Source organism: Pomacea canaliculata, linkage group LG7 (assembly GCF_003073045.1).
Source record: "Pomacea canaliculata isolate SZHN2017 linkage group LG7, ASM307304v1, whole genome shotgun sequence".
NCBI lineage: Eukaryota > Metazoa > Mollusca > Gastropoda > Architaenioglossa > Ampullariidae > Pomacea > Pomacea canaliculata.
Window position 1 is genome coordinate 652,851 of NC_037596.1, and position 120,883 is coordinate 773,733.

Here is a 120,883-nt window from a genome sequence, read left to right on the forward strand (position 1 = left end):
GAAGGGGGAGAGACAGAGGGGAAGGAAAACAGAGGGGGGAGGGGTGTGTGATCACGTGTCATTTTGCCTGTGAAGTCGAGCGCGGCTGTAGAGAAAAAGCTCAACGTACGCGTCCTTACCACCGCCCTACCACCTACATCATCTTTACTCACTGTCTGCATTTTTGTTTATGTGTATGAAAGAAAAATTGATCTAATCAATGGCTATCAATCTGAGAAAAAGAAAATATTCAGTAATCAAACCATAATTATTATAATCAAATAAAATGTGTGAGAAAAAAGGAGAAAGCTTACTGGTAACATATACATTAGCCAAATCTAAATTGAAGTGCAAGTGTCTCTGCAAAAGTTTTTTAACCAACTTTCGTTGTCTTTTATCTTGGCAACCTACTACCAATCTCCTTTTCTGTCCTCTAACGGGCTGTGGCCCCGTACTCCTCGCCAAACTAAATGTTTTTCAAGTTACGATTAAAAGCTGTTACAATAAACATTTTGGCAAATCCTTCAAAAATAATGATTTATTTCTTGTATATGATTGTATATTTATTTTCCTTCAAGGCTTATATTGAAGTGTTTTTTAAAAGAATTGAAAAGTTATCGATGGCTGACATTGTCCTTAGCAGAATGACACCAAAAATATTGTTCTTCAGTTTCAGAGAGAGAAATTTTAATGACTAAAACTCGGGTCTAATTGAATTTATATGATCGAGAACATTCCTTTTTTTTTTGTGTGTGTCTGTAAGTCTGTAGTTAACAGACAGGGCCTCTGAAACGGAGAAACGTGTAAAGGTCAGACAGAGTTGAGAAGTAATGGACATGTATTAAAGTATCCGTGACACCTATATAAAACATATAAAAAGAGGGAGAAAGTTCAAGAAGTACATATTCCTTCATCGTTTATATTATCGTACGTGCACAATGGTTGATGATGAGAACAACTGCTGGAAATGCATGACATAAAAGTGTAGAATAAAAAAGGAAAGGAACATATATTTTGAGATCTGAAGCTGATGTGTGCAGAATGTTGGGCACCATCTGTTTTAGCCACATCATATTGTCATCGCCTCTCGTTGCACCAACAAATATAATGCAAGTTAATTTTCATATGATACGAGCTCTGGGCACTGATGCCTCCTTCTTTTTTTACTACTGCAATTATTGTCGATGGTGCCGCACTCAGAACATAATGTAAAAATGATCGGGGAAGAGTATGCTTTTATAAGGCAAACAATCTTTATAATTTTCTTTCTAATTTATACATATACCATCTGAGATTTTGTTCTCAATGCAAAACAAATATCGATAAAGTCACATGACCAAAATATAATTTGTAGTAAGTATATATATATATATGTGTGTATTCGTTATCACAGACTGTCTTTAGAAAGTTTCCACAAGTGGAGCCGCTGTTGTCGAGTGGGAGCAACAGGATGTGGCCTCTCGTCTTTCTCCTCTGCTTCATTCAAGGTTTTGGTGTTCAAGGTAACAGTGATTGTAATGTACATTACGAATACACAAAAACACTTACAGTACACAGCCAGACATATCTTGCTCAAGAATAAAACTGAAGATTAGAAAAATACAAAAAACTAGAAAAAGATAAAAAATTAATGTAGCGAAATTGTTGATGTGCTTTATATTTCTAGAGCGAACCATGTTATCCTCTATGTTAGGAGAAGAACGTCTGAAGCTGTAACAATAACAATAACAATAACAATAACAACCAACTTTATTAGTGCCAATGGGCAATTTAAATGGTATGTGTGCTTTGTTTCCAATATATATAATATATATATATATTTTAAAAAATAAATAAATAAAAAACATTCCCATGCATACCTACACATCTCACGCTGACAGTTCATCTACAATGGAGAAGCTGGACTGCTGATGGCACAAAAGATTTTAGATGCCTATTGCTTGTGCATAGTGGCATTGCATAGCGGTTACCTAAAGTTAATTAAACAAATTCCCGGCTAACACATGTTCAGGTATTGACAGAATGCGGGAAGCTTTCCTAACTAGTTGTTGATCACAGAAGAAAGTCAAGTTTCTCTGTTTGATACCAATTATCTTGGAACAGATGTGAACAATGCTATTCAAACTATTCCTATCATGGACAGATTACGAAACAAGCAAGCAAACGAAAAGGATAAAAGACTCAATAAAAGACTGGTAGAAACGGGCTAAAATTGCTTGGCTGACTCAAAAACTAACTTCCGCAAAAGGTACATTGTCTGCTGGCCACGTTTGACAATGTGTTCAGTGTTCAGAGTCCATTTAAGCTGGCAATCATAAACAGTTCTCAGATTCATACGCTTAAACAGTGCGGTCAGTCTCTCTCTATCTCCATAACTCTTTTTATAACCCATTGTTTGTTTGGTTGCTTTTGTTTTTAAATACAATTTAAATATTTATAAAGTCACATGGCAAAAAATCTTTGTTCTGATTAGTATATATGCATTGGTGATCACTGTCACGTGCCGCGGTCGGGCGTCTCAAGACTCGCTCTCTCGCAGACACAGTCGATCGCAATCACACAGACTTCCACGTGCCCGCCGCGAGCAGCGAAGCCAATCATTCCTCAGGTTAAAAGTACAAAGTAAACAAACTGGAATAGAGTCAATATCCAGAGAAAAAAAAATTCCCATCATACACAAACATTTAGATACATCCTCCAGTCAAACGAAGGGTCCAGCGCGACACTGAATGTTCACTATAACACAGCCTATCCACCTCACTGAACACTGCATGAGCCTAGCTGACGTCACCACGTCCACGTCACCTCCACTACCGGTTCGATCCCCGTCTTCCGACACATAGTCTCCTTAGAACTGAGAGGATTACCCCCTCCCCCCCCCCCTCCATATTTACGTCAGTACCAGTGACGTCAGACCTTGCGACGAGCAAGCGACGCGCGATAATCACAAACTGTCTTTAGAACATTTCTACACATACAGTCGCTTGCTTGAGTCAGCGGAATGTGGCGTTTCGTCTTTGTGCTCCTGCTTCTTGGAGGTTGTGGTGCCCATGGTAAGAGGTGGTTGTGATGTACATTAAGAAAACACAAAACACTTACAGTACACAAGCAGAAATATTTCTGTCAGGAACAAAATTGGCAGTGAGGGAAAAACAGAAAAGATAGATAATGAATGTAAGACTCACTTTTAATTGATTTTGTTTTTTGGTGGAGGTTTATTGTGTATACATTGAAGATACCTGATGCGGCTACACACTCCAATGTCTATGTCATCCTCTATGTTAGGAGGGGAACGTCTGAAGCTATACGCTTGAACAGTAAATGAAACGATATGGAAAAAAGGGACTTTTTTCACATCGTTATTTTCGATGCCACCGCACTCAGAACATAATGTGAAAATAATCCGGGATGAGGATGTTTTTATATGGCAAATAATCTTTTTTATTTTCTTTCTAATTTATACACAATCCATTTGCGTGATTTTGTTGTCAAATACAATAGAAATAATGATAAAGTCACATGACCGAAAGTAAAATTTGTAGTAAGTATATATATATATATTTCTACTCCGGACATGACCCTGAAAAATTGTTCTCTTGGTTTGATGCTGTAGACAACAACTTCTCTCCGAACACATACACACATATGTTGTCTCTACATTCCTGTTCATCTGTTTGTGTGTTATAATAGGAATAACGCACACTTAAGTTGCATATGCTCTAAATATCTCTATTTCTTTCACAAACACACACGCACACACACAAAGCTCGATGAGACATCGCAGAAACAATTTAAATAAATCTTAAAGCCTCTTTTTTTACCGTTTCCTAAAGCTTAGTCAGTACATAGGGAGAAGTGCGATTGCTATCAGTAGACGAAGCGGTAAATGCCTGCGAACAAAATTTCTACCGGTATTGTAAATTTTTTATCTATTAACTTACAACTTATTAACTTATAGAGTGATGTCCCCTGGCCCAACTGGCTGGAGGGGGAAGAGCTCTGTTGTCTTTTTTGTTTTATCTGACATCCTCCTGGTGTTGGACTTGTGCTTGTGTATAATTTTTGATGGGCCTGCCATCTCCTGTGTGTGGAGTGTAGTGCCTCTTCGCTTTGGTGACTGCAATTCTTTGCAACTGTTTGTCCACCTTCTGACTTGGCGATCGGCGGCACAGTTCAGTGAGCTTCGATCATGTCCGTTGGTTCTGTGAATTTTTGAGTGTGCTAGGGTCATTCGTCGTTCAGTAGGACTGGTGTCGTTTGTTGGATGTGCTATGTGCAACTATATTTCGTATGAAATGCATTCCAGCTTTTATGACATGTTTGATTATTTGGCCTACGGAGTGTGCTCATATTGCGTGTAGACGCTGACCTTTGGCTTGGAGTACCGTCATTTTGTTCTGACGTCGCAATATTTTACGTCATTTTATGTCATGTGTGACGCGCCTTCCCCTGTGTGACCCCGGGGTATGCTTGTCTAGCGAGCACTGTAAGAATAGGGTCACTCTGCCATCCAGCCAAGCGTGTCATAAGAGGTGACGAAGGTGGACACCTCACCTAGAGGTAAATTAGGTTGTGGTAGGGCCAACAACCCCACCATGTAAACAAGTTACTGTTACAGAAACTGCAAGCACGATAACTGTAAATCTGGAGCCTCGACTAGAAGATCCCTCTTCAGACGGGTTTATGACGCGTGCTGGTTAAAGCCCTCGGGAAGCCAGCTCGCCGACCCATCTTCTCACGGCCAAGGCAAAAACCAGGATAGGGACCTGGAATATCCAAACCCTAAACAAGAGAGGAAAAGCAGCTCAGATAGCACAGGAGATGAAAAACTATAACATCAAGCTCCTCGGCCTGAGCGAGACAAGGTGGAATGGTAATGGTCAGACCAGACTTTCGTCAGGGGAAACTATTATCTACTCCGGACATGACGACCCTGACCATGACCACACGCAAGGAGTTGCAGTGCTGATGACACCAGATGCTGCAAGAGCACTAGTAGCATGGGAACCAGTCTCCCCACGACTCATGTCAGCCAGGTTCAACTCCAAAGGGAGAAAGATCACGATCACCCAGTGCTATGGACCTACCAACGCAGCTACAGAAGAGAAAAAAAAAGACTTTTACAACTCCCTACAAGCACTGGTTGTTCATACTCCAAAACGAGACCTAAAGATCATAATGGGCGACATGAATGCCAAAGTTGGAAATGACAACACAGACAAAGAACACGTAATGGGTAAGCACGGTGTGGGCAACTGCAACTAAAATGGGGAACTGATCACAGACTTCTGCCTGTTCAACGACCTTGTAATTGGAGGCACAGTTTTTCCACACAAAACCATCTACAAGACCACCTGGACTTCGCCAGATGGGCATACAGAAAACCAGTGTAGAAGGAGCCTGCTGGATGTCAGAGTAAAGCGAGGTGCAGATGTAGCCACAGACCACCACCTGCTTGTGGCAACCATGAAGATAAAGCTGAAGTCTTTCCATGACACATCAGACAGACCGCACCACAAATTCAATGTGCAGTTTCTTAGAGACCGTAAAAAGACAAAATGAGTTTAACTGTGAAGTTAAAAACAGATTTGCAACACTGGAAGGACTCCTGGAAGACACAGTGGCTAACCACTGGACAGGATTACAAGAGACCTGGAAGAATACCTGCACACATGTTCTGGGGAGAAAAGGAAAACAGCACAAGGAATGGCTGACTTTAGGGACCTGGCAAAAGATAGAGAAAAGGAAAGATCTGAAGCAGAAGATCAACCAATGTCAAGACCAGCAGGAAAAAGATGAGCTCAGAGCAAAATACTGGGAGATAAACAGAGCAGTAAAGGAGAGTGCAAGGGACGACAAGAGACAGGTCGCACACAGGATGGCAGAAGAGGCAGAACAAGCAGTTTTGAGAAATAACACAAAAGGACTATACGAAATAACAAGAACTCTGTCAGGAAGGAAAACCACCAATGCATGCAGACCAATAAAGAATAAGAATGGCAGCGTCATCACCGGGGATGCAGAACAAAGATCACGATGGGAGGAACATTTTGATGAAATACTTAACCGACCACCACCAACAAACACTTTGGACATTCCCCCAGCTGCAGAACAGCTCAAAGTAAATACCAACTTGCCTACCAAGACAGAAATCATCGAAGCCATCAAGTCCTTAAATTCTGGCAAGGCGGCAGGCCCATATGGCATTCCTGCAGAAGCACTCAATGCAGACCCAAAAGCTGCAGCAGAGACGCTACATCCCCTGCTGAAGAAAATTTGGGAACAGGAGCAAGTTCCAGCAGACTGAAAACTTGGCTACCTAGTGAAGTTACCCAAAAAAGGTGACCTGACACAGTGCAGCAATTGGCGAGGGATTACGCTGTTGTCCATTCCAAGCAAGGTGTTGACCAAAATCATCCTGGGGTGACTGAAAACCGCCCTAGATAGGAGACTTCGGCAAGAACAGGCAGGCTTTCGGCAGGGAAAATCATGTACCGACCAAATCGCTACTCTGCGAATTATTATCGAACAGTCCATCGAATGACAGTCACCACTATACATCATCTTTGTAGATTTTAAGAAGGTCTTTGACTCCGTAGACAGAGAAACCATCTGGAAACTGATGCAGCACTACGGATTTCCACCAAAGTTCATTGCCATCATCCAGCAGTTGTATGAGAATTTGACATGCCGGGTGATACACAAGGGAAAACTGTCTGACCCCTTCGCAGAGAGGACTGGAGTGAGGCAAGGTTGTCTGTTCTCACCGACAATCTTCCTGATCGTCATAGACTGGATCATGAGAAGAACAACCTCTAACAGCAACACAGGCGTTCAGTGGACCTTCGCCAGGCAGCTTGAGGATCTTGACTTTGCGGATGACATCAGCCTGTTGTCCCACAAGCAACAACACGCACAGACAAAGCTCACTCGGCTCTCAGAAGAAGCAGCAATGACTGTCCTAATCATCAACATCAAGAAGACGGAGGTAATGCAGGTCAACACAAAGCAAGAAGCCCCACTCCAACTACATGGAGAATGTATTACAGAGTCTGACCGTTTCATCTACCTTTGCAGCATAGTCAGCAGCAAAGACGGAGGTACAGATGACGATGTCAGAAGCCGAATAAACAAAGCCAGGCTTGCATTCCACACCCTAAGACCTATGTGGAACTCCAAGGCTTTGTCTCTACACACCAAGATCCGCATCTATAATACCAATGTAAAGTCCGTACGTCTGTATGGATCTGAGACATGGCGGGTGACAAACACCATCACCAACAAGATACAGACATTCATCAACAAATGTCTGCGCCGCATCCTTAGCATCCGATGGCCTGAGAAGATCTCCAATGCGGACCTGTGGGAGAGAGCCAACCAAAACCCTGCCAGCCAAGACATCAAGAAGCGGAAGTGGGGCATGATTGGCCACACTCTGCGAAAGCCAGCCGACAATTTAACGCGACAGGCTCTGGGCTGGAACCCACAGGGGAGGCGCAAGGCTGGGAGACCCAGACAGACGTGGAGATCAGTCCACAGAGAGGCAGAGACTGCTGGAATGACGTGGTGCCAACTGAAAGGGATGCCCAGGACCGGGTCCGATGGCGGGGTGTGGTTGCGGCCCTATGCTCCACTGGGGGCGTATAGGAAAGAAGAAGAAATATATATATATTCGTTATCACAGACTGTCTTTAGAAAGTTTCCACAAGTGGGAGCAACAGGATGTGGCCTCCCGTCTTTCTGCTCTGCTTCATTCAAGGTTTTGGTGTTCAAGGTAACAGTGATTGTAATGTACTATAAGAATACACAAAAACACTTACAGTACACAGACACAAATGTCTTTTTCAAGAATAAAACAGAAGATTAGAAAAATACAAACGACTATAAAAAACTGATAAATAATTAATGTAACTAAATTGTTGTTGTACTTTATTTCTCTAGGGGTCGAATGGGAGATTATAATTCATACATCTGACGAAGAAGGCGCAGGAACAGACTCCGACATCTATATTACTCTCCATGGATCTCGCGGATCTTCCGCAGAAATAAAATTAAAGACTGTTAACTACAACAACTTTAAGAGAAATCAGATCGACAGATTCTTTGTTTCAACGGACGACATTGGTGAAGTGTGCTCAGTGACCATCATGTCTGCCGGTAATCGCGCTTGTCCTTCCTGGCATCTCCGAGAGGTAAAATATAACTTTAAAAACCATTCTATGCAGTAAATGCTAATAAAAAACTGAATTGTTGTGCTTGAGTCAAATACTCAACTAATATAGCTGTCAATAGCACCATAGCATCTGGTCACTGTGCCACGTTCATTTTTTTTTTATAAATGTCATAAGACTGTTTTCTTTTAACCTAAAGAAGCACAACAGTTACAGAAATAATAATAAGTTATTGTTGTAGTGTATTCTTTCTCCACTGAGTGACTTCTATTGAAGATGCTTTTTTCAATAAGACCCCAATATATAAATGATTTTTAATTTGGTAATTATGTGATCCATCCGTAGCGATACAAACATTCCAAACAGCACAAAATGTTGGACCATTGTGGTTCCAGCGCTTGTAGGTACTGGCCATCTTGGCCACTGAGAGCTAGCCTCAAGCCAGGATGGAAACGATACAGCGGCCAGTAAGAAACTCCCGCTACATGGCTGTCACCATGGTAACACGCCGTCTACAGGTAGCCGATGATGGCTCGCAGTTGCCATGCGTGACTGCCATATGTATATATGTCGGCACAGAACACAACCAATCTGAGCTTCCAGTACGATGATAGTATATACATATAAATATATATGTCTAAGACTGCGCCCTAGAGCTTTAATGATAGCCACGCTGTCAGTCCTATATTTTTCCATACTGGGCCAAAATATTTTGACACGACTGTACGATGATAGAAGGCATAGTTGTAGCCGGCATGGCTCAAACATTGCAACAATATTTCTCCGATATTTATTTCATTTAAGTGGACACATTTCTGGAATCACATCACAGCATTTACGGTAACTGCGGTAGATATCACAACTGATTACCACGGACAACATTGTTTACTATTCAGATTAAAATAAATTTTTAAAATTTATTAACATTTATAGTTCATTTGTTAAATTTAATATATTCTTAACAAAGACTTACACATGCGGGAAGTTCCCCAAGTAATTAGCTGTTAAAGACTACTTTGCCGAAACCTAATGGCAGCAGGCAGATAATATTTCCAATGGCACCTGATACACCGAGTGTTATTTTGCCTGGTTATCACTTTAGTAATACTACATCCTTTAGGATAAAGACAAACATGTTTAATGCTTTGTATTAGCCTTTACAAGAAAAATTCTTAGAATTCATTATCGAAAAATCCTTTTTTATGCAATTTTGTCATGTTTGTACTTTTCTGCAAATTTAAATCTCAATGATACAGAAAAGAGAATTCTCAACGTGTCTAAAGACATTAAATCTCTTACTGCTTATGATTTCTGAGGTGATTACACATTTGTCGCTAAGCTCGTATCTCCCATACATATACACGTTTTTCTGCTTTTCTGTTGCTCACAGATTGTGGTTCACGGAAGTTCACAAAAGAAGTTTTGGTGCAACTGCTGGTTATCATATAAAGAAGGATATCAGAGGGAACTCCAACCTGATGTCCCATGCTCCAGGCAGTAGAAATAAGTATATCCTAGTTACCTATCCGAATATATCAGAAATATATAATGTTAACACCCTTTGTTAAAAAGACAAAATTTGTTGCTATGTGTGTTTCTAAAACATTCAACTATCCTCTTAAAAATTCACAACTTGATAAACACTGATTTTGTTGGATGAAAGTAATGTCATTATGTTTTTATCTCACGTTTTTTAATTAACATCAGTCTTCATTTACATTTATCTACCGTCTGACAATGACTGTTATCAGGTAAAACGATGTGGGTGCAGACTTTGAATCCGGCACTGACCAACCAGCATAAAGGTATTAAAGTATCATTTAGACACACATATCTATATTAGAATCACCAGGTGTGTAATTCTTGATAAAAATTTACTTATATGTACTTACATTTTTTGCATAGCAAAACCTCTAGCGAAAACTTTATGCGTAAAATATATTTATACATAATATGATACATAAGATAATGTTAATATATAATATAGTATACAATATATAATATAGTTTACAATATATCAAAATATGCAATTTGCAGAATAACAATTTCAATGGGCAGACATATTCACATGAATCTGATATTGTTCGTTTGCGTATTCACGTCCATAACATTTTAAAGTAATGTAAACACTCTAGAAACTTAGTAATTGTACTTTACAACTATTTTTGTGTCAAAGTTAATAAAGACGACTAAATTGTTACTTTAAGGGATTCATTACAAAAACATTTTAGAACTTGCAGATTTTCTTATTTAGAAAGGACTTAAATCTATTTATTTGTTTAATGTTTATCCTTTTATTTCATGTTCTTCCTTTTTTGTTTTCATGGAACTTACATTGTGTGTGCAGAGTTTATTCACCTGATGGAACACCTTGCTCATCCGCTACCTGGAAGACATTTAAAGATATAAAAATGAACATTCTTTAAAATTGAGACAAAAATGTGTTCTATAGAAAGACACTATATTCAATGATCTGCAAATTTAATACTGCTTGAATGTCATTTTATTATCTATTACAGTCAGAATTCTCATTTAAACTACTTGAAAAAAACATTTCTCAGATAGTTGTTTTATATTTGATTATTCTGTCACAAGATGTAATGAAAAGTTAGGAAGTACATGTACACTAGCCAACCCTAAAGAGTAGTCAACTGTAAAAGCTTCTGCAAAAGTATACCTTATAACCCAAGGTCTTTTACCCAACAAGCAATTCTAAAGCGGGCGAGAGAAAAATTGCAGGCTATCATTATAGACAAAGGTTCTCACTAGACTAGATGATTAATTCCAAACACTGTCCTGATAAGCATAGGAGCTTCTGCCGAACCTCTGATGCCGAACAACAAGACTCGGGTGGCAAGGCGTCAGTGACTTTGACAGGTATGTCAGGAACATCCTGAAGACAATAATAGCACATTGTGAGGATCGTGTAATTAATGTGAGCTTGAGATGGCAGACTGTCCTACCCAGCTATAAGAAGAGTGTACCATGATCTGCGTTTGTTTTCAGAAAACAAAACTAGAGACATTGTTTTGAACCTTTAAGCTTGTCCACATTGTGGTTAAAGAATCTTAATACGAGAAATAAACAATAACCAAACTCATACAGCGTACATGCAGAGATAATCTTTTCAGACCGTCATACATGAATACCAGTCTTTGACAAGTTTCTATAAAAACCTGAAATGGATTGTGGAGCTGCTAGCAATATTTTAGGTCTTTTATTTAAAGAGAAAAAATTGCTATTCATTTTCTGAATAAATGGATAAATAGGAATACTTTGCAACAGATGTCCTTAGGGACTAGTTTATTAAAGTTATTTCGGAATGTAGGAAAAGGAACATTTAGTAACTGGCTATCTGTTAATATGTAATTGCTGCTGGCAATACAAAGCCAATTTTTTCGATTTTGCGTAGTCTGATCAGATTGTCAAACTTCAGGAGATTTCCATCAGGATGCCAAATGTCATGGCTGTAACCTCTGGAATACCAGACTGACATTATGTTCCTCCCAGTTGAACGCCATCGGCTTTTCTGCTTGTCGGTGAGATATTTGGAAGAGATGGTGTGCTGAAACAGGATACTGTTATCAATTTCTGCACTCTAACTGATACATAAATTGCAAACTAAAGGTATTCTATTAATTAATTTGTCGATTGTGATCTTTTAAATAGAGCCACAGTTGTCGTCACTTAACTGTACATCATTTCAATAAAAATTCTGCATCAAACGTTTTACATAATGTTTCCCATTTCTATTCCTGTACGAAAATCTACTTTGAAACACCTACAAAATATTAATTACAAATCTTTTTCCTAGGAAACACACACACACACACACACACACACACACACACACACACACACACACACACACAGTCATAAAGACACACGATCTAACCTATTTGGACAAATTTTTCTCTAGCACGACAGAACTTACCCTAACAATGCAGGTAATGTGCATGTAATGTGTGTCAGATAAAATTACATTTACTAGATACTGCCATACACATTCATATCTGCAAACAAGTTAAAATATCATGTACAAAGGAGTATAAGAGACTGTATAAGGATCAAGAAAGAATTAAAAAAAATTAAAATATATCAGTTTCATAAAGTCTCTTTGAAGGTGTAATTTTTAAACACTTACCTGTTACTGGTCTTTCTTCTGGCGGATGGTAAAATAGCGTTGGTCACATCAATAGAGAAATAATGAAAAACGGAAAGTCGCACTGCTGACGGCAACGAAACGCAAAGAATTTGGCAACTGTTGTGTAAATATGTCATGGTCAAAGTGTTACACACTTACTTATTTGTGTAGACAGAGGAAAGCGTGTTTGTAATGCTATTATTCAACTCAGTTTAAAAATACTTTTGCACTAGCTTCTGGACAATGAGGGTAAATATCAACCTTGAACACCGAGAGTGAGCTGGTAAGATGAGGTCAGCGGAAGTCTGTCGTCATCATCAACGGTTTCAGTGACGACGGTACAGGTGTACACACCGCTGTGTGTCACGTGGTCTGCCGCTAGGATCCGTAACTCCCCAGTCGTGCTGTTCACTCTTCCTGACCACGTGATGGACGCGGGGCGAGGGTTGCTGTCAGCTTTACACCACAGGGTCACGTTGTGTCCAGGGTTTAACTCAGAAAGACTTGACAAAGGCTGTTGTTCCCCGGTGTTATTAGTCCATGTTATTGTAATCAACGGCTTATCTGTAATTTACAAAACATTTGTCATTGCCCATGTAGAGAAATTTATTGTGATTGGATTGCGAAGCAGAAGGGTGCTGTATAAAGCGCAGAGAATGAAACGAAAAAGTTAAAAATATGTTTAAGGATTCTTTTCCATCCACTGTTCATGCCAAGTATGAATTTTTAGTATTTTTATTTTATTTTTCTTTTACACTAGCGCTGTACTACAAATATTTTCTTTCGTTATCATGTTATGTAGAGTTTCACTAAATGACAATAAAACACTTTCGAAGACCATAACAATGCTGTGATTACGTATTTTATATATTATCTCAATTATCTTTTAATTTTGTTTTTTTTAAATTTTTATCCGGGAAGCTTTACGATTTTTGTAAATAGATTTCCAGTCTACTAAACGGCGCACATTTCTCTGTGCTTTTTACACAATTTAGATAACCTTTCTTTTCGCTGAATTATTGCTACAGTAAAGATTAGGCACGTGTCAATAAAAAAGAAATATTTGAGCTGGTATCAGCGTTTACTTACAGTAAACCTTCAGCACCTGAGAGTCACTCTCTATGTACATATCATACTCAGAAAGTTTATACTTGGCACGGCATGACACATCACGTCCATTGAACTCTCTCGTCAGATTGTCAAAGGTCAGGAGATCTCCATCAGGACGACCGCCAGCTGTGTGTGGCCATGTGAACTCAATGACCCTCCGAAACTTTCCTGGTGCCACACACCTTAAATCTCTGTTTGCTCCTTCTATAAGTGGATATCTTTCGGCTCCAGACACTATAAAAGGGTTATTACCTGCGATAACATCACATAAAACATACAAAAAAGTGGTCAGAAATGTTTTTCATAATCAAATATTGTGAACTTGTATTAAAGAAATAAATGTAATAAAGAAAGATTGACAAAGAAGCCGTGAGTACTTTTATAAAAAAATTATTTGACAGGATACGAGAAAAGAAAAACATATGTAATCAAATAGTCATGTATTATAATGCGAAGGCAAAACTTGTGATGGTGGTCTACACACAACAACCAATAAAAAAGCTAATAAAACATTACCATTACTGCAATATACTCCAGCGTCCTTGGAGTTGCAGTCATTGGTAATTTTATTCCAGCCACATTCAGAAAGACTCTTCTCTCCTCCGTAACAAACATGGGTCGCTTTAAAGAAAGGTTTCTTCTTCCCTCCGAATAACCAACCGTCTGTGAGTGCTAGGTAATTTCTAATTGAGAAATGTCAAAACGAAAGTGATTTCTTCTTAGCAATGTTCTAAGTAGGCATTTTCGAATGTAATTAACTTTTTGAAATCAAATTATTTTTAGTGACTTGAAGAAAACGTTTTTATGGTATCGTTTGTGTTGTGGCATGTGTGTTTGTGTGTGTGTGAAAGAGAGAGAGTCAAGAAACAAATGTTTTTCAGTAGATAATACTTTCAACTTTTACATCACAATCACACAGATGAATATCTTAAAATATTCATTTTCATCTATTATTTAAGATGTTAAAAGAATCACGTAAAGCTGGTATTCGGCTTCAGTCTTACATCTGTCTACTTGTCTGCCTGTCTGTTAAGGTGTACAAAAATGTAACTGCATGTTCAATATCTTTGGTTTTAAAATTTATCACCCTGTCAAACTTTATGCTTACAATTTGTTACATATATTCAATATTAAATATTTTTTTAGCATTGTTAATATCTCCTCATGCTGCTTCATTTATCAAAACAAGTATCTCACGAAGGTAGACTGAGTTGTCTGCAGATAACTTCAACGGTTTTCTCGTCGTTAACACACAATGTAAACGTCTCTCTTCCGATCTTCACTTCTACACGCCCCATGTTGGTACTTGTACGGCCAGGTCCTGTTAAACGAGGACCTGTAATAATAAGGTGGAAATTCATTCAGTCGATGTCGTCTGATGCTTGGTTACTTATCTGTCACACATCTTAATAAACACACGCAATTATTTTTTATTCTTTTTAAAGGTTATTTTTTCAGTTTATTAAGTCTTAATTCTAATCAAATCATTTGAAGGCATAATTAAGTGTACTATAATTTTTAAATTTTACACAATATTAGCTTTTTAGGAGGCAACTATTTTCCGTTTTGGTATTAATCTCTTCATCATCAACGGAAGAGATCCCGTCTTTATATCTGTAGAAACAGTAATCAGGTCATGTTGTGAAAACATAACTTTTAAAAAGATACATATTAATGTAAAGAAACATGTGAAAAGAAAAGCGAAAATTTGAGCTGTTACATATGGAATTGTCGGGGCAAAATAATATCTCTGAGCAGTATCATAAATATCGTTATTTCATGTTATTATTTTTAGTCTTCATCTGATCTTCTAACAAGTAAAAAGTGATAACACCAAAAAAAGAGAGGTGTCCTTTTTCAAAATTAAAATAAATCTTTTCTCATTCTTACTGACGTTGCAGATGATGCCGACATCTTGTGAATGATTGCAGAGGTTGTGATAAAAACCTGGATGGCTGCACTGATCTAAGCTGGCTTCCATTCCATGACATTTTAAATTAGAGAGAAGAATGTCGCCTGCTCCTTGTCCGTATGTCGATGAGTTCACAACTATTGCTATTGCTGTAGTGCTGTTTATTAAATACATGTGACACAAAGTCATTCAAAGGTAATAATAAACTAAACATAGAATCAATAAAACAGCAAAAGCTTAAAACATTATAAGTTACATTGTATTTATGCATTGACATTAGTATTACATAGACATTTTGATAAATGTCGAGCATTCATGCTTGTGAAAAGATTCGCTGAAATAATCATATTTCTCTCATATTTTATAGTTGAGCGTGTCAGAATAAATGGCAAACCTGTTGAATCCTAGCATCCTGCAGGCAACTTGAGCAGCTTTTGCTTCAAATCCTTGGTCACACACTGTGCCCCATTCACCCTTAAGGAACAACTCCAGACGTCCTGCCTCAGAAGTTCCATTTACCAGCCTTGCGATTATTGGATCTTTTAAAAATTGCACCACAGAACAATTATGTTCTTGTAATCAGATTTCGAAAATCTTTTAAAAATAGTGTAGTCTTCCTTAATTATGTGTTGGTTTAAGTCTATCATTGTACGGTGATAATATTGCTAGCCGTGTCTGGAGAATTAACTGCCAATCAGAATTTATTTAAAGTCATTAAACTATTTGGATTCATTACACTCTCTCTATACTCACAGACATAGGGACAAATACAGACACACACAATCGTACAAGCACTCTAAAAGCCCTTTACGTGCATGCATACTAAAGACTACACACAGCAAGGTAAGACACAGGTTCAAGATAAATCCCAGATCAGTGCCCCATAGTTGTTAAAACAGCATCTTCTTTTTTTCAAGCTCTTTCTGTAATCCAGTTCCGTTCAACTGCATCACCAATAAGAGAGACATAGAGAGGTTGTTTAAAGTTAGAATAAATCATTTCTCATTCTTACTGATGTTGCAGATGATGCCGACATCTCGCGAGTGACCGCAGCGGTTGTTATAAAAACCTGGATGGCTGCACTGCTCTAAGCTGGTTTCCGATCCATGACAGCTCAAGTCAGAGAGAAGAATGCTGCCTGATCCTTGTCCATATTTGGAAGAGTTTACAACTATCGCAGTTTTTTTAGTGCTGTTTTCGTATGGTGACAGAAAATCAGCAAAATGTGGAAATAAACTTATGCATCAAATTTTAAAAAAACGAAAAAAGCTAAACAAAACAAGATAGCTTTGCATTTACACTTTGCCATTAGTAAGAAAATAAACAGATAGTTCAAGAAATATCGTATATCTGTGACTATGAAAAGATCGTTTTAAATAATAATATTCCCGTTAAATTTCTTGGTTTTACGCAAGTCAGAATAAATGACAAACCTGTTGAATCCTAGCATCCTGCAGGCAACCTGCGCATCTTTTGGTTCAAATCCGTTGTCACACACTGTGCCCCATTCACCGTTAAAGAAAAGCTCCAGACGTCCAGCCTCAGAAGTTCCATTAACCAGCCTTCCGATCATCGGCTCTTTTAACAATTACACCACATAACAACTGTTTTCTTGTAATCATATTGCAAACATTTTTATAAATAAGTGTAGTATTTCTTAACTATTTGATAAGTTTGTGTTTAGACGGACATAATATCGCCGGCCTTTTCTGTAAGAGAACTAGCATGAACTTAGGGCTGGCGTAGCAAATATCTCTGTCACATTCGTGTTCAATTGCGCGAAAACACAGTCTTTAGCATTAAATGTATCTTACAATTATTTAAAGTCATTAAAAACACACAATTCGCACTACAAAAACCCAATACACGCATGAATACACAAACACACATAGTAAGATAAGACTGAGGACCTAAAGAAAATTCCAGCAAGCGATTCATAGTAGGTAGAACAGCTTTTACTTTCTTCCGAGAACTTCTTATACATCCAAGCGATAAGAGCTGTACTAGAAATAAAAGTCCGATATAGTTCGGTCAAAGTTAAAAAAGGTGTTTTTTTTTTTTTAAATTCTTACTGATGTTGCAGATGATGCCGACATCTTGTGAGTGGCTGCAGTGGTTATTATAAGAGACTGGATGGCTGCAATGCTCTAAGCTGGTTTCGGTTCCATTGCAGCTCAAGTCAGAAATAACAATGTCCCCTGATCCTTGCCCATATTTGGAGGATTTTACAGCTGCCGCAGTTTTTTCAGTGCTGTATTCGTATGGTAGCAAAAATCAGCAAAATGTAGACATTCATATACAAAATGAAATCAATAAGGCAGCAAACAACATGTTTTAATTTAGATGGTATTGCCGTTTTGCTCTTAGTGTTTAAATTGACAACTATTTTATAAATATCCAGCATGATTGTTTACGTAAAGGCTATTTTCAATAATCTTTCTTCCCCCCTTACATTTTTTAGTTTTATATTCGTCACAATAGATAACAAACCTGTTAAATCCTATCATCCTGCAGGCAACTTGAGCAACTTTTGGTTCAAATCCTTTGTCACACACTGTGCCCCATTTACCATTAATGGATAACTCCAGACGCCCAGCATTAGAAGTTCCATTTACCAGCCTTGCGATTATCGGTCCTTTGAACCATAGCATCATATGAAAATTATGTTTTGTAATTACATTACATCTAATCATGTGTTCAAATGACAGGCAACTGATAAAGTGAACAAATCTGCTACTTCAATGTTGTGCAAATATTGTCCAGTTGTGTAGCAGAGTATGCGACATCATGTGAATGTTTGCAAAATCTGTTATAAAAACTTCCTTCACTGTTATATGCTCGTTTTCGTCCCATATTTGGTCCCTGGTTAAAATAAAGTTCTACTTTGACCTGGTATCTAAAATATCCGTTAGCTGCTTCTCTGTTTTCTTTGTTTAGCTCCATCCTTACCAGCAAAGAATATGTTTTTCAAGATGGTATGACTTTATCGTCGAATTAGTTTTTTTTTAGTTTTTCTTGATATCATTAAAAATAAAGGTAGTTTAAAAAAAAAAATAAAATAAACGTTTCTTTAATCTTACTGATGTGGCAGATGAGACCAACATCTCGTGAGTGATCGCAGTTATTCTCATAGAAACCTGGATGTCTGCACTGATCTAAACTGGTTTCCATTCCAAGACATTTCAAATTAGAGAGAAGAATGTCACCTGACCCTTGTCCGTACTGTGAGGAGTTTACTGCTGTTGCTGTTGTTGTAAGGCTGTTTACATACAAGTGACAAAGTGAGCAACACTTTAAAATAAACTAGAAACAAAATTAATAAACTCTCAAAAGAAGAACCAATAAACCAAGTTCTCATGACAGTTCAAGCTAATAATGAAAAATATAGCCTGATCCATGTTCATATTTTGAGAGATTACAGCCATTGTTGGGTTTTTTTTCGGTGCTGTTTATATATGTGATACAGAAAATCATCAAAAATTCTAAATATTAATATGCTATCGAACCTTGTGCAACTTTAAGTTACATGTAAGTTAAGATTTGCTGCTTACAAATATAGAAAATTTGTGCTTAGCAAATGATTATTAAGTTAACCTTATTCCTGGAATATTTCCTGGCGATATCTAAGTCATAATAAATGACAAACCTGTTGAATCCTAGCATCCTGCAGGCAACCTGAGCAGCTTTTGGTTCAAATCCTTTGTCACACACTGTGCCCCATTCATCATTAAAAAACAACTCCAAACGTCCTGCCTCAGAAGTTCCATTTACCAGCCTTGCGATTAGCGGATCTTTTGACAAATGCACCACATAACAAGTGTGTTCTTGAAACCACACTACAAAAATCATTTAAAACACAGACTTCCTAAACGGTGACTAATTAAGACTATGCGATAGTTTTAGTCTGTAATTGGACTATCAGAGTAAATTTAGCATTGTTCGTAAGAGAACTTGTATGCACTTAAAGATGGCTAAGAAACAGTTTTGTCGAATTCCTGTCAAAACCCACAAGGACACACAGTCTATACTCTATAGCATTGATTGCTTCTCACAATTTATTTAAAGATATTTACTGTGTTCTTAATAATAATAATAATAATAATAATAATAATAATAATAATAATAATAATAATAATAATAATAATAATGTGTTAGTCACTTTGGGACGAACCTGATTTCTACTCCCCCTATTAAAGCTAATATAGACATTATTAACAAAACGGTAACTAATTTATTACAAATAAATTTAATGCTGGAGCAAATATAAATGTCTCACTTTTGAACGTTTACTTACTCATGTTGCACATGACGCCGACATCCTCTGAGTGATCACAGTCATATCTGTAGAACCATGAGTGCTCACACAGCACCAGGCTGGTTTCGCTACCCACACACTGCAGGTCATCAAACAGAATCGAACCTGAACCTTCTCCGTACTTGTCTGACCCCACGGCTACTGCTGTTGTGCTGTCCGACATCAGAGACAAAGGCGAAAATATATAGATATTAAACTCAAACATTCTTACCATTACTTAGCTATAGAGCGACACTACCTTAGTTTATTTCCACCCTTTTAATGCTATTCTACTTGTTGCGATTAAACAGTAGCTTGATCTCAGCCATGCACGTGCGGTCCGCCCCACGACGGCCACCGTGAGAAGCAGCGTGCCATCCTCCTTTAATCTCAGGTATTACCGTCGTTAGTGCTCTCCGCTAAACGGTATCGGAGGCCAGAATTTTAATTTGAAGAATATAAAGTGTTTAAAGCATGCTAGTCAACCTGAATAACAGTTCATGTCATAAAAAAATAAGACCACGGCTCTATTATGCCGGTTCTGGGAACACATGGTAGTGATTCAGAAGGACAGACATGAATATAAACATTGCTAACTAGTGACCCACATGTTCTTCCTTCCACGACTCTGTAGGCATCCAATGGATTCAACGTGTAAGGGAAACATATATCTTGTGGTTACAATGGATTTAATTAATGCCTTAGGCTACACATACCTGTTGAATCCTAACATTCTGCAGGCTACCAAAGCCTCTTCCTCACCGAACTCATCATCACACACTGTGCTCCATTCTCCATCGTAAAAGATTTCCAGACGTCCCGCCACCGCTGTGCCACCGACCACACGAGCTCTTAACTGTTGAGCTAAATAATTAAACACCAAAATGTAATATTTATATCTTTCTTTCTTTTCAGCAAGTTTATGGAAACAAGCTGTGTAAAAGTCTCATGTTGCATGATTAACAGATGCATACATACAGGAAGAGGAGTTTTAAAATCGGTACCAAGCAAAAGCAAGCAACAAATAAATGATGAGTGGGAAAGAAAGTTTGTGCAAGAGAAATTGTTTTGCTCTTTGATTGTTAACTTTTGCTTATTTAAAATTTTCTAAAAGCCATATTCGTTAGCGTTAGAAAACGCCAATAGAATCAAGAACACAAACATCTGGTTGCGCATCATTGGCTTCTTTCAATTTATAAAGTCTATCCTGTGATAATACTTATCCCCTGATTTTTGTCCAGCCTAGTTTTATTTCAAATCGTCACTCCTTATGATCCTTCTAAAATATTAAAATATTTCATATCACCAAAGTTTAGTTCGGTCTGTTAACCAAAAAGATTAGTTTTGGACTACAGGCGGTGATGCGAGTAGGAATTGTGCCGCTCTATTAAATGTTGATTCTAGGTTACGATAATAAGAAAAAAGATCCTTTCATAATTTTCCACAAAAGCTTGTTTTTATTTATTGCTCCAGTCTTGTTATTAAATGTTGGAGATAGACAACAAATAAAAGAGAACAGCACACGATGACTATATCTGTGTAATAATGCCATGTACAGCCACCGAAGGAACATCACCTGAATGAGTCATACTACCCGACTCCGGTGCCTTGATGTGTGAGCGAACACACACACACAAACTTTCTCTTCCCCATTGACAACGACGACTACTTCTGTCAGCATCGGCATCGGCATCGGCATCGGCATCGAATTTCTTTATTCAATGTAGCCAAGGTTTGGCGAAAGAGGAGAATGGGACTGGATCCTTGTCTTCACATCAAGCGGCTTATAATTACTTTTCTTTTAAATTTCTCTACCAGCCCATTGCGCTTAGCATGGTAAGGGGTTCGTTGTTTTCTGTCTAGATGTCCTGATGCTGGTATATCATGTGATAAAGACAGCAATCCATCCCGTAAGGCGGCTGGCACTCGTACTTTCCGTAAATACCATTATCACCAGTATCATACTGTCATCAGTATACATTTCTTTCATTTAAACTGAACACAGCTCTCTCTATCGTACCCTTCCCCCCCCCCCCACACAAACACACACACCACGATCGCTCTAACATACACAGAATACATATTTTATTTGTTTCTGAAAATAAACTGTGTGTACACTGGTGTTTGAGACCTAACTTGCTTCGGGTGGTGATTTTGGTGTTTCTTTGCCAAGGTTACAAATCATATAGAAATATGTCTTTTTAACTTTAATCCTCGGCAGTGTTTGTGTTATTACTGACATGTACTGTCCTGTAGGGTGTCGTGATGTCAGTGATCTTAGCGTACAATTCACTATCCTGATTTCAAATATGAATAAGATTTTGCAGTGGGATAAGCAGATCACCTCTATTAGAAATGTCCTTCATTTAGAATTTGGGTGCAATTGAGAAATTGCAATAGTAAACATATATATATATATCTTACTGATGTTACAGGCGACGCCAACGTCGTCCGAGTGATCACAGTAGCCGGTGTACAGGGGGTCATGGAAACATTGTTCCAGACTGGTTTCTGTTCCCTTACACATCACGCTACTAAGTATAATGCGACCTGAACCTTGTCCATATCTTCGGGAGCTGAAAGCTCCTGCTCCACTTCTGTCGGAAAACAATGTTAAATTAGTAATAATAAAAGAGACACATTATTTATTTGTATGTATTATATTCATATAAATGTACTAATCAATGTGGCAGAAGCAAAGCATTTGCAAACAAAATTTGTCTTTTTGTCATTTATTGTTTTTCTTTGCCAGTTCCCATCAGGTTTGTAATTTAATTGAAGGTTCACAGTACTATTAAGCCGCGGTGATTAAGGTCCAAACAGCTTAACTGCGGCTTAAATATTTTAGTAATGCATAAACTATAATACAATCATGAAATTTAAGTGTTTTTATCACAATCCTTTCTCACAATGTCTCACGGTCGCGACATTGCGTGATGCATATAAAATAGTGATGAATAGTCTTGGATTGAATGATAACATACAATTTCAAGTTTTATTAGATTATCGAATTTAAAATTACAATGGCTGCCTCCATAACGCCGACACTGAACGTCGATAAAAACAGATTAATATTTTATTTTCGTTGTAAGTTGTTTTATTGTTTCTTGATAAATAAAAGACTAATCTTCTATAAATAACTGTTTGAAGTTCTTAGCCAGCATTTAAATATGTAATCCTCAATAGTGCTTGACATGTTAATCACGGATTTTCGAAATTCCTAGTCAGATATGATATTTCGAGATTATTGAAACTGTAAAACATCCTGTGATATTGTAGACAATATCTTACAGCTCTAAGACTTTAAAAAGTTAAAATTTGTGTAGGCGCTTCACAAAACCTATGGTACATTAATAACACAAGGATTCTGCACTAAAGCCATAACATTACATGTTGCATTCTATTGCATGCGTTACAAAAAGAAAGATTGCCCACCTCTTGAATCCTAGCATCTCGCAAGCTACCTCAGCCTCTTTTTTTCCAAACTGATTGTTACACACTGTGCTCCATTCTCCTTTGAAAAATATCTCCAGACGTCCTGCCTGTGAAGTCCCGTCAACCAGACGTGCTGTCATCTGGTCAGCTGACAATGTTACTGTATATATATATATGTCACCAACTTAATCTATTAAATGATAGAAGTAACTTTTCTCAAGAGTAATTATCATTTTCAAAGGGAAAAGAAATTGACTAATATCTATAGACGTCCTTTCTCTGAAGCTCCCCCAAGAAGACTTGCTGTCATTTGTGCTGCCAGGGACGTGTCTCACCAAATATGTTTACCTCAGTTTCTCTTTTGGTAATGGTAGCGGGGAGGTAGCGGGGCGCCATACTACTGACTGCCCAGTATTTGAATAGTATTTTACCTCCTTTAATGTTTAAATTATATGTATATATATATATAATTTCCATTCGTACCCTAGCTGGGAGAGTCTATACCTTTGCTTTGTGCTTTCTTGTAGGCGGCAGGGACCCGAATAAGTTTAATGTACTAAGAATATATATTTTTTTTTCTTTTTTTAATTCTTATTTTTATTTGTTTGTAATTATAATTTTGTTACAGAGAGCATTCAGGCAATTTTTTTTTATGAGAAAAACTTAGCGAGTGACTTTGTGTACCTCGTGAAACACCACCTGAAAAGTCCTCACAGTACAGCTGATAATTGTATTTTATATATATATATAGTCTTTTTCACTATTTTAAACTTTTGAATAATATATGTTTCAAAGCTCTCAAATGATTTTGAGGTCGCGATTAATGGTTTGTAAAGATCATTTCACTGCACAAACCTTGTTTGACAATGTCAAATTTTCTAAGTTTTTTTCAGAAATAGTTTTGCTTTTTAGGATAGTTCAACTACTTTACAAAAATAGTTGATTGACTTTTACTTTTTTTTATGTCGGAGATACTTTGGGCGCTATATTTTGCAAGTATTTACGGCTGTTCTTATCTAAGAAATTCTGATCATGTGTCTAGTGTAAATTTCTAAATAATTAGTAATTAGTCTCTTTGTTTTTGATATCTGCTAATCAACGTAGAAAGTGAGACAATATAATTGAGACTTTCTTTTTTAGCCGTGGTAGACAATTATCTCTACTCCGAGAAGAAAATAAAAGCCCTTTCCCCTCTATGACATGGACAAAAATAAAAGAAATATCAACATATCTTCCTGATACGACAAAACTTAAATTGCTTGGAAAATTTGCTTATAGCAAAAGTGGTTTGGGGACCATCATTTGTGACTGGTCAAGTGCTTTGGTCCAAAGTTGTGTGCTTAGACCTCAGACAACTTATTTTTCAGATGGAGATGCTTACATATCCTCAATGCACTAACTCTGCTGCAGTAAAGACCCAGTTGTAAAATGAAACTGTAATAAAGAAGCTACAACCAAAGAACAAGTTTTTCTTCACTGGCGACATCACTAACAATTCTCTGCATCTTGTAACAAGACGTTGTAGTAAATAGGAAGTAAACCACACTCGAAGAACAAGACATTTCTATATATTAGACAACAAGGAAGTGAAATTTTATTCTGGTTGTGAGGAAAACGTGCCTGTAAATATAACAGGAATGCGTGTCAAATGAAGCATTAAAAATTACAAAGATAAAGCAATAGACATTTAAAAAAAACAGCCAAATCCAACAATTGTTTCTGTTGCAGATGTGGGTAGCTAAGAACTAACCATACAATTAACCATCAAACTTAACAGCGTGGTATCTTTAGCATGGGCAGGTCACAATAAAAGAATAACATTTACAACTAAATAATTTAGTTGGTTTATGTGCGTGACTTCTTACCGACACTTGCAGTCAGGAGAGCAGAGATCCAGTAAACACTGATGGCCATGTACATCATGATGCTGTGTGTCGATGTTTGTCAGACAATCGAATGTCTTACTGACAAGACAATAGATGGAGACTGCAGTGTACCAGCTTCCGATTCAACGAGGAAGTAAGATGGATACTCTCATTTGCTAATGATCGCGTGCCTGATATGGTTGTAGTCTTCTCGGTCCTTGTGTGTGCGTTTGCAAAGTCACACATGTATAATTGACTAAGTGAGCCATGTTTGTTTCGTATGCCTTCTATGTTTTGTGATGACAGTTTGTTTAATTTTTTTCGATACCTAGCTCATGAGCCATAGTTTCAATCCTTGCTGATAATTAGAGTATAATATAATGTCTCTATCAAATGAGGTGGAGGTTCATGAGTCGTACATTCAAAATAAAGAGAAGAAACATAAAGAGCTTCTAATGGAGTAACCTTTGTTGTAAGAGTGCACCATATGAGATAAAAAAAGGACAGTAGATTTGACCCATTGACTGTGTCAGATGTTAAACTACAACTTTCTATAATATACAAATAACTTCAGTCGAAAAAAACAAATGCAGAGTTTGGTGTGTGTATCAAGAATATAAGCTTATAGGCGTCATGTCTGGTAATCTCTTTCCTCTCCTTTCAGTATAAGCATTTTCACAACCTCTACAACCTATTTATCTCGCTTTTACTCTTTTTCTGTGTTGACTAACTTGACCATGGGTTTTTCTCCGTAAGGCAGAAACCCTCCTCTGATTGCTTTTGCATTGATGGTAATTCAAAGCCCTAGCTTGTCACTTTAGTGAGCTTTGTAATTGCTAGTTTGTTACTATTATTCATATTACTAGAAAATAGCATTGAAAATAAAATAAGTGCATTCATTAATAAAAATTGATTTTTGAGTGTTATTGTACAAACTAAAAGCAATTTTTCAGTTTTTTAACACACATGCTATGCACATTGACTCTTTGTGTCCTGTGCAGGTCATTGTCTGTATGTTAGCAAGTCCACAATCAGATTAACGAGCTAAGAGTATTAGAAGCCAAGCTGTATGCTGTTAAAATGAGGCTGTTGACCTTAGTGAAGATGTCAGACTTTTACTCCTGTAGCGAGAATTTAAATGATAAACATCTTTGTACAAGCTAAAGTAGGAAACACGATTATCAGGAGGCAATATACTTAAGAATTTAAAAAAAAAACTGTAGGTCGTGACGACGACGACAACGACGACGATGATGATGCTGATTATGATGATTATGATGATGATGACGACGACGACGACGACGACGACGACGACGACGACGACGATAACGATATCTGCCTAATTTCACATATTTTCATATTTCTCTTGAAAATCTGGTGAAGCTGCTCACAAGGAAAACCATCAACTTTATATTTAACTCATATGTCTTAACAAGTGACTAAGCCAGTAATGGGAATTTAGACAGTAAGCCTCTTACCCAAACCGAGCTGGGAAAAAGATTAGCAGGCGACTGTCTGATTCAACATTCTATGTAACTGTAAATCATCATCATGATGGTTAGGAGGAGAAGAAAGAGAGTAAATATGACAACGACTAGGACGATGCTGCTACTCTGTTGTTGTTTAAGGAACTGTCCTACTTTGAATTACTTATTACTTCCCATAAACAGCGGCGAAGAAAGTGGAGGAGGAGGAGAAGAAGAATGGGAAAAGGTCAAACAATCAGGTAATTCGTTATGTTCGAGGGGATTCAGTTGAAGAAACCCCATGTTAGGTTCTCGGTTACTCGATTTAGCCAGCTCTATCTCTGCTAAAGAAAATAAAATCATATCGAGTCCTTAGTCGAGCAATTAATTTCGCGGAAGACTTTATTGTAATTTTGCAGGTCATTACGAGAGGTTCTGCTGTAGGAGACCTTCATACTTGACTGTCGTGGTCTGTCGGGCTGAACACTGTCCTATGGTTAACAGCTTGCATGATGAAATGCACATTCTACAATCCAGAAACGTGTACCGATCATGAGAGAAAAAAAAAGAAGAAAAGAAAAATTAATCTGATTTCTGCAACAGCATCTTAAAAATTTCCTGAACATCCCAACAGGTTACAAAAACTTATGCTGAAGTTGATACGATTGGTTCACAAACAGGAAAATATTTTAGGTTTGTCTTTTTGAAACGCTGGAATGTGCTTCAAAATAATGCTGGATTTTGTGTTCACCTTGTAATCCTTTGTATGACTACAAAGTGTGTGTGTGTGTTTCATGCACTTGTGCATAGCTTAACCCTATCTTCCAGCGGTAGCGGAACTTACTTTCAGGGATTATTAAAAATATATTAAAGGGTGTGGCGACGGTCCAAAATGTTTAAAAATTAAATTTAGTGACGACTGCAGTGCGCGAGAGCAATTCAGGAGAGATAAATGATTCTTTGCTCACTTTATTACCACTAGCTAGGTTGCCGATGTTAAAAAGAATCTAAATACTTTCCTCCGAGTAACCGCGATATCTTCCAGTGACATTTAGCAGATGAACTTGTGTGTGACGTCAGCGAGGGAAAGAAAGTGTCGGCCACTGTTAGGATTTGAACTCAAGTGATCGGTGGTGTGTCGTTTGTTGAATTAATGACATATATTGCTGATAACAATCAAGATGGCTATGGCAATGTCCAACCATATCATTCATCAGCTCACACTGGTATGGAGTTGAGGAAGAGACTTTGTTGAAGCAAACGAAAGAGTCCCGTGTAATTTATTTCATTAAACACAACATTCTATGAAACATGTCAGCTTTTTTCACATGAACAGACACGAAAATAGACGAGTTTCAAACTGATCCTACTCTTTACCAGATTCGAAGCAGTTTTATTATGCCTTTACAATCCTTTCAAGTTAATTTCTCGTATAGTATAGTTGTCACGTTAAATCGGACTAATGGTAAAGGTGAAGTGCTTCTATGGCTCTAAACCCCCTATAGATAAAATCTGAGCATAACTCAATCCGATATTCATTTTACTTGTTGTCGAACAGGACAGTTACAAAACAGAAAGATTCACTGACAGTAATTCTTTTCATAAAAAGAAGTGTCACTGGCGAATCTAAGAAGAAATGTTACTGGCTTGTCTGTATGGGTGGGTAGAAGGAACAAAACGTGATGCATCTCTTGAAACTTAGGATTTAAAACGGTAAGCAAGTCTAAATGAAAAATTCAGTGAAAAAACCAGTGAAAAATAAGTAAGTACAGCCTGCTTAACAGTCTGCATAGCACAGAAAAGTAATGATTTATGGTAATCTTCGCACATGATCAGTAAGTGTCGAAACAGTTGCACTGACGTGCACCTACTTTTTTCCAACACTTACTTGGTGTCGCAGGATTTTCTCAAAGTTTTTGTGTCATTTATTCTTAAAAAAATTAAGACTGTGCATTTGTTAGAGTTATGCATATTTTAACGCCAGTGACTAATATTCGCATCCCAAGCCCGCAAAATATTATCGTCTTTTGCTCCTGTAAAGCGATTATTTAATAAAGATTCTGGTGTCACGGCATTCTTTTATCATTTCACTTTAACCTTTTCCTTTTCACATCTTTCATCGATGCGTGTTGCTCACTTTGTTGACGCCATACGTTAACTGCTCCATTTAAAGACAAAGAAATTAGAAGGTGGTATTGTGACGATAACAAGCTGACATCAAGTATGGGCGGACCGGATACACTAAGCGGATTATTTTCTCAGCCTCATGTCATCGCCTGCAGCATCTAAAGGTCGAGTTGATGTTCATTGTAGTAAGCAAAGCTAATATCCAAATTGCTTGGATGTCACCTTCATTTTGAAAATGGGGAAGTGAGAAAAGCATACAGAGCTCGATGGTAGATGGGGATCACAAAGTCCTTTACTGTGGTGATGAGAGAGTGAGGTACAACACAGTGGCTCGGTTTATCGTGAGCTGAAATTTCTACGCGACTGCTTCCTGTCTCACTCGCATAAAGGCCAAAAACCGGTTGTTCTTCCCCAATTCGTCTCTTAATTTTGTTTACATACATTCACTATACGTTCAGTTTTTTGTTCCCTACTGCTCTTAAGAGGAAATAAGATCATAAAACCAATTTGAATTATTGTGGAAATTTATCAAACCCCTCCTAAATATCTTCACATGACGGTGTCTCGAAAAGATGTCCTCTAGAAATCATGTTGCTATTCATCCTAAACGTTTAATAGAGATGAAGCAGTTAGGTAAACTTTTTTAATGTGACTTTTTAAAGAGTTATGCTACATGTACTAACATGGCATTGTCAGCCTGTTTCTTTGCTATAAGTGGCATTGCCAGGCAGCCGGCATTGTAAAAAATCAAGTACCGAAAATGTATGTACTTCAACAGCATCACAAAACTTACAAGGGCATCGCCTTCCACTCAGTTTAATAGAACAATACTGTTAGTCTTGTCTTCAAATATTTCTTAATACTTCACTTTGCCTATAAATAAAAGATACCTAACAAGAGATCTCTATACATCAAAACAAAATAACGATATATAACGGCATTTAATAAGTACTACATCCATAATATGATCTACCTCATACGACAGTTAGGAACTAAGCACGAGGAGATCTAATGAACCAGCTTCTTTGATTACGTCAGTCTTATAACAGGACAAGACATACAACCGCGAATGCATTCTTGTAGTGGTTAATAGTTAAGGGGAAGTAATCTATAACTAAACAATTTCTAAGGTCTCAGAAGTTGCCTCCCTTATTTATTCATTTACCTACGCACAAGCGATGTGTCTTATAATTCTTTCTGTGCGCATAGTAACCGGCGTTTACTTAATGTGTGCACAATATATTGGAAAACATATTTCTTCCGAAGCTGGTCTGTCATGTCTAGATATAGGTAGCATACCAGGACAAAGATCATTTTCCGGAAGATTACCTGGAATTCGGGAAGTAATTATCCTTTGTTTACATTACTTTATCCGTAGCCCAAAGAGACTTTTCCTCGGCGTGTACAAACGCCAGTTACTACGCATTCACAAGTAGAGTTAGCATCAGGAAAACGGGTCCCTCTGTGAGTTAATACGAATACGTAAGGGAGGCTACTACTGAATCTTTAAAAAATTGTTCTACTAAGAGTTATTTCCCATTAACCGCTAAGGCGAAGGACTAGGAGAAGAAGGGGGAAAAGTCAACCGATCAGGCATTTTGTTGTGTTTGACAGGTTCAGTTTGAACAAGCGACATTTTAAAGAGCGTTGCCAATTACTCATTTTACGAGATTTCTACTCACACAACCGAAAATAAGAAGAAAATAGTGAGTTATATTCATATTCTCATATGTTTTCTAAAAATTATAGTTTTGTTTGGCTTTTTATGCTTGTTTATACTGTTTAAATATATCTTTCGTAATTTCTAACTTTTTATCGACTTCCCGATTTGTGAATTCTCTGTCCCATACAGCAACAATCTTTAATATGATTTTACTACAACAAACGTAGGCTCACAACAGCTAACCCTTTCCCACCTGTACGATTCAGCCCTTGTCCGGAAAGCAACACAAATCATGCTTGACCCCACCCATCCACTCAACCCCCGCTTCGAGCCTATGCCCTCAGGACGGAGGTTGAGGGTCCCTCTTGCGAAAAAGAACGTTTACAGGAGGTCATTCATCCCATTGGCCATCTCTGCTGTCAACAAACAAAAGACTATAAGCGACTAGTAGTGTTACACACAATGGGGATGACGTAATCCCATCTCTGTTATCGCTGTCATTATGTAGTAATGGAAACTGGTGTATTGTCCTTTTGATGCGGGCTTGTATGTGTGTGGGTGTGTGTGTGCTCACTTCTGCCATTGCTGATGTTATTGTTGATGTCTTTGATTTTTCCTCTGACTGCTTGCATTCTGGAAGACACATCTCCTTTGCTGGACAATAAAGTTATCTTATCTTATCTTATCTTATCTTATCTTATCTTATCTTATCTTATCTTATCTTATCTTATCTTACCTTATCTTAAACTAAACATAATTTCCTTAAAACCACGCAATGTAAATGTTTTTAAATGCCTTTGGAAATGGTGTTTCTCAGATAGTTGTCTGTGTTGTAGGTTAATAGATATAATTTTAAAAAATATGGGTCAAAATTTCATTTACGAGCATCTGCCGCCACGTCAAGAATGAAACTACAAATGCAAGAGAAATATATGATTGCACGCATGTTTATTAAAGATAGTACGCATGTATATACAAGCATTCTCCCCCTCATTCTCTATCTTTCACAGATATATAGCGATCAGTGGACAGCTGGTCCAGTGCTTCAACTAGCGTTTCGTTTGCTTTCACGGCGTCGACAACCTTTAAAGTACCATTCAAAGGCTGTTTTCAGCAACGAGATAAATTAGACGACATGAATGAACCAAGAAAATTCTGCCGCTTGACGTCACAGTGCAAATGTTTCTGGTGACTGTACCACGTAGGTAACTAGGATGTCGACTTATTCAGCTTCTAAATGCCCATGATGTTCACTGTAGCAAGCAAATCTTTTTGTAATATAACACAACCGTTGATATTGCTGTCACATCCTGTTTGTCACACAGCGCAGTTTAATTTTACCATGCTATTAAAACGCTTGGGTTTTGACTAGCGATTTAATCTTATTCACCATTTCAAACAATCATGACAGTTGCTAACATTGCATTGCGTTTCAAACGAGTTATCTCCCTTTAGAGTTTTTGTACACGACTTCTCGACTTTTTGTGCCACTTTCAGTAGGAAAGACGCAGAGTCTCTTCAAAGTTCATATTCTCTTTTCTTCTTTTAATGCAGCAGATCCTTCATGATAAGAATAAAAAAAAATCTGTCAAAGAACAAATCAGTTATATAACTCCTGAAAAAGCGCTATTTAAACGAATACTTGCATTAGAGAGAAAAAAACAGCAATATTCTCAAAAATTCTAATAATAATAGTATGAAAGCAAAGAAAAACATTATGACATAAAGTTTAAAAATAATCTATAAAATTATGATGTAAATGAAATGAAAGAAAATGATTTAATAGAAATATGAATACTTTATAGATTTCCTTGATCAAGATATTATGCCTGCTCAGACTTAAATGTTACCATTTAATAGAAACGTAAGAAAATATCTTATACAGGCTAATGGTGTGTACAAGTATATTACCAGATAACTATCAACAAAGTGTGGTTAAAATTGTTCCAGAAATTCTGCCATCAGTCTTGCTGCTGACGATGTCCCTGACGTGCTCATCCGTTCTGGTGTTGTTGCTGTGAAGATATTTTCAATAATTTGGCACTAAGGAGGATGGTATATGACAACTTGACAAGATACATGAAACAGAAGGTTAAACAACAAGACTGACTGCGAAAAGAAAGACAAACATAGAAAACACAAATTGGAATCGACTTATCATTCTTGACGTTTTTCGTTCTTCGTCCTTGTCGCTTTCGAGCTACTGTCCGCCATTGTGTCAACCGTCACCCTGCACCCTCTTCACCTCGTCGATGTATGAACACGTGACCCCGCTGCGCGAGCTTGCGGCCAGCCTTGTGTGGAGCAGCCAGGGTTGGGACCGGCGAGCAGGGGGTCACGTGACCAGCGGCCTACCCACGTGACAAGACTACTTACACGTTAATATTCTTCCCTTCCACGCGTTCTGGCTCACGCACGGGTAAAGCCCGATGTCGAAGTGGGCGTGTTTTCAAATGGTTTCGCCCGTGCGAGGGAAGGTATGAGTACACGGGGTGGTGTACCAGCGGTCAGTTTTCCTAATTGCTACCCAGGCCCCGAGGCAGGGCGGAGATCACAGGCAATAAATAACCCGAGCAATAAAACGTCTTTCTCAGCCGAGTATTTGGGTTGGCAGTTAGAAAGCTGAAGTGAAACTGTTTGCAACTGAACATACTGTCAGGGTTAGGACCGACAATTGCATGTATTCTCCATAAAATAAAGAAAAAATAAATAAATAAGGGAGAAAAAGATAACAGCGGAAACGACACAAACACAAAGACAACTGACTTTTAAGGCACAGTATACATCACAACTGAAAATACAATAATACTACAGTGTGAACGCTAGCCTACATACACGTCGCACTCAAAACTTGGGTGGAATGCACACCTAGACCGTAGAGAGGAGAGAGTGTGGTGCAAACAAGAGGCTGATTCACCCAGTGTGACCAGTCTACAATGGAGAAAAACCCACAGCCACTGAAGAAACGCAGCAAGAAAACTTTGACGGACGACACTGTTAAAACCTACGAGTATAATGCTGTAACAAAAGATACACGCTTGTTTTTTTTTTGATGATGAAGAAGCAAGAAAAGTATTTAATGATAAGTTTGAACTTGGGCTAAAACATATAAGTCTAGGTCAGCTTTTGTGTCCTGTCTACTGGATAATTTCTTGACGGTGAAAGTCCTCGTTTCCCCTGCAGTCAAGATAGTGGAATATGTAATGTACACAGGCAAGAACAAACATCATCAGCAATTCCATGTTTTGTTTGTTGGGTAGCACGACAAGGTGAAGGATGTTATTGATCAAGTTCATGCACATTCAGTATGGCACCTCTTCGCTCGGAAGTGAATAATTCAGCAATGGATGGGCATGTGCTGATCATCACTTTGGGCTGTGCCAACAGACATAATCGTCTGGAGCTCGTCGTCCCACTTAGGTGACAGTGATTTTTCTAATGACAGAATTTACCTTTGCGTACATTACATTAGGTGTTGATGGTGTGATGACAGATCCAAGATCAAACATCAGTGTGATGACAGATGCAAGGCATGCATGCCGAAAAAAATCGTATCGCACTGAGGATGCTACTCTAGGACTGTCGACCCACAAGGTTGTAGACCTTCAGCACATCACCAAAGATGACTTGTGCACCCAGCTGCACGAGGCAGTGGGCTGCAAGAGGATGTATGAAAGTATGAATGAGTCAGGTGTTAGAATTCAGGAACACCTTCACGATCGTAACGAGACAATAAGTTAGTGAAAAATAAAAGTGTTAGAAACATTAACGAGAGGTGGCACGACATTGCTAAAAATATAAAAGTTGGGATGAAAAAGAACTGGCGCAAGGTAGTAAAGTGAACCTCGGCAAGACGTGGCGCCCTCAGCTCAGTGACAAGACAGCAGAGGTCAGGGGTCATGTTTACTATTGTATTGAACACTGCGATGGCGACCCTGTGAGACTAAGGCACTTGTTGGATGGATGTATTACACACTTCCGAAACATCCATGACAAGTGTAACCAAACCTCACCCTATAGCAATCGCTATATCTACCATCTCTAATAGTGCCAACGGATCCTGCTGCTGTCAAGCTGCTCAGCGAAGTGCAGAGTGTGGTAAGAAAATAGTGTAGTTGAAAGGACATCGAATTCATGAGATGGACACGACTGTCATTTTCCAGATGTAAGAAATAAAGTATATACATAGCAACTGGAAAATACAATAATAATACTCAAAATTTGGGTGGAATGCTTGCATAGACCTTACATGTAAACACGGAGTACAACCTGAATATGGATATCCCCGGTAATGAGGAAAAAAAGATAAGGGATAAAGAGACAGACAAGAAAGCACAAAAAATAAGTTTGAAAATTCAGTTGTTTTTTTTTTTGTTTGTGTCATTTGCGATGTTCATTCTTCGCTCCTTTATATTTTGTAGTTTTGTTTGTTGGTGGAGAATAGACTCAGTCCTAACCCTGACAGTATGTTCAGATAGAAGTCGTTTCACCTCAAGTACAGGTTGGGTGAGGGAGACGATTTATTGCCATGCTAGTCGGTAGTGAATGTGATGTCCACCCTGCCTTTGTCCTGGTAGTAATTGAAGACGACGATGCATAAAATCGCAAGGCTAAAAGTACTTGCATTTCAGAAGAGAGGCTGCCATGCTGACGAAGATGATGATAAAGTTCCTCTCTAAGATCATCGATAATTTCCAACAATCCAAGCAATGCAACCGGGTCCTGGAACATTAGAACCCTGTACGAAAGTGGCAAGTTATATAGGAAAATACACCATTAGGGTTTTGATATGGACTTGTAAGTAATAGTAAACACACGTGATAATAATCGTTCTTTTTTTTATCTTTCCATATTTACACTTGCTGCTCCAAGTGGAATAATGCGTGCAGTGTTGTTAGAGTGTGGAGTGAGTTGTGGTCGGCCTCGTGTTGTTTGATGTACGAATGACGTCATGTGTCCGACGTCTTGTGTGCGTCATTTGTTCCACGTCACTTGAAGCAGAAAATGACGTCATATATAAGAGACAAGCAGTTGCTCTAAAAATGGCTGAGTGAGCGGGTAAACACTACGGTCTTCTCCGCCATCTTCTTTATGACTCAATGACATTTCTCTGAACTTGTGCCTCTTCGATTCGATTCAACTACAAACCTGTTCATCCTCATCGTCATCTGCGGGGCTCGTTAACGTTGTGTTGTGTGTAATACGCCGTGGGTAGGTAAGGTAAGTGTACGGTCGTCTATTACCGAGTGGCTAGATTTAGAAGCAGAGCTGGCAGATTCGAAACTGACTGGTTAAAAAAGAAATGTCCACTCGTGATGACGGTTACCATAAAATAGAGAAAATTATTAGAGAAGGGAGTTTGCTACGCTCTTCATCCATATATCAAAGCCATCACCACGCAGTCTATTAATTTACAATTAATTTAGCAAACATCTCAATCTACAAAGTATGTTTTACCTAAATCCCTTTCAAATTCTTCGCACAATATGTTGCCGTTGCTAAAACTTATGTTTGTAGTATTTTCATTCCGATAACAAATGCCTTGAGTTTTTTTTGTTTGTTTCCTTTTTTCATAGCTCCTCCCTGTTCGTTGTTCTGAAGGTAAAGCTTGCCATCGTGAACTGTTACCTATGTGACGGCACAGAGGGTTCAATCAACCAGACAATCTCACGTTCTTTCAACAAACAAAAATATGATTGAGGCTGCACAATTCCTGTTTATTTCATTAAGTTGTAAATTCGCACAAAACACTTATAAATTAGAAATCTTGGAGTTTTTTTCAGGGGGCAGAGTTCTCTCAGTACGTATTTTAGGGTCACACGCGCATGACCGTGTCGACACGACGAATCGCCGTGAGGTGGCGGTAGTGGTTCGGCCGTACTGACGTCAGTGGGTAGGTGATAATCTAGCTTCCCCTTGCGACGTATATCCTAATCCGTCTGACAAAGATCTCAAAAGCCACAGGTAACCTCTGTGAACTCCACTGGGTCCCAGGTATACATTAAAACCTCGGACTTTTTCTGTAGATGCGGCTACTTTACTATAGTGGAGTAAACACTTGGATTCCCTTGGAAGTGATATTTCGTAGACAGGGTGTTCTCCTCAAAGCTTTATCTTTCTTCTACGGAATTCCTGCAAATTGTGATAATTTATTGCTATACTGAAAGGCACATTAAGTTTTTCTTAAACAAAAATCCATTGTTTGCAGTCTCACATTACTCAACCACTGTTCCCCACCTTACTACTGAACCTGCACAGAAATGTGATTTTCTTAAGAGACAAAGAGAAACTATTAGGTTGTAATTAATGCTTTTAACGAGCTCAAACCATAATCACTTGCAACAAAGGAACAAAGGCGTGTTGGTCATTATTTCTTCCTGGTGTTCAGTGTTCACTCACAACATTCCATGTAATGCACATTTGGACTTTGGACTTTTATATCTGACCGGTCTCCTTCCCCGAAAATCCTAGCTGACGACAATGCACTAGCTGCCCCACTTGAGGATGTGGAAGAAACAAGGGAGTTGTCTCTGTGAGCTGCGGGGCGACACGAATTAAGCGGATTAATTACTCAGCCTCATGATATCGCCTTATTTAGTGAATATACTAGAATAGTCTACGGTTATGGTGGTAACGAAAGTTTTGAGCAGACGCACATCGGACATTATTACTGGAATGAGTTATTTTCCCATGTCAATTGTTGTCTGTGTATGCTACCTCTACACACATCTTTACAAAGTCCTCCACCACACACACACACACACACAAACACTCATGTGTGTATTTTATTATTTTTGGTTTTTGTTAATAAAATGTTAAATGCACACAAAAGTGTTGGGTGTCAGGTAATGTGCCACACATGTGCCGCCTACGTTATTTGTACTCTGTCCAGTCTGTCTTCACTTGCCATGTGCTTGAAACGACAGTTTGTTCTTCTGTTACTGCTACGATAAAGTCTGTTGGAAACTTATAGACCAGATAGACTATATGTTTGTTTTTCCTCAACAAATGTCCTATGTTCTAATTGCTAATTTGAAGATGCCATTAGCTAAGTGCTCCATCTTAAGAGGATAAAGCCAGAAGGTGGACTGCGACGATAAGAAGCTAACATCAAGTATGGCCTTGGCGTGCAGACTAAGCGGATTATTTTCTCAGCCTCATGAGATCGTCTGCAGCAATGAAAGGATCAGTTGATGCTTATTATCGCAAAGTTTTAAAGGGATCATAATTTATATTATACATATATATATATTATACTTGTCGATATCGTTGTAATAACTTGTTTGTTAGGTACACGGACGTTTCACCGGCGGACATTTCGGCTTGGGGCACTTCATTTCGGCATTTCACGCGGGACCTTTAGCCGAAGTCAAGTGTGTGACGCCCCTTAGCTCACACATTTCTCTCGCCATTGTATCAATGTATCAGTGAACTCTCTCACTATCCGTCCTCATGCGAACCGTTAGCTCACCCATTTCTCTCGCCATTGTATCAAAGTTTTTTTCTCAAAGTTGTTGCGCATAATCTGTGACAATCAAATTGAACTGTCTGTGAAGTCTGTGTGTAAAATTTGTTTGAAATAAAGAATTATTGTGTAATCTAGTAGTTACTTTCATTCTTTGAGAAGTAAGTAAGCTCTCTCTCTCTCTGACATAATGCGGCGAAACGTCCGACTCCGAAACGTCCGCACACCGTTTGTTATCTATTGCAGTTTATTTTCCCTCCTTCTTGTACTCTCTCTCTCACACACATCTCTACCACCACCATGTTCTTTTGTCCTTAAGCACTAAGAGTATGCTCCTTAGGAGTGTGAGTATGCGCTTTACAAATTGTGCATTTATTATTAACAAGATATGAAACAACACCTACTGGGGTGTGAAGGTTAGGTCCTATTTGGTTGTTCAGCAATACTGTATTGTGCGGCGTTTCAATGATTTGAACAAACCTGCCTTCGATGCTAACTTTTTGCACCAACTATAGCCCCTCGTGTCAGACTCTGTCAAATGGCTTTTCAAAGTCAATGAAGTTGTGGCTGCAGTTCCGCTGATGCTGAAGATGCTTGTTACTTAGAATGCGACAGTTGAAGATCGTAGTGAGAATCTTTCCTGCTGTTCTGCTAGCATCTCGTCGGTAGTACTGATGCTGCTCTGTATGGCCTTCAGCATGACTCTGCTTGGGTTCCTATTAAGGTTCTGCAGTTCTGGCACTGTTTATTTATTTTTATTTTTTTTGTGTGGGGGGGATGTATAAAACTCTATGATGAATGGTGTATTTTCGTCTACTGCATATGATTAGCACATGAGCAATCTGTGATAGACGCAAACAAGTAGTCAAGACGAGCCTTACAGAGCTGAGGAAGGTGTTAGCATCAGCCTGGAATAAAAGAGGAAGAAATACTGCGATAAGTTATTTGTGACCTTGAGGTTAACTCTGTCTCCCAGGCCTGTCTGCTGCTGTTGAAAGTAACACCACTTTGATCTTTTTAGAGAGCACACATCGCAGTCAGCTGTGACCAGCGAAAGATACTTATTTTCAAACTAATGATGATGGTGTCGATGACCACAAAGACGATGTTGACGATGACGATGATGACGACGACGATGATGGACGATGATGGATGATTGATGGACGATGGTTGGACGGATAATGGATGGATGATGGATGGATGATGGATGACGGATGATGATGATGAAGAATGACAAATATTTAGCTAAGCCAATGCTCGAGGAATAATGTGGACGCTCATCATGCTTTTGCAGTCGGAACACACATTAATGACAGACCATTAATCACGCAGTTTCTTAGAATCTTTGAGCCGGATTTCAGAAACTTCAGTACCCAGACTTAATCATGGATAAAGTTTCCTTCTGCGGATGCATCAGTCTTATCTCAATTAATCAGTCGAAATTATCCCGAGGTTAACTGTGAAGGTATTGTAGTAGTAGTTTAGCATAAGCGTCTTAGGGAGATATGTATGCGTTTATAAAATAAAGAGTAGAGGGGTCCATCTGTTTATATGAAGACCTCAGTTGACCCCGGGTAGTCCGCCGGCAACAGTCGTTTGTTCTTGGTGCTTGAAGCCTCTCCTGGGTAGAGCGAGCGCTGACTGAGTCATTGGTGAAGTTTGTACCTGAAATTAATAACACCATCGAGACTTGTTACAACTCTTAACACAGACACAAGTAAATGCAGAAAACTGTGGACATAAATATACCATGTGTGTGTGTGCGCTCGCGTACATGGGTTTCTTTGTTGGTTGTTTTTCCTTTTATGTTTTACAGAGAATAATTACGTTGATAATGTTTTAACCCCTACTGTACATTATACTAACAAAAATGCAGAGGATATTATTTATAACCAACTATATGCCAACCGCGGATGCTGTTTACACCAAGTTCATGAAGTCATTAGCACCCACCAATTCACCCACCCATCAATCTATCCATCCAGCCACCCGCTCTAATAAATAGAGAGAAAGAACGGACGGGATAGAATAGACATGGAAAGAACAGAGAAAATGAACACGACCACTTATTATCAAAATCACAGGTAAGTAGTATAATCTTTAAGTACATAGACCACTACATGCAGCTTGTTTTAAAATTGTATTACAGCGCCTTCATTGTATCTGTGATACTCTTTGACTTCCTCTGTGGTGATGTCTAACAAACACACACGAACCACACATCCACAGTGTCACGTGTGTATATCAAAACATTTTGCTTTATTTATGACATGTTAGCTATATGCAGAAAGTGTATGATGTCAGACAACCTGCCACACATGTTGTGTTTTCTGTCAAACTTGTTTTGGGTAAGTTACTCGCCTTGTGTATGCAACGGCAGGTTTGTTAGTTCTTTTGTTTCTGACAAGATAAATTGTCTGTTTGAAACTTGTCTCACAGAGCAAAAGTGATACGATTTTTTCATTTCGATTTTACTATCACTGTTTATTATTGTTTTTTGGCTTTTCCTCTTCACAGCTTTCATGGATGCTTGTTGCTTACTAAGAGGACACCATTATTTAACTGCTACATCTGAGGACGAAAAGACCAGAAGGTGTATTGTGACGATAACAAGCTAACATCAAGTATGGGCGAGATTAACACACTAAGCGGATTATTTTCTAAACCTCATGTCATCGCCTGCAGCATCTGAAGGTCGAGTCGATGTTTACTGTGGCTAGCAAAGTTAATGAAGGATAACACGACCTTTGACATCGCTGTAACATCGTGACTGTTACACAGCGTAGGTTTTTTTCCCCGTGATACCTATTAAAAACCCTCTTTCTATCTCTCCCTTTCACACACACAAACAATTGCACGCTCAGACGCAGGTGAACACACACAAATTTAAAAACTCGTCTACACCACTTGACTTCGCTCAAACAATAAGAGACTTCACAAGGCAGATTTAGAAAGCGACTGTCACTAGAGGGCGTGATAGCTGAGTATTGTTTACTTCATCTGTCCCTTGACAACCTCATGCCGCTGGTGTGTGGATTTGATGTACCGATGTATAAACATAGGTTTAGTTGCATCCAAATACTCACACTCACACACACGTCCACGAACAAACATACGGTAGTTTAAGCCTAATAGCATACATATATTATACTATATACATGCACGTACTGCTAAAACATTTTCATTCTAGAATTTTTCACTTGTTATGATCGCCAAACGGTAATGAGAAATATAGCATTCACCATTACACAGAGGTAAAACCAGACAGGAAGAGAGAGACAGAGAGAAAAATTGAAGTTTCATAAAGGTTTTATTCCTTACGATCACCAAGGGCATACACCATACTATATATCTGAGCCCAAAATGCAGTCTTATGTAAGTCAATAACACCAACGACACAAACAAAAGCGTTTTAAAAAAACTTCTTATCGCCAAGAATTCTTTCTTAAGGGTATGTTTGTCTTATTCTCACAAAATTTAGTAGGAATATTTATCTTGTATATGACTCAATCATGAGTATGTTTAGTTGTGAAGCTTTTCCCAGTAAAAACAAAACCTCTTTTTTTTCTGCGTAAGGACTAGATTGTAGGATTTCTGTAACAATGAATAACGATCAAGACTTCCTCTGAAAGCAAACTGCAAATGCTGTTTGTAACTAAAGATAATCATACAAACAAGATTATGCAGAACCAAACATTTTTTTTCCATTTGTCTAAGGCTAAGTGCACCGCACGACTCTAACTGCTTTTTAGCTACAAACGCACGACATCATGCAGATGGATAGACAGACAGACATATAAAAAGATAAAACATTGAAGCCGACTAATCACAGCCAGGCACGTGACATGTCAGCCAATCGCTGCTCGCGGACCTTAACATCCTGGTCGTTGTATGTAAAGTTGCGGCGCTGCGGTCGACGTCCAGTGTCTTGTCAGTCACAGACACACCATCATTGTAAGTCTTCATCACCAGAGTCAACGAGCATCATGAGGTACAGGGTGGTCACTACTTACCTCATGTACCTGCTGCTGGTGCCAAGCCTGGGTGAGTAGTCATCCTACTACTTTAATAAGTTGTCAAGGATAGGAAACCCTCTTCTAGTGTGTAGTTAAGGGTCCCACTGGCAAGATTAGAAAGCGTTTCATGACAATTTCTGTCAATTAGGTTAGCAGATTTCACACCCCTAATTTTGCGATATCATGTTACTTTCAGCTCTTGTTATTTGGTTCCTCTGTGTTTTCTATACTTGTTTTTATTAATCATTAGTGCTGTTGCTTAATTTTTATAATTCATGTGCTATTTGTTTTCATTCCCTTGGCTATGTGAATGTTTAGCTCTTGTTCTTAGGCCCTAAGAGCACGCTCCTTAGGTGTGGGAATATGCGCTTTGAAACCTTTACATTTTTATTATTATATTTTTATTATTATTTTATTATCATTATGATTATTATTATTATCGTTATTAAAGGTTATCTGATTTACAGAAGGATTATCTAAAACACTGTTTAGAAGTCCCTTTTGATTGCTTAAGGTATTTTTTCTTGCTGTTGATTCGTCGACGCTTTTTTTCTAGAATCTTGTTGCAGATGATATTAATGTCCCTATCAAAGTTACCACATGAGACTATGTGTAGAAGAAGAACTCAACTACAAGCAAGTTTATGCAAGTTTTGTAACAGAAATATAAAAAGTATCCCATGCATGTTAATAACTTCTTCCTTCCTTCTTTTACCGTAGAAATTACCTTGCAGTGGTATTTGTTTATAATTATTTCATTCAGTCACAGAAGCTCAGATGCGCCCGCAACACACACAGTTATATGAGCAATGTTGTTGTTGTTGTTGTTGTGGTTGTGGTTGTGGTTGTTGTTAACAAAAGGACTAAATCTTTTTTTTTTTTGCAGGCCCAATTCAAATTGTATAAAAAAAGAGACTGGTATAGTACTCAATATAAGTATACGACAAATAAAGAAAAGAAATACTAATTATAATTTAACAAATCTAATTATTCACTGTACTGATACCACGTTTCTTTATTTTTAGCCTTATAGTCTCAAAAATATTAAAATATCATAGGCACAATTCCACTTTACTCGGCATCGACACTTCGCAAAATATTGACACAATTTTTTTATCTTTACTTTTCTGTCCAGGAAACGTATCAGCCTGAAACGAAGTGTCTAAAGCACGTGGTACTTTGCTTAAGCTTCCAGTGGACATTCTGTAATATTCCTCGTGTCCTAAAGTCCACTTCATGAATTATGTTTACACAAACTAGTTACTCAGCTTGACATGATAATTGAGGAACTTGAAATGGGTTAACAAAAGCGAAACTGTTATCTGAGAGGAATACATAATTGTAGGTAATAATAGAATTCCTCGCATGTCTTTTAACTAATAAATCTTAGTTGGTGTGAACACATCGTCCTACAAATGATACACAACTACTTATACAATTGGACTAACAATTCGAAAAGACACACTAAAACATCGACATTAACTATATTATAGAAGCTTTAATGGCAGGTTTAAACCACATACAAGGATTGTTTCATGAAATATTGGTTTCGCGATTTTTTTTTTTACCGAGGACCCTATTCCCTGCTCTTTCAGGAAAGCTAGCAAATTCATAGCCTCATGGAAGTCCACTAGTTTTGCTAGACTATATGCTTAACATTACCAGTGTAACTTTGATAACATAAACAAGTCATTGTGGCCATTTTGTGTGCATCATAGTTTTATTAGGTTTGTATCTCGACGTTATTATTCGTAACGATAATACTTTTATTGCTGGACACAATACAAAATAAAATAATCTTGATTGTTTCTAATGCACTAATTTGAGAAAAAAACATTTGTCTGACTTAAAGAAAGGTAAAATTCATGGATTGTCATGTAGCAATCTTACTTCACAAATTATGGGTAGTCTAGATTTCTAGATGACAAAACAGACCACTGCGGGGTAGACGGCGTTGTGGCTGATTGAGCCAAGCGTGACAAGCTGGTAATGGTAACATCCTTCAAAACTAGTAAACTACAAATAATTATCCTGCAGAACTACCAGTCGTTCAGCAAGGGTTCAAAATATCTCGACTAAGTCTGATGGAAGGCAAGTAACCAAACATTTATGAGTCAGCTAAGGTGCTCAAGCTACACGAAAAAAAAAAAACTAAAAAGGTTGTCACTGTTCTTATTTGGAAACGCAGGATTCCAGTAGACCTACGAGTAATTTTGCCTTTATTTAGGATGGTGATGGCTTCTGGCACGAAGGACCTCTGGTAGGCAGCTTTCCGTACACGTGGCACTTTATAGCGCCTGCCTGAGGGCAACAGCTGAAAGTTGGGATGGAGAGGGTGTGTTAGGTCGAAATGATGTTATGTGCCATCCTTCTGACTGCATGAAGGTATAAGTCAGAAAGTGGCAACTGTAATGTAGCAATAATTTTATTTGCCTAGTGGATGACTCTGGCCAGCCTTGCCTTGTCTTTGACGAGGAGGTGACCATACCAGGCAGCGATGTTGAATGAGAGGATGCTCTCAACAAGAGACCTGTACACAGTCTCCAGCACCCCAGAGCTGACGTCGAAGCTGATGAGTCTCCTCAGAAGCTACAGCCGTTGCTGGGCCTGTCTGTACACTTGGTTCACGTGATCACTAAAGGAGATATCCATAACTTCCTTCGTTTGCTTTTCCAAAGGCCATCTCCTCCGTTTTTTCCCCCACGCAGGCCAGGTACAGCGACAGGAACTGCTCGTCATTCAGGCAGCCCACAAGGGCCATGTCATCTGCATATTTCACAAACATGAGAATAGCACTGTTGATAGTAATTTCATTTGTATATACAGAGAACAGAATGGGAGAAAGCACATCTCCCTGAGGGGTACCCGTGTTGAGGATCTGCTCATCTGACAGATTCATTCCATCCACTGACAGATTTACTATATCCAGGTGTAGTAGGCGCTTTACTAGAAGGTGTGGCTGGAATGTGTTCAAGGCGCTAGAAAAATATATGAACAGGACCCGAAGATAGGTGCCAGAAGTGTCCAAGTGTTGTAGGATAGCATTGAAAAGCGTGAGAGTTGCATCAGACACATCCCTACGTGGCTTCTAGGTGAACTGCAAAGGATCCAGGCGATCAGCCATGGTGGGGATTAACAATCTTCCCACAACCCTCTCCAAACACTTGGCCACAACAGACGTGAGAGCCACAGGTCGAAAGTCTTTCAAGTTTGTAGCATGAGGCTTCTTTGGCACTGGTATGATTGTTGATGTTCGCCACATGGGGGGGGGGACACTATGAGAGTCGAGGGAGAGCTGGAAAAGTCTGGTAAAAACACCGCTCAGCTGACTAGCACACTCTTTGAGTACCTTCACGTGGTCAGGTCCAGGGGCTTTACGTGGGTTCACATGAGAGAGAATTCTGGCAACATCTTCCTCACAGATGGTGACAGTGGCTGCCGACAGTGAAGAACAGATAATTTCTGCTTCATTGCTGAAGTCTCTCACGTCAAACCGCGCGTAGAAAGTGTTGAGCTCATTAACAAATGTCACTGGGTCATCACACTTTACTCTTTGTATCTGTTGTGCTCTACCCATCATGGTGTTCAGGCCCCTCCATGCTTCCCTTGCGTTGCTCTCAGTTGCTTTTTCACCTTCTTTCTGTATTCCACTATAGACTTTTTTGCCTTTGCCCTGAACTCCTTCTCCTTTTCTTTCACTTTCTGTTTGTCTCCCTGCATAAAAGCTATCTTATTTTCATTGAGACAGTGCTTCAGGTCTTTACTCATCCATGGTTTGTTATTAGGATAGCTGAAGATCTGCTTGATGACATACTCTTCACAGAAGGTGATGTAAGTGGTGATCGTGTCTGCCAGACAGTCCAGGTCAGCTCCACAGGTAGTGAAGAGCAAATCCCAGTCAGTGGCCTCGAGGCAGTCTCTGAGCAGTTTAGTTGCTTCAGTTGTCCAGGTCCTAATACATAGTGTTGTCGGCTTTTCACGTTTAAGGAGCTGTCTGTATGTGGGTAGCAGATGAACAATGTTGTGGTCCGATCTGCCCATCGGCGGCCGGCACATTACCGAAACACCTGTCTAGCGTTCTGTCGAGGCGGGTGGGACACGTGACGTATTGATGGAGACAGGGGAGCAGCTTACTGACATCACAGCGGTTGAAGTCACCGAGCAAAAACACAGGCTGATCAACTGATCTTGTTGTCGCTCGATTATATGTGTCTGCAATGTGCTCAGCTGCGAGGTTGAAGTCTGGGCCAGGCACATAGACGAGGATCACAGTGATTTGGCCGAATTCACGAGGTAAGTAATGCGGCCTGAAGGACACTGTCAGTATCTCATAATGGGGGGTACTAGTCTGTTCTCGTACTGTGTAGTTCATGGCCCATTTCTCATTTGCAAGCAGACACAAGCCTCCCCCTACATGCTTATTTGTCGTTTGTGCATTCCTGTCAAATCGAATCGTTGTGTATCCTGCAAGTTCGAATGTTTCCTCAACTGTTAGCCATGTTTCAGTGAAGCAGAAGAGGTCACAACGTCGGTAGTCTCCATCGAATTAAATGAGCGCAGAGAGCTCATCCTGTTTGTTGTGGAGAGAGCGCACATCGACAGGGTGATGGCTGGTAGTGGATGTCGGCACCCTGTCCTCTTCAGTCTGTGTCTGACTCCTCCTCTAGATCCTCTCAGTTTCTTTTCTCTTTTGCATCCCTTTGTCGGAATGTCACTTGAATGCACATCAGGGGCCTGTGTGGCCGTCTGCCGCAGTGATAGCAGACAGTTTCGAGTGTAAACCAGCATGACTACATCGCCCTTCTAAGTGATCGAAGTTTGAGTCTCCGTACAGGGACACGTCCGCTCAGAAATACAACGCTCCACACACAGTCAGACGTACTGCAGTGCACTTATGTCCGTTTATGCACCAACTGAAGGAAGCAAAATTGCCGTAGGAATCCAAAAACAAGTCAAAACGTGCAGGACGAAAGTGAGCAGGGATCAAGCCACGGAGTAGCGCCCCCTTCAAATTTCCTACAAAGTTTCTACCTGTTGAGATTTTGTCATCCTTACTTTGCTTCAGATATTTAAAATAAGGTTATGGGTTTTTTTTTCTCTAGCATTGAGATTTCTTATTTCTTCTTTTTCTACTATTTTTTCCATAATGTATAATTTGCTTATTGTTATTTACCCCACTTTCGCTAGTCCTCGATTTTTCTCACTAAGCAATGAGGTGATATTTGCCTATAGTTCTACAGCTTTCTTCTTAGTGCGACTAGCTTTGGATATGTTTTTGATGTATCAGTGATAACAATAATGTTGACGATGGTAATCATGACCACAAAAAGGCTTTAGTGCAAACGTCTGTCAAGTAGACATGTTTTTTACGCCTTTAGTAATAATAGAAAAACAATTGAACATAAATAAGGCGAGGACAATGTTACTAGCCCAGCTTAGGAAAATAGAAAGAAACATGTCACCATCTGATGATCATGCAGTATGACACTTTTTCACAGTCTTTTCCTATATTTTTACGACAAAGATCTAATTTATTTATTAATGTAACATGTTTGTATTTTCAATGTTAGCTCAAGAGTTCAGAGCTCGGGTGGTCGGTGGCACAGCGGAGGCGGGACGTCTGGAAATATTTTACAATGAAACTTGGAACACAGTGTGTCGTTACGGTTTTGGACAGGAAGCAGCTTTGGTAGCCTGCAGAATGTTAGGAATCAACAGGTATGTGTAGTCTAACACAATAAACACAATTTAAATAACAGTGATTTTTGCTATTTTTTCACGTTTAATCCAATTGCTTAGCATTAAACATTGAACAAAGTAAAAAAGCTTAGTCTGATAATCTAGATCAGTGATGCACAACCTTTTTCGGCCTGCGGGCCATATTCCCTTCCGACACGCGTGTCGCGGGCCGCTTCACCGCAAAAATTACAACAAAAAAAATAGAACATACCTTTTTTTATTAGAAAAAAGTTGTACTTAGTGGGATATTTGAAGCTGCTTTTCCGAAACCAGCTTCTGAATGTCTGGCTGCATCGAAGAAACACCAAGTCTGAGCACTGAATCGAAATGTTCGTCCGCGAGGCGATTACGTCAGACGGGTTTCGCCCGTTTCATCACTGAAAACGTTTGTTCACACACATAAGTACTTGTAAACATCGTGATCATCCTTAACGCTTGTTTTCGGAGATTTGGAAAAGTTTCTGCAGGCAACACGGCGTAGAAAGCAATTGTCTGCATCGCTCGAAATTTGTCAAGTAGAGATGTCTGGCTTTGCAAGTCAATCAGTTCCAGTTGCAGGTCTGTCGGGGCACTTGACACATCTGCCGCAAATGGATTTTCGAAGAGACGTATTTCATCCTTTAAATCATGAAAATCCTTAAATCTTTCACTGAAATTATCCTTCAAGAGCCCCAAAAGTTCTAATATTCTTGCTTTGGGGAAAGACATCTGTTGCTGCTGATCCTGACGTAGAGATGTACACGTTGGGAAGTGGACAAGCTCCATCCTTCCCGCATGCTGAATGAAGAGTAGTAATTTCGCTTGGAATGCTGTTATGTCTGCATACACATGCGAAATATACTTGTCTTTCCCTTGTAGTTTGGTGTTGAGTTCATTCAGATGTGACGTGATGTCGCATAAAATCGCCAAATCCCACAGCCACGAGGGGTCGTTCAGCTGAGGCACTTGCTTTGATTTCTCCGTCATAAAAATTTCAATCTCATGTCTCAAATCAAAAAACCGTTTAAGTACCTTTCCTCGGATTAACCAGCGGACTTCACTGTGAAAGAGAACGTCTTTTGGTTAATTGTTCTTCGTCTACTCGCCTTATCCGCCTGGGGTTCCTGACCAGCGCTGAGTTGAAAATAATTTCAAGAAGATTCCTCGTCTGAAAGGCACTGTAGAGTGCAGGTGACATACTAGAGGCCCCGAAATGTGTTGAGGGTCAATTTTGTGCAGTTTGACTTTTCTTTAAAAATGGATTCCTTGGTTATTGAACTAACAGGAAAATACACTGCTTTGTTAAACTAAAAGTTAGAAATTGTCTTAAAATACATTTTAATCGAGGTACCCCAGGCGATCCGTTCCTGATTTCCAAAATTCAAACGCTGTTTTGGTATTGTTTCCCTGTAAGAACCACACTGTTTTATACCTTGCTAGAAAGCCCGGAGTCTGTATTTTCAATCCGTTTAACGACTGATTCAAGTATTAACCAATCAAAAGACCATTAATCCCCTGTGGAATGCGGCGTCCCTCGTTCTCAAACACTGGTTTCCTCCAAAGACGAAAATCAAGAATGAAATCTATCAAAAGATTGAGAGACGCCCCTACGTAGGGATAAATACATCTTCTTCCCTTTTTTTGTTTTTTTGGGGTTTTTTTCATTATTATTACTAACATGCCGATTTCCTGTACTGTGGGCAGAAGCTTCGCGGGCCGGACATGGCCCGCGGGCCGTAGGTTGTGCATCCCTGATCTAGATCGTGTGAAGTTTAAAAATATTAAAGGTTAACTATGGGAACAGTCTTTTTCAACCAGTGGCAGTTCGTGCCTCGTTTATAAGTAAAACAATCGACTTACACAGTCCCTTTCAAAACGAGTAGATGAAACTATAGATATATATGTATATGTATACTATTTTGGTTCTGCATATTTCCCCGACAATTTCGATCCTTTGGAATGTAAATAGAAGTCAGTATTTTTTATTTGTGTGTGTGCCTCAAATATGTATTATTAAAACATTGCATCCTATCCCACATTTCCAAGACATACATACTTTCTGCCACCTGTGTTGATTGAAATTCTCATATAACACTTGATGTTACTGATTTTCTTTACAAGATCACTTTTTGAGACACTTTAAATGGCTTTTAGTTGTGGTTCGTCTGCATACTTAATATAAGTAGACACACTGGCAATGTTTAATAAGAGGGGAAAAAATCGAAAGCAGTAAAGACACCAACAGCAAAACAAAACGGTCACATAGTGTAAACTGAGGGTTTCATCTGTAGCAAGTGCTCCTTGTGATACCGCGCTGGAGCTTGTGTATATGTTTTTACAAACTTTAGTCTGTATTCAGTGTAAAGAGTAAGTTTGTTTTGCACTTCGTTTCTGATGTCGGACAGCACAACGGCAGCAGTCGTGGGGTCAGACAAGTACGGACCAGGCTCTGGTCCTATTCTGTTCGGTTACCTGCAGTGTGTGGGGGACGAAACCAGCCTGGCGCAGTGTGAACACTTGGGGCTCTACACACACTTCTGTGAACACTGGCAGCACGTCGGCGTAGCGTGCAACATTAGTAAGTAGACCAGTAATATTTACAGCTACTTCAGCATTTAATTTATCTTGTTAAAAATTGCAGTACGGTGTTCCTAAAAATTTGTCTATTAGCATTGAATAACTTTGATAAATAATACTCAAAATTAAGTACGTTCCAGGGGGCATCAGACAAATCACTTATTCTTATTTTTATTCCTATTGCTATTCCTCTTCTTCTTCTTATTGTTATTATTGTTGTTGTTATTACTATTATTTATAGCACAGTGCAAAAACTTGCAAACATTACATTAGGAAATCTGCGATTGTGGACCTATAAAAAGTCCTTTTTTGACAGCATTGCCTAATTTAGATTATTCTGAAATGGATGTAAACTTTTTTGAAAATCTTTGCAAAGTTTTTCATCAGACGCATCTTAATGTAAAGAGGTAGTAAGTATAGATTGCTCACATTCTCAAGAGAAATTGGTTTGTCATTGACCTTTCTTGGCACATATTCATGATTGCTGGGTACAGAGTTCTTGAAAAATGAATTCCAGTAGCACGGGAATTCTTTATGATTAGGAAGCACAGAAAGTTGCTGACCTCACTCTTACATCGACAAAACCAATATTTGTTAGATTATCACAGACACTCTAACAATATTCTCACACTTTATGGCAAATAAAGCCATAGAATTTCTTAAAAGATATTCACCTTAGCCAACACCTTACACCGTATTAAGGACGGCCACTCACGAGACAGATGGGTGATAATCGATTGGATCGTACAGTGGAACCTCGGTTAACGAACTTAATCCGTTCTGGAAAGCTGTTCGTTATCCGAAATGTTCGTTATCCGAAACAATTTTTTCCATAAGAAATAAAGGAAATAGATTTAACTGGTTCCCAGCCCCTGTTGACTCGCTAATATTTGAAAGTTACAGGCTATATATAGGTATTTGTTTTAATAAGAACAGTTATAATGCAATATAAATGGAGTTAAATAAACATAAAAACATTAACGAAAGCATTTAAACATCAGAAAACTTGCCGTTTTGACGGCGTGGTTGGAAGCAGGTGTGGGGAGGAAGGGGTGGAATTACTGCTTGGATTACCCCTCCATGAGCACACGTGACATTATAAAATCGGGGGTGACTTCCCTTTCCTGTAGCTTTGAGGTTAAAGGAAAAAACTTGCCCAGTGTCTGTTCCTTCTGCCATTTTTGTAAAACTCTTCAGTAATACGACATCACATATCCGACAGACGCATGCCACCTTCATACTTTGAAATCATTTCCTTTTTCAATTCATTTGTTGGCCGCTTCCTTGCCATTACCTCACTACTATTAATTGCTCTTAATCTTCTTTGGAGCCATGACTGAGGATTATCTTATTAAAATAAAGCACAAAAATCACTAAATAAGAAGGATGTGCATAGATAAGGAACGACCGATCGTAACTGTGTCTCGAGCGCGAATGATGACATGCTGGTCGGTCACGTGTGGTTCACGTGGCTGTTCGTTATCCGAAATTTTGTTCGCTATCCGAGACAAATTTTTAACGAAATTTTTGTTCGTTAACCGAAATATTCGCTATCCGAGGCGTTCGCTAACCGAGGTTCCACTGTATTGCGCTTCAACGCCTGCATCAACAAGATCGCCTGGCTTACATGGATTTTGTTGCTAGCCCAGCCTGGCCGCTGATTTTTTATTTCCTGAACGTCCCAGTGAAGGAAAAAACTTCGCTTCAATCTTTGGAAGCTATGAAACTTGTTCTGGGGCTGATTCTGCAACTTGTAAACGCTATGAAGGGCTGCATACAGTTAATTGCAACATGCAAAATAGCTTAAGTCCTACAACTGATGACAGGTAAAAAATAAACGTTGAGGGCCTAACACGACACAGACAATGTTTAACTACAAGTAGGTTACATTAGAATGTACATAATTCTATGTCAACCATTTCATGAAGACCCACTGCTATATACACAGAGATGTTAGAGGTGGGTGGGTGGGTGGATTATTCTTTTAAAGAGGGAACTATATATTAACTTTTTATCATCAAAACGTAAGTGAGGTGCAACTGTCGTGTTGTTCAGTCAAATGTTTGTGGGTGTCACGAGCCCACGAATTGCCTTCTCAAATTGCGCAGGGGTCAACAGATGCGGATTTTGGAGACAGGGCAATTAGTGGGCTTGATATACCGTGAGATGAGCATGAGTCCGACATCATGCTTTGACCATGTGTTAGGACAGAATATGTCTTGAATTTAACAACATTGTCAATTATGGAAGACTCGCTGATCGATGACGTGTTGTGATGCAGCTCAATAATAAAATCAGCCCTACAAAAATAAGAAGGGAAGTTACATTTTAATTTTTATTCGTGTCTTAGTCGAACGGTTTCTTTGTAAATGTTCGTGAGCTATTTTGTAGTTATCATCACGAACTTGTGTCCCCAGTTTATTTTTTGCTCGTCGCTTATATATAGTCGGTTTCTTCATAGTGTTCCGTCTGCTATTTGTTTTTCTATGATTGTATTCGTGGCGTTATATAGTATTATAGCGTGCTAATTAATATAGTCCACACAGACTACTCATACACTCAGTTTTTGACATTAGCCTTTATAAAATGTATCATATTCTGATGAAAGTCTAGTTTGCTTAGGGTCTGGTCGATTAGACCATTTAATTGCCAATTCGACCACTGCACCATTTGATTCGACCAGCCCATAGTCGATTCGATCACATCATCATCCACGGCATGATTCAACTATGAATTTTTAATAAATCAGGTTTGATGAAGTCTCTTTTATCAGGATTGGTTTATATGCGCGTGTAATCTTTGTCTCTTTCGTAGTTTCTTCGCCTGCGCTCGCGAGTGCGTGTGCATGCCTGTGTGTCCAGTCAGTATAAATCAGTTCTCTGCAGATCAAGTGTTCGAATTTTTTTAAATTAAAAATTTTCCATAAAGATCTATGCTAATTTTGAGTGTATTATTTGGTTTTGTAAGACCAGAAAGTGACAGGTACAAACCACAGTATGACACCTTTATATATGTATATACACAGTATGTATCTTCTTGGATATGAATCCTAATTCAAGATATTCATGGCACCTTTAGATGGTCTGCGCTACTCTGTCTCGTATGAACCCGATTTCAAAAGAAGTTTGCGAGGTGATATGATCTTATTACTATTTGCTTGTGCGAGCGTGTGACTATAAATTCAGTGATCGGCGCGCGGTCGAAATGTGATCGACGTACTTGTGGCCGATTCTCGCGCGCTTTGCTTGCAGTTTTTACATCATTTTTTGGATAAAAAATAAAGTCAGTTGAATGAATAGACTTACTTGCACACACTTAAGTTGTTGCTCGTCGCAGGCGTGATCACCCATAACAGCGGTAGTATCCATTCCTGCTGATGCCATCGTCACAGATTAAACAGGAGTTGACAGTAGATGCTGAGGAAATGTTGGTTTCGTTCGCTTGTTTTCCCCGTGAGAGTTGTCCCAGATTAGAAAAGGACGATTAATGTATAACATGTATAGTTGCGGATGTGATTTCTACCTTTAAAACAATTAGTGAAGCAATTGTCCAATGCTGTGTATATCGTAGTGGGTCTCCATGAAATTGCTGACATAAAATTGTTCATATTAGGAAAAGAATAAACAAAAAACAAAATACATAAAAAATTAGCTCCACCTAGATTTTAACATAGTCGATCATGTCAAACAAAATTAATGCTCGCTTGTAACCACTAGATTATATCGTTTCGCGTGGCAATCAATAGGTTTTCGTGAAAGTCTTGACAGAAAATTAATCATATTAGAGAGCAAAAACATCCCAAAGCAAAACAAAACAAAACAAAGACCCCACTCGAAGATTTACACACACCAACTGTCAATCTTGAGACCTCGTTCGTAACCACTAGGCTACAGAGGCGTAGCTCGCGCAGCTCTCTAATGTAACCTACTTGTGGTTAAACATTGTCTGTGTTGTGTTGGACGTTTATTTTACCTTTACCTGTCATTAGTTTCACTGGGATGTTCAGAAAAAAATAATCAGCAGCCTGACCATCGGTTGCTGAATGAGGCAGCCAGATGGTTGTCGCCTCAGCAGGGCTTATGTGCTGCCAGCTTGACCCGTCCACGACCTATTGTCCCTATCCTACGGCTCTACTTAAAACTCTACTTAAAACTTAACCTAACAAATTAATTAAATATATTAAAAATACTAACCACACTAAAAGTAGAAAATAGTTTTTCTACAAAGAGTAGGAGCTTACATTTGCAGGCGTACGTCAAGGATACCCTTACCACTCGTGATCAAAAGTTTCCATGACCACCATACTTACATTACTATTGGTTGATTGCTGTTTTTCAGCCTACGATCTGTAGACGACATACATTTTATCAAATACTGAAATAGAACTTCAAGACCTTAACAAGGTGACTGAGACAGGTCGAACGGATATGTAATAGAGAAACCCTTGCCAAGGACAGTGTGACGGACCAGTCCGTCCCTGTATGTGTTTAGGTTATTTTAACCTCTTCGCTGTTTGTTCATTGCAAAGGTAGATAACATGTAATGGAGAATGAATGAGAAAGTCAGTGGGAAAAGGGTTAACCGTGACACCGAATATTTGGTGAACACTGTTATGCCTAGAATTTTTTATGGGAACGAGGTTTGTGCAGGACTCATCCTAGAGATAGGGAAGGAAGAAGACGAGCCATGGATGACGATTTGTAAATCTCTCGAGTGAGATTAAGAGCGTAGACCAAGTTAGTAGCGATGGACGCTGAATGCGCCATGTCACTAACCCTGGGTTTATTAACCTCGCCTAGGCGAAGTATGAGATTTTATTTTTATTTATAGAATGGTAATACAACTTACGTAAAATTTAAAGTTGTGGACACGAACCTACGAGAGGAAGTTGTGTGGATTAGAGAATATGGTTGACGATAGAAGTATAGTGTAACTTCCAGTTACAGATTTTGTCGTGTATGGGCTAATTGTGTTGGAGCCCTTTTGAAGAAGGAAGAATCCCCTCTTCAGGCCACTCGTCGAGCGCTTTTAGTTCAATAGCGAGGCCCGGTGGCGCAACGGTTAGCGCCTGTCACCAATACAGTGAAGGTTGGCTGTCCTCAGTTCATTGCTCGTCTCGGGCAGGCTGTTCTTTCTCTGCACGTGGCATCTGTTTACCGGGCTGGCTGCCTTACCGTAATATAGCCATAGTTGCTGGATCGGCGTAAAAAGCCAACTCCCCCCCCCCTCACACACACTTTTCGTTCAAACCCAGCAGTGTGTGGTTAGATGTACCATTAGCCTCGTGACGTCACATTGGGGCACCGTTGCTGTGACACGGCCATTGTGTACGGCCTTAGTGTCAACCGTCGTTGAGCTACACTAAGCGTAAAAAAGATTTTCCTACTCCGTCGGTGAAGGAAAAACAATTTTGAATGGATTACAAGTGTGATTTGTGTTATTTGTATTCTTACTGACTGGAGATGAGTAGGGGGCGACCCTACGCTAGTCAAACGACAAACCGTGAGGCAACTGATGTTTTGAAAAAGATCAGAAAACGTTTACCGAGGTTGTGTTTGTGAGTCAGAATACGTGGTTAGGAACGGTTACTTTGAAGACTAGAACATTGGAAACTGTGGTAAGCTACAAACTGAGGGAGTGATATATATGTATAGTAAAGAGTAAACACTATTGCATAATATCTTAAGTATCTTTTATTTTAGATGGTTTTTACCATCTTCCCCAGAAAACTGAGTGGAGACATTTTCGTATGAATATAATTATCTGTGTTCTATTCCGTAAAATCATGAGCAACTTGATAACAACCTCAGGAAATCGTTTATCTCTGTGTTAAAGAATTCATACAGACACGTGTGTGTGTTGCTCTGGTGAGACGCGGCGTCCGTGACAGGCAGCTACACCCTGTGTCTCCATCAGCAACAGCGGCGATAGCTAAACTAGATAGGACCTGACATAGACATAAGTTTCACTTATAAAGTGATTAATTAACTTATTGTTGCAAAATATTTGTATTTTCTATTTTAGTGCAACAGTTAACAGCTCGTGTGGTCGGTGGCACAGCGGAGGCGGGACGTCTGGAAATCTTGTACGATGGAACTTGGAACACAGTGTGTCGTGACGGTTTTGGACAGGAAGAAGCTTTGGTAGCCTGCAGGATGTTAGGATTCAACAGGTAGGTGTAGTCTAACACAATCATTAAACACACTTCACTCACAATTATTTTCGTTTCTTACAGACATTTAATATAATGGCTTAAACATAAACAAATAATGCATAGCCTTATACTCCAGAGTGTGTTAAGTTCAAAACTATTAAAGTTCCTATGATGCCTGTGATGGAGAAAGTCTTTTGTAACCAGTGGCAGCTCGTACCTCGTCTACAAGTAAAACTAACACCGTCTACTGACCATAACTGGATGAAGTTATATTTATTTTAGTTATGCAAATTTTCGTGACAATGGCGACACTTTGCAATGTAAGTAAAAGTCAGAATCAACTTTTTTGCCTCAAAATTGTTTTTTCATTATATTGTTTTACATTTTACGTTTACAAGAGAAAGTACTTTTATTGAAATTCTTAGGAAATGCTTGATGTTACTGATTTTCTGGGCGATACAACCTTCCAAGATCAAGCTTTTGGACTCTTTTAATAGATTTTTGTTGAGGTTCATCTGTATTCTTATTACAAATGGTTCCACCGTGGTATGGTTAACGTTTTTTTGTGGTTTACTGAAGAATTAATGGTGGTTCATCAATTATGAAAATAAGACAAAACACCTATATTTGCTGCGCCACCTGCATTGTTTCTTGTCTACATTAATCTCAGAGATTATGAAAAAGAAAAAAAATGTGTTCCACAGGATGGCTTTGTAATTATCCTGGTATTTGTCGTGAACCGGAGATAGATGGTAACAAAAAGTATTACACAAACCTACATGTCAGACGTTTTGTATTCACTTAAAGAGGAAAGTTGAGGTTAGTGTCCGGGTGTGTTTTACTAAATGCATGTGCTCTCACAAACCTGAGTCTCTATTCAGTGTACAGAGTATGTCATTGTAAATGTCTATATCTTTTCCTGTTCGTAAATGTGATGTTTGGACAGCAACACAGCAGCACCGTGTGGTCACCCAAGTACAGAGCAGGCTCTGGTCCTATTCTGTTCAGTGGCCTGCGGTGTGTGGGGAACGAAACCAGCCTGGCGCAGTGTAGACACTCGTGGCTCTACAGACAGGACTGTGAACACTGGGAGGATGTCGGCGTCGCGTGCAGCCTTAGTATGGAGACCAATGATAATTAAACATTTACAGCTAATCGACCATTTAATCTAACTTATTAAAAAATTAATAATGGTGTTGTGAACAATAATTTTATTTAGTTTTTAATTACTGCTCTTTAATGGATAAGACTAGAAGTACGTTCCTTGCTGTTTAAGACAAATAACATACTATATTCGATGTCCGGTGTCTCTATTCTTGTTTTCACATTTTTCAACAACTTACAAAAATTTTATTAAAAAGTAATTGATGTGTTATATATAATTGTAGCATGCTGATTACACTGGTGATATTTAAAACAGCTAGCTTATCTTATTTATAACTTGCAATTTCATTGAAGACTATAAACAGTCAGGGCTTTAAGTGATGTTACTATTCGAGTGTTGCTGGTGGTAATGTCGCTTTAATTTTGACTTTCTCCTGTTAGAAACATCACTTTCTCTCTGTAAGAGCAAAAGCCGCCCATGATATTCAAACTGTTATTCCCTTTGTTTTGATATTGTTTGGGATGAAAACATTAAATGGGAAAGTGTTAACCGTCACACGATATATATATAATGAACCAGATTTACCATCATGTTTTCGGGGGGGGGGGGGGGGGGGGATGAGATTGAAATTGACTCAGGCCGGGGAAAGTGAAAGAAGAAGACTTGCCTGAGTCACGACATGTAAATGTCTCTAGATGAGATGACATAGTAGACCAGGGTAGTGTCCATCCACTCGACCCCTTGTGGATTGACTTCTACTAGACGAGATTTTGATTGTATTGGTTGAATGAGCTGGAGCCCTTCTGGATGAGGAAGACTCTCCTTACCGGACCAGTCCCTGATCGCCTTCAGTCCAACACCCCGCAGCACTTTGTAAAGATTCACTGTAAAGACACATTTTGACAGTGTGGTTACATTGCTATCCCCAGTGTCTCTATGTAGATAATCTTAGGCGAAGTCTTTTTTGTTTTGTTTGCTATTTTTGTGGGCAACATGGATTCCCACCTAGTATTTGATGTTGCCTCATGTAACAAATGTGAAATGATGAGTTTCAAACGTATGGGGATTGACTAGACGTATGTTGCAGTGTACAGATCGTCATGATAGACTTGTGGAAGGATTTGGGAAAAAAAGCAAAATAGAAAGATTAGAAAAAATAAGAAAAGTGGGCAACTAATAAAAAAGGAACTGTGATGATATGACTTAAAGTGTATATCCCTTTACTACCTATATTCCAGGAAGACAGCGACGACAGAGACACATATTTATGTAGGTCTGAAGCACAAGCCCGAATACTCAACTGGCCGAGAGAGATGAGGCCCCTGTACTTAGCCTCTTATTCTCAAAGAAAGCATTAAATGTGTACTACGTATTTGGTATCAAAGAAGAAATCAGTTTTGACATGATAAAGAAGAAACCACTATTAAATTTTCTGCGTACAGAAGAATACAAAGCATAATTTAGAATTGTGCGGCCTCAAGCTACAGATTCCATGAATGCCTTTTTTAAAAAAAGAATGTCCAACGTAGGGGAAATATAGGTTTCCCGTACACAGATACAGGAGGATTATGAACACTTCAGAGATCTGATACTAAAAGAACAATATTATCAGAACATGCCAAAATAACTTATCCGTCTACCTGCGAAAGAGGAGCCTACCCAGAGTAGAAAAAGTTTAGTAACAGTTTGTGGAAGGCAAGGAATGTCCCGATCAAGTTGTCGCAGAAAACAGCAAACAATTCCAGATAAACAGAACCATAAGCCTTAATAAATATTCACCTATGCTTAATGTTATACAGAACAGCATCAGTATGTCCAAGAGGAGGTGCTACCAGAAGAGTAGAAGCTTACATTTGCAGGCGTATGTCAGTAACACCGCTTATCACAGGTGCTAGAAGCTCGTCTCGACCAACAGACTTATCTTACTATAGGTTGAGGGCTGCAGCCTACGATCTGCAAGCGATGTATATCTTTTATTAGTTACTGACAAAGATCTGCAAGACCTTACAAATGTGACTGTGACAGGTCAAACGAATATCTAATAGATATCAGCACTGAAAAAAACTACGTAAATGTCGTACAGCTTGAATGGTAAGTAGCTTTAAATACTTGTAATCCTCCTTCTCCAAGGACGGCAGCTACACACCTATGTTCCCTTCAACAGCGGTGATGGCTAGACTGGATAGGATCTGGCATTGCCATAAAGTTAACTATCATGTACATTGTACAAACTGTATAATTCCAAGGTAATACCAATCCTGTTCTACGAATTTACCACATGGTGTCGGTTTACCGAAACGGAAAAAATTTCAAGGTTTCAAAAAAAAAAACTTCTGTGGCTATTATTTTTGAGTCCGTACGCCAACATTGTTGTCTTGGCTTCTTACCTGTAAATAATTTTCATTCTCATGAACTTTCTCTTTTTTTTTTTTTTGGACTATTTTAATCCGCACTTTGCTGTAGAAGGAAGGTTGTTTGTGTCTAACAATAATAATTGTTATTCTTCTTTTTCACCCGTATTTTTTCTTTTAAGCCCATTGTTTACGTGATATTTATACCTCCATAATTGTTTAATATGCTGTTGATTGGTATTTGTTTATTGTGTGCAATAAAAAGGTTGATTAGCCTGCTGCTCAGTGACGTATGTGTAATGCAGACAATGAGACTCGTAAATTTAACATCTACATTAATAATAAGTGTTTCACTTATCTGCGACAACAATGATGATGACGACGATGATCATGGCAATAAAATTTAAATGTAAACATCTATCATGGGCGGCTGTAGGCTTGTTGCGGGTCAGGGCAGAGAAACAACTGGCGGCCCTTCGTTCTTCTGTTTTATATTCAATATACACTGGCGTGGCGGCCCTCTGTAGCTGTACAGTGTGTTCATGCTAAAGGCCGCCATTGAATGTATCAAGTAAACATGTTTTACATGGCTAGATTAATAATAAAACATTTGTGCATATATACATAACATGAGCACGATGTTACTAGCTCAGCTTAAGAAAAGAGGAAGAAATATGTAGCTATCTGTTAATCATGCAACATGACACTTTTTCACAGCGTGTTCCTTTGTATTTACGACAAAGATGTAATTAACTTATTATAGGAAAATGTTTGTATTTTCAATCTTAGCTCAGCAGTTAAGAGCTCGTGTGGTCGGTGGCACAGCAGAGGCGGGACGTCTGGAAATCTTTCACGATGGAACTTGGAACACAGCGTGTCGTTATGGTTTTGGACAGAAAGAAGCTTTGGTAGCCTGCAGGATGTTAGGATTCAACAGGTATGTGTAGTCTAACGCAATTATTAAACACGTTTCACTCACAATTTGTTCGTATTTTTTTGTTACACAATTGATCGAATAAATCATCATTAAACAGGAAAAGAAAACCAGTGTACTCTAGTAATCTAAAGTGTGTTTAGTTCAAAGGTATTTAACGTTTACTATTGCCTCTGATGGAAAAATGTCTTTTTCTACCAGTGAGATTAGTGGATTGTCTATAAGTAAAGCAAACACCAGCTACTGACCATTAGTGGATGAAGTAAACTTTTTTTAGTTATGCAAAATTTGATGACAATGTCACAAGTTTACAATAGAAGTAAAAATTAAAATATTTTTTTTTCTGCCTTAAATTGATTTTAAAGATATTATGTGCCATAGCACCTTTAGACAAAATTTCTTTCTGCCACCTGTTTATTGACATTCTCATTAAACACTTAATGCTGCTGATTTTCTGGGCGATCCAGCTTTACAAGATCACTCTTTAGGACACTTGAAATGGATTTTAGTTGGGTACTTTTCTACAGCCTTATAACAAATGGACACTATTGTATGGGTAAAGTGTTTTGGTATTTAAAGAATTGGGAGTGGTTGAACAATTACGAAAACAAGAGAAAAACTCTTTCGTTCGCTGCAATACCTGGATTATTTCCTGTGTACTTTAATCTTGGTGATTTTACAAAGGACAGAAAAAAAATGTGTTGCACAGGGTGGCTTTGTAATATTCCTGGTATTTGTCATGAACATCAGTTAGATGGTTATAAAAAAGTATTGCACAAACCTAAATAACTGCTTGTCAGAGGTTTCATGTTTTACCTACCAAGTGTCGCATAACGGTCCCCGGCTTCGCAGGATGCATTCTCGCAACCACTCGCTCGGCCACAGACGCCGCACGACGGTCCAGTCAAACCACAGCTGATTGCAGACCTCACAACACTTGAGAAAATTTGAGAAGTTCAAATCAAAGAAATTGCTTCACTCACAAAAATAATACTAATAAAATATCTTACTCGCACATGAACACCCACATTTAAAGCAAGAAAACAAAACTGCCCTAGGCACGGGCGAGACACAAAGAAAATGAAAACAAAAGGTGAGACCGCAGCACTGTGGGTTGCTCTGTGAAGCTAGTCTGTAAGTTTATCAAGTTTTTCGCTGAGTACAGCTTGCCCTCTGGCACTGCGAGGTGCTCCAGCGAAGATCCCCTTCCTCTTGTCCAGGCACAGCTCCCCGGGGGTGCGAAACCCGAGCATCCCGTTGGTCACGTGGACGCCTCCTGGCAGCTACGCAGGAAGGTTTGGCCGCATCCGGGCACAGCAGGGTCACGTGTCCACGCGCTGACAGGCTGATGAGGCCGCAAGGTAGGCGGATGGACAGTTGGGACCTTTGACGTAGTAGCGGGGGTAGATGAAGAAGTAGAGGGAAACTGGAAATGAAGACGGAGAAACAGAGAGAGAAGAAGAATACTACGAGCCTATAGTGAGAGCAGTTAAGACAGTTCTTCATTATCAGGTGGCTCCCACTAAGCTTCCCCAAGTTTTGCTCTTAGCAAATGTTTCTAAACATGTCTTTTTTCTCAAAACCATCAACCCTAAACTCCAAACTAAAAAGCTCAGGGACCTGGACCTAACGTCTTACACTCTAAAACTGACCAACATAATCACTAACACAAAACACAGTTACTCCCTCTCACCGTCACTTCCACTCACCAATCAGGGCCACAACGAACTAGAAAAATGCGGAACCCAAAAAATGCTCACAGGGCACGTGATGAGACAGTCAGTATATCAGCAGGAATATAAATGACGACTGACAGGGCCCCGGGGTGACACCGTCCGTTGCTGGAGAACGACTGGGAAGACTCCTAGTTAATGTACAGATATGTTTCACTACATGTTAATAAGTTCCTCACTTACTTTTTTTCAGAGGAGTAAGAACTCATTTTCTCACTCTGTCCTGAATTAAAACAAAATATTATTTTTACTTATTGCCTTCATATCTATATATATATATATATATAATTATCGAAATTCGTGTTAATCACTTGGATGATTGAAATATCTGAAAATTCAAATAGTCAAGAATTTCAAGTCAGAGAAACTGAGACCCAAACTCTGAGGAAAAATTGAAACAGTGTCACCCTCAGAAGTATTGAAAATATACGCAACAAAGATGTGGCTTGGCTGACCAGTGGAAACAGATCCAGACAAGAGGATGATATGAAGGGTGCCACAGGTGCGGTGCTAAAACCAGTTCCAACCTGCCAAGCTAGAGAGCAGGTAGGGAGAGGTTCCAGATAAGTAGATGGAGGAAAGTGCAGACAGCAAAATAATTAAGAAGGAAATCAGGCAATATTTATCAAGAGGACTAAAGTCAAAAGCAGCGACAACAACAACACCGCCAGCAAAGGCCACATGTAATGAAGTAAGATTCCTTCGATGTAAAGGATGTGTGTGCGCACGCGAGAGTGTATGCAAATGTTTTTACAAGCCTGAGTCTCTATTTAGTGTAAAGCTTATGTTTATTTTTCAGTGTCTATGTCTTTTGTTGTTGGTTTCAGTACAACAGCAGTAGCCGTGGGGTCATCCAGGTACGGAGCAGGCTCTGGTCTTATTCTGTTCAGTGACCTGTGGTGTGTGGGGGACGAAACCAGCCTGGCGCAGTGTCAACACCGGGGGCTCTACAGACACAACTGTGGACACTCGGAGGATGTCGGCGTCATGTGCAACATTAGTAAGTAGACCAGTAATAATTAAATATTTACTGCTACTCCAGGATTTAATTTATATTCTTAAAAACTAATTTATGGTTTTGATGAGAATAGTTCTATTTAGCTTTTAATAAAAATATGGCTAAAAATCAAGTATGTTGGAGAGTGTTTTAGACAATTATTATTATTATTATTGCTATGATAGCTATTATCATTATTCGACTTTGCAACAACTTGCAAAAAGTATATCAGAAAGTAATTGGTACGTTTCTATATAACTGAAATATTCTGATTACACTAGTGAAATTAAATAAGACTAAGCTTGTCGACTTTCAAGTTGCGAACTATTTCCTTTATTGAAGACTGTAAGCAGTAAGGATATAAAGTAATATTGCTGTTCGACTGTTAATGTTGATAATGACCCTGAAATCTGAACTTCCTTCTGTAAGAAACACTACTTTCCCACCGTAAGTACCAACAAAACCCGACCATGATATTCCGACTGCTCTTGCCTTTGTAATAATATTCAGTGACTGAGATGTCTTGATGAAACGTTTCCTTGTTCATCTCCAGCAATGACCAGGCTGTGGCTTTGTGTTTTTCGGATTATTTGAAACCTTTTGCGACATGGACAGAAAGTGTGTGTGTGTGTTGAATGTCTGGGAGAATGGATGAGATGGGAAAGTGTTAATCGTGGTACAAAGTATAAGGTCAACCCGGTTCAGGAGTAGATTTTTGTAGGGAAGGAGGTAGAAAATTTAGCCAGACCCGGACTACTGAAGGTATAGGCATGCTTGATGTCACGTGTCAGCCATGCTTCTATGCCTGTATGTGTCTCTCAGCGCTGGGGGACACTGGTAATAGAAATGTTGACAGCAGACGACGTGTGACGTCATAGTCCACGCTATTTATATACGGTTCGCTAGTTAAGGTCAAGGACTTTTATCCACTGACTGTAGCAACGCCTGACGTCATGACCATGCTACGTCACGGAACTTCTGCTTGATGCTGAGTCTGCTGCTTGTTGTAACAATGGGGGTGCACTGTTCCTTTCCCCTCCCAACCCTGTCCGCCTCTTTGAGGCCAAAAGCCTTCACGCATTGTAGCATCACGTGGGTGTTGTGGGCGCTGGCCATTGGTTCCGGCCTTTGGGAGACAATGTAGTGAGCACCAAAGAGCGTAGCGTCCCTCGGGACATCTTCCTAAGACGCTGAGAGGAGAGGGTGGCTTAGAGCAGTGGTTCTAAAAGTGTGGTCCGCGGACCACTAGTGGTCCGTGGGGATAAGTCAGATGGTCCGCGGCTGACAGTCGTCATGTGTCAGCAAAGTGATGTTTAAAGTGATGCATTCCTCCTATTAACATTTTAATTACAAAGAACGAGGTATACGTAGTTTTAGGTCAATTTATTACTAGACTACTGTCACAGAAGGACATTTAGTTTTGAATTGTAATTAAACAAATGCGGCAATTTAAATTTGAAATTCATAGTACATACTGATTTTTAGCCCTTGGTGGTCCACCATATTTTTTACTTAAGTAGAGTGGTCCGCGGTCCGAAATACTTTGAGAACCACTGCACTAAGCCACCCCACTTAGGTCCTTTCATTCTTCCTTTCCTGTCTCTTTCTCATCTCACGGACAACTATGAAGTAACATCACACCACCTTCTTTGTCCAGTCTTCTAGTCTGATCGGACAAGGGCTTTCAATCGTTCGTTTCTTTCTCATCTTACAGACGAACTAACAAGTAAAACCGAACTGACTACATGTTTGCTGATTAAAAATAGTAGAAAAGTGGTTTTCTACAAGAACACAGAAATGTCAAAGATTGGCTTTTTAAAATTAAATCTTTTTCGAGAATTTGCTGTCAGATTTGTTTAATAACTTATAAGTAAGAACTACTTTTTGTCAAGAAAAAGTACGTCTATTTTTCAATTGCAGGCGTGCATCATACACACATGGATGCTTGCATGCCTCCCAAATCAGACCTTCACTTATGAGTAGGGCATTTCAAACACTCGTGTAATAGGTTGTATGGAATGCACACTGATGGAGACAAGAAATCTGTAGCACCTTGCTCTGGTCTTAGTTTGCTGTGTGGTCTAAAACTCAAGCTATCACAGCTTCCAGCATCTAGAATCCAGTCACTAACAATGCAAAGTTGTAAATCATGGTGTCAGGGCAGCTCCCCAAACACAGTCCAATGATCAACACTGCGTGGTGTCTAGCATAAGATTTGCTGAAAGCAAGAGAAGTATATAGACTGTAGGTCTTAGTCATTATCTCTTAATTATCTCTTAATTATCTCTTAATAACCAATTTCAAATATTCTGTCAATGAAGCATAACAACAAGCTATCCATTCAATTTGTAGACAAACAGATGCACTCTTTGATAATAACAATAAACATTACAATGTGACAACTAAATTAAGCGTAATACACCAATCAAACATAAATTTAATAATTAATAAGAAAGTTAAATATTCACGAGCACGAGTCACAACAGTAAGTACAAGACTATAGGCCATCAGTGTCAGTTAATAGATATGCTAAAAACTTCAAATGATGTTTGTCTGCTAAAGACTTTCATACTCTTATTAACTAAGAACGCGTTCGTGACATTAGCTAAGTTCCTTCGGGTTTAAAGTTCGTAAGTGTAAACAATATTGAGCATAAAACTGTTGTCATAACCAAAGAGAAACTCGCGTAGCAAACTCAAGTCAGTGTTGTTGTCCCTGATCTCAGCTGCAGTGTTTTCAATGCATGTGTGGAACCTCTTCCAAAGTAGGATTGAAGAAAGAAAGGTGAGCTTGGTATTAGTGGAATGTGGTCCATTCAGTCGTAGCGGTCTTCACTGACCACTGACCAGGCCCCATCCATCAACCCGCCCCTCCGCCCCCTCCGGCCTTTTCTTCCCCGCTGGTTAGCTGGTCACTTCAAGTTCGCCCTGTAATAATGGGTTTTGCTGTACTACATCACTACATGAACTCAGAAACACGGTGGTGAAGTCAACCTACAAGCAGAGGAAAAGGTGTCCCGCTAATGTCATTCTGTGAAAATGATCTTTTTCCCTAACACGTTTTCATCACTTAAAAACAAAAAGCAGGCTATTTTTTCACCCCCCCCCCCTTCCATGACTGCGTCACCATCCCCTTTGGTGTCCACTTGAGGATTAATGAGTTGCTAAATGGCTCAGGACTTCACAAACTTCAAGACACATGTGCATAAACAATAACCCGCCTCAACACAATATCCTATCGGCGAAACATAGTTATTGATTCATTAAATGTTTACAACCCGGTGCCTTTCCCGATCAACCCCACTTAAATAACTCTTAATCTTAATTCTTAATCCTTATCTCCACTCTTAATCTCAATTCTTCTCATGTAGTTTATAATCGCACCAGCAGTCATTTAGTACTTTACTCACAGTTCTGTTCGTCCACAGACAGTCCCTATATTTTCTTAGCGACAAGATGGGCATGGTACGCACGGTACACACAGTCTACACCAGACCTGGGCAAAGGCCGGCCCGCCTCCTGTCTCTGACCGGCCCGCCCGCTGGCCCGTCGACCAGTAATGGGTAAAACTGAGTTAACTATATTAGTCCGGCCCTCTAAAACCATCCCACTTTCTCATGCGGCCCATTTGGAAAATTAATTGCCCACATCTGGTCTAGACACTGCTAGGTGCTTCACCGCAGGCGACAAGATCAGATCGAGATCTTTTCATTTCTACCTGGAGTATGTCCCGTTTTTTTGTTGGTTTTTTTTATTATTTATTTTTTACGTGTCAGTGTACGCGTAATGGTATTTCTTCATTGTTTTCCTTCTCCTTTTCTCATTTTATCTATATTTTTATTAATCTTCACATTTTTACCATCCATTTCGTCTTTGTTATGGTCTATGTTCATCAAAGGTTCCATAGGTACGTCGTGTCCTGCCTCCGGCTGATCGAGTGGATGTGTGTTCGTACCGGCTGTCTGAGCGGTTGGGAGCGTGCATCCCGCTACGCTGGGGACAATTATGTACAAGCTGTTTTATTCCCTAGTAGTACTGATCCTGCTCTGCGGATGTGACACGTGGTGTCTTTTTGCCGAAACAAAAAAGAGAATCCACTTTGTTTACTCGATATAAATTTCTCTTCAACTATTTTCACTATGCTATGTATTAATATTTCTTAGAAAATGGAAAAGTCCATAAGCCTGCTACTCAGTGCCACATGCTTCAAGCAGATGATGAGACTCAAGAATACAACATCTGCATTAATATTAAGTGTTTGATTTATCGGCGACAACGACAAAGTGGAGGCTGATGATGACGATGATGATCACGGCAATACAACGACTTTAGCCCAAACGTGTATCAGGGCGGCTGTAGACTCGTTGCCGGTCAGGGCAGACAAACAACTGGAAACAACTTCGTTCTTCTGTTTTATATTCAATATACACTGGCGGGCGGCCCTCTACTGGTGCACAGTGTGTACATGCTAAAGGCTGCCCTTGGGTCTATCATGTAGCCATGATTTTCACGCATTTAATAATAAATAAAACATTTGTACATAATAACGCAAAGACAATAACACTAGCACAGCTGAAGAAAATAGGAATAAAGATGTATCTATCTGTTAAATATGCAACATAACACTTTTTCACAGCATGCTCCTACTTTTTTACGACAAAGATGTAACTAACTTATTAATGTAAAATATTTGTATTTTACTTATTAGTTCAAGAGTTAACAGCTCGTGTGGTCGGTGGCACAGTGGAGGCGGGACGTCTGGAAATCTTTTACGATGGAACTTGGAACACAGTGTGTCGCATAGGTTTTGGACCGAAAGAAGCTTTGGTAGCCTGCAGGATGTTAGGATTCAACAGGTAGGTGTAGTCTAATGCAATCATTAAACACATTTAACTCACACTGATTTTTGTTTCATTTACACGTTTGGTCTAATATATCATTATTAAACATAAAAGTAGTCACGTAGCCTAATGATCTAGAGCGTGTTAAGTTTAAAGCTATTTAAGTTTCACCATTTCTCTCAATGGAAAAGTCTTTTTCAACCAATCGCAGCTCGTGCCTGAATTGTTTATATGTAAACTAAACACCGTCTACAGACAATAAGTGTTTGAATTTATTTTTATGCTGGTGACGCGAATTTTTATGACAACGACGACAGTTTGCAATGTAAGTAGATATCAGAATTAATTTTTTGTTTCTCAAAAATGTATTTTTAAGATGATGTGTCCCATTCCACGATTCCAAGACAAAATACTTTCTGTTCCTAATATATGTCCGTTAACTGCAGTTAGATGGTTAGAAAAAGGTGTCCCACAAACCTAGCTACCTGGCTGTCAGACGTTTCAGTTTTACTTACCGAGTGTCGCCTCGCAACCGCTTAAACTGCCACACAAACACACATACACACGACCACTCGCTCGGCTAGAGACGGCTCAGGTCGTTCCTGTCAGACTGCAGCTGAGCGCAGACCTCACAAAACTAACAAAAACAAAATGAACGGTACAAAATGTATTACACCCACAAAATATTACTAAAAACTATTTTCACCCACACGCACAACAATTAAAACACGAAAAAAAAAAGCTACCCTTTGCACAAGCGAGAGACAAAGAACAAAACAAAAGGGGACACAACACCGGCACACACAACGGTGTGGCTCTGTGAAGCAAGTCTGTAAGATTATCAAGTTTTCGCTGACTGCAGCTTCCCCTCTGACCCTGTGTGGGGGCCTGCTCAAAGGTTCGCATCCTCGCAGCTACGCAGGAAGGTTTGGCCGCACCCGGGGACAGCAGGGTCACGTGTCCACGCACTGAGAGGCTGATGACGCCGCAGGGTAGGCGTGTGGACAGTTGGGAACTCTGACGTAGTGCCGGGCGTAGATAAGATAAGATAATACTTTATTTACCCCACAATGCAATTCAGTTGCAGCTCGATTAAAATTCGACAAAACAGGCTTTTACATTCGTGTCTCATTCATTCTCACAGCCCCATTCAAAAGTCGCACGGCTGAAACAACAACAGACAGCTGCAGTCTGTTTGTCCTGCATGTAGGCATACAAAATCGGGGGCCCGAAGCCGGCGGACAGTTTCTTTCGACAGAGCATGCCTGTCATCACGAAGGATGGCAGACACCTTCAGAAGAGTTCGCCTATTATACAGAGCCTGAAGAGAACTGTGAGTTGACCCAATGGCTTTGGAGCAGGTGGGCCACACGATGTAGGCTGCTCTTGTCCTTCACCGATAAACTGTTGTAGAAACAAATGAACGAGAAGAACAGTACGCTCTCTATGTGCGATTTGTAAAAAAGCTGAAGAATTTGGTGGCAGACAGAAAAAGACTTCAGCTTCTGGAGAAGGAAAAGGCGCTGGTGAGTCTTCTTCAAGACATGTTGAGTGTTGACATCCCAGCAAAGTCGCCTATCGAAGATTGTGCCCAGGTATTACAAAAGTCGTCGAGTCTAATGGAACCGAGCCTCTGCGGCTTCATTACCTTATTCACCAACAAAATGTCTGTGGCACGATGTTGAATCTGGACCATGTGATGAAGATTGTGGTCAGCACTGTAAATTTCATCAGATCACAGGCGTTGAACCACAGAACTTTAAGGGAATTTTTGACAGAAATAGAATGTGAATATGAAGACGTTCTCTTTCAAGGTGAAATCTGCTGGTTAAGCCGAGGAAAGGTACTAAAACGGTTTTTTGATTTGAGACATGAGATGGAAATTTTTATGACTGAGAAATCAAAGCAAGTGCCTCAGCTGAACGACCCCTCGTGGCTGTGGGATTTGGCGATTTTATGCGACATCACGTGACATCTGACATCTGAACTCAAAACCAAAGTACAAGGGAAAGACAAGTTGATTTCGCATGTGTATGCGGACATAACAGCATTCCAAGCGAAATTACTACTCTTCATTCAGCAGGCGGGAAGGATGGAGCTTGTCCACTTCCCAACGTGTACATCTCTACGTCAGGATCAGCAGCAACAGATGTCTTTCCCCAAAGCAAGAATGATACAACTTCTGGGGCTCTTGAAGGATAATTTAAATGAAAGATTTAAGGATTTTCGTGATTTGAAGAATGAAATACTTCTCTTCGAAAATCCATTTGCGGCAGATGTGTCAAGTGCCCCGACAGACCTGCAACTGGAACTGATTGACTTGCAAAGCCAGACATCCCTACTTCACAAATTTCGAGCGATGCAGACAATTGCTTTCTACGCAGTGTTGCCTGCAGAAACTTTTCCAAATCTCCGAAAACAAGAGTTAAGGATGATCACGATGTTTACAAGTACTTATGTGTGTGAACAAACGTTTTCAGTGATGAAACTGGCGAAACCCGTCAGACGTCATCGCCTCGCGGACGAACATTTCGATTCAGTGCTCAGACTTGGTGTTTCTACGATGGTCAGAAACTATAGAAGAAGGAAGACGGTTGAAGTATGATCAGTGTGTGGTAAAAGTTTTGGACAAAAAAAGAAGCTTTGGTAGCCTGCAGAATGTTAGGATTCTTCTTCTTCTTCTTCGTCGTTCACTCAAATGGACACGCCTGCCTCCTGCACGAATGATGCTGTGCGCCGCAGGTCCTCCAGGCTGCCGTGTAGCTTCCTCAATACTGGCGTCTCATCAGTCCAAATGCGGTGCCTGAGTTCTTCGTGCATAGGACATTCTTGCAGTAGATGTGCTGTTGTCTGACTGCCTGTCTGGCACGGGCACTGGTCTGTCTGGCCGATCCGGAGCTTGGTGTAAAGGTGGTAATTGAGACGGTTGTGGCCTGTCCTCAGCCTGAAAATAATGACCTGCTCAGCTCTTGTAAGCAGGTAGTACGGGTCGTTTCGGTTGAAACGTGGTTAGGATTCAACAGGTAGGTGTAGTCTAACGCAAAAAGCCCCTCTGATTGCTGATCTGGTTAAGTGTAAAGATATTCAAGGTTTACTGTTGCCTCTGATGGGAAAAATACTTGTTCAACCAGTGACAAATTTAACCATTCAAGACAAGAAAGTGTCGTCACACCATCGAACATAGTCGGGATAAGCGCCCCTACGATCATGTTCACTATCATACAAAAGAGACAGCAAGGCAGTATCATCAAATTTTACATGAAAGCTCCTAACTGTAGTGCTTCTACAACTGTCAGTATACAGTATGGACAGAAGGGGAACAAGCAGCAGCCTTAAGGGGAACCTGTACAAGTGACCAGAGGATCTGAGAGAATACCGTAAACATAAATTTTCTATTGTCTGTTTGTTGAAAAGTCCATGATCCAGGGAGTTGGTTATACAGATGAAAGTGTGAAAGTAGACTCTCCGCCAACAATTGAGGTTGCACAGTGTTAAGAGAACCTTAGCATGAGCTCTGTGGTTTACCAGAAGTTTTTTTCCAGACTTTTTACTATAAGCAACTTAGCATCATGGACACATCTTTTAGCTCTGTAGGAAAACTACATCGGGTCAAGATGTGGATCAACAGCAGTCATAACCTCGCTCTTTACAATTTTCTGAACTTATTTCATTATGAGGAAGGTAAGAGCGTGTGGTCTGAAGTCGTTGGGTTGATTGGGCCTAGTCATCTCTAGGTAAAGGCACAATGAGCTAAAGTTTCCTAATAGCAGCAATGTGACCAGAATCCACAGACAGCTGGAACAGATGTTGTAAAACTCCACTAGGTTGTTTGGCACAGTCACTAAGGGTGCCGCCACAGATTCCGTCTTGACCCGGAAGCCGTGTTAACATTTACTGACCTCAAGAGATGTTTGACTGAGGACTGAATAATCACTAACTCATGTTCAGGGACCAGAGACTTTTTAATGTCAAGAAGTTGATGTTTCTCAAAGCAGGAATGACAAGAATGAAGCAGGTTGGAATGATCTCATCAGCTGTAGTGCTATCGGTTGTTTAAGAGCGGTTTACTTGCGACTGACAGAGACATGTTCTCAATACCATGCAAGGTTGGACTGAGATCGCCACTACTGAACTGCAACCCAACTTTATCTTTGTATTTTCTCTTTGCTTCCCTAATGGCATCACGCACCCCTTTCGTGTGCTGCTCCGGTAGAAAACATTCGCTTCTTATTGTTCAATAGATACTTTCGTTCCTTCACTACCCAGGTTTTATTAATTGGGAGCGTCCAGGCAAATGGCGTCTAGTTTGTGTATCACATGGGGCATCAGGTGAGCGGCGATCTCAGCGTTGGCACGTGAGCGCATTTACATAATTGTGCAAAACAACCGAAGATATTTCCAGGGGAGGTAGTAAGGATGGAGGAAAATGGACACCACCCTAACATCAAAGTCGTTTCCTGACCCAACGTGTTGCAGTACCGTTTATTATCTACACAAACACATTCCTCCACCAATGGATTTGTTGGTGATAGTAAGACATCTGCCCATGCCAATGGGAAGACCAAACTCGATGACATATAAATCAGCAAGTAGCGTCTCTGAACTTTACTTTTACACTCGTCAGGACCTTATTTTAATGTGTCTTTGATGTCTATCCGATATGTATATATGAACTTTCATGCTTGTTGTATGTGTGATGTGTAGTAACAGTACTGGAGCAGCTGTCAGCCCAGTCAGATACGGTCCAGGTGCAGGTTCCGTTCTCCTTAAGGACGTGGAATGTCAGGGAACAGAATCCAGTCTGGTGCAGTGCCAGATCGGACTTCTTTATCCCAGCAGCTGTGGCCACGAGCAGGACGTTGGTATCATCTGTAACATCAGTAAGGACGAGAAAATGTTCCTCCAACACTTTTTTGTACTTTCTCTTTTTTTTTTCTTTTTTTTTTTTTTTTGCCGTTTTTGCAAACGTCTGCTTACTCGAGCATTAGAACACTAGTAGTTATAGGCAGATTGAGAAAAATCCTGATGGGTATTTGTATTTAAAGATGTCTCAGCAGTAGAGGCTATACCACAGGTTATATCTCTCACGTGTCCACATGTTTACGAACAGGTAACCACTTTCAGCCGCGTGTACAAAAACAACCGACATCGCAGTTGTGCAACATATTCAATTATTATTAATACAAATAAAGTGACATTAGGTTAACCACGTTAGAATCCGACCAAAGACATTGAATACTGGTACAGTTCACAAATGAGCAATATCAGATATTTCTACATATATATATATATGAATAATCGAAAGTGCGGTTCGTTCCTGGCTAACAGTCCACGATATCATAATCCAGTAAGTCCCCTGGACTTAATCAACTCAGCCTCGCGCTAACAATGGCAGTGACACTCGGCTACCTGCCTTTGGGTTTCTGAAGGTAGACGACAGGTACACCGTTTGGGAAGCAACACATCCCTCATTAAAACCACTTTCACCACAATTACCACAGACACCACTATCTACACACATAGCACTGATGATTTCTTCGGCCGCTGCTTTGCTCCCATTCCCCTGTCACTGGTCAGCTGCGGCGATCAGTTGAACCACGGCAATGATCCTTTGATTGTTCTCAGCCGATGATACAATTGTATTAAGCTGGAAAGTTGGTACACAGTCATAAGGATAAGCCTCTAATTACTTTTAATCTCTTTATCACCCTATTATTTCTGAAAATGTGTCCTCAACGTCTATTTTCTTTTTCTACACTCGTATGTTTGCCGTAGATAGAAGTGTGTCAAGAACAGAGAAATACATAAGTGCCTTTGTCAACAGATTGTTTTCAATGTGTGATTGAATAATTTGATTTCAATGTGTGATTAATACCAGAAACTCATCGTTTTAAAGTCGTAAAATGTGATCTACTATTAATTAGTTCTGTGATGAACGAAAGCGGTTCATGTTAATGTGTAGTTATTGTGTTTCTTGTAAGTTTTTCCTTGAGGTACAGTCAAATCTCCCTACTATGCCACCCCACTACTATGCCACTCTCGGTATTATGCCACTTTTGCTCGGTCCCGACTATAAATTCAATGTAAAAAAAAATTTACTATGCCACCCCAGACTCTCGCTACTATGCCACTTTTTTGTGACTGTTAAAAGACACAAGTTGTAAAATTCCGCGCAGTGCTCGATTATTATACTCTATGGTAGTGTGGGACATGGCAGTTAGGTGGATGGAACATAGCACGCACACAGGGAGGGTGGAGGCTGGCGATGGGGGGTGGTGGTCGCTGGCCGGGTGACAGTCACGTGACAGAGGGAGAGCGGGAGGGGATCGACTAACGACATGATGCAGGTGTGCGGATGTGGTTGGGAGGGGTGGAGGATGAAGAGGTGAGGGGGAGAATGAGAGGAGACAACTAGCGCCAGCACCCGATTCTTGAGAGCTTTGTACTGACGGATAACTTGAACAAAAAAAGCCGTTTTTACAACCCTCGCTACTATGCCACTTTTGCTCGGTCCCGGTAGGTGGCATAGTAGCGAGGTTTGACTGTAGTTCTAATATCAAAGATAGAGTGTCCCAACGGGTGTTTTTGATTACTGTTTGGGCGGTTTTGTGACAGGGCATAAAAAAGAAGTCACAGTGCGAGGGCAGTCTTCCACAATTTACAGTCTGTCCTCAGAAGACAAAAATGCAGGCACGCTTCATAAAATCCTTTTCTTTTTATATTGCAAACGCAGCACACACCTTAATTTGTAAGCATAACTTCAAAATAGTAAAACATAATTATTAGTGTTATTATATTGTTACAAACTCTTCAGCTTGGGAAGATTGGGGGACCTGGTCAGCATGCAGCGCCACCTGTGGAGATGGAACTATGTCAAGGCAGCGCACGTGCAGCGTCACTCAAGGCGCATGTCCAGGGGAGGCTACACAGACCGACACGTGTAACGTCACAGCGTGCTGTGGTAACGTCACAGTTCTTATCGTTGTCGTTAAGGCATCCAAGCAATGTCACACAAACATTTTACTGTGAAGACGAGTTGCTTTATCTAGAAACATTCAATAATTATGTTCTTACTTCAACCTCTTACAGATATCAGCTTTGTATATGAATACGCTTATTTTGTGACAGTCTATTGTCTCTGTATAGGTGACGTGTGTTACCGGACCGTCCAGACAAGATTACGAAATTTATTAGTGACCCTCACGTGCATACAAACAATACCAAGGGTACAGTCAGCGCACTTCCTCGCCGAGTTATGTGGTGAGATTACGAATCCACCTTGTGTCCAGTATTGGCAACACAATCCTGGCAAGCCAGTCTTTCTGACTTGAACATGACTATCAGGAGTCGCGCTTACTAAAAGTAGATCGGTTTGCGGCAAATTCGCACAAATATGCGTACTTTGACTGCCTTGACATTTAACAAAATAACAACTGCTCTTCGCGAGAAACAAATAATTTTACATGATTAACCTGCTGTGGTTGACTTTTTAGAACGCTTACTCAAGTCACGTGGTGCTGGTCGATGTTAACCGCACCTGTTTCCTATCCGGGCATTAATTTATTTCACGATCCATAATCTGTTCCCACATTGTGAGACTCCGTGCGCAGACGTTCACGTTATAAACCACGTGACACATTGTCTTTGTGTGATGTTCATTGTTGTACGTGTTGTACGTGTTGTTAAGATCTGGGAACACCTGCACAATTCTTGTTTTTATTATAAAGAGCTCCATAAAAGGAAAGCCTTTAGTGACATTTTAGTGGCGGTTAATTATGGCTGAGGGAAAATGTGGGTGAAGGGAAGACGATGGGTGAATGTCAGAGGTAATTACGAGAGTGTAACTGACAAACGCCAAACATGTAACACTGCTGTTATCAGCTAACAGGATTAGTATTTGTAAAAAAAGTAACTTTTTTTATTAATTCAAGGCATTAGTATTTTAAGTATGTTTCAGGTTTTTTACTAAAAACTATGGCTTTTTTTAATAAAACAGAAATACAGAAACTCCCAAAGTAAATAACGCTATTTATTAAATAGAATACAATGTGTACTACTGTCCACTCTATCACATTATAATACACATTTATTCTGAGCAAAATGAAAAAATCTATTTATCAAATAGAATCGTCTTTAATTACAACAGCATTCCTATAAGCTTCCACTATTTCTTTCAAACTTCTACTTTTACTTTCCTTGTCACGACGCTGACATAAAAGACTGTAATTTTATTATTTTGTCTCGTGTGTCGTCAACTCTCAAGTATTAGCAATGTTCAATGTTCTTGCCAGACTGTTTTCTCCCCAGTTTTCTTTTGGTCAGCAGGAGAGGGAGGAGGTGCTTTGGACTCAACAGTGTGACAGTCTAAACATCCACTGGTGGGCTGCCTTCATTTCCCTTAAAACTGACAACAGGAAATAAATTAGACTTTTAAGAAATGACTATTTAAGTAAACATCAAAATGCAAAATTGGAATTAGATTTTTGTGTTTTGATTACATTTTTTATTTTTCTGTGTGTGCTTTTATGTGTGTGCGCTTGCGTGCTTGATAGTGCTTTTGTCTGTGTTTTTCAGTCTCTGTACCTGTTGCACTTTCTTTGGTGGAATAGAAAGTTAGACATGAGATTGAAAAGCAGTAGAGCAAAAAAAAAATTTTTTAAGCATTTTGTCGTTATCATTAGTGATATAACTTAGTAAATATTCGCTGGGTGTCAACAATAATCAAAATACCGTTCCCTTTGCAATATAGAATAATAAAATGAAATGGAAGCAAGTGGACATTTGGAAAACAAAATAGTTATTTACATTAAAAATCTTCATATATATACAGTATATATATTTTTAAGACATAAAAACCCCACAGAACTAGGAGCGAAGAAGAAAGAGAACGCCAATAACTCACTGAGAAGTTCTTCATTAAATACTTTCGTTGCTTACAGAATATTGATGTAAAGGTCAAGAAAGCACAGTGCCGTAGCACATGTCTATTGTGGATTTCTTCCGTGTGGGTCAAGCAGGACATAAATTATTTCCTGTTGAGAACCATTGTAAGCCGGTAGAAATTACAGCCATTGAGACTAAGCTTGATGCTCTCAGGAAATAACTCTACATGTTGGTGACTATGAGTACTTTTTTTGCACTAGCGCTTAGTAGATATACACACGGGTACGGAACTGCTTGTGGAGCTATCTGGAAAGAAGAAGGCACGGAAAGAAATAAACAGCAGTTTCAGATTGGTTGTATATGTTTCGTCAAAATCATGAAGTGATCAAAGGTCTGTTTTAAAATTTAAAGGAATATACAACAGAGAAATATTGCCTTTTTTTTTACAAACAACCTTTTTATGTCATAAAATCTTTAAGCTGAACAAATGAAAGCTCGTGTGGTTAACGGGACGTCGGAGGCGGGACGCCTGGAAATATTTTACAATGGAAAATGGGCAACAGTGTGTGGCTGGGGATTCGTCAAAAATGAGGCTCAAGTTGCCTGTAAGATGTTGGGTTATAACAGGTGTGTATTTATTTTTTTGTTTGATAATAAAGTCTTCGAAACCACACGCTATTATGAATTCAATATTAGTCAGTTCTTATAAAGTTCTGTGGAGGATACTTGTGAACTAAACTGAATTGTACAAGCAAACAGTTAATAACCATACAAGAAACACACGAGTTTCAGACGGATTACACCAAACGTGTTTAGGTAAAGTCTTATAACTTAAGTAAAGTAAATAAGCACATTGTTGAATTCTGCAATTCACCAAATAAACTACAGTATGCTAGCCTTCTTAAATGCGTTTAAAATAAATACATAGATGAGTGTGCAATAACTGTAAGTCTTCTATGTACTTCTGTGAACCAACAGCACTGAAGTAGCAGCTGTCAGCTCAGTCAGATACGGTCGAGGTACAGGTTTCGTTCTTCCTCATATTTTCACCTGTCAAGGAATAGAATCCAGCCTAGCGCAATGCAAGCTTGAACAACTGTTTTCCCGTGGTTGTGATCACGAAAACGACGTCGGCGTCGTCTGTAACATCAGTAAGAACGGGGAGCTATTTGCTAGAAAAATATTGTTGTTGTTTTTCTTTTCAATGTCAGTGTCTTTTACTGTAATGTTCGTAAAGTTCCAATATTCGCAATACGGTTAGAATCAGGAGGTAGCTCAAAAAGATGATGTAAGACCACGTTATATTTTTCTACATGGCTTAGAGAAAGAAATGCATCAGCGGGTGTGAAAGTCTGGTTTTAATTTCTTTGGTTTGTTGTGTCTAGTAGACGTATGGAATATCCTTTGTTTTTTTGGACTTGTTACAGTTTCTGTAAAATAATTTGATTTTATAAGTGTTAGCTGACCTGAAATAAGAATAATCCATTATTAATGCAATATGAAAAAAGGTGAAGATAACAAGTTCTGTTGAGTCATAAACGTGTAGTATACAAATGTATTGTTTGGAGACTTTTTAATAATTAATGAAGAAACATCGAAGCAGTAAACTCTTTCATAAACAGTATTTTGATTGATATTTTTTCCCATAAGCTGAACACATGACAGCACGTCTTGTTAACGGAACGTCGGAGGCGGGACGTCTGGAGATATTTTTTAATAGAGAATGGAGCACAGTGTGTAATCTTGGATTTGGAAATAATGAAGCTCAAGTCGCATGCAAGATGCTGGGATATGAAAGGTGTTATTCTTTCTCAAAAATGTATAATAAATATAACTTAACTTTTGGTGAGCTATTAAATAATGTTTAACGTGCTGCTGAATTAACATATAAACTATTATAAAAAATATGCAAGTTTCAGAATAATTGTTATTGTTGGTGATGATTATGATGATGATGATGATGATGATGATGATGATGGTATGTGTTTATATATATAACAGATGATACTGTGCAAAAATGTGTAATACGAATGCTAAATAATGAGTACATTAAATAAAATGCATTTGATTTATCTAATTAAACAAATGCATTTGTGACTGGTAGAAATTCTTTAATGCAAACTCGTTCATTGACAGTACTGGAGCAGCAGTTGTGAGCTCGGTCAGATACGGTCAAGGTGCAGGTCACGTTCTCTTTAACTACGTGGTCTGTCAAGGAACAGAAACCAGTCTGTGGCAGTGTAACCTAGGAGATCTGTATTCCCGTGAATGTGGCCACACATACGACGTCGGTGTCGTCTGTAATATCAGTAAGAAAATACATCATCCAAAACTCTTTTTTGTTGTTTTTGCTGTTGTTATTCTTTTTCTTCTAGCTGTTCTTCTTCAAGTGTTTTCCAGTTCAAGTAGTACTTATAATCAGTGTGACAGAAATATAAATAGTAGCCGGCTGCTGGTGTTTTATATTTTCATCAACAAAGACGGTAACAGATAAAACAAAGAGCATATAATTACCCTTGCCTTTAAGCCCACAATGCGTGGTCACATAAACAATCTAAACACGATAAAATATAAGGTTTGTCATGTACACCCCTCAAGGCTTGGCAAATAAAATTATAACATTCCTATCAAACTATATCAAGAATAATATATAAGGATAAGTACCCAAAAGTGTCTAGAGACACCAACAATATTAAGTTACTTCGTCTAGGCTGGGTATAGCTTAGATTTATGCCATGTAATTTGGTTTTATAAGTGCTATCTGAACTGAGAATGGACCATTACTAATACAACACTGAACTAGGAGATGTTTCAGAAAACAACACATAGAATTAAGAATATGCAAAGGGAGAGGACTGCTAAAAATTGTTAATGGCTTCCTTTTGTTAGGTTAGCCATGGATATTCAAATACATTGATTACACATTGTAACAGACTAGTAAAACTTTTTATTAATGTGTTTGTGAGTGTATATATATATAGTCTTTATTTTTTTTTTTAAAAAAGCTAAATGGCACATGCTACATTGTGTAGCAGATGTGCAGCATTGAAAGTTTTTGTTCGGAGTAATTTTGAGTAATTCAAGGAAAATAAATCGAAAAAATGTATTATAGATAATAGTTTTACAGTTTACAAGCACAATGTTGATGTTTTAACTCTTGTTAGCTGAACAGATAGAAGCACGTCTAGTAAACGGAACTTCAACTGCAGGACGTCTGGAGATATTCTTTAACAGAGAGTGGGGAACAGTGTGTGGTTATCTATTTGGAGATAAAGAGGCTCAAGTTGCCTGCAACATGCTTGGATATAACAGGTGCAGACATTGTTTTGTTTCTCAGTTTTATATTTTTTATTGATAAAACTAATAAATATAATCTTACATAAGTCTCTGTTATTTAAAGTATTATTACAAAACATTTTCAAATGTTATGTAATTGAAATTTAACCTCTGATCAACTTGAACGTTTTGGAAAATTATCTTTGTTGTTGTTGATGATGATGATGATGATGATGATGATAATTTGAGGCGCACATTATTATTAAGGAAACTATTTTAGCGCTCTCTACTCTAAGGACCACAAGCAAACATCAGTCAAACCTATTTAGGAAGTACAAGCATTAGTAAACTGATGACACAGTGCAAATATTTACAGGATACTTTTTAAAAATCACAAAAAAGGATACCAATATCTACAGTTTGTAATCTAGCAAATGGCACACAGTATATTATCCTCCTCCTCCTCATCATCATCATCATCATCATCATCATCATCATCATCATCAGCATCTATGTATTTCTAATTACTAAAAATCAATTCTCTGTAAACCCGTGGAACAGCAGCAGAGCAGCAGCTGTCAGCTCCGTCAGATACGGTCATGGTGCAGGTCCCGTTCTTCTTTCCCGAGTGGAATGTCAGGGAGCAGAGAGCAGTCTGGCACAGTGCAACCTCGGAGAACTGTATTCAAACTGTAAGGAGGAATACAGCGTCGGTGTCGTCTGTAACATCAGTAAGGACAAAGAATTGTTTGCTCTTTAACTTGTTTGTCTTTCTTACTTTTGCTGCCTTTTTTCTGTCGTTTTACAAGTAGTTTCCGACTCTAGTATAAGAGAAGTAATAATTTCAGTTTCATGAACATCTAATAGTTGCTCGTTGCTTGTATTTTACGCTGTCGTCAACAAATTAAGTACAAGATTGAAATTAAAAAAAAGAAAAAAAACACCACAAATAGCACCAATTCAAGTGCAATTAAATGTGCAAGTGGATAATAAAGTCACTATTACCATCGACTAAATTTTTATTTCATCCGGTACACGATACAGCATGTCCATGAGAAAATATCTACCACCTACTCACACCAACAAAAAATTTCTGAAATCAAATTCATATAGTCTTGAGTTCTGGCTTCACTACCGCTCTTCACAACCCATCCAACGTGGTGATTGTGTTCTGCATCACCATCCCCCCTCCCATCCTACTGTATTTATGGGAGGGGGGAGAGATCAGGTCCTGCTGCAATTCCTTTTAAGTGCAAATGTCAACTTTCGGCAGAAATTAGAGCACCATATCTCCTGTTTAATAAATCCCAACAGGCGTATCTTGCAAAAACTTTCTCCTGACGATTTATGATAAGATAACGTAGAAAAATTAGCCAAAAATAACTAGATCAATAAACACCCCCTTGATTGTAAATATTAGTGGTTTGATTTTGAAATTTTTAATATAGATGAATGAAAACATGCTTACTAAAACTGTATCAAATGTAATGAAAATACAATTATTTGTGTATTCTAAAATATTAATTTTGCATATTTTACTCCGATTTGTAATCTATTAACAGTCACTTTCTGAAGATATAATGCATATCATAGGAGACACTATTGTAAAATTTGCATCTTGTGTGGCGACCTTTCAAATATTGACTACTCTAAAGGAACGATCAGAACTAAAATTTATTAATTATAGCCATCTTTCAATTTAGAAACAAGGCATTCCCACTGTCCTCTTACAGCACGGATACCCTATATCTCAGCTGTGATAAATACATACATAAATGTGTTATACTGCTGATATGTTTTTAATGTCATGAACATGTTTATGTTCTGTTAGCTTCACCGATGGAAACACGTTTAGTTGGCGGAGCTTCAGAGGCGGCGGGACGTTTAGAAATATTTTTCAATGACGAATGGAGCACAGTCTGTCAAGATGAATTTGGAAAAAGTGAAATGAAGGTAGCCTGCAGGATGCTTGGATTCAACAGGTAAATAGCCCATTATAAACAGTTGTTATAGACCTTTTATTAAACTGGTTGGTGCCAGATATGAGTGGTTATATCAACTAATGTTTATACCGGATTAGCTTTAAAAAGCTGAGCTGAGAAATGCTGTTGTAGCTGTGTACGTAAACCTCCTACATGATTTTATTTTTAAAAACAAATCTCTGAAGGTATTAAACATTCATATATCAAACATATTATTTGTTGTTAGTCATGAGGCTCTCTAACTCCTTTAAATTGCATCCATCAAATTGATGTATAACTGTATGACTCTTATCTTTTATTTTTTTCACACTCTTATATCGTTGACATAGCAGTCACACTTTACGAAAATGGCTTTTTCTTCTCAATCCTTGGCTCAGTTATAGTTATACATTTGTTCTGTTTGTAGTGTATTTCTTACTATTACTCATCGACTTACAGCACTAGACAAGCACTTGTAAAGTCACTCATATTCGGAGAGGGTTCAGAACATCAATTTAAACAAGTGAGCTGTCAGGGAATGGAATCCAGTCTGGAACAGTGTGAGTTTGGACTGATTCGGGAAAAGGACTGCAAAGATGTTGGTATCATCTGTGACTTCAAAAACTTTAGTAAGAACAAATGACTTTCAATACTTAAAACATTGTCTCTAAGTATGCCTTTTTATTAAATATTGGTAGACCTGAAAGCTAAACACATTAGTGGATTAAGCTTGTTAGAAATATTTTAAAGTCAAATAGTAAGTGCCATCTACTTTAGAGCATAAGCCATGTGTTGTTCCCTAAAAGCAACTCAAACATAACATTTACTCAGTAGTAAAACTTCACTTGAGCTGATGGTGTATTTTAATTTTGTCAGTTCAATAAAGATTTTCATATCGAGCTTTATGGTGAATATATTTTGCTTTCCTTTAAACATAATTCTTCAGTAGGTTTGTGAAAAAGGTTTTCTTTCGTCGAAATAGATAAACAGATCACCATTTCTGATTCACCCGTAACATGCTATACACAATGCACAGGAGTATACAGATAACGGTTACGAGTTAGAAAACATTGGCGAGAAACCCTCTGAGAACATCATTTAAAGTCATCCCTACCATTTGGTCACAGGTCTACATTTAACGGGACCTGGTCGTACAAGTGTTGACACGGGGCGTGTGGATGTGGATGTTGGAAGTGGGCGGTTCAGTACAGTCTGCATCACCAATGAGAAAACTGCCGGAGTCATCTGCAGACAACTAAATTTACCATCGTAAGAAATTATTTTTTGTGTGCAAACTTAATAAGGTACACAGAAAATTTTCCATGGATGACGGTAGCAATAAAATATCTTCAGACAGAGTATAATCAAGGAATATCAGCTTTGAATTTTAACGAGTTGAGTGATTTAAAAAAAAAAACGCTACCTGAATATGACACACACACCTACAAAGGCAACAAAATAAGTTGCACATATTCACAGTAAAATAAAAATTATAACTGTAAATAAGCAGGGGGATGTTATTTTAGATAAATATTTTTTTAATTCTTTCTGTAAAGCAGTTAATGAAGTACACCAAAAAATAAAATTTGATTCTTTTTTCGCCATATGTGTAATATAACTCAGCACACGTTTTGCAGTTATTCATTAAAGTAAAAATAGCATGGCATACAAAATTACGCTACAATGAAAGCCTTTACTTTATAATTAAACTACATACAATGATAAAATAATTTTGACAAGAGCTGAATAATCATCCTCCTAAAGGCACAAACAATACTCAAATAAACAATGTTTAAATCAAACCAGAAATGTATCTCTTTGTTCAATAAATCCATCCACACGACCAACAACTTAAAAAAAAATAGAGGGACATAAAAAGTTGGATGACGCAGAGCTTAATACACAATGGATAAAATCCACCTTCCGTCCCATGAACAAGACGCGCGTGCACACACACACACACACAAACATACATCGTGGTTGCACTTGTCAGTACAGCGATGTCAACACATAGGCAAAAGAAGCATGTACAAAGAGCCACTAACAGAGAAAAACTGTATTGTATTCGGAAAAGTTCTGTCCCTTCGCCTAACAGGCTGAGGAAATTTGCTATCCTTGATATTTTTTGCGTTTTGTGGTCGTGCTTCGATTCGGTTCAAAGTGTTAGACCTTCGGGTGCACACGTGCTTCTTCTGTGTTTCTTCCTCTTCTCGCTTTCGACGGAACTGTATATAATATTATTTTAAAATGCGAACTTTTTGGATTTGATTGTTGGAATCAACTTCCCCTTCTTCACACGTTTCGGCAGCGACCTTGAACTGTAGTGATGATCACCTCTCTCTCAGCTTCATATGATAGCATTGCTTTATATTCTCAATATCGTTTCTGTATTTTTCTGATGCCATTGGCCTTATTCCCTGGAGTCGTTACCGTTAAATCCACAGTTATCCCTCTTTAATGCCGGCTTCAGTGTCCTCGCATTGTTCTTCCTTCTACATCTTTGTTACTATTTTGTGATCTTGTTCAGCACAAGGATTCCGCCTTTGGCTGAGAGATTTTGCAGTAGAAAATTATTACTATTGTTATTATTATTTAAAATATTAATAAAAATTATTTTAAAAAAAACTTCTTAGTATTTGTATAGTTTACTCAAAATGGAATGAAAGATGCTTAAGTCTTTTATTTATTGAACTCTTTTATTTCCCTCTTTACTTAGTGATTATCCAGTACTAACTGCTGGGTCGACGTTTGGACGAAGGAAAAGTCCAATGTTAGACGTTTCTTTTGCTTGTGATGGACACGAGAACAGCCTTTTTGAGTGTGGCTGGGATGAAACTACGCGAGAATGCTATTCTACTGATGCTGGTGTTTTCTGCAGCGGTTATAAGATATTTTATATTTGCTTACTGACGCATTTGGAATTATTTTATTCCCACCTATTTTAATATTTATTTATACCTTAATATATTATAAAGGCTGCATGCCTACACTTTTATTGATTCTATATCTCATAAGATCTTCAAGTCTACCTTGTTTATCCTTCCGTCCTTATGATGTCAATCTGTTAAACGCTAAGAGCATGCTTCTTCATGACCGTCTGCATTCCCTATATAAATCGCAGGCTGCTTATGATGATTATTATCTGTAAAGTATCTTTGTTAGCATCCCTTTGAGTATTAACGTTTTGATAATATTATATAGCATTGCACCTTGCAGTATTTTTCCTGTCCATGTAAAAAGGTAAAGTTCAACCCCTAACCTTTTCAGGTCGTAGGGCGGTGGGGTGTACGAGACTTCACTTTTCTTGATGGTGTTGTAACTTTTTTTTTCAGCCAATAATCTCTACATAGTTTCTGAGACGAATATGTACCCGTTAGTTGAGGGAGGAGACAGAGCTCTAATGTGTGTTTCACCACGAAAGTATAAACGGGTCGCAAGTACACATGGTCAGAGACAGCCGGCGGCCGTCCTAATGACAATCTTCTGGTCTTTGACAATCTGACGAAGGAACACAATGGACGTCGAGTAGAGTGTCAAACTATTTTTCGCCACCCTGATTATGGTTATAATGTGGATGCACATAGTGGCATCCATATGTTGAAGGTTTACTGTGAGTACACGCTGACTGACAACAAAATGTTTTTTTCTTGACAGTTGCATAATCTTTACACAAGCAGTCTGAACATACTTTTTACATTAACGTAAGGTCATCCACATTATTTCACAATTTAAAAAAGCTTTGTAAAGAATATTTCTATTCCGTTTTAGACATATAGCTCGACAAGGACTCAATAAATGAATTATAAATATTATCAGAGAATAATTTATAATACTTTAATATTTTACTAGAATTTCCTTTATATAAAATACTAAAATAACTTTATATTGTTGTTTAATGGAAATAAATTTCCTACTGAGACACAAAATGATTATACAGAATCTTATAGATTTTTAAGAGAACAGAATTTATAATAAAATAATTTTTCATAATGACATAGTTTCTTCTCTTATTTACCTGTTTTGATTTAGTCTAATGTATTCGAGCAATGCAATATACGTTGGAGGATAAAAGTAAGAAATTGTCACATATTGCAGATAAACCGTTGATCAGGATTACATGGACAGATAATCCTTGGAAACCACAGCAATCTTTGACAAACCTCTCTAAAGTGATTGAAGGACACAACGTGACCCTGTGGTGTGAGGCTGACAGCAACCCTCCCCCCGCGTCCATCACGTGGTCAGGAAGAGTGAACAGCACGACTGGGGAGTTACGGATCCTAGCGGCAGACCACGTGACACACAGCGGTGTGTACACCTGTACCGTCGTCACTGAAACCGTTGATGAGGACGACAGACTTCCACTGACCTCCTCTTATCAGGTCACTCTTAGTATCCAAGGTTATTCCTCTTCTTTATTTTTCGAATTTAAAGCGCAACTTTTCTCGCACGAGCACAACATATCTACAAATGAAATGTCACAAACATTTAATTCTTTGCAGTACATTAATATAAATACGTGTTGATGTGAGACTGCATCGATGACAAAATGCCACGTGCCGATCTTACAATTACTTTCAGCAAGACGAGTTGCGATTTTCATTATTTTTCGAAACAACTTGTTTGGTGTGTCTACCGTCAGCTTACACCTGCTGAGAAGATCGGATCACAGAGAAGTAAGCGATTTACAAGTATAATTATGTAAGAAAGTTTGTAAGCCGAGAACTATTCAGCTTTTACTCTCCGATAAGCATTAAAAAAAAAGAAATGCTAGAAATCTGTCGATAAAATGTGTACAGTAGTTATTATTCACCACTTACTGTATTGGATCTTGCAAATGTCTTCATACAACAATATGTATACCAAATATATTTTAGATTTTAACATCCCTTAAATATATCATTAAGGTAAAAATCTACCTTTATCTAAAACGTATCAAGCAAACATCAGTCATTGAGCACGCGTGAGTGCGTGCGTGAGTGCGTGCGTGTGAGTGCGAGAGAGAAAATGAGTGTGCTTTCAGTTCGCTTTGATGAATTCTCTCAGGTATGTTTTGAGAAAGGGTTTTTTGTTACAGGTGTTGCAATTCCTAAGCCAAGTGCCCCGTACCTTGTCAATGATACTACTGTAAGACACGGTTCTCTAGTTTTCCAGCTCTCCAGCGTGGTACTACCTACAGGTGAGAAGCGGTCATAGATAAGTGACACCATTCCGTTCCTACTGGCCAGGTGGCAGCTTTGCTCTTTGATGTTAAATTAACCAATACCGTAGATATTTAAAAAATCTGAAAGATGGTCAATTAGTCCACATAGGGAAGACCAGCTACGACTAAATAAATCTTAAAACATACATCTCAGATTTTAACATTCTTGCTAAAGTCTCAGACACACGATTTTTTTTTCAACATATTATGATTTGTTTCTTTTCGTTGAGGGACCTACACGTCGAATTATCTCCAAACTGCTTGGCAAACTGAACTGATTGCTGTTTTAAAATTTCGTGTCGGCTTACGGTTTAGCAACATGACTTTCAGTGCACTTCCCCAACTTGACTAAACATCAAAATTTACTCTTTTTTGCAATTTTTTTTTTGTTGTTCATTTTCTTATACCTATGGTCAAGAATTGTGGGTCCCGCTAACTTTTCTCTCAAAACTCTGTTTATAAGTAAATTTCGGCTCCGTTAAGCAGACCTTATCTCGCATCTTTCTTTTACCCGACCAATTATCTACCTGTGATGTGAAGAAAGAGGACCTAGAAAACCTTGTGAAATAATAGTTCATGTTAACTTTAGCTTGAATCTATTGTTGCTGTTGTTTAACCGTCCCCGGCGTCGCCGGATGCACGCTCGCACCCGCTCAAACAGAGGCAGAAACACACAAACACACAACCACTCGCTCAGCCAGACACGCCGCACGACGTTCCAGAACACTGACAAGAACAAAATGAACAGTACAAAAAAAGACAAATTTATTATACACACAAAATAATGATAATAACATATCATACACACATGCACATCCACACTGAAAAGATAGAAGAAAAAAACTGCTTTGAGCACAGGTGGGAGAAAAAGAGGATAATAATAATTTTTAAATAAACAAGAAAAACAAACACAAAGTGGGAGAGGTGAGATTAAGGGGCACAACACCAGCACGCACTTCGGGGTAGCTCTGGGAAGTCTACCAAATTCTTTCGCAGCCCCACTACAGGTAGACCTCTGGCCCTGTGAGGCGCTCCAGCGCTGACTTCCCTTCCTCTTGTCCTTCAGGTACACAGCGAAGACCCCCGTTTGTCTTGTCTGCCAGGTACACCCCTCGGAGCTCTCTGCAGGTACGAAACCTGAGCAGCCCGTTGGTCACGTGGGCACCAGTTCACAGGTTCCCACGCTTGCATTTTTGAAGGAAGGTTTCGCCGCACCCGCATCCGGGGCACAGCAGGGGTCACGTGTCCACTCGCTGACAGGGTGATGAGGGCGAAAGGTGGACGGACGGACAGATGAAGATGTGGATAGAGAGGTAAAAATAACAGAAGATAGAGACGGAGACAAAGAATCAGAAGAAGGATATGGCAAGCCTGCAGAGAAAGCCGTACACACAATCCTTCATCACCAGATGGCGCTCATAAAACTCCTCCTCCAAGTCCCGCTTTACGCTAAAGTTTCTAAAAAAAAAAGCCTCTCCCTCAAGGAAAAAAAATACAAAAAACTTTTGAACGAAACGTGTCATTTCAAATAAAAATGCGGGTGCGCGCCACATGCGCTGCGACTGAGGCATCACAATTTACTAACCTAACAGAGGTGATATAACTCTGGCACACGTATCACACTCTAAGACTGATAAACATAAGTAATCACTAAAACAAACACACACATTTACTCGCTCTCACGCGCATGTCCACTCGGAAATCAGGGCAAATATCCCCTTTGGGGCTCGTGAGACAGATTTCGCTACACAAGCACGAGGTCAAATGTCACTTCATTCCCATCATTCGCTCGCACACCCGACTACAGGCCAGAGAAGTACAAAAAGCCAAAACAAAATCGTGAGTCCATTTGCCATCATGCGACACCTGCAATTATAAATATATATTAAAAAATGGGTTTCACAGTATGAGTATGTATTATTCTTAAAAAGCTGATGGCATTAAAATTTGGATAGCAGTTGTGGCTATTTGGTAGCCATTTTCAGTGTTTTCAAAGCAGCCTGTTGCTATAATCCTTTTTTCTTTGTTCTGTTTCTCTTATCTTAACATTTATTCTATGTCGACATCAAAATTATGTAACAGAACACAAACACTTTGTACTAAACAGATAAATATTTTGCTGAACTGTTTGTATGTTTTACCCTTATTGCTTTTACGTGAGATCCTTTTTTTTATTTTTCCAGGCCCGTGCGCTTGTCTATCCATTACCTGTAGGGACTTTATCTGAAAAAAAAATCTTTCTTGTCCTGATAAAATAAACTGACCTTTTAACGAGGCCCAAACAAACGTGGAGATTCAGCAAGTCTTTAATTATACAACCACGGTACACGATATTATGAACAAACACAGAGTTCTATTAATAAGCTTAAATGTTTACTTCATTTGGTAGTATGAATCAAAATAGAGGAATGTGGTAAAGTCGCTCACCTAAGTTTCTTTTTTTTTTTTTGGTACAAATGTTATTATAATAGCTTACCTGTATGTGGTCAAATCTCATGCCGTGCTCGCACAATATTAACTCGCAGAAATAGAAGCAGCAATTTAAAATATTTTTTTAATAATGTCGGTTATCGCACGAACGAGCAGCTTTGTAGAACAACGGAAATCTGATATACTTAGGATTGGAAGACGCTTGTCAGGTGAGATTATGTTTTGTGGTGTCATCAAGTGTGTGTTATTATGATTAACTTCATGGCACTGGACGTAAAGAGTGGCATGATATATACATTGTTTAAATCTTTTATAAAACAAAGAAAAAATAATTCTTTAAAGTCTTGCATAATGTTTAACAATAAAGGAAAATAATTCAACCTGGAAATCGGAGAGTGAGCTGGTAAGATGAGGTTAGTGGAAGTCTGTCGTCATCATCAACTGTGCGAGTGACGACGGTACAGGTGTACACACCGCTGTGTGTCACGTGGTCTGCCGCTAGGATCCGTAACTCCCCAGTCGTGCTGTTCACTCTTCCTGACCACGTGATGGACGTGGGGGGAGGGTTGCTATTTGCTTCACACCAAAAAGTAACATTCTGACCCTGAAATATTTCCGAGTAGTGCGAGAAAACCTCCAGTCGTTTCCCAGCATCATCAGTCTGCGTTATTTTAATCATCGGTTGAACTGCAAAATCAGAAAAAAACGCTTAAGGAAATTTAAATTCTTTTATATCCCCAGCAGCAGCATGAAAGAACATATTGCCACAGCTAACGAACTGAGAAATTTCTTAAAAGCCTTGGTGTTATTAATGCTCTCTGTTGCTTTTTCATTATGCATATTCATTTGTATTATGATTTGTTATCACCAGGCCTGCTTTGTCTCCGTTTTACATTTTTTGTGTTTCTTAGTATATCTCCTTTTATTCTTTTTGCAGCTTTTGCTTATTTTTTTCTAAATTTTTCTTGCAGAGTTTAATAAAAGTAACATTTGTCATTGGTAACTGACAAACGATGAAATGTGTTCAATCGCCTAACAAAATGTTTACAATTGTGTCACTTATTGCACTAAAATATTACTACAGTTTCCTAAACCATTTTTAATCTACCTGAGAGCTAAAGGCCGTTATATACTTAAATATTAAGTAAAGTTTCAGCCCAGATGATAAATCAGTACTAGCCATCTCTCTACAACTGATGACTGATTATCTGAAATGACAGTGAATACTCACAGTAAACCTTGAGTTCAAAGAAACGAGCAACAGCAGACGTGAATCTGTGATCTCTATCAATAGAATATGAAATTTGACATTGCACTAGACGTCCATTGTGCTCTCTGGTTATATTGTCAAAGAAAAGAAGATCACCAACATGACGACCGCCTGCTGTCGCCGTCCACTGGATGCTGGTTTGAACACTTGATGGTGGTACACACTTTAGGACGTTCTTTGTTCCCTCAACAAAAGGATATCCGTCTTCTACAGCGATGATTAAAAGACCCCTAGAAGAGTCTGTATGGCAACTAGTGATTAAAAGGAAGAGAAGACTATGCAAAGAAGGGAAAAACAAAAAGTTTCATATTTTTATCTCCTGCATTATTTAAGACAAATATACAAAAAAAAACTCTGCATTTACATAATTATAAATAAGCGTTTGTTGGTAACTTTAACTCAATAAAAACATGAGTTTTATGGCTTATACCAACGAATATTGTTGAAAAAATACGCTCTGCACATGTCTAACCGATGAACAACGAAAAAATGGTATTTACGTGACAATTACTTTAAACGAATGTACATGTGCTTAGGTCTGATTATTAAAATATAAACACCCTATTCATATGGATATAAGATTCTCTCGTTCTTGACAAAACACTATATTATTGACACGTTAAGTCATAATTTCATTGCTTTTTTAAAAAAAAACACTCATCTAAATAAAATAAATATAAAAGCATCTTACAAGGTGTACACAGAATGCCGACATCATTGTAGTAACATTCAGGTTTAGTGACAGTCATGACAATCAAAATACTGCTCTCGTTGCCTTCACAGACAAATGAGGAATCAAATATAGGGCTCTTCCTCATCCCAAGCCATGATCCGTGTACAAGACTTGCTGAAGTTCTGATCAAAAGACAGTACGAATTAAGGAAAATTATTTCCTGATATGTACATTTCTTTTTATAAAATTGCAGGTAACTGAAACAGCACTTGTTGCTATTGACTCCAGTCTTAATTGTTGCAGTAGTATGTGACAGTAGCATTCACGCGCCTTTGTACAAGTTAATAAATGAGGTTTTTTTTTAAATGTTTGCCCTTTATGCATGGGATATATAATAAATGTGTGTATATTTATAAGCGAATGAGCTTATGAGTGCCTATGTGCGTGGTGTATGTCTGTTTATGTGTATGTTAGAAAGCAAGTGTCTGAGGTTTTGTATGCGTTTACATATTACATTTGTCCCTATGATTATGAAATCAACGTTCTGTACACATCATCCAAAATTGTTAAAATTAAAGGTATTCTTTCAAAGCAATACATTTTAGTCTCATGTAAGCTTTTTACTCTCTTTTATCGCCATTACTTGTTACTGGATACTTTATGCGATTACAAAAGCAGAAATCCACTTACGACGGTAGCCCAAGAGTTTTGCAGATGACGCTGGCGGTCTGATTGTCCGGGACACAGAGTGTACTTCGTTGTCCACTTCCAAAAATCAACTTCCACACGCCCACGCTATAGTCTTGGTCCCGATGTCCTGTTAAATGCAAACCTGTCACAAAATACCGTTTTATGTTATTGTCTTTGCATTTTGTGTGTGAGCGCTACAAATTTCGAACATTTCAATACTTTCTTCAAACTTTTCTTAGATAACCCAAATATTAAATAAATACCTGACTTCTCAGAGGGCTGGTGTAATAAAGAAAGAGAGGAAAATCTAAAACACAAATTAATGTATGAGTCTCGTAATGACATTTTTGAAGCAAACTATTGCCACTACGGTAATTTTCTCTCTTTCGTTACACGTTTATTATCATTATACTGTGTTTTTCGTCCAGAGTATTCGGGCACTTTACTCCAAACAAATAAGTGAAAGATCAACCACCCATTAAAAAATAATCATCAACAGAACAAAAACTTCTTTTAGGAGAAAGATGGCGATGCCTTAAAGGCTATCGAAATTAACTTTCTATTTTTTTTTTTTTTTATTTTTACTAAATTTCCTCGAAATAAAGCCCTGACATTATTTGTCATTATAACCGTCGTATAAGCCCTACACCAAATACAAGCCGTAGTTAAAATCGTTAGATACACAGGCGGATGTTGTTTGTCTGTTGAAATACACAGCACACGTTTTGAAATATAAAGTAATGAAAAAAATAATGAAATCATTTTGACAATGCTAGAAGATGACATATCTGTAGTAAACTAAATTTAAAATGAAAGCAGATTATCGTACATTAAAAAAAATTCATTTTCTAAAAAGAATTCCTGATACCTCTTTTAATTAATGGATTTTTGAGGGAAACATGGTTCGCCCCAAAAATGTTCTTCTTTCTTTCTCTATTTTCTTTAAAACTCTTGAGCTCCACTCTCCCTCTTCAAAAGTTCTTGTGACGTTAATCAAACACATTCTGACAATTAATCTAAAGTAATTAACACTTCTTTTTTTAGTATAGCAGCTGTTATTATTATTTATTTAGCGTGTAATAATATATCAAAGAGTTTTACATAAAATGTTTAATATCTGTGCTATCAAAAACTATAGTATATTAATACCATATTATATTTGAAGCATCAAACGATAGACACATTCATGACATCCGTTAGCAGAGAGATAAAATTTTCAAATCGGAAAAAGGTAGTCAGCCATCGTTGAGGGCAATAGCTCCACATAATCTTTCCGAAACATTTAAAATAGTTTTTAAAGTTGATTTTAAACAATTTGGTTGATTTTATCATTAAAAGGGAAAGAAAATCATTGCTGTAGATGAAGGAAGGTTAAAAGGTATTCATTAAAAATCTTACTTGCTTTATTAAAGTCACAGATGATTCCAACGTCCATCGACCACCGGCGTGTGCAAGACTTTGTCAACCATCCCAGATCGCACTGTTCAAGACTGGTTTCGTTTCCCTTACAACGCAAGTACTCAAATCGAAATCTTGAACCTTCTCCGAGCATGCGTGACACCACAGTTGCAGAACTATATTTGTGAATGGATATGTAACAATGAGAATTCAAAAGGCAAACGTAAGGTTTGTAACCATGTGAGCGTAGACTCATTCATTAGAGACAAAGAAAAGGCACAATGTCATCCGCGGATGTTTAAAGAAGTTTAACAAAATTACGCAAACATACACGGCTATGTAAAGCTTTAAATAATACTGAAACTATGACACTGTTTAAAAAAGTTTGTGAATTATTATGTAATTAGAAAATAGAGCTATGTTAAATGAGTATGTTGGTTGAAATGCAGTTGGAAGTAAGTAGTTCTTTTTATATGAAAGGTCTCAGTCAGATGTGCGTGAAAAAAATTGCCTAACTGCATATATGGTTCTAAAGGTGTTCCCGGCGATTTCAATAATGATGATTTCAGTATACAGCGACGAAAGGGATGTTACTTACTGGTTAAATCCTAACATTCTGCAAACTACCTCAGCCTCTTCCCTTCCAAAGTTGTCGTCACAGACTGTGTTCCACTTTCTATTTAAATATATCTCCAGTGGTCCCGCTTTCGAAGTTTTGCCAGACAAACGTACAGTTAGTTCAGCTTAAACGACAAAAAAACATCATTTTTTATACAATCTAAAATATTAATATATAATAATATTACTACATAAATAAATACCTCTCAATTTTTTAATGTATGCTCATTTATCTACAATTACTGCTGCTATGAAAACTTTTGTGGTATTTAAAAAGGCGCTGTGTGTGATAAAGGGTGCAAAACTAAATCAGACTTTTAGGAGTCGCATTTCTTGCATTTTCTTTTTTGCTGTTGGTTGATGTTTTCATTAGAATGCTTTTGCGTCCAAGTGCTTGTTTTAATTTATACGTTTTGATATTTCTCTACATTATTTGCTTGCTTGTGTGTTAATCGCTCTCTATAAGTATGACATGTTCATTTGGTTGCCTTGTTTTCATACATGTTTATTGCGATGCGCTTGTACTTTGTAAAAACAAATACGAAGGATATTTGTCGATCTTACTCATATTACAGATGACACCAACAGGAAAACAGTGAGAGGGGAAACCATTGTGAAGACACTGTTCCAGAGTTTTTTTCTGTTCCCGTGCAGTTCACGTAACTGAGAAGAACGAAACCTGAACTTGGCCCAAATATGTCTGCATGGACAACTCTTGCTCCAGTGCTATATTTAAAAATATATTAAAAATATATAAAATGTAAATCATTAGATATACAAAGAGTACTTTTTTGTCTACATTAATGACAAACAATGTTATTTTGCATACTATTCTTGTCATTTATATTATGTTAAATGTTATCTGTTTTACAATATTTTATTGCTTCGTAGTTTCTTTAGTTTTAGCGTTTGTTCCTCGCCTAACATTATTTAAAAAAAAGAGTATTGCTGTACTTTCCGTCTACATGGGACAAAAAAAACTATCGGCCAAATTTCAATCTACCAAATAATGTATATTTTACCGTAGACAATACATATTAGTCAGTAGGTCGTCCCATAACAAATAAATTTCATTGCTTAGACTCATGCATAGAGCAGATGACAGAACCCGCAACTCTTGTCTGTTTGGGGCGATAATTAGTAGCTCCTGCAAAAGGACTATCATTCCACTCTTTTACGTTTGTAAGCCAGTTGTTTCTCTGTTACGAAGGTGTCGACAACCATCCAAAGTACATTTAATGATAAGCTGTTGTGCAGCATCACATGGCTTTTGTTACAAGTAGAGGTCACTGAGGTATTACGAGTGTGACAGCCATACAATGTCTTTGGTGTTATGTTTTCTACACATCTATAGCAGTATCGTCTAGAACTTATTCTCAAATGTCTGAATCCCTCGTATCGGCAAGCAGTGTTCCCTTTTAAAACCTTAAAGCAGAATCAGTAGGAGTTCTAGACTGGTTTTTGAAAAGGACTCTAGTGCCTGTCTTCAGTAGAAGTTGTATAGATCTTTGCAATACTCAGTCCCTCGGTTCAGCACATCAGTGCTTTCATACAGAAATTGGCTTTGGTGTCCTCGATGACTGATACCTTGCGTTGACCAGCTAGGAGGAGAGGGGTCCTTGGTATAATTTTTTAAACTTTCATTCCGTTCCATCCCCTACTCTGTGATTTGGCATTGACTTTACATGCAGTTCTCGCCAGCTCCCTTTATCACTTTCCTGATTGCATAATTCACTTCTTTGTATTTAGAAGATGCTTTAGTTGTACTTTTATTTCTTCTTTCTTAATCCGTCCTCTGATAGCAGATTATGGAGGATGTCGTTCATGACCCCACATTGCTTCCTGTATCTTTGCAGCTTTAGCACTTTCTCGGTAGTTGTCATTAGTCATCTTAGTTGTCGCCAGAAAGGGAGTCTACTTTACAATCCACACACTTTTAAATTTGCAAATTTTCCCCTAACTTTCGTCTGGAAGACTTCTGCAATACTTTGATTATACAACTTCTCTAAATCAGAGTTTTGGAAATGTTTCAGCAACCCTTTTCCTTCAACTTCGTCTTAAGGCTTGTAACGACGAGGTTATTGTCGCTAGGTCAGCTCCTGTACATGTATTTTTGAATTACCTGGCGTGGGAAGTGGTCGCCACAATAGTATCTATGATATTTTTCGTAATTTTGTTTAAGTAAACTGTAAATCACACTAGTTTCCTCCAAGAAAAACACATAGCGTGTCATCCTAAAATTCAAATATACGATGAATTTACACAAAGCTGATGAAAACATCTAATGTTGAGATTAAAGTGTAAGCAGCTTAGCTTGCTACAAGACAAAAAGTAAATCTTGCTCACCCATTGAACGCTAGCATTTTGCAAGCAACCTCCGCCTCTTCCTTTCCAAAAGTCTCGCCACACACTATTCCCCATTCTCCTTTTGAAAAAATCTCTAGTCGCCCAGCCTCAGATGTCCCGTTAACCAGACGGGCTTTCATTGGCTCACCTGGCATTTTAGCAACAAACAATTGTTTTTGACTCCTCCTAAATTAGTCGATGCATTGCTCAAGTCAGGTTGTTTAGCTTGAAAGAATATTTACACTTAAGCTATGTCTTGTAATTCAAACTCTCTCAAAAGCTTAGAGTACTTATTTTCATAAAAAAAGGTCTGTAAAAAAACAACTACTGTGAGTATTGCATGAGGATAACATTTAATCATCTTGTTTGTTACTCATAATAACAATGGGAAAGTACTCTAATGTCAACATTACTCAGTGTGATTACTGTATTATGATCAAAAGTCTAACTTTTAGCTTTTTGTGCAAAGGAAAAAATGGATAAAATAATACAATGAAGAAAGAGAACTGAGTAGCATATTATGCGCTGTCCCCTTTCCGATCATTTTTTTCTAGTTTCTTCAATCTGGCTCGTGAAGGACTCTAACCCTTTTGAAAGTTTAAATAAATTATTTTGTGCCGGCTGGCAAAAATTTGGCTTTTAATTAGTTCATACAAATAAGTTTATATAGAGGCTGAATTTGTACAAATCTACACAGAAGATTTACGTAAATAATTTAATTGTATACATGATTTTATCTAATATTACCTACAGTTGTCAATTAAACACCAGCAATGACATTACTAAATCGGAACATCTGATTTTGACAATTTACAGTCGATACTTGCTGTTATTTGATATTTTACATCCTTTAACACTTAGGTATGATTATTGTCGAAAAATGTTATAGTAAGACAATTACATCCACAGTGGTTATTTAGATTGTCTCAAATTATTTTACAGTTTAGCTTTTTTTTCTTTTGTTAGATCATGTTCAATGACGTTTAATGTTTGAATTAGAAACAAAATATATAAAATATATATCTTGTGTAGGGGGTAGTGTATACACAGGGAGCATGCTTAACCCCCGTGCATTTAATACCGTTCTTACTAGCGTTACTGACGTCACACATGACACCGACATCTGTAGTCGCCCCCCAATCTTCACCCCGCGGTAACAAATCTCTTATTTCTCCAAACTCGCACTCTTCAAAGCTGGTAGCCGGTTCCTTACAATTCAAGTATTCATATCGAAAACCTGAATCTGCTCCGAACACGTATGGTACCACAGCTGCAGATTTTGAGCTGTCAATAGAAGTAAAGCAATGAGTAATACGTTGAGTTTGTCTTTACTTACATATGTCAAATTATGACAACCCCCCCCCCAAACTTTAAAGCGTATCTACAGTAAAAGAAAAGCAGATAGGCATCATTTGTATCGTATAATGGATATGAAACTAGTGCTTAGTTTGAATTCACCTGTGTCTTTAATTTCAATGGGATAATATACTGTAAAAAGAGAAGTAGTTACTTTCAATATCTATCATGTGCGAAATGGAAAACGAAACAGTTACATTCCACTCTGTACTTCTCACGAAAACGTGTAAGACAGGTTCAGATGGTGCTAATGCCTAACATACTTTGTGTATGCAAATGTTTAAAGAAAATTTAACAAGTGATGCCTAATGGCCTCTTTAAAGAAGATTTGACCAATATTTTTAAATATGTAAAATCTCTTTTCATCATAACTAACAAAATGACACAACAAAAACACTATAAAACGTAAGGCAGAATTAAACTAGTACAAACGAAGTAGACAAAGCCTTTGTGCATATTGCATAGTGCAGACAAGGGTTGTGAAAAAACATATCTGACAGTTGCTTAGGAGTTCGTGCGCGTTGTGATAGTCTTCAAATCAGCCTACTATTAATGTTTTTGTTAAAGTTCTAAATTCAGTATATACGTATAACTACTGTTTTCAAAGGTGACTAAGTGTTTTAAAGAACAAAGAATGTGATTCTGGGGATTATGTCTTGTGTATTGCCTGACAACTTTTCCGAAAACTGTTCTAACAGTATTTTTTTTTTATGAACGTCTATGAACAATACCTAATGACATTTTCCGCTGCTGTAATGCTATCAAATACTAAATAAAATTCTACATTCTATAATTTGAACTATGTTACAGACTATCTTTAAATTTTTAGTAACAATTTAAATAACTATTTGTCAGAAGGAAGATTATCACCTGTTGAATCCTAACATCCTGCAGACAGCCTGCGCCTCCTGCGGTGTAAAAGTTTTGTAACTCACTCCGATCCACTCTCTATTGAACTTTATCTCCAGACGTCCCGCCTTGGATGTTTTGCCAACCAGACGTGCAGTCCTCTGTCCATCTTAAAAGACATAAATATGACCACAGTATTAACAATTATATTTTTTTTTGTTAATTCAGTAAAATGTATTCTTGTATTCAAGATTTCCGTTACACTTTATGCAACAAAGAAGTTATCTGTCAAGCTTTAGCGACATAAATATTCCAAAGATATCTGCAATTAGCGCAGTCATAAACAAAAAAATCTGTGAATTTTATTTTGGTATTTACCGTTTTCTTTACGCTGTATGTCATAAAGTTTAAGAATAAAGCATATTTTCAAACCTACCAGAAGTAACTATCAGATCGTCTTTCAGTTCGTTGATACAATGTTTTAATAGACTGGTGTTCAGATGACCTTTTTTTTTTTAATATACCGATTTTGATATTTTTCTGTATAACCATTCTGTTCTGTGTAAACTCATGTGTAATGTTGTCATCATTTGTATACACGTGTAGCACCTGGGCGCATAAGCCTAAACTGATGCAACGTACATTGACCTGGCTGATTGTGCCATGGCTTTAGATATTTATGTTAAGTCTTCTAGTAAAAGCATGGAAAATTTAATGTCCTTAAAATCGAGGGTGAAGGAGAGAATAAAAGGGAGAGAGTGATGCCCATCAATGCACCTGGTAGGGAGTGACTAGCGGTGGCCAAAGATTCGGTTGGAAGAGACCTGATCTGTTCTATCTGACAAGTTGCTCGATAGAATGCTTTGAAATAAATGTCCTCATTAGTTTGCTAATTTGTAGGGAGATTAAGGCAAATAACTGATGTCTTGGGTACTTCTTTCAAGAAATACAGCCTGTAACATAGAGATCAATGACTTGCATGTAAAATAAAGTAAGACATTGCTTACCCACAAACCCCAGATAATCACATGGAACCATCAAGTTTGCCTGTTTGAGAAGTCGTCAATTCTCAGAAAAAAATGAGAATGCATAAAATCTCATTTAAATTCCCAGTATTGGATAAGGACTATATCAAGTTAATATAAACACTTTGATATGTCTTTTAATTTCAACACACTATTCAGCTGACAAGCGGTTTTCCTCAGCTCAGCTCGAATATCTGCATTTTGTAGAAACAGTGAAGTTGGGTGTGCAAGAAGTCGCTAAAGAAACAACACAGAGTCCATGGACTACCCTGTTTCACCCGAAACGCCAACAAGTCATCAACTCCTGACATGGAGGGTTATGGTGTTGAGGTATCTACGAACAGCCAGACACAGCATCGCTTGTGGGGAGATCCCCGGTTGCCATTAAGTATCGTTCCTTTGCTTGTCTATATTACGTTGAGTCCTGGAATAATGTTTATTTACGGATTATTTCTCCCCCCCCCCTGTAATCCTAGGCTTGCTACCTGATCGCCGGGCTTTATCAATGTAATGTGTAATTTCTCCTGGTGACGATTGCATTCTGCCCAACCTTTCCTCCTTAGGATAACTCAGCATAAACGACTTTCGTTGCTTTTTTTCCATGTCATACCATCATGTCCGTCTTTAGACCGTAGGCGTCGCATTATTTGGTTCTAACTTTTCCTGATGTCTATTTTCTTATATCACAGCATCTTAGATTGCTAGACGCTCGAAGATATTTTTGTTTGTTGCGTTAGTGGCTACCCAACAAACCTGTGGCCCTCTAAGGTTTTAATTCCTGCTATATGGGAATTCCTTTGAAATTTGTGAACACGTTGATGTCTTCCTACGTCTTATTACTTGAAGTATATGGCGTATTGTTAGGCTGTACAAAACTTGTGCCTACTTAACTCGTATCTACGATTGGTGTGTGCAAAAAAATCTTTTACGTAAACAGTATTATGGATTGCACAGATGGTAACTGAGCATTCAATTCAAATATCAGTAGAGTAAATGTAAATATTTTCTTACCAGTTTCGCAAACGACGCCGACATCAAAATAGTGGAAACAGTAGTTGTTGTAAAATCCTCCGTGCAAACATTGATCCAGGCTAGTTTCGTTACCATGACAGTCTAGGTAACTAAGAAAAATTGGACCTGAACCTTCTCCGTACCTGACTGAGGATACAGGTACTGCTCTGGTGCTGCAATATACAGAATATGATAAAGATACACAGAAGTATAACACTGCGTTTGTAATAATATATATATACACACAAAACTCATCCCCGGTGTAAACCTGCTACTGATTTTAAGCAAAAAATTGATGACGACGATCTAAGAAACAAATTATCTTTGTTACAAAACTACTTACTGCATTCGTCGCCATCGAGTACAAATTTGAAGAAAAATGCTGAACAGAAATCAGCATGCTTGCAAATTTCTAGCAATTAATAATTATTATACAACTCTACCAAAAAAAATGTTACTCATATTTTCATGCTGTTGTATTTAATAGTGAGGACAAAATACAATGTAAGGTTCACACCTGTTTAGCCGTAACATCCTACAGGCAACCAGAGCTTCTGTGTGTCCAAAACTTTCGCCACACACTGTGCCCCAAGTTCCGTTTTAAAATATTTCTAGACGACCTGCTGATGATGTTCCATTAACTACACGGGCTGGTAAGTGTTGATCTGAAACTTTTACGATAGGAGTAAATTTGCATTTTAATTAAATATACAATTTTTATATCAATTTATCAGACTGAGGGAATTTATGTATGTCGGTTACTTGAATTGATCTGATTTTTCTATTATGGATGCATCGAGAGAGGGAATATTTGGTACACAGCATACATTTTTATTTACTATTTTTCCACAAGAAAAACCAAAAACCAAAAGTAGCAGCCCTTTAGTCGTGGAACTTAGCTGTTGAATTTCGTTGATAATAATAAATTGAAATTATTTTAGAAGCAGCTGAATTAGAAGTTGGCGCTTACTATCTTACTAGAAGCTAGTCCAATATTCCAGAGAGTTACCATGCAATTTATACTGTGACAGCAAAACATATTAGTGTCTTTCAATAAACTAAAAACTGTAAGAACACTACAGATAATTTATTCATTTATAAGAGACGACTGTAACTAGCCTTAAGCAACAATTTTTGATGCCAATAGACTATTTAAAAGTTAATGTTAACATAAACATTCTTGTTATTGATAATAAAGTGAGACAAAAATAATAAGATTAATAACTGGTGTCCATGACTATTTGATTTCCGTATTCATTGCATTTTTTAATCATTTCACATCATATGAAATATGATGTATAAACCTGGGTATTTGTCTAATGCCCAATATTTCTTTAGCAGTTAACTCAGCCTAAGCGGCTACTGTTACTTTTGTTAACTAGGCAAAGATTAATAAAGACTACATAATGTCTGTGCAAACATATTTAATCCATGTTCTTTTATTCACTAATGCACTCTCATTCACCTCCCATTATCATGTATAGATTCTTCTAGTGTCCAACCTTTCGTGCACAGTTCATTAAGCTTGATCGGTTTTCGTTAGTTTTGTTTTTCCCCTCTATGATAATTAGAGCACAGGTGCTATCTTTGCCTAGTATCAATTGACTATGCCAAAATCTCAAATTAATCATCACCCTGCAGAGGTCATTGCTGATACAGTAGAAGCAGCTACCCGTCAAACTTTCATCCTACTAAGTGGTTTAATTCCCGCTGCATGCAAATTCTTTAAAGACTTTGTTACTACCTTAATCTCCTTTAACTCCTTGCTAGCTAGTATACCGCGGTTCATGGTTAGTCTGTACAAAACCTCTCCCTGCTTAGCTCCTATCTACAATCGGTGCGTGCAAAAAACGTTTTCCGAACAGAGTATTTAGCCATGTACAGATGGTAACAGAGCCTTTGAATAAAATATTACTGGAGAGAAAATATGAAAATTTCTTACTAGTGAGGCAGACGACGCCGACATCGCTCCCATGGCTACAGTCGTTGTCGTAGACTTCGCTGTACCTACATTGCTCCAGACTAGATTCGTGTCCTTGACAGTTCAGGTTACTAAACAAAATTGGACCTGAACCTACCTTATATCTGTATGGCAATACAGCTCTTGCTCTTGTGCTGCTAGATAATAAAGCAATATGCCGAACTGGATAAAGATACACTGCAGTATAACACTTCTTTTGTAATGACAGGTATATTCAATACTGTATATTGATATAAAACTAATCGACAGTATAGGCGCATTAGTGGGTTGAGGCAAGAAAACAATAAAGATGTGAACTCCGGGCAATGAGCAGGCAAAGATGTTCAGAGGTTGTGATTGTCGTGGCCTCGGGCTGATCACACTCTCGACACCTCTACCAACCCCACCGACATTTACTTTACGTGTACGCGCAGACTAACACTAATTACTGATGATACTTTACTTGACTTTTTGATCCCCAGAGCGCAGCATAAGTAACATTTAGAAGGCAATTTAGTGGAATCAAGAAATTATGAATATTCAGAGATTTTGACAATAATTTACAAAATAACAAGGTTCATTCCAAGTATGGCTGTTCTTAGGTGTCCCGTCAACTTTCCTATGCCTAGTCAGGTATCATGAGCCACTAACTATCTTAACACACAAACATTACAATAAAAAATGGAAAAAACTGTTGTTACTCATATTTTCAAGCTGCTGTATTTCACATTGCAAAGAAAGTACAGTGTAAATTTCATACCTGTTTAGCCCTAACATCCGACATGCAACCAGAGCTTCTGTGTTGTGAAAAGAAAATGTCTTACACACTGTGCCCCAAGTTCCGTTGTAAAGTATTTCTAGACGACCTGCTGAAGCTGTTCCATCAACTAAACGGGCTTTTAAATGTTCACCTGAAATTTTTAACAAAAAAGATTTGTATCACAATTTAATATTTAACATGTTTGTATCAATACTAACAGTCTGAAGGAAAAACTTTTGTGCTAGTAACTAAAATTAATCGTATTTTTTAATCATGGATGCAACGGCAGAAGGGAATGTATAGTACAACATATTTTTAAAAGTTTTTTTTTAAGTATAAAGTTTAAAAGTAGCAGGACTTTAGTCAAGGATTTCCGCTTTTATTTTCCTTGATAATATTAAACCGACAGTATTTCAAGAGCGGCTGAAGCAGACGCCTGCACAATTAGATTAGGAAATATTGTTACTATATATATGTGTTTAATTGTTTGTCTAAACATGAAAAATGCATTTCCATTTAATGTATTCTGGGATTGTTTCTAGAAACCTAACGCAGATCAATAAAATCAATAAAAAGCAAATATGTAAATCAAGAACTTTTAAACCTAGAATACAGGTAAGCCACAAACCTCTGTAATAAACACAAAATATTAGAAAAAAGGTAGCAAGAAGTTAATGGACAAATCCGGCTTAGAATAGTTTTGAAAGTCAGAATAATAACAAAAATCCTGAAGAAAATGTTAACATGGACTCTCTTGTTATTCATAATAAAAAAAAATAAATTGAGATCATGAGATTGATAACGAGCAAAAGATTAATAAAGACTCTCTGATGTGAGTGTTCACATATTTGTGCATGTTCTTTTATTTATTTTAGGCCTCTCGTTCATGTCCCATCATCACGTATGGATTCTGCTATTGTCCAGTCTTTCTCGTACAGTTCACGCAGCTTCATCGGTTTCAGCTAGTTTTAATCTTTTTCACAATATAAGGTCCGTATTTAGAGCTCAGGTGCTAACTTTGCTTGATTTTACTGATTGAATACACCAAAATGTTCAGATTGATTTGCGACCTCTGTTGCTGCTGCTGCGGATGAAACTACCCGGCAAACAGTTTCTCTGTCTTCATCATCACAGTTTGAAGGTTACTGTAGAGTTATCAGGTTCCACCGAGCAATTGTGTGCTGCTCTGACTCTCCTGTCATCATAGTTGAGGGGACTGAACTGTTTTCGTCATTCACCAAGCTGCGGTGAAAACCATTTTCAGAAAATCCGTACAGAAAAAGAGGATCCACGTTCTTCTCTAAGTTCTGCTTGCAGTTTCCTCCTTGGTGTCTACTATTTCCAGTTCTGCTTGTGGCTACTCGCTTACTTGATTAACCATTTGTCAACCTGTGGGACAGAGTGCTGACTGATTCCCCAAACGTCATCTGCCAGTGAGGACGAAACGAGGAATGAAGGGATGGTTTGATGTTTATGAACTCTGATTACTGTCCTTTCATCCCTTTCGGGATATCATGAGTCCTCCAGGAGTCATGTTTCTATCTTTTTCGTAACCTATCTCTACAGTTCTTGAAGTTTATTTGGTGTTTGCCCGAAGTGGCTCAAGCTTGGTAAGTGTATCTTTGGCATGTTAGTGTTCGTTACCTCTCATCAGCGATTGTAATGGCTCATGGGAACACTTCACACGGTTAAACCAATTAAAACCCATTTAGGATCTGGCGCCTTTACCTGTATATGGGCCTGTATCAACCGTAAGGCATGCAAGTTGTTACATGTAGGTATAAACAGTAATACATAACAGGGCATCACGTTTAATACTGTTTGGAAAAAAAATCGTGAAAAATATATCTTTTGGGGGTTATGCGTTTATAGCGCTTTTCTCTAAAGCTTTAAATCTACAAACATCAGTTTTCCTTACCAAACCAAATGACATTCATTTTCAAGAGAACTATAGTAGCTGTCATGGAAAGTTTGAATTAAAAAGAAAGTAATCAAAGTAATAATAAAAAAAGTTTCAGAAACGAGACTAAAATAATTACCCTTTTAGTTATCAGCCCAACAGGCGAACAAGGAAGATTAATTTGCCCCAAAACATACTCAAAACTACATGAACTTTGTTTGGTATGTGGGCTACTGAAGAAAGACGCACCTGCAATGTCTAAAATATCACATCTAGTCCCGAATAAGCTTAAAGCGAACAAAAATAAAAAGGTCCTGCTTCCTTTATTGAAATCTTTTCAGGGTTAGCTGGTTTATCAGTAAACAGCGTTCTCTAACCCTCACTGCACATTTCTTTTCGTTGCGGAAGATATTTGAAAAAGTCAGAGGAAGGGTACTAGACAGTGAAAGCCGTTAAACCAAAAAATCTGGAAGGCAACCAAAACTATGTCTGAAAGTGTTGTGACCTACTGTGCTCCTAACTTCCATTGCAAAATATTTCTAGACGACCTGCTGATGCTGCTTCTGAAGATTAATTTAAATGTTGTTAAATGAATTTGTGTGTGTTTATATATAATTTGGATTGTTTATATAAACATAAACAAGAAAAAAAATGCCTCATATTTGATAAAGGTAAAAAATGTTTTTTTAAACTGACATAAATGCAGAGCAAATAAAACAGAAATATGAACTTTTAAACTTAAAATCTAGAGAATATACGAATCTTTGTCACCAACACAAGAAAAATATTAAGAAGTTAAGAGACAAATCCGGCTTAGAGTAGTTTTAAAAATCGAATTAGAAAAGTGTCCTGAACAAAATGTTAGCATGAAACATTTTTGTTAATGATAATAAAAGTCAAAAGAAGTGAAATAATAACCTTGATAACTGATGTAAAGACCTTGTTTGTGCAGATTTACTTACCATATCCTGGTCTCAGAAGTAAACTTATCAGGTACACACTGACAATGATGTACATCATGGTGCTGGGTGTTGATGGGTACAATGATGATACCATGGGTATCAGGTGTATGTCTAGCCAGACACTGGGAATAGACAGCGATATGACAGCTTTAAAGACACCAATGAGGAAGCAATTTATCAAACAAGTCACATGATTACTCTCCGCGCGTTGATTGGTTGATTAATTCTGGTAGTAGCGTCAAGTCAATCGCATGGACTGGCTGGCCTGTTCCCTAGACATCAATCCCATCAAAAATCCGAGGGATATACTAGGCTAGCTACTAAGAACCAACCACAGTTTACCTCAATCAGATGTACAAGTTTTGAGAGGCAGGCATTAGGTAAAAAAAATTGGTTAAGTCCGTGAGACAACGGTACCGTAGCTTCAGGCCTGTTGTGGAAACACACAATATTTACCTTTTTTCTCTGATGTCATTTTCTGAAGTTTGAGAACATAGGTTATATCAAATCAAGTTCATGTTGCTGAATTGATTTATTTCAAGGCAACTTGATATTGTTTCATCTATTCTAATGAATAAATAAATGCTTTGATTAATGTTATTAGCTTTGTGTTTTTGGCAGGAAGAATGATTCACTATACAACTAGCCTTTCAATTGTTTTGTAGAGTTGTAACTCACGCATCCATAATGTGATCTACTACTTACTACAGCTAGAAACTAAACACGAGGTGACAAAACAGACAAGCTTCTGTGGCCACGTTAGTTTTATAGTAGGACAAGACGTTGGCCATAAAAATATTATTAACACACTTTTGCAATCTCGTAAATGCCAATGCAAAATCAGAAGTTGTCAATATATGTACATAAGATTGGTATTCATAAAACAATAATTAATTAGTAATTAGTCTCGCTGATTGTGATTTTTCAGTTCATTGTGAGAGGTTCTGCTTTGTAGGTTGCAATCCTACCTTCTTGATTGTCCTTCTCGGGTTGAACCCTGTCTTAAGGTTAATAACTTGTGAATAGCTCATGCTAAAACTCAGAAACTTTCATTGACCACAGTAAGAAACACTGTTTTAACAATTTCCTTAGCACAACTTTATCTCAGGTTACAAAAATGGTGTTCCAACGAGTTTACAAATGGGTTATATATTCTGCATTTCTATTCTGTAAACTTGTTGCTGGTAAGCTGGTACGTCCTTCGTAAATATGTTGCATCCCCTGCATGGTCCACTGCGAATCATTTTCTCTCTCATTCCGGTAGTGAAACTTAGTTTCGGGGATTATAGGATAGTTGCACGTGCAGCATGGTCGTCACGAAAAAGGTTTTGTGAGAAAGAGTAATCAGAAAATTAAATGCTTCAATGGTTCGAAGCTCTTTAAATATCGGTGATTATATCTGAGTGTAACTTATACTGATATCCATTACACTTTTTCTTGAACAGGGTATGACAGTCAAAAGTCAAAGCAGTTGAATGGACAATAATTCTTTATTCAAAAAAGAGGCACTGGAGACTCTAGGCACAAATGTTACCGGCTAGTCTGAATGGGTGGGATTTTGTGTTGTATATCTTAAAACCTAGGATTTTGAACGATAGGTACACCATAATAAAACAGTATTTGCCCTCTTACGAATGATTTTTAGGCATCATAAAGTGTGCATACAAGGGTTGGCTCTGTGTGTGTGTGTGTTTTGTTTGTTCCGTATGGTTATGTTCTGTGGTTATTCGGTCCTTAAATGGCTAAACACCAATATAAATCTGAGAGATCCCAACATTTCGTTAAAAGAAAGATTATCGAAATATCCAAACCTTCATTTATGTGTAATTTGATTTTATTCCATTCGTTCTCGTAGTCTGAATTTGGTGGCAAAGCTTACACTTTTGTTGTGCCACACTCATTCACTCTGGTCATCGCTGCTCTCGCGGATGTGATACTGAGATAGAGGTCTCATTCTCGTCCTCTTTCATCTTCCGGATGTTGTTCTTATAAAAATGGATACTTGTGCCTGTATATATTCATATTTGCAAGTCAGTTGGATAAAAAAAAAAGTAAGCAGCAACCAAAAAGTTCATTTCCCCACCCCCACTCACCACACACAAAATTTTCATCACTATCATAATTATCATCACCATTATCCGATATGCGCATGTCAATTTTAAATGCACTTAAAAAAAGACTAGTTTAGCCAAACAAACAGAAAACTATTTTAGTATAGAAAAATGCTAAAGCATATGACAAAATATTAGCCACATAAATTCGCACTCATGAACACATGCACACTTCCAGTATAAATTTTATGACGGGAAAAACACTTCCCTAGAGCGTCACCTATATCTGTGTTTACATGTTTCACCCTTCTAGCTGTTCTCAAGTACTGATGGGTGTTGTCTTCCGAAAGCCAGCATTCACTGTTATCAGTGTCACAAATAATTTCCTTCTTCCGGACGTTGATGTCCCTGCCACGAAAAGAGTCCTGGTCGCAGGCAACACCAGGTGTGCACAAGCTGGTCAGCTTAGTCTGAACTAGAAATGTTTGCAAACGAGACTTGAGAGGCATTAACATATACTTTATATACCGACTTGTCTCTGTGTTGCCATGCTGTTTGTAGGCTTTGTGATAGCGTGGGACATTTCCTTATTTCGAGAACAGACCTCATTTCTTAATCTTCCACAACACAAATAATTGAAATAGAGTACATTAAATGGTGCCTAAAATAAGCACATTCAAATGTGCAGCAGTAAATTAGGCGAATAGCCACATAATAAAACTTAAACTTGTTCTTCTTGCAGTTCCAAACAAGACCAGATGCAAATAAATTTCGAGATCGTGTTATACCTGTAGTAGGCTTAGAGCTGGTTTTTTTCCAGTCCTGGTGACAAGATTTGTACATTTCTTTCAACCACTTTGAAAGAAAGATTGGGTGATAAAGCAAAAAAAGTCTCCTTTACATTCGTCTGTATTTTATATTATATAAGACGCAGCACAGAGTGTTCACTGGATTAACGCATTTTTTATAAACTAGTTAAGTTTTCACACAACTTTCGTTTATGGGACCAAAAGTTACTATTAAGTTTAACTGTTTTTAGATGTTTAAAACAAGAATTAGCAACTTATAATTTTCTTTCATTCTTATAGTGATCACATACTAGAATGTAGTAAACTTTCTTTAAAATCAAATTGTCGTTATAATCTAGGTCCGTTGCAAATCCTTGATCCTGACTGGAAGTGTTTTTTTAATATTTACAACTTTAAAATGTTACACAGTCCTCGTCAGAGGATAGTATAATTTAAATTTTCACGGAAGAAAGAATTTTAGATGCTGAAAAAGATACTTTAATTCAAATAAAAATTATTCTGCTATATTATAGAGGACCCTTTAGCTATACGCATTTCAAATAAGCATTTATTACCTTATATTCAAAATTCTTTTTACTGATTTGTAATGTTGTCATTTTTATATTGTTTTTGTTTGTTTTGATGCAAAGGGCAATTTCAGTGTCAAACTGCAAAGAATTGCCTTCCTGTCTTTTAACTGTGAAAATCTTTAATCAGCGTTGAAATCCGTTAACAGAGAATTGTTTGTGTTCTAATACTGAAGTACAATACCGTTAACAATCGCTAGGTTATGGCTATGCACTGGTTCAAATGATTCATTTATGCTTTTTTTATTAAGATTCCCTAATATTAAAGTAGTGTTGTCCTGTAGTACGTTTCTTTAGAACTACAAACAACAATTGACATTTAAAACACGGTTAAAAGCATATTTTGGTCTTTGCATTAGACACATCATTTAGTGCCATAGACCGTTTTATCTTGTCATGTGTAATTGTACCACCTAATTCTCTTATGAAAGTCTTGTTTCGCTTACTTTGCAAATTTTAAAGAGTAAAACCAATGAAATAACGATAATTGTTAAGGTTTACCTAATATTTTGTGCTAGTCGACTTGCGAGTTAGTCTACCTTTATGTCTATTGTCTAATATGATTAAAGTGGGAATACACGCGCCACTTATCTTTATGCATGAATGTCTTACTAGACGTATAGGGCCTTCTACTGTTCCTTAGGTTTGAGAATCCATTGGAATCTTCTAGTGATTCTAGACGATAAAGGAGATGGTATTATTTTTATTAGTAATAGTATTATTATGAAAGAAAATGTTTCATATTTTACAATACAAAAAGTCAAACTGCACCATATCTAATCATTCCACATAATCTCCTTACATGTTTTCATGACCACTAGAATTTACATACTACACACAAAATGACCACTATCAAAAAAAGGTGTTGCAAAACTTTTAGACAAAGTTACCACATGTGAAACTCCTCTTGCGCCATATAAAGATCACATGACTGGTATACCTACAATGTGGATAGTGTCTATTCTTCCGAGAAAAAAAAGTGTTCTTTCTTGACTTGTATCTATTATCGCACACACACACACACACACACAAATAGAAAGCCTTGCAAGATAAAATCATTTTGTAAAAAGGGGAAGAAGCCTCTCACTTTTACAAGGATTGTTACCTTTCATTATTCTCCTTTAACATGTAAATTAATTTGACTTTTTTAACATTATACAGGAAACTGCCAATACACACAACTGCTACCCTGTTGTTTTACTTTTCAGCGGACTCGGGCATGGTGATAACATCTCTCCTACTGGTGATTGTCTCCCCTGCACTAATACCTCGAAATGTTGAAGTTAATCATATAAAGGTGCAATAAACTTTTGGCAAACGTTGACGTTCTTCGACTCTAAATTTTCTTGAGTGTTTCGATACCAACTTTTAAGATTTGTATAAGAACAATACAGTCCAAGGAAATAAACAATGCGAATTACAACAGCGACCTTAGCGGAACGATTCAATGCTGATTTACTGTTTACTGTGTTTACACTATCCTCATAAAGTCTCACTATTATTTTGATTATTACAACATAATAAACGGGGATTGCTTTATAATCTGTTTGTACATTATACATTTTATTGTAGGTGTTGATTAAAAGTTTGTAAAACTATATTATATCAAAAATAAATAACAAACATGCCTACAATCTTACTCTTTTCTGTAAACAAACTTTTATACGCGCCCTAACACATACTGTTTTACCTCTTTCGCCATTCCCCATCCAATCCTTTGTATTTGTTACTTGAAAATAACGGAAAACCAGATATAGCACTTTATTTCTGTCTTGTACTTGCTCCAATTTTCTTCCCTTCCATGTCCTTGCGACATTCAGTCTCTGGCGGCCAGACAGCCAATCAGACGCAAGATTACATCCTGTAGCTACAACTAACTACACACGGACACAACAAGAGAGTCGCACAAGATTACAAACTAAGACAAGAATCACGCATCGTCATACTGCTCATACACGCGTATGGCCTAATATATATATGTATTAAAATCACAATAACCTGTAGCAGAAATAAATCATGCATACACACGAAAAAAGCAAAATAGTGAGAGCAAAACACAGTTTACTTTAGCCTAAAAAGACTGACAATACTATTAATGAACCTTCAGTGGTGTTACCTGATAGCTAATACATCAGATATGTCATTGTCAGCAGCCGAGGGTCAGGAGGTAAGAACTTCTGTAAATTGTTTACATACTACTGGGAAATTAAACTTAAAGGGATTGTAAAGGCAAAATAAAACTGCTTTGAATCTCGTAAAGAGTAGGATCCACTTTAATCTCGTCTATTTTCGCGTCTGTTCATATGGAAAGTTGAAGATTTTGTAGCATGTTGTAATAAATAACAGAAATTACATAGGATTCTTTAGTTTACTTAGACGAAATCTCGTCATCCGTCACGTGACCTTATGAAATAGGACCAAGACTGATAACTAAGTGAGACAAACTGTTTTCTATAATTTTTAAAACTGTCCTTTGAAAAGTTCATTTCAAAACCTAAATTAACTCACAAAACACCACCGATAACGAATTCAAACCTCGCAATGATCACAGACATTTTCTGTACGTCACTGATCATCTCGAGAAGCTATCGTTGTTACTCGGCGGAAGGACACAAGGGTCGATTTCACTGAAATAGTGCTAATAAGTGGTAATTAAGTGAGAAACGAATCCTTTATTTCTCCTGTAGTGCTCTCGTGCTCTGTCATTCTAACTAAATATAGTTTTGAAACGTTTGACCGTCGCCAGAGCCTTATCACAAGCCTTGAGTATCCCTTCAATTGATTGATGATCTGCATAAATATCAACAGGTTGACAACCTGGGATATCTTGCTCTCTCTACTGAATTTTACTATTTTCTTTCTTCTTTCTTTCTTCCTTCTTCCTTCATTCTTCTTTTTTCTCATTTCTATCTTCTTTCTTCCTTCGTTTTTCTTCGTTTTTCTTTTTTTTTCTTCCATTCTTCCTTTCCTTCCTTTTGTCCGCTCGTACATTCTTCTTCTCTTTTCTTCTACATTTTTTCCTTCTTCTTTCGTTCTTCCTTCCTTCATTTAACCTTTTTTTCCTTCTTCCTTTTTTCTCCTCATCCTTCTTTTCTTCCACCTTCTTTTCTTCGTCCTTCCTTTTTCCTCGTTCTTCTTCCTTCTTCTTATTTTGTCTTATTTCATATCCTTTTTCCTTTTTTCTTCTTCTTCTCAGCATAGGGCTGCAAATACACCCAGCCATCCTTGCCGGTTTTGGGCATCCTTTTTCATTTGGGACCACATGTTTCGCTGTCAGATGGTAAAAAATAAGAAAAAATAAATTTTCTCGCCTTTAAAGTCTTTAAACTGTTGACGTGTCAAACTAGTGATACTTTCAACAACAGTAGACGGGCCTGAGACAGAATCAACCTCAAGCTCACGACTTGTGTCACTTTAGCACTTCTTCCTTGATCCCAGGCTTTTTGTAATTAGGTTTCTGCGTCTATCCCATGATGCATCATGGGCTTATAATGTGAATCAGACGTAGAAACACTATTCGTAATAATAATATGATTCTACTCTCAACAACGAAGAAAGCAAATACAACACCAAGAGTTCAACCACGAAAAGACCACGTGATGACGCTAATGATGATGAACATTAAAAGGATAAATGCAATGCTGACTTTTCGGATAAAGAGTCCATTTAACACATTAGTATCGTGCGTCATACAAGACATAGCAGTCATTCGCTGTTATAAAGCTTATTTACTGCAGCACACTTTTATGTGGCCGACAACAAAAACAAGACAACAAGAGGAACTCAGTTCTTTTTTCTTTCTATAACACAGTTTGAAACTGTTGCTGGTGGTTTTAGCATTTAAAAAAAAATACAAAACAACGGTTTAAAAAAGCAAACCCGCGGACACACACACTCACTACGAAGTTATTCCGGAAAAAAACCCACTCTACTTCATCTGTGTTCAAGTCTTTAGGTCTTCTCTAGTTGTCAAGTACTAATGGGTGTTGCCTTCCGAAAGCCAGCGACTATCTTGATAAAGGTCATAAGCATCTCCATTTTGCTGGGTCTTAATCTTCTCATTTTTAGGTTCTGCAATGTGTTTACCACAAGAGAGTCCAAGTCGCAAATAGTATCGGATTACAAAGACATACTAGTATAGCTTAGCATTTGAAACTGTGCAGAGTAGAATTGTTTAAAATCAATTTAGTTCTGCAATCATCTTTAATTTGATTTAGGCTTATTTCAACCATGTCTATAGCAGCCATCAAAAAATCATTTTTGTCAAATAACAAAAGACAAATGATTGTGATTCAACTTTTTTTATTTTCACCTTGCATTTTTGATGCCATTTACAACGATAAAGTTCAAAATCTTAGACCACGCTTTTTTTCGAGAAATTGAACATTATTTTCCACTCTTGTTCTTTTTGTAGAATTGCTTGCTTTAGAATTGCTTGTTGGGTAAAAGACCTTGGGTTATAAAGTAGACTTTTGCAGAAGCGTTTACAGTTGACTACTCTTTAGGGTTGGCTAGAGTATATGTTAACAATGAGAATTCTGACTGTAATCGATATTACTTAGAAAAAGTTTTTTTCTTCAAAATAACTTTCAAGCAGTATTAAAATTACAGATCATTGAATATAGTGTTTTTCTATAGTACACATTTTTGTCTCAATTTTCAAGAATGTTCATTTTTATATCTTTAAATGTCTTCCAGTTAGTTCCATCAGGTGATTAAACTCTGCACACACAATGTAACTTCCATGAAAACAAAAAAGGAACAACATCAAATAAAAAGATAAACATTACACAAATAAATAGCTTTAAGTCCTTTGTAAATAAGAAAATCTGCAAATTCTAAAATATTTTTGCAATGAATCCCTTAAAGCAACAATTTAGTCGTCTTTATTAACTTTTATACAAAAATAGTTGTAAAGTACAATTGCTAAGTTTCTAGCATGTTTACAATACTTTGAAATGTTATGGACATAAACACGCAAACCAACAATATCAGATTCATGTGAACATGTCTGCCTAATGAAATTGTTATTCTGTATATTGCATATTTTGATATATTTTACACTTTATTATATATTGTATACTATATTATATATTAACATTATAGAATGTATCATATGTATAAATATATTTTACGCATATAGTTTCAGCTTGAGGTTTTGCTATGCAAATATGTAAGTACATATAAGTAAATTTTTAGCAAGAATTACACACCTGGTGATTTCTAATATAGATATGCGTGTCTAAATGATACTTTAATACCTTTATGCTGGTTAGTCAGTGCCGGATTCAAAGTCTGCACCCACATCGGTTTACCTGATAACAGTCATTGTCAGACGGTAGATAAATGTAAATGTAGACTGATGTTAATTTAAAAATGTGTGTTAAAAGCATAATGACATTACTTTCATCCAACAAAATCAGTGTTTATCAAGTTGTGAATTTTTAAGATAGTTCAATGTTTTAAAATCACACATAGCAACCAATTTGGTCTTTTTAAAAAAGGGTGTGAACATTATATATTTCTGATATATTCGGATAGTTAACTAGGATATACTTATTTCTACTGCCTGGAGCATGGGACATCAGGTTGGAGTTCCCTCTGATATCCATCTCTATATGATATCCAGCAGTCGCACCAAAAACTCTTTTGTGTAATTCCATGAACCACAATCTGTGAGCAACAGAAAAGCAGAAAAACGTGTATATGTATGGGAGATACGAGCTTAGCGACAAATGTGTAATCACAATAAGACATCATAAGCAATAAGACATTTAATGTCTTTAGACACGATGAGAATTCTCTTTTCTGTATCATTGAAATTTACATTTGCAAAAAGTACAAACATCACGAAATTGCATAAAATAAGCATTTTGCGAATGAATTCTAAGAAATTTTCTCGTAAAGGCTAATACAAAGCATTGAACTTTAAAGAAGTTTGTCTTTATCCTAAAGGATGCAGTATTACTAAAGTGATAACCATGTAAAATAACAGTCGGTGTTTCAGGTGCCATTGGAAATATTGTCTGCCTGCTGCCATTAGGTTTAGGCAAAGTAGTCTTTAACTGCAAATTCCTTCGGTGACTTCCCGCATGTGTAAGTCTTTGTTAAGGATATATTAAATTTAATTAATAATCTATAAATGTAAATAAATTTTCAATTTTTAATCTGAACAGTAAACAATGCTGCCCGTGGTAATCAGTTGTGTATCGTAAATACTGTGATGTGATTCAAGAAATGTGTCCACTTAAATAAAGTAAATCTTAGAGAAATATTGTTGCAATGTTTGAGCCATGCCGGCTAAAACTTTCCTGATATCATGGTACAATCGTGTCAAAATATTTTGGCCCAGTATGAAAAAATATAGGACTGACTTAGCGTGGGTACCATGAAAGCTTTAGGGCGCAGTCGTAAACATATATAAGTGTATATTATCATCGTACTGGAAGCTCAGATTGGTCGTGTACTGTACCAACATATATACATATGTCAGTCACGCAAGGCAACTGCGCGCCATCATCGGCTACCTGCAGACGGCGTGTTACCATGGTGACAGCCATGTAGCGGGAGTTTCTTACTGGCCGCTGTATTGTTTCTATCCTGGCTTGAGGCTAGCTCTCAGTGGCCAAGATGGCCAGTACCTACAAGCGCTGGGCCCACATTGGTCCAACATTTTGTGCTGTCTGTGATGTTCGTATCGCAACGGATGGATCTCATAATTAAATATCAGTTATATCTTGGGGTCTTATTGAAAAAAAGCATCGTAAATAGAAGTCACGTAGTGGAGAAATAATACACTACAACAATAACTTCTTATAATTCCTGTAACTGTTGTGTTTTTTCAGGTTAAAAGTGAACACTCTTATGATTTTTATAAAACATGAACGTGGCACAGTGATCAGATGCTATGGTGCTATTGACAGCTATATTAGTTGAGTATTTGACTCAAGCACAACAATTCAGTTTTTTTATAAGCATTTAGTGCATGGAATGGTTTTTAAAGTTATACTTTACCTCTCGGAGATGCCAGTCAGGGGAAAAGTAATTACCGGCAGACCTGATGGTCACTGAGCACACTTCACCAATGTCGTCCGTTGTAACAAAGAAACTGTCCATCTGATTTCTCTCAAAGGGGTCGTAATTATGGTTTAACTGTATTTCTGCGGAAGATCCGCGAGATCCATGGAGAGTAATATAGATATCGGAGTCTGTTCCCGCGTCGACTTCGCCAGATGTATGAGTTATAATGTCCCATTCGACCACTAGATAAATAAAACACACCAACATTAATTATTTTTCTTTTTTTAGTCTTTTGTATTTTTCTAATCTTCTGTTTTATTCTGTTTTATTCTTGACAAAGATATTTCTGCCTGTGTACTGTAAGTGTTTTTGTGTATTCTTAATGTACATTACAGTCACTGTTACCTTGAACACCAAAACCTTGAATGAAGCAGAGCAGAAAGACGAGAGGCCACATCCTGTTGCTCCCACTTGTGGAAACTTTCTAAAGACAGTCTGTGATAACATATATATATACTTCTTCTTTCCTATACGGCCCCAGTGGAGCATAGGGCGGCAACCACACCCCGCCATCGGACCCGGTCCTGGTCATCCCTTTCAGTTGGCACCACGTCATGCCAGCTGTCTCTGCCTCTCTGTGGACTGATCTCCTCCACGTCTGTGTGGATCTCCCAACCTTGCGCCTCCCCTGTGGGTTCCAGCCCAGAGCTTGTCGCTTCAAATTGTCGGCTGGTTTTCGTAGTTGTGGCCAATCCAGCCCCACTTCCGCTTCTTGATGTCTTGGCTGGCAGGGTTTTGGTTGGCTCTCTCCCACAGGTCCGCATTGGAGATCGTCTCAGGCCATGGGATGTTAAGGATGCGGCGCAGACATTTGTTGATGAATGTCTGTATCTTGTTGTGATGGTGTTTGTCACCCGCCATGTCTCAGATCCATACAGAAGGACTGACTTTACATTGGTATTATAGATGCGGATCTTGGTGTGTAGAGACAAAGCCTTGGAGTTCCAGATAGGTCTTAGGGTGTGGAATGCAAGCCTGGCTTTGTTTATTCGGCTTCTGACATCGTCATCTGTACCTCCATCTTTGCTGCTGACTATGCTGCCAAGGTAGGTGAAACGATCAGACTCTGTAATACATTCTCCATGTAGGTGGAGTGGGGCTTCTTGCTTTGTGTTGACCTGCATTACATCCGTCTTCTTGATGTTGATGATTAGGCCAGTCATTGCTGCTTCTTCTGCGAGCTGATTGAACTTTGTGCGTGTTGTTGCTTCTGGGACAACAGGCTGATGTCATCCGCAAAGTCAAGATCCTCAAGCTGCCTGGCGAAGGTCCACTGAACGCCTGTGTTGCTGTTAGAGGTTGTTCTTCTCATGATCCAGTCTATGAAGATCAGGAAGATTGTTGGTGAGAGCAGACAACCTTGCCTCACTCCAGTCCTCATTGCGAAGGGGTCAGACAGCTTTCCCTTGTGTATCACCCCGGCATGTAGCCAAAAATTCTCATACAACTGCGGATGATGGCAATGAACTTTGGAAATCCGTAGTGCTGCATCAGTTTCCAGATGGTTTCTCTGTCTATGGAGTCAAAGGCTTTCTCAAAATCTTCAAAGGTTATGTATAGTAGTGACTGCCATTCGATGGACTGTTCGAGAATAATTCGTTTATGAATTTTTTTGTGAAACACTGTGTTAAATTTTAAGAAATTTTGATTTAAAACGGTATAACTACCAAACTACTAAATATTTCGTAAAAAGCTCTCATACAAATTTTTGATGAAGAAAAGCTCAACCAAATTGCAGGACTATATCTCTTGTCAATAATAAGGAGTAAGCTTTTGAAACAAGCTCTCTATAACCAAAACAAAAAACTGAGAAAACGAGGAAAGAAAAACTAAAAGCTTAGTAACTTCTAAACTACTCAATATATTTTAAAAAGCTCTCACTCAAATGTTTATATATGTATAAAAAAACATTCAACCAAATTTTAGGCTTGTACAACAAGTCAATATAAAGTTATAAGCTTTTGAACTAAACAAGCTTAATAAAACAAGAAGCGAAAAGGTGAGGGAAAACAAAGTGAAAGCTTAGTAACTACCAAACACTAATTATGTTTTTTTTAAAAACCCTCACTTAAATGTTTAAATATGTATAAAAGAATAACCTTCAACCAAATTTTAGGCCTGTATACATGTCATTATAAAGTTATAGGGATTATAAGTAAACAAATTGTAACAAAATAAGGAACGGAAAAACGAGAATAGAAAAGTTCAAAGCTAGTAACTTTGTTTTATCTAAGCCTTTCATGTAATTTACCTGTTGGATCTTAAATATAACCATCTTTCAATATGTTACTACATATAACTTAAACATAACTAAGAAAATTATTGATTATTGTTCACTTTTGAGAATGTTGACCAGCTAGCGTGAAAAAAATACTCAATCATTAAAAAAAATTGATGCTTTCTCAAAATATTATATATATAGTTATAAAGTTTAGTTATTTAACAAGAGGCTCAGTGTCCACCAGCTTCATAAGTAGTTGCCATCTCTGGTACTCTCATGTCTAAGATTAGCCTGCGCTGCCTCGCATACTCCTTGCGATTTTCACGAGCATCAGAAGAAGTAGCAGCACATCAGCAGCAGACACACCCTGCGTTTATCTTTCTTAGTCAGCAGTGCTAGAGTACAAAGTGTGCACATCAACATACAGCTCTTTCATCATAAAATTAATTAATAAGCTCCTTCATTAAAAGCACAAACTGCACAGCAACTGAACCTTCTACGCTCTCAGGCCATGAAAGCATCTTGGGCATCTAGACCATATCATTGAATTTAAAATTCATATATATTGTTTATGTTGCCCATGGAGCATCCTTTTAAGCAGCAACGCTCATCTGCCATTCTTACTATACACAGGGATCAGTTATGAGCTACTGTGTGGTCAGATAGGTTGAGAAGATGCTCTTTATGGCTAGGCACTTTTCTATTAGCCAAAGCCTTTGGTAAAACACCAGCTGTTTTTCCCTGTTGGCATTGCGCGATGCTGGGGTTCATTGTCTGTAGACATGAATGCCACAAACTAGCCCAGATTGCATTCTTCATGCATATCAATGTTAGAGATATTCTCTCCAATGCTTGTCTGTAAAACGTCTGTAACTTATCACATTTTGCCTCAGTGAGAGCGACCAAGCCAACCCACCCAGCCTTTCTTCCTTTAGCCAGTTTGCGTAAAGCTGTCCCCAGTCTCCCCCCCCCCCCCCCCCCCTTTATGAGCATCGATTAACTCTGTGGATCCTGGAACTTCTTAACCAACAGGCAGCAAAGAGTTTTGTTAATAGACTCTCTCCGACATTACTGTTACCTGTACAGGCTCCCCTCAGGCGTTGCTATCCCCTACTATTGTTCATATCTATACTAATGCGTAGATCACTGTTGATAGATAGTTTTCTATAAATGTGCCGATGACACTGGCCTTGTTTCTCTTGTATGAGCAGGAACACGTCACAGTGTTTGCTGCTTCCTGCTTTTTGTACGCTGGTGTGATGAACATTTTCTTGACTTGAATGTCTCAAAGACAAAGGAAATGATCTTGACTTAGGCTGAACAGACTTTGGTAATAAGCACTAATCCATGGTGATGCCATCGGAGATTGTCCACACTTATAAATATTTAGGTACTATCTTTGATGATAAACTTAAATGGGATGTGAACACTGACATGATCCTCAGGCGAGCCAGCAACGCTTAACCTGCTACGAAGCTTCGTCTTTCTCTGTCAGCCATCATTCCACCGGTCTATCAGTCCATTCATTGA

At 38.2% G+C, this 120,883-nt stretch overlaps 6 protein-coding genes and 1 long non-coding RNA gene across 10 annotated transcripts; 4 read left to right on the top strand and 3 right to left on the bottom strand.

Annotated features, from left to right (window-relative positions):
• The first annotated feature begins 2,948 nt into the window (after positions 1 to 2,948).
• LOC112569497 (lipoxygenase homology domain-containing protein 1-like) lies at positions 2,949 to 10,656 on the top strand. Of its 3 annotated transcripts, none has more exons than XR_003100438.1 (5): positions 2,949 to 3,032; positions 7,921 to 8,171; positions 9,541 to 9,657; positions 9,902 to 9,955; positions 10,498 to 10,656. XR_003100438.1 is itself a non-coding variant. In XM_025247307.1 (5 exons), the coding sequence occupies exons 1-4, from the start codon at positions 2,981 to 2,983 to the stop codon at positions 9,903 to 9,905; spliced, it is 411 nt and encodes a 136-aa protein (XP_025103092.1). In that variant the 5' UTR covers positions 2,949 to 2,980; the 3' UTR covers positions 9,906 to 9,955; positions 10,498 to 10,656. The 3 variants fall into 3 exon arrangements, 1 of the variants encoding a protein (XP_025103092.1); XM_025247307.1 differs by having other exon boundaries at positions 9,541 to 9,644; XR_003100439.1 differs by lacking the exon at positions 2,949 to 3,032 and adding an exon at positions 7,664 to 7,753.
• Positions 10,657 to 12,550: 1,894 nt separating this feature from the next.
• On the bottom strand, positions 12,551 to 25,024 carry LOC112568401 (deleted in malignant brain tumors 1 protein-like). The gene is made up of 17 exons (XM_025245702.1): positions 24,911 to 25,024; positions 23,046 to 23,193; positions 22,035 to 22,207; positions 20,327 to 20,474; positions 19,611 to 19,783; positions 18,963 to 19,107; positions 18,397 to 18,575; positions 17,807 to 17,951; positions 17,389 to 17,567; positions 16,750 to 16,894; positions 16,329 to 16,507; positions 15,711 to 15,855; positions 15,295 to 15,473; positions 14,602 to 14,740; positions 13,921 to 14,087; positions 13,384 to 13,656; positions 12,551 to 12,858 (listed from the first exon to the last, which is right to left on the bottom strand). The coding sequence occupies exons 1-17, from the start codon at positions 24,966 to 24,968 to the stop codon at positions 12,551 to 12,553; spliced, it is 2,883 nt and encodes a 960-aa protein (XP_025101487.1). The 5' UTR covers positions 24,969 to 25,024.
• A 6,071-nt stretch (positions 25,025 to 31,095) lies between these two features.
• Positions 31,096 to 32,459, bottom strand: LOC112569506. Its single transcript, XR_003100445.1, has 2 exons — positions 32,078 to 32,459; positions 31,096 to 31,726 (listed from the first exon to the last, which is right to left on the bottom strand). It is a non-coding gene; the product is annotated as an uncharacterized LOC112569506 (long non-coding RNA).
• Positions 32,460 to 41,521: 9,062 nt separating this feature from the next.
• On the top strand, positions 41,522 to 56,156 carry LOC112569494 (scavenger receptor cysteine-rich type 1 protein M130-like). The gene is made up of 4 exons (XM_025247303.1): positions 41,522 to 41,675; positions 47,217 to 47,364; positions 49,770 to 49,942; positions 55,966 to 56,156. The coding sequence occupies exons 1-4, from the start codon at positions 41,618 to 41,620 to the stop codon at positions 56,115 to 56,117; spliced, it is 531 nt and encodes a 176-aa protein (XP_025103088.1). The 5' UTR covers positions 41,522 to 41,617; the 3' UTR covers positions 56,118 to 56,156.
• An 887-nt stretch (positions 56,157 to 57,043) lies between these two features.
• Positions 57,044 to 76,914, top strand: LOC112569489 (scavenger receptor cysteine-rich type 1 protein M130-like). The gene is made up of 6 exons (XM_025247297.1): positions 57,044 to 57,213; positions 60,341 to 60,488; positions 63,046 to 63,218; positions 67,923 to 68,070; positions 72,760 to 72,935; positions 74,870 to 76,914. The coding sequence occupies exons 2-6, from the start codon at positions 60,472 to 60,474 to the stop codon at positions 75,082 to 75,084; spliced, it is 729 nt and encodes a 242-aa protein (XP_025103082.1). The 5' UTR covers positions 57,044 to 57,213; positions 60,341 to 60,471; the 3' UTR covers positions 75,085 to 76,914.
• Positions 76,915 to 77,048: 134 nt separating this feature from the next.
• On the top strand, positions 77,049 to 85,593 carry LOC112569484 (deleted in malignant brain tumors 1 protein-like). 2 transcript variants are annotated; one of them, XM_025247291.1, is made up of 10 exons: positions 77,049 to 77,565; positions 77,917 to 78,089; positions 78,589 to 78,736; positions 79,075 to 79,247; positions 80,103 to 80,250; positions 80,776 to 80,945; positions 82,046 to 82,196; positions 82,635 to 82,804; positions 83,303 to 83,444; positions 85,508 to 85,593. In XM_025247291.1, exons 1-10 carry the CDS (start codon positions 77,426 to 77,428, stop codon positions 85,512 to 85,514), a joined length of 1,422 nt encoding a protein of 473 aa, XP_025103076.1. In that variant the 5' UTR covers positions 77,049 to 77,425; the 3' UTR covers positions 85,515 to 85,593. The 2 variants fall into 2 exon arrangements, with proteins under 2 accessions (XP_025103076.1, XP_025103075.1); XM_025247290.1 differs by lacking the exon at positions 85,508 to 85,593 and adding an exon at positions 84,892 to 85,348.
• Positions 85,594 to 88,379: 2,786 nt separating this feature from the next.
• Positions 88,380 to 106,720, bottom strand: LOC112568402 (neurotrypsin-like). The gene is made up of 7 exons (XM_025245703.1): positions 106,627 to 106,720; positions 101,188 to 101,217; positions 99,030 to 99,177; positions 97,894 to 98,087; positions 96,804 to 96,951; positions 95,067 to 95,183; positions 88,380 to 88,515 (listed from the first exon to the last, which is right to left on the bottom strand). Exons 1-7 carry the CDS (start codon positions 106,718 to 106,720, stop codon positions 88,380 to 88,382), a joined length of 867 nt encoding a protein of 288 aa, XP_025101488.1.
• Between the last annotated feature and the right edge of the window lie 14,163 nt (positions 106,721 to 120,883).

Bases quoted from the DNA above. Each gene is read 5' to 3' on its own strand.
- LOC112569497 (XM_025247307.1), top strand. From the start codon at position 2,981: ATGTGGCGTTTCGTCTTTGTGCTCCTGCTTCTTGGAGGTTGTGGTGCC. The intron at 3,033-7,920 runs GTAAGAGGTGGT...TTATTTCTCTAG, and splicing joins TGGAGGTTGTGGTGCCCATG to GGGTCGAATGGGAGATTATA. The intron at 8,172-9,540 runs GTAAAATATAAC...TGTTGCTCACAG, and splicing joins CTTCCTGGCATCTCCGAGAG to ATTGTGGTTCACGGAAGTTC.
- LOC112569484 (XM_025247290.1), top strand. From the start codon at position 77,426: ATGAAAGCTCGTGTGGTTAACGGGACGTCGGAGGCGGGACGCCTGGAA. The intron at 77,566-77,916 runs GTGTGTATTTAT...GTGAACCAACAG, and splicing joins AAGATGTTGGGTTATAACAG to CACTGAAGTAGCAGCTGTCA. The intron at 83,445-84,891 runs GTAAGAAATTAT...CTCTTTACTTAG, and splicing joins AGACAACTAAATTTACCATC to TGATTATCCAGTACTAACTG.
- LOC112569494 (XM_025247303.1), top strand. From the start codon at position 41,618: ATGAGGTACAGGGTGGTCACTACTTACCTCATGTACCTGCTGCTGGTG. The intron at 41,676-47,216 runs GTGAGTAGTCAT...TTTCAATGTTAG, and splicing joins GCTGCTGGTGCCAAGCCTGG to CTCAAGAGTTCAGAGCTCGG. The intron at 47,365-49,769 runs GTATGTGTAGTC...GATGTCGGACAG, and splicing joins AGAATGTTAGGAATCAACAG to CACAACGGCAGCAGTCGTGG.
- LOC112569489 (XM_025247297.1), top strand. The intron at 63,219-67,922 runs GTAAGTAGACCA...TTTACTTATTAG, and splicing joins CGGCGTCATGTGCAACATTA to TTCAAGAGTTAACAGCTCGT. The intron at 72,936-74,869 runs GTAAGGACGAGA...CAAACTCTTCAG, and splicing joins TGGTATCATCTGTAACATCA to CTTGGGAAGATTGGGGGACC.
- LOC112568402 (XM_025245703.1), bottom strand. From the start codon at position 106,720: ATGGTATCATCATTGTACCCATCAACACCCAGCACCATGATGTACATC. The intron at 98,088-99,029 runs GTGATAATCTTC...TTCTATTGACAG, and splicing joins AGGATGTTAGGATTCAACAG to CTCAAAATCTGCAGCTGTGG. The intron at 95,184-96,803 runs GTGAGCAAGATT...TTTTAAATATAG, and splicing joins AAAATGCTAGCGTTCAATGG to CACTGGAGCAAGAGTTGTCC.
- LOC112568401 (XM_025245702.1), bottom strand. From the start codon at position 24,968: ATGATGTACATGGCCATCAGTGTTTACTGGATCTCTGCTCTCCTGACT. The intron at 17,568-17,806 runs GTTTGTTATCTA...ATACGAATACAG, and splicing joins AGGATGATAGGATTTAACAG to CACTGAAAAAACTGCGGCAG. The intron at 16,895-17,388 runs GTAAGAATTTAA...AATTGTTAAAAG, and splicing joins CGGCATCATCTGCAACATCA to AGCCGATGATCGGAAGGCTG.